At 44.9% G+C, this 142,084-nt stretch overlaps 4 protein-coding genes and 1 long non-coding RNA gene across 22 annotated transcripts; 2 read left to right on the forward strand and 3 right to left on the reverse strand.

The window, feature by feature from the left end:
* Nucleotides 1-3,528: 3,528 nt before the first annotated feature.
* LOC122476559 (C4b-binding protein alpha chain-like) lies at nt 3,529-28,658 on the reverse strand. The gene is made up of 12 exons (XM_043569398.1): nt 28,420-28,658; nt 18,754-18,920; nt 17,764-17,946; nt 16,589-16,688; nt 14,976-15,061; nt 14,606-14,800; nt 13,405-13,587; nt 12,533-12,733; nt 8,341-8,526; nt 5,121-5,294; nt 4,467-4,642; nt 3,529-3,944 (listed from the first exon to the last, which is right to left on the reverse strand). The coding sequence occupies exons 2-12, from the start codon at nt 18,893-18,895 to the stop codon at nt 3,771-3,773; spliced, it is 1,800 nt and encodes a 599-aa protein (XP_043425333.1). The 5' UTR covers nt 18,896-18,920; nt 28,420-28,658; the 3' UTR covers nt 3,529-3,770.
* A 4,846-nt stretch (nt 28,659-33,504) lies between these two features.
* On the reverse strand, nt 33,505-45,391 carry C4BPB (complement component 4 binding protein beta). 4 transcript variants are annotated; one of them, XR_006295325.1, is made up of 7 exons: nt 45,054-45,385; nt 44,361-44,531; nt 42,768-42,944; nt 35,857-35,950; nt 34,325-34,392; nt 34,063-34,231; nt 33,591-33,717 (listed from the first exon to the last, which is right to left on the reverse strand). XR_006295325.1 is itself a non-coding variant. In XM_043567963.1 (6 exons), exons 1-6 carry the CDS (start codon nt 45,109-45,111, stop codon nt 33,581-33,583), a joined length of 705 nt encoding a protein of 234 aa, XP_043423898.1. In that variant the 5' UTR covers nt 45,112-45,382; the 3' UTR covers nt 33,505-33,580. The 4 variants fall into 4 exon arrangements, 3 of the variants coding, with proteins under 3 accessions (XP_043423898.1, XP_043423897.1, XP_043423899.1); XM_043567963.1 differs by lacking the exon at nt 34,063-34,231 and having other exon boundaries at nt 33,505-33,717; nt 45,054-45,382; XM_043567962.1 differs by lacking the exon at nt 34,063-34,231 and having other exon boundaries at nt 33,505-33,717; nt 34,266-34,392; nt 45,054-45,373.
* Nucleotides 45,392-51,931: 6,540 nt separating this feature from the next.
* PFKFB2 (6-phosphofructo-2-kinase/fructose-2,6-biphosphatase 2) lies at nt 51,932-78,067 on the reverse strand. Of its 7 annotated transcripts, XM_043568612.1 has the most exons (16): nt 77,176-78,067; nt 75,437-75,547; nt 70,219-70,344; nt 69,610-69,706; nt 69,128-69,194; nt 68,916-68,990; nt 68,502-68,558; nt 67,473-67,597; nt 65,351-65,558; nt 64,799-64,945; nt 63,151-63,255; nt 62,293-62,422; nt 61,468-61,530; nt 61,130-61,194; nt 60,329-60,508; nt 51,932-53,944 (listed from the first exon to the last, which is right to left on the reverse strand). In XM_043568612.1, exons 2-16 carry the CDS (start codon nt 75,525-75,527, stop codon nt 53,879-53,881), a joined length of 1,602 nt encoding a protein of 533 aa, XP_043424547.1. In that variant the 5' UTR covers nt 75,528-75,547; nt 77,176-78,067; the 3' UTR covers nt 51,932-53,878. The 7 variants fall into 7 exon arrangements, with proteins under 7 accessions (XP_043424547.1, XP_043424543.1, XP_043424544.1 ...); XM_043568608.1 differs by lacking the exon at nt 60,329-60,508 and having other exon boundaries at nt 77,176-78,065; XM_043568609.1 differs by lacking the exons at nt 60,329-60,508; nt 77,176-78,067 and adding an exon at nt 77,016-77,148.
* A 393-nt stretch (nt 78,068-78,460) lies between these two features.
* YOD1 (YOD1 deubiquitinase) lies at nt 78,461-109,912 on the forward strand. 9 transcript variants are annotated; one of them, XM_043568600.1, is made up of 8 exons: nt 78,461-78,585; nt 79,158-79,317; nt 91,697-93,252; nt 93,866-94,123; nt 94,246-94,315; nt 103,083-103,267; nt 105,736-105,913; nt 107,146-109,912. In XM_043568600.1, the coding sequence occupies exons 6-8, from the start codon at nt 103,163-103,165 to the stop codon at nt 108,720-108,722; spliced, it is 1,860 nt and encodes a 619-aa protein (XP_043424535.1). In that variant the 5' UTR covers nt 78,461-78,585; nt 79,158-79,317; nt 91,697-93,252; nt 93,866-94,123; nt 94,246-94,315; nt 103,083-103,162; the 3' UTR covers nt 108,723-109,912. The 9 variants fall into 9 exon arrangements, 8 of the variants coding, with proteins under 8 accessions (XP_043424535.1, XP_043424533.1, XP_043424539.1 ...); XM_043568598.1 differs by having other exon boundaries at nt 91,697-94,123; XR_006295417.1 differs by lacking the exons at nt 78,461-78,585; nt 93,866-94,123; nt 94,246-94,315; ... (1 more) ...; nt 105,736-105,913; nt 107,146-109,912 and adding exons at nt 80,365-81,122; nt 83,393-83,395; nt 89,743-89,752 and having other exon boundaries at nt 78,622-79,317; nt 91,822-91,833.
* Nucleotides 109,913-125,846: 15,934 nt separating this feature from the next.
* LOC122475595 lies at nt 125,847-127,973 on the forward strand. The gene is made up of 2 exons (XR_006295252.1): nt 125,847-125,958; nt 126,318-127,973. It is a non-coding gene; the product is annotated as an uncharacterized LOC122475595 (long non-coding RNA).
* Nucleotides 127,974-142,084: the final 14,111 nt, after the last annotated feature.

A 142,084-nucleotide genomic window follows, 5' to 3' on the forward strand; every position in this document is an offset into this window, starting at 1 on the left:
ATTATTTCAGTATTTGTTTGCATATACATGCATTCAATTTAGACAATTTTGAGATGCATATATACTATTCATCTAGGACCTGAGACATTTATCCACCGAAGAACATACTGTTAAAGAATGAAGGACGAATTCATATCAGTGTGAAAATAAGACTCTGCACTGCTCACATACTCATAGAAAATGTTAAGGAAGGAAGCAAGAAGGATTGGCATTTCAAGCCTCAACTACGTCTTCTGGACAGATAATGAATGAAGCTCGAGGTAGATAATTCTTTGTATGAGAATACTCGAATAATAGGAAAATATAATAGGAAATAATAGGAAAATATAAGCATATTTTGTTATTCCATTATAATCCACCATAAAAATGGTGTGGAAGGTGACTTTTCAGATAGCAGGAACATTAGTTTTCCTTATGAAATTGGGAGAAAGTATTCATTCCGAACCCATGCCAGTGTTCAAACCAATTCATTCGTATCAGCACAACATTCTTAAACACAGCTGCCAAAATACACCAAGGATTTTTACGTAGATAATACATTTAAAACATCATCTAGTTCTCTCATATTCAGCAGTGATAATATACAGTATCAGTCACAAATGAGGTTTTCTTGTATGCCAGAGAAAACCTGTCTTACGGAAAAAAATAAAGCCAAATAATGTGATATGAATCACAGTGAAATAGAAAACTAATTCAAATACCTTATAACAAAACAAAATAAGCAAACTACTGTTTTTTTAAATTATTACTTAATTAGTGAAAACTCTTCTGAGTCGAAGTTTGGTGGCAAGGAAGAAGGATGGAGGGCATATAGTCACCCTCTCTGGTGGCGAATCAGTGAGAGGCAGTGGGTAAACCAGCAGTCGTCTGATATTCAGCCACATTTCACCCCAGAAAACTGGTCAACACCCTCTCCCCCAGTCCCTGCTGATGTTGCAAGCTGATAAACAGAAACACACCAGAAAGACACAGACATGAGCTACACGGTGATATGTTTGAGTTTTCTCTGCTTGCAATGGCATAGCTCCTGCTAAGGTGAGATGATGCGGGCAATTCAGTTGCTTTGAAATGATACATCTGCCCCGTTCTCATAAGATGATGCCATTGTTTTTCTGAGTGTTCTCAATTTCATCTTAGATATTTGGTACCAAGTGCCCAGGCTCCTTTCCTTTCTCTCACTGAAACCCTTGATGAGCAACAGACTGAACAAGTTCCTCTGCTACAAAATCTTCTGAAAAGGTCTTTTTTAAGCCTGCTCAGCTCATGCATATGACTAGCAATATTTTCCACAATCTTAGATCATATTTGAGAAGAAAAATTTGGCCATGGGGGAGGGGAAGGAAAAAAAAAAGAAAAAAAAGGTTAGAGAGGGAGGGAGGCAAAACATAAGAGACTCTTAAAAACTGAGGACAATCTGAGGGTTGATGGGGGGGTGGGAGGGAGGCGAAGGTGGGTGATGGGCATTGAGGAGGACACCTGTTGGGATGAGTGCTAGGTGTTGTATGGAAACCAATCTGACAATAAATTTCATATTTAAAAAAAAAGAGAAGAAAAATTTGGAAAAAATAGTTACGATGCACAGCTAATTAAACAATAGCAGCAGACAATGTTGCAATTCCATTCCCAGAATGTCTGCGGGACGCCTGAGGCTCCTTCCGCATCCTCACTCCCCTGAGGCTCCTTCCGCATCCTCACTCCCCAAAACCAAAAGCGAGGATGGATGTTTGTTACAGCAGATTGTTGACTTGTTGGTGAATTTTAGTTGTTTTGTGCTTAGTGTAGACGATTATTCGATTTATGAGAATTCAGATAACAAGAGAAACCTCAATGCGAGATAAGAACTCAATAGCTCACTCAAAAAAATAAAAAAAGGCAGTCAGGGAGGACAAAAGCAATGTCACAGGGGACTTGATAAAGAGAAATGAGAGTTTAGAGTGGTGAGAGAGAGGTAGACCAGAATAGATGTCAGAAGAGAGCCATAGAGAAAAGGAAACTGGAAGAGGCCATATGTGCCCTGCGCACGTCCCGACCTTGGAGGCTACTGCAGGCAGAGCCAAAGAGCCATCGGCCATCAGGGTCTCTGTGCCTGATGGTGCTCCCTGGCCACAGGAGACTGCTCAGGGGGCCCACAGGGTTGGCTGTCGAAGATGTTGGAACAAGTCTCCACCAACGGGAGAGGGGAATTGGTGGACAAACGTTCCGGGTCCTCATCCCTGGAAGGACTCTGCAGAATTGTGATCCACAGGCTCTCAGAGAACAGTCTCAGATCTGCACACCTGTCTGCAGCCTCAGTCGACACCCTGAGAAAGCTCCCTTCTTCGCTGTGTTCCCTTTCTCATCTTCTCATCCCGCTACCCACTCGCTCACCGTGCTTTCTGGGACCACCTTCCAAGGAAATTAGTCACCCACAAACCTCTGTCTAAGATGAAATCCAGAATAAACATCTCCTGGGTTCCCCGAGGCTGGGGCAGACGAATGGCTTCCAGGACCCTCAGTGGAACCTTCCATGCCAAGTGGGTTTCTCTCGCAGTTCCAGCCCATCTGGGACATGTAAAGTTCAGTGAAAGCCTGTGGGACACCAGTGCCTCTGCAGAGTACATTTGGGGAAATTGAAGCAAAGAGGCCAACGTTCCCCTAGAGAAGAGACTCGCTGAAGGAGAGATTTCAGAGGATGCAGGCGTCGGAGGAGGTGGTGAGAGAAGGAACAACAGCCTCCAGGATGCCCCAAGATATACAGGTGATTGATGGGGTTTCTCCTCACGTATGGGATAGTCGCTCAGGCCGCGTTACATTTCCATCAAGGACAACGGGGCCAAATCAGATGGTGGACTTGGGAACACACAGGTGGCCATCATGTGGGCCTCACATTTGGCAGCCTTTCAGCGTTTCTTCCCTAAAAATGGAATAAAGAGGTTCGGACACAAACACAAATCCCATTCGTGTCAGGTAGAAGTTGAGGGGCAGCATTAGAGAGGCAGAGGCCAGGTTCATGGGGTTTGGTAAAGGACGTGACTCCTTTCAAAGGGGGGAGAATGGACCAGGACTTCGGGGTGTGTCTACATTTACTCTACTGAAAAGAGAGGGAAGCAAGCCACAAGAGAGTCTTAACGATACAGAAGTAACATAGAGTTTGTGGAAGGAAGTGGGGGGGAGGATGGGCTACATGGGTGATGGAGGGCACCCCAACTATATTTAACTGAGGAGGGCACTTGTCGGGAGGAGCACGAGTGTTGTATGTGAGTGATGAATCACTGAATTCTACTCCCAAAACCAACATCGCACTGAATGTTAACTGACTGAAATTTAATTAAATAAATAAAAATAATAATAATAAAAAAAACTACTAAAGCCCTGGGTGATTTGTACACATGAACCTGTGTAGTGAGCGATCCCGGGAAATGCTTTGCTGTGAGCCCACATCAGTGTCCAAGGCCCTTACAGGGAAGTAATGAATTACTTTAAGCAATGGATTACTTCAGAGACCTCATTAAGAACTGAGTCCCGGCGACCACAAATAACAAAACTAAATTTGATGTGTAATTTTTTTTTACTTGAAAACAAAAATGGGCACTTTGTGTCCAGAAAAGCAAAAACATGAGCTATGAGGTGATCGATAATTGTACAGTCTCAAAGACTAAACGTGAACAAATTGTCCTTTCTAGACATTTATTACCATGAATGATGGGACAAAGGGGGCAGGAGAGTGGGTAAGCTGAAGCGACCAGTGTTGTATTGAAGGCAGCACGTGTTTCTCCCTCTCTTGGGAGAAATTACGGTGGTGAGTCCATAGCAAGGTCCCTTGCCTTGTCTCTCTGTATTTCCAGCAGTTCAATTTCCAAAGACAATTTATACACCTCCAGGGCCATTTTCACATCTTCTGGGTTGGGGAGACACTGCATGACCTTTCTTCCTGTGAGCACGTGTCTACAGCCTTCAGGAATCACCTAAAAGAGATGTAGGTATGGAGTGGGGTTGTCAGTATCCTCCTGACAATGACAAGACTAAGGGCTCAGGGCCAAGGTGAAGCCCAGAACTTGCAGGTGAGCAGGAAAAACAGAAAACACCTCGGGCCCCATCTTAGTCCTCTCTAGATGAATAGGGACGGGTTCTCAGACAGCTTCACAAGGGGCCTCTGTGAAGACAGAGGCTGTTTCTGAGACCATCCAGAAATGGAACACAGAATATTAGATAGTCTAGGAGAAGCCAAATTGGGTCTCAGTGTTGCGGGCATCCGACACCCTCTTCTCCCTAAGGGGCTCAGGTTTTCCTATCTTCAGTGAGAGAGGAAAACTTGTCACTCCTAAGGGACCACAGTGCTTCAAGATAAAAGAGAGTTCCTTGGAGGGACTCAGGAGTGAATCCTGACAAGTCAGATCTCACCATTGCTGGCTGGGACAGCGCTTGTGGAGAGGCACCATTTTTAGGGTTTGATAGGACTGGAACTTTCCTTGAACTGTGCCACTTACCCACTCACACTTGGGCACCTTAAGGTCCCAGGTTCTGCTCCCTGAGCAAGTGATGCTTTGCGGACCAACCAACTCATAGCCAGCGTCACACTGGATGCTGATATTTTCAGCTTGAACGTATTCAGTCTTATCCACGGACAGCTTTCCGTGGGCTATTTCTGGTTTCATACAGACAGCTACAAAGGAAACATGGTTTCAAGGAATCCATAAGTATAAGACAAAGGACACGACAACAAGCTAGGATTATAAGATTTAACTATCGTGGGTGCTGCTAATTGCTTTATCTTTTATTCGGTAGCAATAATATTCGTTAGCATTTTTGTTGTGCACTGACCACATATCAGACTCGAGCTAAGCACTTTATGTGATTCTCTCAGCTCTGTGAAGGGAGGACTGTTATTAGTCCCATTTTACTAGGAAAAATTTCAGAATATTTCTTGAAAGTGGGAATCGGGCTGAGATTTATGACTGGGAGAAAGCCTGGGGAGGTTGATGTTAATGTAGCCCCTTTGTAATGTTTGCATCCGGAACACAGTAATGATTTCAAGTCAACCACATCAAATGTTTCTGTGCTGCCCCTGGCAGGAAGAAGCTGTACTCTCGGTGCTTTTGTGACATTTCCACCCACCTGACTGGAAAGGGAGCAGGAGTTACCTTTACATTGAGGGGCTGCAGGAGACCAGCCTGAAGAACTGCAAGAGAGTCGAGCTTCACCAACTAGAGTGTATCCTCTGTCACATTTATATATCGCCTCAGTACGACTGAATATACCAAAGGCTTGATGTCGTTCATACTGTCCATGGTCAATGGTAGGAGGGAAATCACAGCCTTGATGGTGAGAGACAAAAGTGACAGAGTACGAGCTTGTAGAATGTAAAATATAGCTCACCCCAGAATCTGCGTGGTTTGTAGGAGGCTTCCGTCTGTCCTGTGATCTTCTCTGCCCATGGGATCAAGTGTCAAACCCAAGACCTGGGCTGCCCCCTTGTAAGTCTCAGGGTGAGGAACCACCATGGCCCCCTCATTAGACCATTTGACAGTCATATCCAATATCTTCAAAAGTATAATGGGAATAAACAAAACCAATGCCAGGTCCAAACTCCATATTGAGTTCTTGGTCTATGGGGTAAGACTAGTCATATCCAAGAAGTCAAATAGAAGCCATTGATTCTCCCCATTGTCTTTCCCAGGAAGGTGAGATACTATATTAAAAAATACATCATATGCCAAGGGGAAAGTGGAATGGGAAAATTGGTGCCACTCTTGAAGAACAAAAGCTACGTTCCCATCGTATTGACATTTACTTCCCCAATCTGTCTACCAGGAAAATTAGGATTCTTGGAAATTACAGTAAAGTATTGAAAACAACATTTTCGTCTCATTTCACATGGGGCATCTTTGCTAAAGTAGATTTAGTTATCCTCAGGTAATGGGGTCACTGGTTTAGCTAATGCCTTCTTTTCATCCTAATCGGAAAGAAGGGGTCAGAAACAGTTTGCATACACATGGAAGGATCAAATCACACATTTGTAGTTTTAGACCTGGGTATGATTAGTCACTTACCCCTGTCATAATAGCATCTGAAGATACTACAACTATCTGGACATCCACATTGATCCAGTATATCAATGGCATCATGTTAATTCTACTGTATGGGCAAGAAGAAGCTAATGTGTAGATAGATAGATAGATAGATAAATAGATAAGAGAGAGAGAGAGAGAGAGAGAGAGAGAGAGAGAGAGAGAGAGATACCTGTCCCAGTTCCTGGTGCAGACCCCTAAACGCTTGTAAATTGCTAAGTGCTGAGAACCGTAAGAACATCTTTTGTTCTACTGAGGCAACTTTCAGTGGCTCCTGGATGGGAACCGGTCACCAGAAAGACCAAGCCATGAATAAAGCATGGAATTTTTCAGCCCCACTCTCCTCTACAAAGAAGGGGGAAACAGCGTCAATAATTGATCATGCTACAGAGGGTAAGCCTCCATAAAATCTTAGGAGTACATGGTTTGGAAAGCTGCCAGGTGGGTGAATGCATCCACGTCCTGGGAAAGTGATGGATCGCAATTCACAGGGACTGAGGCTCCTGTGCTTGGGATCCTTCCAGACTTCACCCTATATATCCCTTAATTTGGCTGTTTGTTGTATCCTGTGTGAGATCCTTTAATAAACTGGTTAATACAAAAGTGTTTCCCTGAGTTCTGTGAGCCACTTTGGCAAATGAATGGAACTCAAGAAGGAGGTCATGGGAACCTCCAGTTTGTAGCCAAGTTGGACAGATTTTGGTGGTCACCTGGGGACCCATTACCCACATTTGAGATCTGAAGTCAGGAGGGGCGGGGAAGTTTTGTGAGACTGAGTCTTTAAGGTGTAGCATGTGATACAATCTCCAGGTCCATACTGTTGGAACTGAGTAAATTACAGGGCATCCAGATGGTGTTGTGGAGAATTCTTTGTGTCAGAAAAAAAAAAACCACACGTTTGGTCACCAGAAATGCTGTGAGTGTTCTGAGTAGTAAAAGGGACACACAAGGGAGACAGGAGGTGAAGGGAAAGACTGGGCTTTTCCATCCTTCTTAATAATGCTTCAGCATATAGAAGGTAAAGATTCAAGGGTTTGCCAGATCAATGCAATATTTAGAGGTCCAGGGTACATGGCTTGTTAGGCTATCCCTCCAAACTAAAGTCGAACTATTATAAATGGCACACCACACCAAGGAAAAAAAGATGCACAACATATAATAGAACTTTCCCGTTTCCAGAGGCAGGATCTTCCATACGTGGGAATACGATTCCAGCCCATGAGCTAGATGACATAAAACATAGCTGGGTTGGTGTGCAGCCCATGTTGGGATACGGCTCGGCAGCTAGTTCACTGTCAGTGAAATCGTCCTGTTGCTTGGACCTTAGGACCCTGCAGAGCCTCGTATGTTGAAGGTGGCTCTAGTCGGAAAACATGCAAATGTCAATGGCACGATCACAGCATAGACCCTTGAGATCCTGAAGCAAGGCCATGCACTGCTGCAGAGAATTATGTGCTGTTGGAGACATAACTCTTGGCATGTTATTTGGTCCTGATAGGAACCATGCCTGACATTGGGTCATGAAGTGAGCATGTGCCAAAATCACTCTTCATGAGCTTGGTCTCTCAGAACCAACAAGTTAGAAGGCCAGGCAGGGAGCAAACCGTTCGTTTATAAAGTGGAAGTCGTCATCTGGGATTGAGCATGAGCAGGACCCGATGGCACAACATCTGGCACAAAGAGGCTGCCCGGATCCTACCTGTGGCCATCCACCATTGCCCAAGTGCCTCTTTAGCTCGCGCTTATGGCTATGTGGGAGGTATCCATGATAACCAATTGACAGAACAGAGGAAACCCAAGGCTGGTTCATAGGTGTATATTTGGGGTATGTGTGTGCAAGCTAAATGGATGAACACAAAAGGAAAGGAGGAAGTTTGAGGAAGAAAGGAAGCAAATTTAGACAGATGGTTTCAAACAGGTTTGAGTGGGTATTGAACTGCAGATTAAGGCATATGGATCAGAAAGAAGGCAAGAAAAGACAAAAATACCAAGAGAAACAAGGCAATAATTGAAAAGTCCAGCTGATCTATTACATGGGGCCGATTTCCTGATTCAGAAAAGCAAAGTGAAGCAAAGCAAAGCAAAGAAGCAAGGTCAAGAGGATGGGAATAAACAATGGGGGGAAAGGAAAGTTGGACTAGGGGGTGGGCAGTGCTCTTTAACAAATTTATCAACTCCAAAAACCGTGCAGGGTATACAAAATCTTTTAGCGAATTTCAAACCTTCCCTTAATAATCTCCATCGCTTTGATACAAAGAAACACCTAAAATAACACAAATCCAAAAGCTCTTACTCTCATCACATGTTGGTGTCTTGGGATACCAGGTGCCATCTGCTTGACATCTGGCTTCAAACTTGTATTTCTGGTAACACGTATATAAAACTGCGTCTCCATTGAAAAAATCACAGCTATTGACAGAACTAGATCTCTGTTCATTGATTTTGCCATTCTTCAGCTTTGGTGTTGGGCAACATACCTCTAAAAAATTAAAAGTGAGACTAAAGGTTAGTAAAATCACTTCAATGGAGTTCCTATGGATAATAAGCTCATCTCCACCTTCTGAAGATGTCGCCACTGAAGAGAAATTGGAGAAACAGAGGAGGGTGCCAGAGACACTTGGATCTGCTCTCCCTGCCCCTGATTGCTAAAGGACTCCAACCCAGTCATTTCCCTCCAACTAAATAATTGCATTAGGAGCCTCCAAAATGAGAAGTGGGATGAAACCTCTATGAAAATGTAAATTTTCAGAAGTATTCAAAAGCAATGACAAATGACACCCATCGCTTTGTGTTTTCACTAGGGTCACAGCATTACTAACCCCTCTAATAACTTACGCTGCCTCAGTAACAGGAGGAAAACTGTCCTTAAAAGTTTATAGCCAGGGGCACCTGGGTGGCTCAGTCGGTTATGCGTCCGACTTTGGCTCAAGTCATGATCTCGTGGTCCGTGAGTTTGAGCCCCGCGTCGGGCTCTGTGCTGACTGCTCAGAGCCTGGAGCCTGTTTCAGATTCTGTGTCTCCCTCTCTCTCTGCCCCTTCCCTGTTCATGCTCTGTCTCTCTCTGTCTCAAAAATAAATAAACGTTAAAAAAATTTAAAAAGTTTATAGCCACCTGACAACTAATGCACAGAAAGACATTTAAATTCTTGCGTATGGCCAGGAGTTTTCTTTTTTGATGCCAAATTTAAGAGAAAGAGCTATTAAGGTCTTTAATTTTAATGCAATAAGAGCTGATATAAAGATATAATTTCTTATTCATCAGTAGAACTACTTTAAGGTAGAACTTGATATAGTTTGAGGTAAAGAAAATAACAGAGCAAATTAAAATGTCCTATTCTTCACATCAGGAGGTTGACTAGCATTACAATGGGGATACTTTTGGGCATACTCAAATACTCTCACCACTCATTTATTTATGAATTACAATAAAAATGTCCAAGATTGATATGTTTTCTAAATTATAATATTCATATTTAGGTAATACTGTAAAAAATACTTTTAAGTATTTAAGTCATGAGTGCAATTCCACACTGAATCAGATTGTCTGATAATTGGAATAAATACCATTTCATGTCTGCTTTTTATTATTTTTAATAGTTTCTTCTTTTAAGTTTACTTATTTATCTTGAGACACAGAGAAAATGAGTGAGGGAGCGGCAGAGCGAGAGACAGGGAGAGAGAACCCCAAGCAGGCTCCATGCTGACCGTGGGGGCTGGATCTCACAAACCATGAGATCATGACCCGAGCTGAAATCAAGAGCCGGATGCTTAACTGGCTGAGCCACCCAGGTGTCCCTCACTTCTGCTTTTTAAATGGTTAAAAATATCCTTTATTAAGGCATTAAATCAATATGACTCTAGTGAGTAAAATAAATATGATTTTAAAGTAGGTTTTTGAACTTCCAGCAAAAAAAGTCCACGGCCAGATGGCCTCACTATTCCCAGGTGAATTCTACCAAATATTTAAAGAAGAGTTACCGTCCATTCTTCTCAAACTATTCCAGAAATAGCAGAAGGAAAACTTCCAAATGTATTCTATGGTGACAGCATTACCTTGATACCAAAATCAGAAACAAACACCACTAAAAAAGAAAATTGCAGGCCATAATCCTAATGAACACAGATGCAAAAATCCTCAACAAAATATTAACAAACCAAACTCACCAATACATTAACAGGACCGTTCAATATAAACCAGTGAGACTGATACCAGGGATGGGAGTGTGGTTCAATATTTGCAAGTCACTGAATGTGATACATCAAATTAACAAGAGCAAAACATGTTTAAAAACATATAATCATTTCAAAAGATGTAGAAAAAGCATTTGACAAAATACAACATCCATTCGTGACAAAAAAAGTGTCCACAAAGTGGGTTTAAAGGAAACATCTCAAAATAAGGTCACATGAAAAACCCATGGTTTTTCATCACAATGATCATGGCGAAAAACTGAAATCTTTTCCTGTAAGACCAAGAACAAGACAAAGATGCCCACTCTTGCCACTTGTATTCAACACAGGACTGGAAGTACTAGCTGCAGCAATCAGACAAGAAAAAAAATAAATAAGAAGCATCCAAATGGTAAGGAAGAAATAAAACGATCACTATTTGCATAGGACCTGATACTATATATAGAAAATCCTAAAGGCTCCTCCAAAAAACTGTTAGCACTAATAAATTCAGAACAACTGCAGGACGCAAAATCAATACATAGAAATCTATTGTGTCTCAGGGCCCTGGGCGGCTCAGTCGGTTAAGTGTCCAACTCTTCATTTCATCTCAGGTCACGATCTCACAGTTGTGAGTGCAAGCCCTGCATTGGGCTCTGCGCTTTCAACGTGCAGCCTGCTTGGGATTCTTTCTCTCTCTCCCTCTCTCTCTCTGTCCCCCTCTGCTCTCAGTCTCTCTCTCTCTTTCTCTTTCAAAATAAACAAATAAAAGCTTTAAAAAAAGAAATCTATTCAGTTTCCATATACTAACAGCCAAGTAGCAGAAAGAGAAATTAAGAAATTAGTCCCATTTACGATTGTACTAAGAAGAATAAGATGCCTAGGAATACATTTAACCAAGGAAGTGAAAGACCTATACTCTGAAAACGATACGGCATTGTTGAAAGAAATTGAAGATGACACAAACAAAAGGAGAGATATGCCATGCTCGCGGATTGGAAGAATTAATATTCTTAAAATGTTCATACCACCCAAAACAATCTATGGATTTAATGCAGTGTCTGTCAAAATACCAACAGTGTTTTTCACAGGACTAGAACCAATAATCCTAAAATCTATATGGAACCATAAAGATCTCTAATAGCTAAAATAATCCTTAGGAAGAACAAAGTTGGAAGTAACACAACCCCAGCTCTTAAGACATACTACAAAGCTGTAGTAATTAAAAATGTCTGGTACTAGGACAAAAATAGACACATAGACCACTAGAATAGAATAGAGGGCGCCAAAGTGAACCCATGCTTATATAAACAACTAATCTGTGACAAAGGAGGCAAGAATATACAATGGGGAAAGCACAATATTTTCAATAAATGAGTATTGAGAAGACTAGACAGCTATGTGTGAAAGAATGAAGCTGGACCACTGTCTTACACCATACACAAAAACAAACTCAAAATGGACTAACGACCTGAATGTGAGACCCAAAACCATAAAACTCCTAAAAGAAAGCGTGGGCATTAATCTCTTGGACATTAGCATCGGCAACATTTTTATGGATCTATCGCTTCCAAGCAAGGGAAGCAAAAGCAAAAATAAATTGTTGATGCTATGCCAAAATAAAAGGCTTTTGCACAGTGAAGGAATCCCTCGACACAGCAAAAAGGCAACCTACTGAATGGAAGAAGATATTTGTAAACGATGCATTCAGTAAGGGGTTAATATCCCAAATATATAAAGAACTTCTCAAACTCAACACTGAAAAATCAAATAATCTGATTAAAAATGCCTGAATTGGCATTTTCCTAAAGAAAATATACAGATGGCCAACAGACACATGAAAAGTTGTTGTTCAACATCACTAATCATCAGGGAAATGAAATTAACCACAGTGAGATATCACCTCAACCCTGTCAGATTGATTGGTAGCAAAAGAACAAGAAATAGCAGGTGTTGGCTGGGATGTGAAGCGGGCTCCAGGCTCCGAGCCGTCAGCCCAGAGCCCGACTTGAGATCATGACCTGGGCCGAAGTTGGACGCTTAACCCACTGAGCCACCCAGGCGCCCCCCCCCCCATTTGATTTTGAACGAGGATAAGGAAAAGTTATAATTCTCAGCTCCTCCAAGACTTGCATGATCCCTCCTGACAATAATACTGCACTATTCTGTTGAATTATTATAATTCTCAATTTCTCTTGAAAGATAAAATTTCCTCCATTTAAGGTAAAAAAAAAAAAAAAGAAAAGAAAAGAAAAGAAATACTAGCCCAGGTTGGGGATTTAATATACAAAAAGGTTTAAAAAGCAGAAACTCACCCTTACACTCTATGTACGGGGTCCAAGTCAAGTTTTCCTGACATATCACAGTCGTAGGCTCATCTGAAATAGGTTTATAGCCATCACGGCACCTGTATTTCAGCATAGTTCCAATAGGATAAACTCCCTGTTTTGTTGGCATCTGGTAGTTATACATCTCCCAGGAGGTATGTGGGATGTCTGGTAAGCCAAGACAACTATCTGCTCGTCAAAGAAGAACAAGGGGGAAGCGATGCCGTTACTCGGGATGCAACCGTGATCATCGACTAGCCTGTCCTACCAAAGGATGCCATGTGTTCATTCAGTCAGGAACCATCTTGCCCTGGCTGATGGATCAGCCACACCAGAAAACGGACTAGCACCAAGTTATCGTTATTAGTATTAACGTAATTCTCAGTGACTCACATAAGTTTATAATTGCAGAGTGTCAGAACCATAGTTAGGCCATATAATCCTTTTGTGGAAGTTAGGAAAAGGCATTCCCCCCCCCTCCACACGGGACACTTTATTATTATCTTTCAAATCAGTTATCATAATGTAATGATTTTTTTCTGGAACAAAACTATTTTCTACTAACTGCAAGAGAATTGTTGAACGAAATATACTAATCTACAATGTTAATGTCTCCCTTTAGGGTTGGAGAGTCCACAACCCGTGCAACTCTATGTGGCAGCATTTTGTGGTTATAGACGACCTTGCCCAGTGGACTCTAATCATTTTTTTCCCAATAACTACGAGACAAAGACAGTCATTGATCTAAATTTAAATTTTCACTGTGGGGCAAGTGGGTCTAGGCATACAAGTATGCCCTCACCAGCATTTCTGGGTAATTTAGATGGAAACATTGAAATCCTTTCATGGCCCGTACTTACTGAGCTCACAAGTGGGAGGAGGAGGGTCCCAGTTGTTATCTTCTTCACAGTGGATTAAACTGCTTCCTTTGAGAACAAAACCTCTATTGCAGTCAAACACCATGGAGTCTTTATAAGTATAGTGGGGTCCAAATCCCAAGATGATTTTTCCATTTTGAATCTCTGGCTTAGGACAAGTGACTTCTAAAGAATCACAAGAAGAGACAAGTGGGTCATAAGAGAGAAATGGCAATGAAGATATTACTGTTGTTGTTAATCCTCTGTCAACTATAACACAAAAGCCTAATAACACTATATGTCAAGCGGACCCATAGAGAACATTTTTTAAACATTTATTTATTATTTTGGGGAGAGAGAGACAGAGAGCAAGCAGGAGAGGGGCAGAGAGAGAGGGAGACACAGAATCTGAAGCAGGCTGCAGGCTCCGAGCTGTCAGCACAGAGCCCGACGTGGGGCTCGAACTCACGGACCATGAGATCATGACCTGAGCCAAAATCAAGACTCAGACACTTAACTGACTGAGCCACCCAGGCGCCCCCAAGGCTCTTTTTAAAAGCCAGGGCATGATTTTCTTTTCTCTCTTCACCCACTGAACAGATTTTGAAAGCTCATGTTGATGTGGAAATACCACAAGATCAAAGCTGCTAAGTTTGTTGCTAAGTTTCCACCTAGACTCCAGCTGCCCTGGAGTCTCCTGGACACTCAGCAGACTGAGTGTGAATGAAAACCAACCTTTACTTTGCAAAGCCAATGAGATATTGGTGCTGTTTGTCACTGCACAGCGGTACATCATGCATAAGTACCAGTTGAGAGAATACATGCATACATCATGGCAATAATTAGTCTTGTCATCATTCCATTTCCCCCAACAAATTCACCTTCCAAGCCAAATTCACCTTCCAAATCACAATGCATCATTGTGACTTAGCTTTTTTTTTAAGTTTTTTAAATTATTTTGAGAGAGAGAGAGAGTACGCATGAGCTCGAATGGGGCAGAGAGGGAGGGAGAGAACCTCCAGCAGGCTCCATGCTCAGGGCGGAGGCTGATGAGAGGCTCCATGTAGGGTTCGATGTGGAGGAGAGGGGCTCGATCTCACGACCCCGAGATCACAACCTGAGCCACTGTCAAGGGTCAGATGCTTACCCAACTGAGCCTCCCCCCCCCCCCCCCCCCCCCCGCCGCCCCGGCACCATGACTTACTTTTACAAGTAGGAGGACTTGGGCTCCAGACGCCTGTTTTTTTATTTTTCACTGTGCAAGAAATGGAGGCTTTGCCTAAGAGCGAGAAGTTGGGGTCACAGCTGTAGGTGACAGAGGAGCCATATGTATAGAAATCTTCATCTCCACCGCTGTGCTTCCCATTACTGATGGCTGGAGGAGGATCGCACTTGGCGACTGGGATGAGTGAATGAAGAGAAAGAAATCATCAGGGAAGGTATCCTTGCAAATCTAAACTTCATGATGCAGCTTTTAATGGCGGGTAGAAGACGCAGCAAAGATACACGGGAGTGTTAGTACCGAACATGGTTGATGTAGGTTTGTGGTCAAGTCAGAAAAAGTCTTTACTTACTTATACATTGTGGGAGAGGATGACTCCAATCAACTCCTCTATCTTGGATCTCACAATGACTAGTGGCTGAGCCAACTAAAACGTATCTGAATAAGAGAGGGCCAAAGATTGTAATGAAATTCCTCTGACTCTAAATGAAGCTGGACAAAGGGATCTAAATACGTTAACTGGTTACGCAATATTAAACAGTGAAGAAACAATATTTTCTAAACAGCACTTCCCACCGAGCACTCCGTTCAGTAAAACTTATCACCGCAGTGAGATGTGTGTCTTCGTTCATTCATTCTTTTATTCTGGAATCTGTTGGCGGGCAGCGACTATCTGTCAGGCATGGGGTTTATCCTGAGCTCAAACGGGACAATGTAGGGTAAAAGGCTCATTCGAGTGTGTTCCGAAGTGTTTTGTAGATGTCGGTACCAGCCAGGTTACTGGCCCCAAACCTTCCTGTCCTTGGACAGGCAGCCTCCCTCTGATTTACAGGTGCTTACCCTCTCCAATACACCATTAGCTCTCTGTTCACGATCCCCATTTTTATAGCTCTTGACAAGTTCTAAGCTTTCTTCAGTTTGTCTTACTGCCCTCTGTATATTATGGTAACAGAAAGAAAAAGCACTGTTAGTATGTCTTAAAATTGTGCTATCATCAAGGAATAAATATACACTCTGATTGAAGATTAATGCAAATGGGACCTCCAGTTGGCTTTATTTAATAATAAATAATAATACGTAATAATCCTAGTTGGGTTTATTTAATAATGACTTAAAGAAAAACTAATCTTTTAATAAGATAAGAGACACTGAGATGTAAGCATTTCTTCATTTTGAAACTTCTTAAAAATGTACATTTTCCAAACTACCCAGGAAGCCAAGTGAAAAGTGTGGTTTCCAGCTATTCCGATAGGAACACTTTAGTGTTCCGACAGCACTTGCGTTGTGAATCTTCTCACTTTCTGTCTTGGGAGCCATAAGGGATAAATAAGGATACATGTGAGAAAACCAAACTAAAGGGAGCAACAACATTAGAGGAAAACGTGAAGCACAGATAGCAAGCAAAGGAGAATCAACACATACTCAGTGGGAGAACCTGACGAAGGAACACAACACAAAACAAAATAGCTATTTTGAAATGCATATCAAGCAAGTATTACAGAAGTAAAATAGTAATCTACATTTTAAAATAGCAGCTCGTTGGGGCGCCTGGGTGGCGCAGTCGGTTAAGCGTCCGACTTCAGCCAGGTCACGATCTCGAGGTCCGTGAGTTCGAGCCCCGCGACGGGCTCTGGGCTGACGGCTCAGAGCCTGGAGCCTGTTTCAGATTCTGTGTCTCCCTCTCTCTCCGCCCCTCCCCTGTTCGTGCTCTGTCTCTCTCTGTCCCAAAAATAAATAAACGTTGAAAAAAAAAAGAAGATAAACACCAGAAAGATACATAAGAAAGCAAAAAAGTGGATCCCTGTTTAAGGACACAAAGGAATGAGTGGAGGGTGAGAGAGTAGAAGTGACAATCCTCAGCGTATACGGTCTTATATCACTTTTACTTTTGAACTATATGAACACATTAGCTACTTTTTAAAAAATTAATTTAAAAGAATTGTTTCTAGATTGCTTCGCACTCACCCAGTTGAGCAGACGAATTCTATGCGTGATCCAAACAAGATATCTGTCTTAACTATCACTTGCCCATTTTGTAATTCTCCAGGATGTCTGCATCTTTTCTCTGACAAAAAAAAAAAAAAAAAAAAAAAAATTAAAATGATAATAAGTGATTCCAAGTATTCACAGATAAGGCATTAGAAAAGAAGATTGATTGATTAGCTCTGGCCTATGCTTCCAGAAAGACCCAGAAGCTGAAATTCAAACTTATTTCTGATCCTGAATCACTAAATGTTTACTTTGGGGGATAAATGAATACAAAACGTGATCCCATATTTTTCTGGTACATTTCACCACTAAAGAAAAGGACTCCGCTAAATCACTGTGGTAATGGAGTCTACGACCCAGGATAGACACTGGTTAGGGAGCTATGGTCCATTCTATATTTGTGGCATATACTTTGTATTTACGCCAGTTGAAAATGCATGTCATGAGTTACAAAAGTTACAATAAAAAGCGTAGACTGTATACCCTTACTATTGGAAAAACGTTACGGAATATATTCTGAACCACAAGTGAATCACAGAATCTTCTTCCAAACACAGCAAATATTTTGGGTGAAGTTTCTTTGGAAACTACATTACCACTCGCTAGCCACATAACTTTTTGTTTTAAGTTTACGTGTTTATTTTGAGATGACAGAGTGCATGCAAGCAGCGGAGGGGCAGAGAGAAAGGGAGAGAGAGAGAGAATCCCAAACAGGTTCCGTGCTGTCAGTGCAGAGCCCAATTTGGGGCTCAATTCCATAAACGGTGAGATTATAGCCTGAGCCGAAATCGAGTCGGAAGCTTAACCCACTGAGCCGCCCAGGCATCTTTGTAAAGAATGAATATGGTTTTCAAAATAGTAAAATTGAATTTGCAGTTCACTTTGGAAAGAAGTGTTTACCGAACTACGTTGTAAAGGATAAACTTATTTTTCACTGCAACTAGGTACTTTGTAATTTTTGTTTTCTTTGGTTTTTTTTATTTATGTTTTTCAAAAGGTAGCACACATGTGTACATTGGAATCAGTAACTGACAACTGGATGGTTTCTTAGTAACCAAATATTATCACTTGCAGTCAGAAAACTTAATTCCTGAGACAATTTTGCAAAGAAGGGCAAAGCGCCAATAAGAAAAATAAATGTTCATACTTACTGACACAGAACTCATCGTAGTTCCATGACCTGTATCGGCAGGTAACATCCTGACTTTTATAAGGATCCCTATTGTAGCCAGGACGGCAGGTGTATTTCAGGATAGTCCCAGAGATGAAGGAAGTCTGGTTCAACACATTTATTGGGGAAGCAAAGTATAAATTCGGTGGGGGACCACAACTACCTAGACACCAAAATGACGAAGAATGGCGGAAGTTAATGCCTTGAAACACAGCATCTCAATATTTCAGTAGTATGATTTTTAGAGGAAGAACCATTCTTTTCCCCTCTAATCAAGAAAAATTACAACTCCTATTATCCTCATTGTTCAAGGAATCCAGTGAGTGATGAGTAACATGCATTTGCTGGTAAAGGATAATGATGATGGCAATGATAAAAACGTTGTGTCAGATTGGTTGCCTCAGGAAAGGGAGACCCCGGTGGCTGGGAGACAGATAAGAACAACATTTTTAATTTGCATTTTTTTGTACATGCTGGATTTTGAGTGATATGAAGGAAAAAGCATGGGGCCCTTGAAACATAAAAGTCTTAATCCTGCTGACCTTGCAAGAATTAAATTAGAGGATTCATTTACATTTCTGGAGCCCGAGTAGAAGTCTATACTTCATTCCCCTCTCTATTCTAGATAGACCCAGAAGCAGTGAAAATTGCTCATTCAGGCTGATAAATCCTATAGAATTGTTTCAAGTCATGCTTGGGAGACAGATTGTTTTGGAAATCCCTGGAGGAGAAATGGTAGGAGGAAGTGTCTAGAAAACTGCTTCCTTTGTGGATAAAACAAAGTACCCTTAAATCCCAAATAACTCCAAATCCTCTTAACCTTCAAATTCTAAGTTTCTGATCAAATAAATGCCTTGTTGCTGAATGTGGCTTTCTGCTCAAAGTTGAATCATCTGTTAGTCTTAAGAGTGAATGAGTGGATGATCTTGAATATTTGTTGCCAGTCTGAACATACCTCTCTATTACTCACCAAGGACAGTAGCAAATAGAGCAGCGACCAAGGTCATTTGGAACAGAGTTGGATCAGAGACTTTCCACAGCCTAAGTAAGGGCCAGGCTGCCATTTTCTTTTTTCTATGACGGATCCCATTTAGAGGAGCACTGGGGTGCATGACCTGATGCTTCTCCCACAGTTTTCTGCCAAAAGAACTCAATTTGATAAACAGTCATTGAGGGACACTTGGGTGGTTCAATCTGTTGAGCAGCAAACTCCTGATTTCGGCTCAGATCATGATTCCAGCATTATGGGATGGGGCCCTGAGTTGGGCTCCATGCTGAGTGTGGAGTCTGCTTGGAATTCTCTCTCTCTCTCTCTCTCTCTCTGCCCCTCTCCCCTGGTCTCTCTCTCTCTCTCTCTCTCTCTCAAAAAACAAATAAACAAAAATAAATAGTCACTGAATTCCTACTTGTCATAATGCACCAGGATAAATGCTGTGGGGTCCACATCTTCAAGAAAATTAAGGCCTAGAGTGGAAGAGAGGACATGAATACAGTCTCACAGCACAAGAGAGTGAGTGTTAGTCTCTGTGGAAGTACTTTGCTCAGAGGAGAGGAGAGGAGGTTGCTAAGAAGGGGCAGCTTATACATGTGTCTGAATGGGATGTAAGGGTCAGGTTTAGGAATTTATAGATGCTACTCTTTAGGGAATAAAGAATCGTTGTTTTTTGTTTTGGGTTTTGTTTACCCTTTGTTTACTTTGAAGCTAAGGAGTGACTCATTACCAGGCTCTGAACAGAGCAGTATGGCACATGTGTACATGACAGACTGAAGTAAACAGAGAGAGGAAACAGGGTAGTTAAGGAAGACTATTGCAATTGGCCACGTGAGCCGCAAGATGGTCTGACCAAGGAAATGGCAGAGGAGTTGGAGAAGAGGGAACAAATGTAAAACAAAATAAAACCAAAAGGCAGGCAAATGATGAGACAGAGAAAAGGAGCCAGATCTGTGTAGTATTGAGAGTTCCTCATGACAACTGTCAACAAAGACAATAAACCATCAAGCAATTTGCAGTTTTGAAAGAATGGTTTATGGAGAGATACATATAACTATAGATATACATATAGATATACAAAGAAAAGTAAAAATTTATGTGACAAATGTACTTTCATTATTTAATCAGACTATTTAAAGACTTGTTTTAAGCAAAATCATGAGGGACACTTTTCTCTCCACCGCTCCTGTTCTCTTTGGGAAAAACAATGTATCTTAAATTTACATTAAAAATACTCCTCATTCTCTGGGACACCTGGGTGGTTCAGTGGGTTAAGTATCCGACTTCAGCTCAGGTTATGATCTCGCGGGTCATGCGTTCAAACCCTGCATCGGGCTCTGTGCTGATGGCTCAGAGCCTGGAGCCTGCTTCGGATTCTGTGTCTCCCTCTCTTTCTGCCCCTCTCCTGCTCACACTGTCTTTCTCTCCCAAAAATGAACAAACATAAAAAAAAAAAAAAAAAATAGTTCTTGTTCTCAAAGGACTGTATGAAGTTAACTCCTAAGGAAATACTGAATTTCATCTTTTATTCTGATACGTATTAGATCCAGATAATTCTACACTCCCCATGTGTCGATAATTCATAATATGAATTATGTAAATAAAGGGAGTAAATAAAGGGAGTGCCCTCAAAATTTTGCTCAGAGATATTTCTGTCCCACGTTGTAGAATAAAAAAAAACACAATTTATGATGACCTATATTTCTGTTCCACATTACTGGGGGAAAAGGCTTATAATGACCCTTCACACTATGTGGAGGGGCCTAACGTCCTCACTGAGTAATTTAACCTCATCTTTCCAAAATTCATTTCTGATGAAGCCATGCCTTCCGCTGCTGTCGGCTGTGGGCAATTCCGTCTGATGCTCAGCCTAGTCCCTGAGCTCCAAACATAGCTGCGAAGACAGTTCTGCTGAAAAAATAAATTCAATCTGATGACCAACTTATCAAATGCATTCTCTTACTAAAATATGTTTATAAAATTTGTACCGAATACATGTAAGCTGTCTAAAGAGGTAGAAAGGAGCCAGGACCAGATTTTGGGCCCTTACACACCACCTTTCTTTTTTGTTTGCACCTCTCTTTTCTCCTTCCTGATCTCTAGTCTCTCTCTTCCTCTTGGCTAACCATCTGGATGAGACAGGAGACAGATGGGGGTAAGGCTGGTTTCACATAGTGAAAAACAATCCACCAAATCATCTGTGAAATTTGCAAGTATGATAAATTTCTCCCATCCAATAAAAATTGTTACGAACTGTAAAAACGATAGAAATGAGTGTCTTCAATTTTTGATAAGTTCGTGTTTGTTGAATTTCAGTGAAACTGAAGAAAGAGATATAAGAATACCCATACGTATTTTTAAAAAATTAAATGGAAGCTTTCTAATTAAAAAATAAAATAAAAGTACCAATGCATTGGCAAAATAAAATTTGGCTATAAAAACTCAAGAGGCTAGTACTATAAAGTGAAAATTACTCATATGAATTGTTGCAGTTGTTATGTTCACAATAAAAATATACACATTGGATACACCAGGGGAAAATATTCATGAGAATATTTATAAAAACACAGCCATAAGATTAAATCCCGACCTTTAAGAATTTGAATAGAAATACCTAAGATACTGCTACAAAGAACATACTCGTCAGTTATGTTCAAAATTCATATATTTGTAATCATTGAGTGTATTCAAAATGCATGTTTAAAACAACGTTCAGAACTGATGAATGGATACAGAAGATGTGGTTTATATATAAAATGGAATACTACCTGGCAATGAGAAAGAATGAAATCATGCCATCTGTAGCAACGTGGATGTAACTGGAAGGTATTATGCTGAGTGAAGTAAGTCAGTCAGAGAAAGACAGATACCATATGTTTTCACTCATATGTGGAACTTGAGAAACTGAACAGAAGACCGTGGGGGAGGGGGAAAATAGTTACAAACAGAGAGGGAGGGAGGCAAACCATAAGAGACTCTTAAATACAGAGAACAAACTGAGTGTGGATAGGGGATGGGGGAGAGGAAAAATGGGTGATGGGCACTGAGGAGGGCACTTGTTGGGATGAGCACTGGGTGTTGTAGGTAAGCGACGAACCATGGGAATCTACCCTCACAACCAAGAGTACATCTTACACACGGTATGTGAGCCAATTTGACAACAAATTATATTAAAAAAATAAAACAATGTTCAGTAAATTGATAATCCGATAAATTCAGCAAATTGGTTTCAGCAAACTGATCCTTCAGGAATTGGCACTCACTCAATTGGCTTCTGGCAAAGACCTTTTCGGGGGTTTGGTCTGAGCCTCCATGCTTTGGCTGGCCTGAACAACCTGGATCTCTGACAGTCCCAAATACTTTCCTAGGACACTCCTGCCCATATCACCTGCTGGTCCTTCTTCCCTCTTTAATTCCTACTCATTCTGCCAGCCCCTTATCCAATGGCCCCTTCTTTCCTCCAAGCCAGTCTCCATATTCTAATTACAACTCAGTGTTTATCATTTTGATTCTGACTTGGCTTATAATTAACATCCGAAGTCTGTCCGCAACACTAGACCGCAAGGTCCTTGAAGTCACAGGTGGGTGCTTACTTGTCTCTGCCTCACCTAGTACCTAGCACTGTGCCTCACACAGTTAAAGTACTCAATAAATGTTTGTTGAATTCACATGCAGAAGCATTTCGTGACAGGGGCGCCTGGGTGGCTCAATTGGCTAAGTGTTCAACTTAGGCTCAGGTCATGATCTTGTGGTTCATGGGTTCAAGCCCCAAGTAGGGCTCTCTGATGTCAGGGTAGAGCCCACTTCGGATTTTCTCTCCCTCCCTCTCTCTCTGCCCCTCACCTGCTCACACTCTCTCTCTCTCTCAAAAATGAATAAACATTAAAAAAAAAAGCACCTAATGATAAAATGTTTTAAAGAAAGGTAATACTGCCCCACATCCATATCTACTCTTACAGTGTTTTGTCAAGGCCAGAGCTTAACTGATTTTTTAAAAAAAATTTTTAAAGTTTATTTATTTATTTTGAGAGAGAGCGACTGGGAGGCGCAGAGAGAGGAAGAAAGATTAAGAATCCCAAGCAGGCTCTGTGCTGTCAGCACAGAGCTCGACGTGGGGCTTGAACTCCTGAACCACGAGATCATGACCTGAGCTGAAACCAAGAGTCGGATGCTTAACCGACTGGGCCACCCAGGCGACCCTGAGCTCCTACTGATTTTAAGGTAAGACACACCTGTCTCTTAATGAGAACAGACCACAACGATTTTACCCCAGGCTCTTCCCCCTCCTTAACCTGAAGTCTTCATATCCTCAACCATTCAACAGAGGACCCTGAGGAGGGAAAGAATGAACAAAAACTAGTTCCCCTCCCTCCACAGGCTATGACAGGAGATAAAAGGCAGCCACACACACAGACCCTACACTAGAGTGAGGAATTCATATGTCTCAGCCTCATGCCGAGGCCACAGACACAGTGCTGGGAATACAAGAGGCCAGTATGTGGCCAGGCCCTGGGGCATGGGCTCTGGAGTCAGATCCAGGCTATGTGGATTGAATCTTGGTTCCACCAGATGGGAACTGTGTGGCCCTGGGCAGGATACGCAGCTCCTTTAAGCTTCAATTTCCTCTTTTATAAAATAGGAATGAAAACTATACACGCCCCTCGGAATTGCTGCGAAGTAGCTTGGCGTGGTGCACAGCTGGAACTCAGAAAACATTGAGAAGAAATGTTAGAGAAGGAAGTGAGGGGTTCGGGGTTGGCATGTGACCCTAACAGGACCAGAATTCCCAGAGTCAAAGCATCATCAGAATAATGATATACAATTGCAATGACGTCTGCCTGCATCACAAGGGAACTTCAATTAAACCCCAGCGCAGAGGAAAGCCCACTTGGACTTGACCCAGAAGTCATTGGTTGGGTCTTCACTGTGGTCTTTGGTGATCGTGAGACCCAACACTACACCCAGAGCAGAGACTCTGGCACCCCTGGGGGCCTGTTCTGGGGGGTTCTTGATCCCCCCCGGTCTTCATCGTCTTCCGGAGAGGAACTCACCTACTCCCGTGACGATGACCATCACCCAGGAATCACTCACAGACCTCTGAGCCCAACTGTCTTCTGTAGGTGCAAAAACTTACACGCTTCATAAACTCTGTTGTTAACAAAACTCTTATTCTGCCCTATTCTGTCCCATATGTAAATTTTGAGTCTCCAAACTGTGAAAGTTTCTACAAGTTAGTCAAAGAAATCTCGGCAAAATAAGGAGGAAATATTTTGTCTTCCCCTGTAGCCTCACAAAAGCAGGTACCTGCATCATAAAACTGACCTTGCAGAGGTTATTTCTAAGACTTTAGAGATCGTTACTCTGCCGCTTGACTGTAACTTTCAACTCTGGAAAAGTCTACAATTCCAACGGGTTACCTTCACAAATTAATTTTTGTCTGGGATCATATTTAAATTACATTGCTGCTTTTGACTGTGACAAACACCTGTGAGTTTTCTTTGCAAATCCAGAAACAAAATCAGCGCACTTGTCACATGTAATCCTGAAAGTAAACTCAAACTTTTCACTCTGTTGGATTTCTTTTTTTAAATATCAGCTTTATTGAAGTGTAAGTGACTAAATTTTAAGATTTTTAAAGAACATATCACTCTGATTTCATATTCGTGCACCTTGAGAAAAGACTGCCCCCCCCCCCGCCCCGGCCACCCATCTTTTTATTTTTTTAATTTTTCAATGTTTATTTCTGAGAGAGAGAGACAGCGTGAGCAGGGGAGGGGCAGAGAGAGAGGGAGACACAGAATCCAAAGCAGGCTCCAGGCTCTGCGCTATTAACGCAGAGCCTAAAGCGGCGCTCGAACCCACGGACCATGAGATCATGACCTGAGCCAAAGTCGGATGCTTAACCGACTGAGCCATCCAGGTGCCCCACCACCCAACACATCCACCATCTCACACACTTATCCTTTTATTGTGTGTGAGAACATTTAAGTTCTACTTTCTTGGCAAATTTCAATTATATAATACGGTGTTATCAAATATAGTCCGTGTGTTTTATTTTAGATCCTCGGAACTTCTTCATCTTATATATGAAAACTTATAACCCTTTACCAAGCTCTCCCTATTTCCTCAACCCTCCAGCCCCTGATAACTGATTGTTAGGTTTCTTACTGAAGCAAAAATCTTTTCTCTTCTCTTTTTTTTTTTCTTTTAAGCTTAAGGTCTAATTCCCAAAGTCCTAACTGCTTCCTTTGTATCTCCCAGGCACCTCGAATCCAACATATCCCAAATGAAACCCATTGTTTTCTCTCCAAACACTTGACCCCCGTGTCAAAGATCTCAGCTAAAGTAATCATCTCCACGCAGCTGCCCAGACTAGAAACCTGACTCATCCCAGCCTCCTCTCTCTTGTCCCTTCCCATATTCAGAGTCTCCAAGTCCTATCACGTTGGCCATAGCAGCACTAGAATCTGCCACTCTCTCCTACAACCCTTGTCCATAGTCCGGGTTTAGGCTGTCGTAATTCCCTTCACCCACCCTCGGCCACTGCAGAAACCTCCAAACAGGTCTAAGCCAGCTTCCAGGCTGATGCTGTTATATTCCTAAAAAGCAGTTGGCTTGAAACTCCTGCGGTCCTCTGTTTACAAGGTTTCCATACCTCTCCCAAACATCCCTCTGTTTCTGCTTACTTAAAACACTGCACTTCAACTTCATGCAGGTGCTTACCTTTCCCAAAACACATCCTGGATTTATTGAAACACCTGCAAGCATTTGCATATAATATCTCATGTGCATGGATGCACTTAACCTCCAAACTCCTCTTAATTCACTGTCCAGGTCAAACGTCACCTCCTTAATGACGAATTGTCCAACCCCACCGAGAAATATCAGCCTCCTCCAGGCTCCCCTAGTATTTTGCTGATGCCTCAGTTGTAATACCACATTGTATCGTATCTATTCACTATCTATTCACTTTTGCCTCCTAAAATAGATTGTGGGTCCCTTGGAGACAAAGATGCTTGTTCAACTTCCTGGTGCTGATCTGATATTGGACCCGACACATAATAGTTATCCAATAAATGTGACATAAATAAATCAATATAGTTTTCCCTTCCAAGTGAGAAGGATTAACTGCCTTCCTGAGGACCAAATGGAATAATATCTGTGAAGTGCTTTGCAAGTTGTGAAGACATAAATGATACAGTGAGCCCACTTTCCTCACTGGTTCTTTTTTTTTTTTTAACGTTTACTTATTTTTTTGAGACAGAGAGAGACAGAGCATGAACAGGGGAGGGTCAGAGAGAGGGAGACACAGAATCCAAAACAGGCTCCAGGCTCTGAGCGGTCAGCACAGAGCCCGACGCGGGGCTCGAACTCACGGACCGCGAGATCATGACCTGAGCCAAAGTCGGCCGTTTAACCGACTGAGCCACCCAGGCGCCCCTCCTCACTGGTTCTTAGTGAACTAAAGAGTATGGTGACTCGGTGGGCCAGGGGTGGTATCCACTGTTTGCCATCACTACTCCCTGTGGTTCCTCAGCAGAACCCGCACAGGATTCAGCAGACCACAGAGGATGGGGTTGGAGGCTAGGACTTGTGAGCCAAGGACCTGAATTTGAGCCTCAGTCAATACCACAGTCTAATTCTGTGATCTTGAAGAAGCCATGTCCACTCCTTGGGTCAGTTTCTCATCTCACAAATGATGACAGGAAACTTAGATCATCTTTCCATTCCGTACAAAGTCTAGAATTCTATTAGCTGCCCACTGAAAAGCTAAGACTTCCCTAGTAAATATCCTCGCATTTCAATGACATCATCACCTTTTGAATTCCAATAAAAGTGAAACCAACTCAAGAGCTACAGTCAACGTGACAGGTGTGTGGTGGAAAATATCATTGGTGGGGTGCCTGGGTGGCTCAGTCGGTTAAGCATCTGACTTTTTTTTTTTTTTTTACTTTTTTTTCATGTTTACTTTTGACAGAGAGAGACAGAGCACAAGCAGGAGAGGGGCAGAGAGATAGGGAGACACAGAATCTGAAGCAGGCTCCAGGCTCTGAGCTGTCAGCATGAGCCATCAGCACAGAGCCCGGTGCAGGGCTCAAACTCATAGACTGTGAGATCATGACCTGAGCCGAAGTCAGACGTTTAACCGACTAAGCCACCGAGGTGTCCCTGAGTGACTGACTTTTTATTTCAGCTCAGGTAGTGATCTCATGTTTTGTGAGATTGAGCCCTGCGCTCTGTGCTGATAACACAGAGCCTTCTTGGGATTCTCTCTCTCTCTCTCTCTCTCTCTCTCTCTCTCTCAAAATAAATAAATAAACATTTTTAAAAAAATGTTATTGTTAGGCGTACTGCAGTACAATTTGAGAGGTGCTAGGAAAATTCTCAGCCCCCAAATTTCTCCTTCCATTAGAGATTATTTTTTTCATTTTTTAGAGGGAGAGTCGGGGAGAGTGGCAGAGAGAGAGGGAGAGAAAGAGAGAGAGGGAATCTTAAGCAGGCTCCACACTGAGTACAGAGCCCCATACAGGGCTGGATTCCATGACCCTGGGATCATGACCTGAACCAAACTCAAGAGTCAGACACTCAATCAACTGAGCCACCCAAGTGCCTCAGTTAGAGATTACTTTTTAAGTATGTGTATTTATTTTGTCTACGCTTCTTCTTTTAAAACTCGGATGCCTCTGGAAAGGGTAATATTTTTCTTCGGTCTCAGCTGATATCTCCTTGTTTATACCTGCACGCTCAATCACATCACTTTAAGATTCCAGAACTAGCTTCCACACTTTCATCTCTTTCGTAGAATCTCTTTATCTACATCAGCTCCTTGCTTGTGTGCTCATATTGTATTCAAGTGTATCAAACCTTCTCTGATACTTCTGCCCACTCTGGATACTTGAATTGTCATTCTCTTTGTACTGCCATATTTAGCGAAAGAACGGGAGTCAGCTAAGAGTGGTCAAGGAGTTGGAATGAGGACAAGAATAGTACTGTGTCTTGCCCAACCAAGAAAGAAGGAAATTTCAAGAAGGAAGGGTAATCAACATTGCCAGATTCAGAAAGTGAGGAAGAGAAAGGAGGTGAGAACAGTTAAGGTGTCTAGCTTCAGAAACTAACTGGAGGCTGACCAACGTCTTCTCATCATCAGATCAAAAGATCTTTCTTTGCTGGTGGTGGTGGAGGAGACGTGGAATGGTTAATAAAATCTCCGAAGGGCACTGCACCAATTTTTAGAAGGTAGACTATAAAAACCAGGTCTTCTATGGACCCCTCTGGGTAGTCTGGTGTACCTGTCAGAGGTATCCTAGTCTTAAACTCCCCTATGTGGAGAGATAGTAAAGAATCAATGAACCAACACGCTCGACCTTTAGCTACAATAATAAGAGTGACATCTTACTTCCTTTCTGCTTTAGTTTATTAATATGCATTATTATTCCCCCATTTATAGTAAAAAAAAACCCAAAACATTGAGGCTCAGAGGGATTAAAAGTACTTGTGAAATCACATAACCTCCTAAAAACTTCTGGAAAGATTTCTGCTGCAAATACCCCCAAGTGTGTGTTTGTCTTATCTTTCTAATCTTGTCCTCCTCAAAGGGCCAAACCACCAGCCTTTTCCCCAAGGTACCCCAAATAATCCACTGACCTGCGGGTAGCTGAGGAAGAAGCAGAAGACTCTGTCGTGGTGCCTCAGGTTGTTTCTCAAGGGAGAAAAGCGTCTGGATCTCTAATAGTTTTACTTCCTCCCCAGATCAGAGTTTACCAGACTACCCTGAAGCTAGCTGGTAATTGCACCACCAAAAAGTCCCTGAATTCAGCCCTGTAGTTGACTGCTCAGGGATGGCTGAATTGTAGTGGATGGGGAGAGACTTTCTACCAGCCTCGTGAATGATTAACGGAAATAAAGCACTGGTGTTTACCTAACCCTCTTCCTCTGCACCAACCCTCATCCTTGATAACATGTTGCAATCACTTATTTGCTCCTCCGCCAACCATTTCCCCTAAGTGGAAAGATAATATGAATTTGATGCCAGAATTCTTTTTTTCTTTTCATAAACACAAGACAGACATCCACAGTGCACTCCAGCTAGCCTAGAAAACTCAGATACTGTAGGGTTGAGACTAGGTCCACGAAAATGATCCACTTCCCATGATGGTAGGTCCAGCAGGCCCTCCTGGGGCTCAGGGACTGGTGACTTTACCCTCTGCAGGTGTTTGTTCCACCCCAAGATGGTAAAATGGCGGTGGGGGGGGGCGGTTAACAAATTCACTGAATCCCTGCCATATGCCGAGTTGCCTGGAACAAATCAGCACTCAATACGTGTTAATTAACGACTACCCCCACAGCTACTACTGCGTGCTGGTCACCAGATGACTTCCAGAAGTTGGTCAATTATTGAGCGCTGCTCAGAGAAAAGCAATGAAGGGCCAGCATGCTGGTGATCATACAGATCTAGGAAGAACCCCAAACTCTGACATTATCTAATTAACGTTTTAATCCTCAGGATTAAGATTTGTGTGCTCAGGAGATTGCTATTAAAGAGCAATTTTTCCCGATAACTTCCCTTTTTCTGCCATAAACACCAAGAGTCTCATGAAGGTCTCAGAAAAGATGGAGTCGAACCACCATAGAAGCTTTGACAGAGGTAGGAGATTTGAGCTGGGCTTTGAATGAAAAGTGGAAATATTAGATGAGACTGAGAACGCTATTAGAGGTTAAGAGAACATAACCAGGTCACAGAGTGAGACAGATTTGTTGACTGACCGAAATGAGAGTAGAGGAGGATTCCAGATTGTGCCAGGTCTTGAGAGCTAAGTCGAAGGAAATACCACCTTTCAAGGGGAATCTTCAAAATACCATTTCCCAATCTCTTGCTTGGAGTGCTTTTCCTTACTCTCCACAGTGACTGCTCCAAATTTTTCTCTCCAAGTCACCAAATGGTCTTTCTCTCAGCAGGCGATATTGCCTCCTACTCTACCAAACAATCGTTCCTCGGCTTCTCCCCACCTCAGATTTTCTCTCCTATTCACTCTTGTTTCAGAAGAGATCTCTTTTGCTCTTTTTCTCATTTTCGAGGTGACTTTCATCCTGAAATATTCCCCAAATCTTGCAAAAACCTCAAATTCCATTGATCTTCTGTCATGAGGTACTTAACTCCCCAGGTCTCCTGTATTTCCTGCCTACTCTTTCTTGTTTGGCCCTCCCGTTGTGGCCTTCCAACCTGACTTCTTCCCACACTTGTGGACACAGCTCTTTCAGGCATGTCCTTATCTCCAAATTCAAATTTTTTTTTAACTCATGTCACGATTTCTTGGCAGCCCCTAATCCTGCTGCTAATCTCCTTTCTGAAACACTTCTCCTTTGGCTTCCATCGCCCTAAACTTTCTTGATTCCTCTCTCTTACTAAATGCTTCGTTCTTCTTACCTCCTTTTTTCTTTCTCATCCCCAAATATAGGTATGTCCCAGGTTCTCCTTTTCAAAAATCTTTCTCTCCATATATTTCATTATTGTACCTGCTGTCGTGGCTTTAACTCTTCCCTGTAAGAGAACTACCCCCACAACTACCTCTTTTTATTTTTTATTTTTTATTTATTTATTTTTTGAGACAGAGAGATACAGAGCATGAGCAGGGGAGGGGCAGAGAGAGAGAGAGACACAGAATCCAAAGCAGGCTCCAGGCTCCAACCTGTCAGCACAGAGCCGGATGCAGGGCTCGAACTCACAAACGGCGAGATCATGACCTGAGCCGAAGTCAGACGCTTAACCGACTGAGCCACCCAGGCGCCCCCACAACCACCTCTTTATACCTGATTACTCTCCTAAATGCAGACTGACAGTTTTTGTTGCCTAGTGGACATCTTGCAAACACATTACACTAGCACATCCAAAGGGAACTACTCATTTCCTGTCCAGAAGCCTCACCTTCTGACCCCACGATCAATCCAGGCTTCCAGGAATGGAATTTCAAACTCAGCTTTAAACCCTTCCTCTCCCTCATCCTCCAATGTTTGATGAGTCAAGAAGTTTGATGCGTTGTTTTTGATTTTCCAGTGCTCCCATGTCTAGTTTTCTCTTTCTATTTCTGCCACCACCCAGTTCAGGTCACCATTGTCTTCTCCAGCAGCCCTTTATGTGGTTTCTCTGCCTCTGTTCTTTTCCTACTTTGACCTGTATATACTACATACTGTCATGAAAGAAATCTGTGTTCGGTCCCTATCACTTCCTTTCTTGAAGGCCTTCTATCTCGGAAACTAATTTGACAATAAATTTCATATAATAAAGAAAAAACTCATCAAGTTGAACACTTAAATAAATGCACTTTATTATTAAAAAAAAAAAAAAAAAGAAAGCCTTCTATCTCTTCTCACCGCCTATCAAATAGATGTCAAATTCTCTAACATGCTCTTTAAAAGCCTCCATAAACGGGCTTTAATGTATCTTTCCAGCCTTCTTTCTCATCCCTCCCCATGCTTTATCCAGGCCAATCCAGGCCATGTGCTGTCCCCCAGACATGACCCATCCTTCCTGCCTCTGCACAACATTTTATTTATTTTTATTTTTTTTATTTTTTTTAAATTTTCTTTTTTTTTTTGAACGTTTATTTATTTTTGGGACAGAGAGAGACAGAGCATGAACGGGGGAGGGGCAGAGAGAGAGGGGGACACAGAATCTGAAACAGGCTCTAGGCTCTGAGCCATCAGCCCAGAGCCTGACGCGGGGCTCGAACTCACGGACCGCGAGATCGTGACCTGGCTGAAGTCGGACGCTTAACCGACTGCGCCACCCAGGCGCCCCTCTGCACAACATTTTAAAAAAATCATTATTAGAAACTTTCTTTCTTTGTTTTTCTTTCTTTTTTTCTTTTTTTCTTTCTTTCTTCTTTCTTCTTTCTTTCTTTCTTCTTTCTTTCTTTCTTTCTTTCTTTTTCTTTCTTTCTTTCTCTTTCTTTCTTTCTTTCTTTCTTTCAGGGAGAGAGAGAGTACACGCAAATGGGGGAGGGGGCAGAGGGGGGGGAAATCAATTTAAAACATGAAAGAACTTTCAAAGAATCAACACCTGCAAGTTCATCATCCTAGGACAACTGTTTTCATTTGTGCCTTGCTATCGCCTGGCCCTTCTCTACAAGAATAAAGGTTTTACATAAATGCGATCATAAGTACTTAATATTATGTATTCTACTTTTACTTAGGATTATATTTTTAAGATTTTCTGATCATAACACCATCGAAGGTTGCGTTACATTTGGTATGCCATAACTTACTAAAACATTTTCCTAAGATTTGACATTTCAGGTGTTCATAAGGTCTCACTAGTATAGACAGTATAAGCAATAACAGAATGAGCGGCTTCAAATTAAAAAATCATTTTGCCCGAGTTAGACTAATCTGAGGAGTGGGTTTACTTGGTTCAGAAGCTTAAGACTCTTTACGACTCTCTTGCTATATTTCCCAAACCTTCTTTCAACTTGCCACGTCCCCTTCCTTAATTTTCATCTCTCAATCCTCCTCAGTTTTTTTAAAAAAATTATTTATTTTGAGAAAGAGAGTGTGTGTATGAGTTGGGGAGAGGGGGAGGGAGAGAGTCTTAATCTCGATCTCACAACCCTGGGGTCACGACCTGAGCTGAGATCAAGAGTTGGATGCTTAACCAACGGAGCCACCCAGGCCCCCCAATCCTACTCACTTTTAAAGGCCCAACTAACCGTGACTTTTCTTAACAATTTTCCTGCCTCCACTTCCTCCCAGACAGGAGGCCTCCTCCTGGACGCTGAGCTCCCATGGCACATTCTTCTGTGAAAAGTGTTTATTACATTCTAACCACCCTGAATGGATGATATGCGTCTACCATCTTGTGTCTATTAATAGACTGCGGGCTACTTGAGAGTTTCTTATTCCGAGGTCTTATTCTCCTTCATAACTACACCGAGGGATGTTCCGTTAGTTCAAGCTCTCTTAGGCGTTTTCTTTGTATTTTATCCGGGTTTCCTATGTGTTTTGGTAGAGAACAAAGTGAGAGATGGGAGAAGTTTGTCATATCATGGCAGTATGACATCTTGGTAAGAAAACCTTAGGATTCTTGCTTATTCTGCCCTCAAAAAAAAAAAAAGAAAAAGAAAAAAAGGAGAAGAAAATACGTTCACTTATTTTTCACCATCTCAAATTTCCGATGCCGGGCTGGGTTTCATCTAAATGTGGTAAGCAATATTACTGCAGAAGATTTAGAAACGTGGTTCCGTAAACAGGATATAGGGGAGACTCAGAAGACACAGTTTAGGTCCTAACTCTACTTTTGTCTCAATAGGTCGTTTTAAGGATATAATTGTTCGGAGTCTGTTTTCTCAAATTGAGAGGTTAATTTTTGCCTCATAAGTGTTGGTTAATTTGAGGTTATTTTGTGCCTCACCATTTGCGTCTCATTAAACTATGAGGCATCCCCCTAGCTGGGATCTGAGCTTCCCATTCTCCTTACGGACTGGAAATTAAATCCTTCACTCCCCCATTGATGTGCTGCTAAATTCTGGTCTTAAACAGACAACCACCACGTAAGAGCAGCACACACACGCTCACACTTTCACATACTCTCTCTCTGCCTCTGTCTCTGTCTCTGTCTCTCTCTCTCTCTCTGTCTCTCTCTCTCTCACACACACACAAGGTGCTTTATGCAACTACAGTTGGTTACTGTACAGTGAAGCTGTGTTTCAGTCTAATGAGAGAAAAATCTGAAACCGGTTTTAGAACCAAGAAGAAGGTTTATTCATAGGGTGCTTTTCTATGACCCAGCCTGCTCAGCTATAATGTCAGGGCATCATTTTTTGGCTGCAGCTTGGCTTTCTGAATTTCCAGAAAATATTTTAGTTCCTCCATCGTTAAGGAATTTTCCTTGAGTCTTTTCATAAAGTTCCGCATGGCTTTGCAAAGGTCTTTCGTCTCCTGAAAGGCAAGCTGAAAAAGAAAAATTTTTTTTTTAAGTAAGTTACAGCTTAAGAACTGAGATTCTCTGAAGCCATATACTCCGAAGCTAATGCGTAGCGTTTAGGTCCCTGATCTGGGTATTCAACGTGATGAATCACTTAAATTTTTCTAGCTTATGTATACTTATTGTTATCCCAGTAATAAAAAAAAAAAAAAAAAGAGGGATCTATAAAAGGGATCTCAATGAAAATTGATCTGTTCAGGGTTTTTTAAAATCTAGAAGAATTTCAGAGACTTTTTACAGCAATACATACAAGTCTAAGACATGAGTATATAAAACTCGCTCTATAAAGTCCATGAGACAATAACTCTTACCAACACGTCCTCATGAGGTGTTTGTGATGATGGTGGTGAATGAGAACTTCTCATGTAAAAATACGAATTAATAGCTTATGATCCCTCTTCTATAATCGGGCCAAGGCCACCTCTTCAAAAACATCCCACAGTGAACAGATATTTACTGAGCATGTGCCAGGAGATACAACTGTGAACAAGACAGACAAAAGCCTACTACTTACAAGCACCCGCTCAAACTTAGTCTGTGGAATTGGTTTGGGAGCTTCTTGGATCAACTCACAGACTGGAAGTGCACTGCTCCACTCCCCATCAACGCACCGTTGGTCCCGCGTGCCCACCAAGTGGTACCTGAACAGACATTAGCATGGCAACAACACTTAACCTTTCCACCTCTGATCTGGGCTAAGGGAGCCAACTAAGGTTGGTTTTGTATAGTTGTTTTCCGCATTTCATATGGTGATAGGATCCACCTCCCGGAGCCTTAATGAATGCTTAAGTTATTTCAGTATTACAAAGCAGCCATCAACTATAGTCACTCTCCTTTTGGGGGTGGAGAGGACCCAAGTGATAATTCAATCTGTAAAACATGGACCAGTGAGATCTGAATACGTGTGTTCACACACAGTTGTCGGGTGGAGAGGGTGAGGGACGAAGTGCTTCATCATTCAATAACTTAAAAAAACATCTGCCATCTACTCCCTAAAAAGGAGTGGAAAGCTAGAGAAAATCCTCAAATAAATCTTAGGAAGGAGATACAGCTTTTAATCAGAAAAAAAACATGCCCACTGAGTGTTTATAATGAGACTGAAATGCTAGTGAAGCAACATGACCCCGAGTTAAGAAGGTTGAAGCCAAGGAAAGAGTAGGTCATCTGTAAGCTAGAGGATGAGGTAGTCTAAATTAAGGTTAGAATTTAATTAGGATGTATTAAAGCTCTATAAATCATTCTCTTTCCTTTTCTTTTTTTAAAAGGATATATATTTTTTAATTCAAAGAACTGCAAATAGGAAACCAGATTGGGGGGTGGGGGTGGCAAGCTGGGACAATAAACCATTCTCTTTCTTTTGTGCTGAGAGTCTTTAGAAAAAAACATACATTTTAAATATCTTCTCTTGTCTTTTTTTTTTTTTTTTATTTGAGACAGAGTGTGTGCACAAGTAGGGGAGGGGCCGAGAGAGGGGGCAAATGAGAATCCCAAGCAGGCTCCATGCTTAGCCCAGAGACCAACATGGGGCTCGAGGCCATGACCCTGGGATCATGACCTGAGCTGAAATCAAGCGTCAGACGCTCAACCCACCGAGCCACCCAGATGCCCCCGTCTCAACTAAGAGAAAAAAAATGTAATACTTTAGGATAAATACACTAAATACTTTAGGATAAAGACATGAGTCTATCTTTTAGAGATTGGGGACAGCTGGCAGTGGCCAAAGCAGCTCTCGTCAGAATGAGCTCAGACTCCTGAAGCAGTAGGAAGTCAGGGCACAAGGTGACACAGGCTGGGTCACTCCCCACAACAAAGCTACCAGTCAATGGGCAAGATCTCACTTTGTGGGGTTTTTTTAAATAATTTTTTTTAATTTTTATTTACTTATTTTGAGGGGGGGGTGAGGGAGAGAGAGAGAGAGAGAGAGAACGTGCGCAAGCAGGGGAAGGGAAGAAAGAAAGGGAGAGAGAGACTCAGAGCACAGAGTCCACCCTGGGGCTTAACCTCACAAACTGTGAGATCATGACCTGAGCTGAAATCAGATGCTTCACTGACTGAGCCACCCAGGCGCCCCACGATCTCACATTTGAAAGGCTGCATACACTTACCTGTCTTCACAGTAATAAGTAATGGTCGAACCTAAGTTGAAATCTCTTCCCTCAAAATAGCCATGAGCCGGATTCCCAGGGGGGCCACAGTCTCCTGAGAAACAGGAGAACAGGAATGACGGTCATGAGTTACGCTCAGTTAACAGCACCCCCTAAGTTTAGCTGTCTATGCGGGATCTTAGGACACCTTCTCCATTCACTTCCTTCTGGTCAGAATCATGTTTATCCTGGGAGAGACTGCCTTCTCCTGCTCATCCGCTGAGTGATTAGGAATGGGGGAGTGCTTTCTGATTGGCATGAGTTTTGAGGAAAGGAAGTTTAAATTGTAGAGATCGTCAGGGTACAAGAAAAGAAAAATTAAACCAGAGGTAGAGGTGGGAGTAGCAACTCCCTAAGAGTGGAGATAAATGGTGGGCGTTCAAATGGAGGCTGACGTTTTCTGTGGGACAGAAGTGTGCAACACGAGAGCTTCAGAAACGCAGGATACAACTGGGAGGAAAGATGAGTCTATAAAATTGTGGAAAGAGAGTTGGACAAAGTACGAGATGTTGTGAATTTTGGGTTCTGCCTCTTCCACGACCCATGATTTTATCCTTCTCGGTTTCCCTCCTAACCTATGAGATGAGCAGGTTAAACAGAATTATTTCTTAAGTCCCTTTGAGCTCTGAGATTATATACATCTAAACGTGATGATCAAGGTTAAAGGGTGAATGAAGAATAATTACATAGGTATATATTTATGGAAACATAAATGCCTTCAAACCAAATAGTTGAGTAAAAACAGCAAAGCATAAAAGAGCATGTGTTAGTATAGTACATAGTATATGACACTATGTATTATAATAATACATACAAATTGAAATGTAATTATAATAATAGCATAAAATGCTATTTTTGTAAAATACACTCATGCATCAATGTGTATGAACAGAAAAAAAGCCTGAAAATTATATATCAAAGTACTCTATTACTTCTGGGTAGTAGGTTTGTAGGTAATTAAATGTTTTATTTTCTGTATTTTTCTACACCACAAATGTTTTCTTTGAGAAGTTAATAAATAATTTTTAGAAGATCAAAAACTGAGTTCAAAAGCTGTATAGAGGAAAGGAAAGAGGATTTCCATGAGTTGATTAAGGAACCCCAGTACAGACAGGGCTCTCCTGGTAACTTTTAAGAGTACAGTTTTCAACTGAAAGAGATAATATGGATCTTGGGCCTAAGCAGAAAAGAATCTGCTTTACTCGGGGACCTGAGGAGCTTTCTTTAGAATTGGGCAATGAACTAACACAAAAAGACAGAGATCCTGCATTTCAGAGCTAGAATGGGAAATACTGAATTAAAAAAGATTAAAAGAAATAAATTCTTGGCACAAAAACAGACACATAGACCAATGGAATAGAATAGAAACCCCAGAACTAGACCCACAAACGTATGGCCAACTCATCTTTGACAAAGCAGGAAAGAACATCCAATGGAAAAAAGACAGCCTCTTTAACAAATGGTGCTGGGAGAACTGGACAGCAACATGCAGAAGGTTGAAACTAGACCACTTTCTCACACCATTCACAAAAATAAACTCAAAATGGATAAAGGACCTAAATGTGAGACAGGAAACCATCAAAACCTTAGAGGAGAAAGCAGGAAAAGACCTCTCTGACCTCAGCCGTAGCAATCTCTTACTCGACACATCCCCAAAGGCAAGGGAGTTAAAAGCAAAAGTGAATTACTGGGACCTTATGAAGATAAAAAGTTTCTGCACAGCAAAGGAAACAACCAACAAAACTAAAAGGCAACCAACGGAATGGGAAAAGATATTCGCAAATGACATATCGGACAAAGGGCTAGTATCCAAAATCTATAAAGAGCTCACCAAACTCCACACCCGAAAAACAAATAACCCAGTGAAGAAATGGGCAGAAAACATGGATAGACACTTCTCTAAAGAAGACATCCGGATGGCCAACAGGCACATGAAAAGATGTTCAGCGTCGCTCCTTATCAGGGAAATACAAATCAAAACCACACTCAGGTATCACCTCACGCCAGTCAGAGTGGCCAAAATGAACAAATCAGGAGACTATAGATGCTGGAGAGGATGTGGAGAAACGGGAACCCTCTTGCACTGTTGGTGGGAATGCAAATTGGTGCAGCCGCTCTGGAAAGCAGTGTGGAGGTTCCTCAGAAAATTAAAAATAGACCTACCCTATGACCCAGCAATAGCACTGCTAGGAATTTATCCAAGGGATACAGGAGCACTGATGCATAGGGCCACTTGTACCCCAATGTTCATAGCAGCACTCTCAACAATAGCCAAATTATGGAAAGAGCCTAAATGTCCATCAACTGATGAATGGATAAAGAAATTGTGGTTTATATACACAATGGAATATTACGTGGCAATGAGAAAAAATGAAATATGGCCTTTTGTAGCAACGTGGATGGAACTGGAGAGTGTGATGCTAAGTGAAATAAGCCATACAGAGAAAGACAGATACCATATGGTCTCACTCTTATGTGGATCCTGAGAAACTTAACAGGAACCCATGGGGGAGGGGAAGGAAAAAAAAAAAAAAAAGAGGTTAGAATGGGAGAGAGCCAAAGCATAAGAGACTGTTAAAAACTGAGAACAAACTGAGGGTTGATGGGGGGTGGGAGGGAGGAGAGGGTGGGTGATGGGTATTGAGGAGGGCACCTTTTGGGATGAGCACTGGGTGTTGTATGGAAACCAATTTGTCAATAAATTTCAGAAAAAAAAAAAAAAAAAAAAAGAAAGAAATTCTTTAAACCTTTGTCAGGCTAATAATAATGATGTTATATGCTTGTAATTTAACTGCCTACAGTATATATGTATGTTTCAAGTAACCCCTAACTCCTTGAAAGAGGCTACATATAGTTTGTGCTTTTAAACTGCTTATTGGGACACCTGAGTGGCTCAGTCGGTTGAGCATCTCTTGATTTCAGCCCCGGTCATAATCCCAGGGTCATGGGATCGAGCCCTGCATCAGTCTCTGTACTGAGCATGGAGCCTTCTTAGGATTCTCTTTCTCTCTCCCTCTGCCCCTCTCCTCCACTCACACTCTCTATCCTTCTCTATAATAAAATAATTTAAAAAATTAAAAATAACAAAAAGCTGCCTATTATTTTAATAGCTACTGCCAAAATATATCTACAGAATGATATCTCTTTTCCTCACTGACATCAGTGACTAGCCCCTCATATCATGAACGATGTTAGGTGAAATCACTTTTTTTTAATTTGCTAATTTGATCAGTAAAACATGTGTATCTAATTTTACTATTCATTTCTGTAATTATTAGTTATATTCATTATCTTTCCATAAATCTGAGGAATATAAATGCTGTTTGGGGGCTAATCTTGGAATTGTCTAGCCTTAAAATTTGCCATAAACATAGGGGAAGGGAAGCAAAAATGAGATAAAAACATGAGAGAGACAAACCATGAGATTCTTAAATACAGAGAACAAACTGAGGGTTGCTGGAGGGATGTTAGGTAGAGGGATGGGTAAATGGGTGATGAGCATTAAGGAGGGCACTTGTTGGTGTGAGCAATGGGTGTTAAATGTAAGTGATGAATTACTAAATTGTATTCCTGAAATCATTATTACACTATGTGTTAACTAACTTGGATTTAAATTTAAAAAAAAAAATAGGGGCGCCTGGGTGGCTCAGTCAGTTAAGCGTCCGACTTCGGCTCAAGTCACGATCTCACGGTTCGTGAGTTTGAGCCCCGCATCGGGCTCCGCGCTGACAGCTCAGAGCCTGGAGCCTGCTTCGGATTCTGTGTCTCCCTCTCTCTCCACCCCTCCCCTGTTCATGCTCTGTCTCTCTCTGTCTCAAAAATAAATAAAAACATTTAAAAAAAGTAAAATAAAATTAAATTAAAATAATAAAAATAAAAATAAATAAAAAATGGGCCCCAAACCTTAACAGACACCTCATCAAAGAACATATACACATGGAAAATCAGCATATGACAAGATGCTTGACATCATTTGTCATCTGGAAATGCAAATTGAAACAAGGAGATACCATTATACAACCATTAGAATGGCCAGTCTGGAACACTGACAACACCAAATGCTGACAAGGATGTGGAGCCACAAGGCCTCTCCTACGTTGCTGGTGGGAATGCAAAATGATACAGCCACTTTGCAAGACAGTTTGATGGTTTCTTAGAAAAAAACTAAATCTACTCTTCCCATAAGAGCCAACAATCGCCCTCTTCGGTATTTATCCAAAGGAGTTGAAAACTTACATCCACACAAAAACCTGCACCCGATATCTATAGCAGCTTTCCTCATAAATGTCAAAACTTGGAAGCAAGCAAGATGTCCTTCAGGAGGTGTTCGGATCGATAAACTTATGGTACATCCGGAAACGGGATATTATTCAACGATAAAAGAGAATTAGCTGTCAAGCTATGAAAAGACATGGAGGAACCTTAAATGTATATTTCTAGGTAGAAAAAAAGGCAGTCTGAAGAGGCTACATACCATATGATTCCAAATATATGACATTCTGGAGAAGGAAAAACTATGGAAACAATAAAAAGATCAATGGCTGAGATGGGCGGGGGAAGTAGAGAGACCAATAAATAGAGCACAGAGGATTTTTAGAGCAGTGGAAAAACTCTGTATGATATTATAATGATAGATATACATCATTACACACATGTCCGAACCCACTGAACGTAAAACACCAAGAGTGAATCCTTAGGTAACTATGGATTTGGGGGGAATATGATGTATTAACATTGGTTCATCCTTGGTAACAACAACAACAAAAAAATAGTACTAATCTGGTGAATGATGTTGACAGTGTAGGAGGCTGTGCATATGCAGGGATAGGGAGTGTATGGGAAATCTCTATACCGTCCCCTCGGTTTTATTATGAATCTAAAACTGCTCTAAAAAACTAAGTCTGAAAAAAATTAAGTCTTTAAATCAATAAATCTGTAGTGTTAGATATGTACCCTCCCAAAGGAGATTTCAAACTCAATTTTTTGTTTTATACCTCTAAATTTGAAACTCTTGGGGCGCCTGGGTGGCTCAGTCGGTTAAGCGGCCGACTTCAGCTCAGGTCGTGGTCTCGCGGTCCGTAAGTTCGAGCCCCGCGTCGGGCTCTGTGCTGACAGCTCAGAGCCTGGAGTCTGTTTCGGATTCTGTGTCTCCCTCTCTCTGACCCTCCCCCGTTCATGCTCTGTCTCTCTCTGTCTCAAAAATAAGTAAACGTTAAAAAAAAAAAAAGGAAAAAAAAAGAAACTCTGGGTAGAATTCCATTGCAATACCAGTCTGTCCATGCAGGACCACGGTATATCTTTTATTTAAGTCTTATTCCATGTCCTTCAGTAAATTTTCATATAGGTCTCATGAATGGAATTATTTTTCCATTTCAATAGTCACATCATAATGATTAGAAAGTAATACTATTGATTTTTCAATATTTATTTTGTGTCCAAGAATGAAGTTTTTTAGTAGAATTTCTTGGATCTTTTAAGTATGTTTTACAAATAAGTATATCCTGTGACTTACCAATCATTCTAGGAATCTATCCTACAGAAATAATAGCACAGACATAAAGATATATGTATATGTATACATACATAACATTCGTTTCAGCATTGTTTGTAATAGCAAAAATACAGAAATAGAACAAACGTTCATCAATACTAGAGATATGGAATAACTGATGGTGTGTCCACATTATTTTTTAAAAGCAGGAGATAGAAAAAACAAATAAATAAAAGCAGGAGATACAGCCACATATACTGATTGAAAAAGATTCCCAGGGGCACCTGGGTGGCGCAGTCGGTTAAGCGTCCGACTTCAGCCAGGTCACGATCTCGCGGCCCGTGGGTTCGAGCCCCGCGTCAGGCTCTGGGCTGATGGCTCAGAGCCTGGAGCCTGTTTCCGATTCTGTGTCTCCCTCTCTCTCTGCCCCTCCCCCGTTCATGCTCTGTCTCTCTCTGTCCCACAAATAAATAAACGTTGAAAAAAAAATTTTAAAAAAAAAAAAAAAAAAAGAAAAAGATTCCCATATATAATGTTACATAAAAAAAAATTTAAACAATACATAGCACAAAGTCCCATTTTTGTAAGTGTGTACGTGTGTAGATATGTGTGTGTGCATTTGTTTATTTTAAATGTCTGCATAAACATAGGAAAAGACATGAAGCAAACACATTCCAACTAATTTCCTCTGAGAAGTGTGAATTACCATGTTAGAAGGAGGTACTTCTAATATACGTTAGAAGGAGGAGGTACTTTTTTAAAAAAAAATTTTTTTTTGAGAGATAGAGACAGTGTGTGAGCAGGGGGAGTGGCAGAGAGAGAGGGAGACCCCGAGTCCAAAACAGGCTCCAGGCTCTGAGCTGTCAGCACAGAGCCCAAAGCGGGGCTCAAACTCATGAACCGCGAGATCAACACCTGAGCCAAAGTCAGACACTTAACCCACTAAGCCACCCAGGCGCCCCTCAACTCTTATTTTATATAATTTTGCAATGGATGAGATATGGTCCTCTTCCCCTGTTTTCATGTATTTTTCAAATAAGAACTGTAAGGCGTTATCATGAAACAAACAAACGAACAAAAAAGTCAGATGCCCCAAACTATCCTGTGTTGGACTTAGTAAGAAAGGAATCCTACTTGAGAGGGGAAATAAAGTATTCATTGTTTGGATGCTGTTTGTTTCACTGGAATGTATCATTTGAGGTGAGTTTTGGCTCTATGAGCTCCATTTGTTTTCTGGCTTCCTCCGAGATCCCAGACCCTTCCCAGATACAAAAAAAAAAAAAAAAAAAAGAGGAAAACATCATTGCAGGGATGTGACAAATGCCTAGGGTGTCCCTCTGGTCAGTGTCTTTGGGTTGGTGCTTGTTTCTCTGACACTTACTGCTTTTGCAGATGGGTAAGGGAGGCATCCAGGTGTGGTCGTTCATGCACTGACTCCAGTTGCTGCCCTGGAGGATATAGTTCTCATTGCACTTAAAAGTGACTTTGTCATTCACATTCACAGGACCTGAGAAACTGGGTTCGCCATTCACCAGCACAGGGTCAGGACAGTGGCCCACTGAAGAAGAAAACAGGAAGTGATCGGAAAGAGCAGGAGAAAGTCCGCCACTGCGGAGGCTAGACCTCCTCAGACTTCAATGAGAGAATAGAAATCAGAACTAAAACTGTACTTTATAACAGGGACTCCTACATGGGACCAAATCGTATCAGTGCAGGACGCGAAGGGACTAGGTTGGCCTAAGTGTGGTAGGAAAGGTCTTGGTCATGCACAAGAGTGACAGTTGGCACTTGAACTTACGAAAAGTAACTAAGCACATAACTGGAAATGATCAATGGCATGTTCATCATCCTGGTAAGCGGTGCTGAAAATACTTCACCCTATGCTGGAGGCAAGTTTTTCCCTCCCTTTCCTCCATGAATAGACACATCACTCATCAGTTTGTACTTTGTTTCATTTTGCTTCCCCCCCCACCCCCCAACCCCTCCGTGAAAAAAAACAGGAGAGAAGATGAACTTGCTGGTATAAATAAAGGATAAACATTTGGTGTGCTTTACTCTAGGTATCAAGGAGAACAAACCCAACTATTCCTAAAAATACTAATAATAACGAGGATATTGACCAGTTATTCTCTGTCTCTACAGACACCGCAAGTGAGTTTTGTGAATTTGAGCAAATCACTCGGATCTCAGTTCTCACATCTGTAAATTGAGAATATAAATGTTTCCCAGTTCAAAAGTCATATGATGGATGAAATAAAATATGACATATTTACTTCAAAATAATAATCATGCAAAACAGAATCGTTGAGAAAAAAGATTAGTTACATGTTGACAATTGTTGAAGCTCAGTGATGAGTGCATATGCCCTGATTTTGCTTTTTTGTCTTTTGTATATATTTACAATTTTTATGTTATAGAAATTCTATAAATAGATTTCTATAACATAAAAATTTTAAAGGAGTATGATATTAAATTAAACCCCCCCCCCAAAAGGCAGTTTTAATATATGGTAGAAATTCTTCCCTCCCTGCAGGGGTGATTGAGTCTATTATTTCTATTAATCAACTAATTAAATCAACACTGAGCAAGAGCTGACCATGTACCTTGTAAGAGAAGTTCCACCCCGGGGGTGCTTTAAAAATTAATTCCCAGAAGTTGAGAATTTTTGTCTTACAAAGTTTTTTTTTAACGTCTGTTTATTTTTGGGACAGAGAGAGACAGAGCATGAACGGGGGAGGGGCAGAGAGAGAGGGAGACACAGAATCGGAAACAGGCTCCAGCTCTGAGCCATCAGCCCAGAGCCCGACGTGGGGCTCGAACTCACGGACCGCGAGATCGTGACCTGGCTGAAGTCGGACGCTCAACCGACTGCGCCACCCAGGCGCCCCTGTCTTACAAAGTTTTAACGCGGAGGTAGGGTGTGTAAGAGAGGAGCGAGATGACAAGATACACAAGAAACAAAATTTCAACTCACATTGGCATGTGGGAGTGGGATTATTCCACTCCCCAGAGGCATTGCAAATAAAGGTTTTCTCTCCTACCAGGTGGTAGCCCTTGATACAAAAGTAAGTCCCCAGAATTTGTCCCTCGACCTTCTTTGCAACAAATATGCTATATCCCACTGGGGGGAGTTCTGGACAGTTCTCTGTTGGAAGGAAAAAGAAAACAGATTCACTTGGCGTTATCACGTGCTGTGACGAGGCCCCGTTAGACAGCCATCCGAGTGTCCTTTTCCTGGATTATTGATTCTCCTTCCTTGTACAATTCCATGTCCATGTATATCCCCATCCCCCCCTTCCCAAGAATTCCCAAAGTTTTGTTTTCAAAAGGATAACGGGCATTACATTCAATTCAACCATGAAGATACAATTCCCTTTCCAAATAGCATTTCTGGAGTTTATAACAGACAAGACCTCTCAAGATTTTGAAATTGCTACTTTTTGGTACCAAATTGGTACAGTTAACCACCCACTTCATAGAGCAGAATTATCATTAAATATTTACTAAGCCCCTACTGAGTACAGGGCATTAGGCCAAGTCATTTGACATTTTTCAATAAAGGAAATACATTTCATTGACTTAAATTTCATTAAAACCATAGACAGCATGCTTCGTACCCCGCAGGCTGATATCAAGTACCCTAGAAACTAATCTTAAGCATACGCACCGTATGAGGCAGAAATCGGCCACACAACCACAAGATAGCACACAACCCGCAAAAACATCTTGCGATCAGTTGCTTGACCCAGGCTGGAATTAACCCAACACAGACAACACGTGGTTTGGATCAAAGTAGGAGATACCAACCACCTCCCTCCTGGAGATGTTGTATTGATTTCTCTTCCCTAGGAAGAATGAAAAAAAAAAAAAAAATTCTACCAAAGGAAATAAGAACAGCTGTGAGGAAGTTAGTACAGGGAGCGATTTTGCAAAAACACAAAGGGGCGGCTGATGAGCCGCCCGTTTTAAAATTCAGTTTTAGAAACTGCCTGGTTGTGTCATGCAAACCCAGTTGACCAGGCCCTTTGAACTGCAGACGGGCCAGATGGTGTTACCCTGACTCTCAGTTCTGTCAATATTTGCTCGTGTTTACCATCCAGCTTCTGTGACTCTCTCCAGCGTTGCGGGCGGGGGTGGGGGGGGAACAATCTCTGGTGCTTTGCCAAGTGAGACCCAACCCTGAGTGCCACCTCTCTCAAATACCAGGTGCCCCAACAGCACTGAAGGCTGAAGACGAGAAAGCTCAAGGAGTGAAACTAACCTTACCTTCCTCTGACCTTCCGGATCTATGGCTCCCAGCAAGGAGCCGATCCCAGTTACTTCCAAACCTGAGAAAAACTCCAGTCCTGCGGGGACGCTTTGTCCTCATTTGCCAGGCCTGTGCCAGGGTTTCCATCCTGTGGGTCTTTGGGAGGCAGGATTTAGCCTGAGTCCAGAGTCAACCAAATGATTTTCCAAGGGAAATAAGGGAAAAGCTTTGGTCTCGGGAATTAAAACATGTAGAATTGCTTTTGGCCTCTCCTACCTTTTATTCATTTATTCATACATTTATTCGTATTTATTTAATTATAGCTGGTTGTCCGTGCTCCAATGATAAAATTGGGGGTAAAATTCCTCCAAATGTTTAGGTTTTAATGAAATAATATAAAGAATCATAATAAATATAAAGCATAAGGACACAGTAACGTCTTTTGGGGGGGTTTGGGGAGATGTTTTTTATTTATTTTGAGAGAGAGCGTGAGAGTAGGAGGGCCAGAGAGAGAGGGAGAGAGAATCCCAAGCAGGCTCTGTGCTCTCAGCACAGAGCCTGATGTGGGGCTTGATCCCACCAACTATGAGATCAGGACCCGAGACAAAATCAAGAGTTGGACGCTTAACCGACTGAGCCACCCAGGGGCCCCTGGACAGAGTAAGGTCATAAATGTTCTCTTCTCCATCCGTTGTCATTACTTTATGATGATTTGTTCATGTGTTCTCCCACACGAGACTGTTAACAACTCTAGGACAAAGATTGTGCCTAGTGTATTGCTATGTCCTTTCTTGGCACTCCATAATGCAAAGCAGAACTGTCTGCTAAGTAAATCTGAGCAATGCAGTACAAATAAAAAGAACATAGTCATACAGAAACTGTACCACAGCCCCTCAAATCCATACTGATAATGTATCATTTACTGTATATTACCTTTATGATTTCTCCATATCTTATTTTCACTCAAATAATATGTGAATTCCTATAGGGCAAGTACTCTCTATCTTTTGTCTTTTTTTTTAATTTTTTTTTTTTTTACTTTTATTTATTTTTGAGACAGAGAGAGACAGAGCATGAATGGGGGAGGGTCAGAGAGAGAGGGAGACACAGAATCTGAAACAGGCTCCAGGCTCTGAGCTGTCAGCACAGAGCCTGATGCGGGGCTCGAACTCACAGACTGCGAGATCGTGACCTGAGCCGAAGTCAGATGCCCAACCGACTGAGCCACCCAGGCGCCCCTCTTTTTTTTGTTTTTTTAAAGTAGACTCCACAGCCAGCATGGAGCCCAACGTGGGGCTTGAATTCACAACCCTGAGATCAAGACTTAAGCTGAGATCGAATCTGACACTTAACTGACTGAGCCACCCGGGGCACCCCTCGTGCAAATACATTTTACAGTATAATTCTCAGGGGTGCCCCGGGTGGCTCAGTCAGTTAAGCATCCGACTCCTGATTTTGGCTCGGGCCGTGATCTCATGGTTCCTGAGACAGAGCCCTACACTGAGTTCTGCAATGACAGCCAGAAGCCTGCTTGGGGTTCTCTCTCTCCCTCTCTCTCTCTGCCCCTCCCCCCTTGCACGCTTGCTCACTTTCTCACCCTCTCAAAGTAAATACACTTTAAAAAAGTGAAGTATAATTCTTGAAAGAGTAAATAACATGATATTCATATTAAGTATAACATGAGTATGTGTCAAAGATTTTGCTCATGAATTAATGAGAGAACCATTAAGAGGCTACAGCTAATTCAAAGAAGAATTTGAGGAACAGAGATTTATGTGTTCAGTCAAAGGCCTTCTGAAGTGACTCTTCTAATCGATGTAAAACTGACTAATATCATACATGGCAACACCCTGTAATATTTGGAATCAGCTCCCGGAAATTAATTGAATCTGTCTTCTGGACAAAATTCATTTGCTTTGTTATCAGAATCCTTTGCATTGTTTTCAGAAAAAGAATCATTTGCATTCCAAATTAACCTCTAATCTTATAGAGGTGTAAAAAGACTGATTGACAATCAAAATTTCGCACTCCTGTGAAATTGATAATCCCTGAGAGGGTCTACAAAACAATATTCAGTCACCTACTGAAAAACTTCTCCAGTGATTTCTTTTTGTCTCTTTTGTTAAGCTTTGAGTAATTTTTCTTAACACACTACATATTCTACTTCTTGAGGAATACAAGTTCCCCAGTACCTACTGTATATATTGTTTGTACAATAAATGATTTAAAAAAACCAGAAAATTGGGGCACCTGGGTGGCTCAGTCAGTTAAGCATCTGACTTCGGCTCAGGTCATGATCTCACAGTTCGTGGGTTCGAGCGCCACGTTGGGCTCTGTGCTGACAGCTCAGAGCCTGGAGCCTGTTTCGGATTCTGTGTCTCCCTCTCTTTCTGCCCCTCCCCTGTTCGTGCTCTGTCTCTGTCTCAAAAATAAACATTAAAAAAAATTTAAAAAAAACAAAATTTTGTTTCCTCCTAAAATTAGGAATTTGTTTATTCCTAAATGAGAAATTCCTAAATACCTAAGAAAATAGAGCATTATTACAGGAAATAATTACAAGTAATTCTTCATCTCAATGGTTTATTTCAGATCCATATTAGGGCTTCAGAAAGGCACTATATTATTTAGAATATTGTTTTACTAATATTTCTCTATGCAATGTAAAAATATTTACACTAAGTGAGATATATAGAGATTACAAACAACCTCACAAAGTTTAGGTCCAATTTTCCTGTCAAATAAATTAGAAGAGAACTTTGTTTTCAAAGCTTTCGAATTTTAGGATTACATATAAGGGAATACAGGACTGCATGTTTTATTATGAGCGTCTGAGCTTAGAAAAATTAATGAGAATCCAGAAACCCTTCTAGACCTTTGGACGTTAAGGACAGTTTGATCGAATCCAGATTGTTTTCTGGAGAACGGGGCTAACAGGTCAAGTGCAGAAGTTGTACTGACTGGCTAGCTTGCCCCACAAAAGAATGGGCTGACAGTGATTAGTAGAAGACATAAGGAGGTGAGCGGGGATGTCAGCCAGGGAGTCGTGGGAAGTTAAACTGTTGTGTGCGCGTGAGGTTTCAAGAAAATTGGGAAACGACATTTCGAGAAGTTCTCTGGTATGTTATGAGTGGATTCCCTTTGGTCTTTGTCATGATAATTCAGAAAAGATATAAATGCTTCTCCACCTTTTTTTTTTTAAATATATATCAAGTTGATGTCTCTTGAATATCTCGCCAAGAAAAACCTGGGCCAGAGAAGTAACCTTTACGCAGAGTACGTGAGAATAAAACGAATGTAAATTTCTTTAAAGGTCTAATTGTTCATGAAACATTGTAGAGTAAGCATTGGCGGGAAGTCAAATGAGAGACTTCGTGTGGCCTCTGTGCTCCTTCCTGTTGGTGACCGTGTAGGCAGGATTCCGGTAGCTCCCCAATAGCTATGTGGTACTGTTGGGGTAGAATCATTTTGAGGATAATATGTTAACTTCACAGAAGGACAGAGGGGCAGAAAGTCCTGGATGACTGGGGAAGCTCCATTCCAGTCCTAGACTGTTTCTTATCTCCACACCGCTTCTCTCCACACTTCACTGTGGATGAGAGTAACCTTCTGTCGCAGGTAAGGTGCTGTTCTCTGGGGTTTGCTGGCACCTTCTAATCTGAAACACTGACGAATCCAAGAAAATAAGGGTCTACCAGTGTTTGAGTAAAATGACCCAGGAATTTAAATTCAGAGAAGAATGTTTAATAGACCTTATTAGGGGCGACGGGGTGGCTTCGTCGGTTAAGCGACCGAGTTCGGCTCAGGTCATGATCTCGCGGTTCCTGAGTTCAAACCCCGCGTCGGGCTCTGTGCTGATGGCTCAGAGCCTGGAGCCTGCTTCAGAGTCTGTGTCTCCCTCCCCAACTCATGCTCTGTCTCTGTCTCTCTCTCGAAAATAAACAAACATTAAAATTAAAAAAAAAAAAAATAGACCTTACTAAGTTATGCCCAGAGACTGTTTCCCTTTCCAGCCATAAATTCTAAAAAGGCAATGGACAAAAGAGGAGAGAACCTGGCAAATGAAAAATGAATGTAAACAAGAACGTAAGAGGTTCACTAATGAAGAAAATGCAAATGGACGAAGAAGCTGTTGTTCTCTGCAGGCTGTGTGGTTGAAGGCACGACATGCTTTGAGGCGAGGCTCTATGAGATCTGCAACACTGCTTCCCAAGGGTTCCTGTGCTTGTGAAATTATTTAATTGCAAGGAGAAACTGGTCTCTTGAAGGTGACCTAGTTGTCGCGGGCAAGGTGCCGCGTAATACCAACAGGGTAGGTAGGTGCCCTTGGGAACGGGAACGGAGCTCTGAAGTGAGTTGCCCTGCCTGTGGTGATGAGCAGTGGGGCATCGGCCTCACGGAAACAAAAGGAGACAGACTATGCACCTTGAGGTTAAGAAAAAGAAAACATCACACACCCGGGGGAGGCTTAGTGAAACTATGTTGTTAGAATACAAATTCCTAAATATTCTACAATGTCTGGTTTAAAAATCTAAGCGTTTCAGAATCCCATATATTCTTCTCCTCTGCTTAAAAAAGTTAATATCAGATAGATGTCTCCTGATTTTTTTTTTCCTTAATGTCAAAGAAAAGAAAGGGAGATGGGTTGTGTCATTATCATCTGGCTCCTGCTTTGCTGCCGAGGTCAAGACCTCCCCTAAACTATCTGTGAAACGTACATGCATCTACCTTTTGGGGGTGGGGGTCAGGGGGCCCTTAGCTTTCGTCAAATTCTCTAATGAGTTCAAGACCATGAAAGTGGGTTTGTGGCAGGATTCTCGCACCGAGAGTCGTGGCACTGAGGCTTTTCTTTCCAGGAAGCCGTTTTATTTGTGCCGGCACTGCTCACTTGGGTTCCTATCGGAACAACTGAGTCCCGAATGCCACGTGGCATAGTTTTTAATATACTTTTTACTTTTTTGTCTCCCATATATGGTAACACACAAACATGTAGTCTGAGGGGCGCCTGGGTGGCTCGGTCGGTTAAGCGTCCGACTTCGGCTCAGGTCATGATCTTGCGGTCCGTGAGTTCGAGCCCCGCGTCGGGCTCTGTGCTGACAGCTCAGAGCCTGGAGCCTGCTTTGGATTCTCTCTCTCTGCCCCTCCCCCACTTGCACTCTGTCTCTCCCTTTCAAAAATAAATAAACATTAAAAAAATTAAAAAAAAAAAAAAGTTTGTTATAGGGGCACCTGGGTGGCTCACTTAGTTAAGCATCTGACTCCGGTTCAGGTCACGATCTCATGGTTTGTGGGTTCGAGCCCCACGTCAGATCCTCTGTCCCCCTTTCTCTCTGTCCCTTCCCCCGCTCATGCTCTCTCTCAAAAATAAACATTAAACAAAGTTTTTAATAAAAAATAAAAATAGTATACGTCTGTTGGTCCTCATTTTTATATATCATACCATTTACCTTGTTCTGAGGTGTGGGCTTTGACAAAAACTCCATCAGTGTTGAGGTAAGTCACTTAGTATGTTCATTCACCTACTTGTGAAATAGGGAAAATGATTGCAGACATGCTTAGCCTTCTACAGATGATGGCTGGACCGCTGAATAAGATAACCCCTGCAAGAGTGCCTGGAGACCTTTCCAAGAAAAGGGGACAAGGACTTGGTTTTACTCACTGCATGGCAACCAATAGGTGATCATTAAATATTCTCTAAATAAGTTAAAAAAGCTGCAGAATGCCGATAATACATGGCAATAATGATCCCCCTGATATCATTTAAAAATGGTTCATGTAACTTGATAAAAGCAGGAGTCACCAGTCAAAACACCAGTTGGAACTATATATATATATATATATATATATATATATATATAGTCCAGTAATTTGAAAACCTTTTTTTTTTTTAATTTTTTTTTTCAACGTTTTTTTTTTTTTTATATTTATTTTGGGACAGAGAGAGACAGAGCATGAACGGGGGAGGGGCAGAGAGAGAGGGAGACACAGAATCGGAAACAGGCTCCAGGCTCCGAGCCATCAGCCCAGAGCCTGACGCGGGGCTCGAACTCACAGAGTGCGAGATCGTGACCTGGCTGAAGTCGGACGCTTAACCGACTGCGCCACCCAGGCGCCCCTTGAAAACCTTCTTAAAGAAGCTAGTTGCAAAAACATTTTGCACATTACCAACATTTTGTGTTATGTATATAATGCACCAAATGTTATCCTATTTTGTGTGTGATGTCCAAATTAATTATATCTTTAAATTAAAAATAACTTTTATTATGTTTCTTATTACAAAGCAATGCATATTACTCACATATTTTAGCATGATTTTATTTTATCCAGAGAAATGCATCTCTTGGTTGATACTTACAATAAAAATCAATGAGAAAAAAAAGTATTCAAAAGCAATCCACTGTGTCTTAGCACAGTTATCATCCTTTTATAGAAGACAGATACCTATGCCCTGGAAATTTAGTTTAAGGTAATACTATGGACATCAGACTTAAAATCTCAAACTACCTAAATTTCTACTAGAAAAGTGACACCAGCAATTATCTTACATTCTGATTAAACACATGCAAACACTAATATGGGGACTTCGAAATATCTTACATGGATGAATAAATAACTAAGTAAGAACATTATCGGATCATCAACAGACACTGTGTTTAGATGCGGTAAGAAACCCGCATCACAGGAACTGAAGCGTTCCAGTACAGCAAGCTATGAGCAGCTAGATGAAAATCACCTGCCACAGAGCAGAGTCAGGAGCCTTTCTGAAGGCAGCTTTGTGCGTATAAAAGCAGCTCCTAGTTGCTGGATGCTGAACTGCCTGCAGCCCAGCTCATCACATCTTAGGTAACAGAGCCCTGTATCATCCACAGTATAAAAGAACCATTTGGGAACAGTTGCATTTCATTACTTCTCTTGCTACTTACCCTCTTGTCCAGCAAGTGGGTATTTGCATGAAAGAGAAAAATTATTTACAAAGCTAAAAACTTACTGTTCTTAAAAAAAAAAAAAAAGGGGGTGGGGGGTTGCATGTAAGATATTTATCCCTTGGAGCTTCCATAGCCTCCTTTGGAGTGGTGACAGATTAAAATCACACTGACAAAGTTATTTGTACATTTGACAACCACTGATCTAGAGAATGATTACCTGGCTTATCTTTAAGGGAAACCAAATGATGGATACATCAAGGACGCGATTCCCCCTTGTTCCCCGCCCCCCTGCCGCGTTTTACCTAAGAGACCAGATCAGTAGACCCCGATAGTGACAATTAGCTAAGAGGCAGGCATCAGAAGACTGCTCTTGAAGTCACAGCGACAGCTTAGAGACCACATCATGGTGACAGACCCCACAGAAAGTCACGTCCCCCTACACTTGTTTTGAAGCCAGAACTCCCTGGTAGAGTTGATTCCCAAGGAACCTTCTTTACTTCTTCAGGTAATGTAAATGGTTCCCTACTTTTCTTTCTCGTCTTCATTCCCACCCACTGGAGAACGGTATTATCCCTCTGCAGCTATGAGAGGACCCAGCATCAGCTAAAAAATACAGGTAGAAAATGAAAAGGGAAGTTAGAAGATGGGTATGCATTCTGGGGAGCCTTGCAGTCAGATCCTGCCCTTACGGGGCCTGGAACAAGAAAACCTTCTCTAAACGAAAAGGCAGCTGACGCTGCTTCTCCATCACCACAGTAGAGACGTTTCAGGGACTGAATTTCTCAGATACCCTCTCTATTCACCTGGTGAATGTGTCTCTTGTTTCCAACGTGACAAAGGGACTGCTCGCATAGGTATGTCGTACTCTAGCCCGTTCGCCGGGAACGGATGGAGAGACCAGCTCTTAGAGCACAGAAAAGGCTTGCGCAGCACAGCCCGCTCACTTGGAAACAATTAAATCCAAAGAGGTACGTGTGCATTTCAGGAAAGAACAGCCAGCCAGGGATACAATTGCAGGTAGGAAGTTAAATGCCCAAACGGAACGAGATTGACCAACTGAGGTCACACCCAGCAAAGAGATAATAAAAACTAATGGACTCAGGCTGTTAGATGTTTTGAGGCACAGGGAAGTGAAGTTCTTCAGTGTAGCAGAAATTCCATTAGGCATGAGGGGAAGAAATGTGATGTTTTTCCAGGCCTCATTTTGGGGGACCCCAACGTCCGATCCCCGCTCAACTTCCTGATCAAGCCCCTGTGGAGCTGACATCCCACGCTTTATAGTTGATCCTGGAGAAGTCTGGCCTCTCAGCCTTCTCGTCATCAGGAATGCGACGTGAGGGACATCGTGGAAGACAAGTGCCTGTGCACAGCCAGCATGGACTCCGCCTAGGAGCCGGAGAAGAAAGAGAAAGCCGTTACACCACCACAAAGGGACCGGTAAAAGTAACGCAGAATCCCTGCCCCCCCCCCCCCCCCCCGCTTCCACTGCTCCCCCACAGGCCAGATCCCCACATCCGCACACACGCATGGACACTCTGGTGTGCTCACACACACCCGGGTAAACCTTGGGATTCAGCCAAACTCCACCGGTACAGTCATGGGCTTCTTCCCGAGAAACCAACCTTGTACCCACGCTGGACCAGGCAGTTCTTCCAGACCTCTAGACCATAAGCTATATGCCCAAGATACGAGCCACATAAGCCCTGTGGTAAAAGGAGAGCACGTAGGCCCCTACCAGCCAAAAGGCCATGCCGAGAAAATGGCACCACGTTCAGGGCAACTTGGCTTGTGAAGAGGGTCTCTACGGTTGTTATCCCAGTTCGTCCCGCAACCGGTCGTAGCACAAATCAACTTCTTCCCATAAACTGGGATTTAATGGTTTTTTTTTTTTTTTTTCTGGAGAAATTCTTGCCCCGAGAGCAGTGTTGCTCAAGTGATAAATGTGCATCTGAATCACTTGCTAATCCCATGAGGATGAAGCTTCTGATTCAGGAGGCCTGTGACGGGGCCGGAGAGTCTGCATGTCTAACGAGCTCCTGCTCCTTGCGAGGGTACCAAGGAATGAGGCAGGAGACAGTGACACAATCCCACCTATCTTTCCTGTCTCAGAAGATAAATGCCATTTTATCCCTTCGACTGTAAGCGCTTTAGAAACAGGCAGGTCATATTCCAGAAGGAACAGCCCACTAAATTCTAAGAGATCTCCACATTGTTTCTTTACGACGAAGAGGTACACATTGCTAATGGGAGTCACAGTACGGTGTGGGCAAAGGTTAATTTTTTCTTAGTTCTTGTAGAGGCGCCAAAAAGTACACACAACTCCTACTCAAGTTCACGTGCCTTCCATAACGTCCTACCCATGTTTCCCAGAAGGTGGTGGAAGAGAGCCATGACTCCATCAAGGACTCCAGTCACACTGCCAGCTGGCTTTGGCTTGTCTGAGGCTCGATCACGGAGCAGCATGAGATCGTTTTGGAGGTGGGGGGAGTGGGTGGAGAACACAATCCGAAATACAAAACAAAAAACCCAGAAGCCTTCTGATAGGTTCAAGTTACACGCCAATTTTATTGACCCATTCTACACACACGCGCACACACAAAAAACATTTCAAATATAGTTATACACACCTTCTGTGGATCTGAGTGGCATATTTTGATATCAATGTTACCAGATTAAATCAGAATGCTGGTAAGGACTCACATTCCTTTTTCACCAGAGCTGTGCCTAGGAAATCCGCAGGATAACTAGTACGTGAGTTCCCAAGTCAGTCCATTCCCTTCACCCATTTCCAACCCCCTCCAAGGGGCACAGCTGGTGATCAGTCCTTTGCTTTTGCCACAGTAAAACCGCCACCAGATCAGAATGAGTTGATTTTGTTATTCCAACACGATTTAAAAAAATGTGCACAAGCAATTCAGATACAAAAACACCAAGTTGGTAAATAATGGTCCTAGATCCCCAGTGAAAGGCTTGCTGGAAAGAATACTTCGGCCAACTCTTAAAATCAATTTTTAAGTGCAAAATTTCCCTTGCATTTTTATGTACTAGATTATGAGTGAGAGCCAAATGCATGGCCAACTACACACACAGCGGCATGAGCCGCTGCTACATCCCGTAACACGGAAGCTGAGGACACAGAAGGTTCAGAAACAGGCAGTGAAAGGGAAGTCCTGCCTAGAAGTGGGAGAATGGATGGAATGAATTCGGGCAGAGGTAACAATTTCAGGCTTTGAGTAGGCATTTCCTTCGCTGAGTTTACAAAATACTATACACAAGTGATGTTTTCATCATCTGCTGCAAAACGGTGGGGATTTGGCTGCTACTCTAAAAGAAAGGTCTATTAAAAATCATAGCGTACAGAATGTCCCCCTTAAAAAAAAAAAAGTGAGGGCTTCCTTCCTTTCTTTGTAGGGCTCATGCAACAGACACAGAACGACAATAATATGCATATACTATTAACTGCCACAATTAGAAAACAGACTGTCAGCATACAGACCCCAATAGAGTCCGTCAGTCATCAGCATACAGATCCTACTGGAGTCTGTCAATCGGTCAGCATATGGATCTTACCAGAGTCTGTCAGTCAGCACCGGGACCCTACCATACATAGTCTCTCAGTCAGTCAGTCAACATACAGACTCTACCAGGGTCTGCCAGTCAGTGAGTATACTTATACTACTACTGGATACAGTCTTCTGGACACTATGCATCTAAATTAAATTCCCGGACATACTTCTGGTGGCTGATGTCACCTCTGCGGGAAGTCAGAGATCAACCCTGATCCAGTTGCCAATGCTGCAATCTGACTCGATCGTTAGATATTTTTCAAAATGAAAATATTTAAAACGTGACCAAGTGAAAATGCATACTAGAAAACCCGAGTGAATTTATCACATTTCTTGCAAACGAACACAATGTGGCCTCTGAACTCAGCAAAGACAACGGAATGTGCGTACGACTGTGTAACCCGGATATAGTTCTCTCAGTTCTTGGACACTCTTCCCCATCCTTTGGCTACTCCAAGCACCAATGAGTTTCTCCAGAACTTAGATCTCCTACTCACAGAAAGATTGTAAGACGGATTTATTTCCAAGGTTATGTCATGTTTCTTCAAAATGCCAGGGCCTCTGCAGATCAACTGTGGGTTGCAAAGAGGAACCTCCCAGGAAACACTATTTTCATTCAGTCTAGGAATAGGAGTAAATTGTATTCCTAACTCTAACTTCGCGGAAGGACAGCAAACAAACCTGAGACAATAAGAGAGTCTAGCACCATGCACGTTTTTAAAACATTTTCTTATTCCGCTTTGCAACTGAATGTAAAACAATCCCCTTGTCAAAACAAAACCAGAGATAATACAGATAATAAGAGCTAAATTCTAATTTGAGGATTAAGAGACCAGAGAAGCTAGTTCTCTAAATCTGCTTTACATTCCTCGTTCAAGTCTGTCACAAAAATCATCGTTCAGCTTCCAAGTGAGAAAATAAAATATACAACGATTTTCCTTTCCTCATTTACTAGACTAAATAACTTAACAGATTAAATGCTAAAACCTTCGCCTATTTCTCCCACAACGAAATGGAAAGTCTCAGCAAAGGGTACTCCGGAATCCATCCTTTCTTTGTAGAATCTGTGATCTAGGCACAATTACAGTCATGTGTATATACTACCAATACACGTTTTAGTAAGAAAGGAAGAGGAAGACAGAAAAGAAAGGAAGCAGAACTTCTCTGAAATGTGGAGTAAGAGCTCTACGCCTTCTGTATTCTCCTGGCTTCTTCCTGCTCTAACTTCTCTGGAGGGATCTTGCTCTAGAAACTGAAGGACTCTGAAACCCATGCTACTGTCAAATCCTAATTTCTTGGGTCCCACCTGAGCGTAGTAAGCCCACCTCAGGCTCCTCTTCTGGGGGAAGCACACCAGGGCAGGGGGAGAGTGGAGAAACGATGGGCGGGCTGAGGGCCAGAACGAACTCCCCAGTGACCTGTGTGTCCCGTGGCGGGGTTTACAACAGGGTAACACAATGCTAGCTTGTTAGAGAATTCTCCTCTCACTAAAAGTACGTACAGCCCAAATCCAAAGTCTTTGGCTCAAGATGCTCCTGCTCGTCATTCATGAGCTCTGAATTGCTCTCACTGCACAGCAGGGAAAAAAGAAGAAAAAAAATAATAATAATAATCATTTAGGCTAAAATGCTGCCAGCCAAGTGAGATGAGGCCACCTTCTCAAAGTGCCACACATACCACCTAGGCCTCATTCTCACCTGGCGGGGTGGGGGTTCTCTCCTCCCAGCCCCTTTAGTCTCCTGGCCAGAGGACAAGAGGAACGTCAGGAGAAGTAATCTGAACTCCACTGCAATGTCTACATTTACAGACTCGATGTGTCGCTCTTTCGCAAATGTTCATTTAGCATAAATTGCACACCCTGTCTCTAATATAACCTTCTCCAGGGCAAGGACCTTTTCTTCTACTTCTGTGTACCCCACCCCTCCACCACCCTCACCACCAAGCCCCACAAAGACACTGTGTACATAGAATGTAACAGCGAAACAGGAATAGCAGGTTAGACGCAATTAGGAGCAGAATCTAGGCAAGCAGCCTTTGGAAAGGCCGTGATGGGTGTAAGAATAAAGGACTCATGGTCACAAGTGGGCTGCCTATGATGATAACCCTTATCATTCGACAAGTTTTATCTCTGTGCCTTTACCCAGAGTGCCTAAAATTCCCAGCTATTACCCAAGTGCATTTATTCACACAGGGATCTGTTCAACACAAAGGGTTAAAGATGGGACTAGAACCTCGGGTGACCCTCTAGAACACAGCAGACTGCCTTCACAGGCGTCACTTCATTTAATATTGTGATCTGCTCACACATCTAACTCCAAAGAATCACCCCTTCCGAGCCGAGAGGAATTCCGAATTCTTAGGTTGACGTGCTGTCCAAGGAACTATTCCAGTATTTCTCCCCCACAGCTTCATAAAAAGGAGTTCTAACGTGGAGTAGGAATCAGAATTCGGGAAGTCGTTTCAACACGTGCATGTCCAGACCCCAATCCCAAAGACTCTGAGTTAGTATTAAGCCTGAAGTGGACCCAGGCACGTCTAGGTTTCAAAAGTTCTAAAGAGGATTCTAATGACTGCTCCTAGGTGAGAACCATGACAAAAGGTCATCTATCACCCAACGAAAACACCCTTGGCAAACAGGTAACTGGCTCTTGCTGGTTACCTCTAAAAGGCAAATCGGTAACTTCAAGGTGTGGACCCATTCCATCGCTTTTAAAACAAAATCTCATGAGAGATCTGGGCTTCCCTCTCAGAAAACTGCACATACGTTCCTGTTTTAGATACAGAATCGGAGCGGGGGAGGAGTATGCCGCCACAGGTCGCCAAGAAGCTAAGAAGAACTCCTTGCTCTAAACATTTCCTGTTTAGCCCTACTGAGAAAATAAGGTGACGCAAGTGAACAGGCAATTCCGGACAATGAAAGGCTAGACCCCTCAGGGTCCCGAAGACTTCTGGATGGCAAGATGAGACAAAAGAATATGCCAGTGAGGGAGATTAACTTCATGACCAGGCTTCTCCATATTTAGAACAAAGAAAACAACAACTGCTCTTGCGTAATTTTTTTTTAACGTAAAGAGGGGAGTGTGTTGAAAATTACGGGAAAATCAGAAAAAGCTCTAGTGGACTCTTCTCTGCTGTTTGAGCAATTCCATCAGAGGTGACTCTTTAACTCTGTCCTTCTCGACAGCCCCAGAGGTCACTGGCCTTGGCAGGAAAGCTGCTGTGGTTGGCAAATGGGGAGCCACTGGGGAGAAAAAGACACGACCGCCCTACAGGAGCCCAGTAAGAGCTAGAGACCGTCCTCTCCCGAACCTCACTCCACAACTGCCAAGGGCCCTGTGCCTGGCTCCCGAAGTGAAAACTACCAACCCAGCTATTTCCCACGTGCTCAGAGCCAACTCCCCCAGGGCACCGCACACTTCAGACTGGTTCTCGTGAACCGAGGTGCGAGCTCTCACTCTGTATCCACCTGTAGGCTCCAGAGCATCTGTGGATGTTCTGAGGCCTGGGCTGACCCTTTCACGACCTGGCTTGAGAGGAAAGGAGGGGGGGGTGGAAAAAACCACACTCCCCAGTCCCGATCCATTGAAGCCCCCTGTAGAGAGAGCATCAACAGAGCCTTGACTTCTCTCTCGCCCACCACCCCTTCCCACCTCGACAGACAAGATGACAATGCCATGCATCACACCGGACAATCCAAAGGGAAGATGAGGGAGGGGAACAAAGCAGGGAAGTAAGGACTGTGAGTAGAGCACACCTTGAAGAGACAAAAGTGAAGGCAAAATGGGCTTCTGTGTCCCCCCTCTGCCCTGCCCCCCACTTTAGCAACACAAGAACATTAGTGAGTTTAGACACCGAGGACAAAAACCAAGTCTATGGGGCATACTTAACCTCAGAGCCAGCTATGCTAAGCACCCAGGGGAGTGTACCCCTTTTCCTCCTCCTCCAGACCACCCCAACCGAGGACATGTCCTGAAACGGCCGCAGGTCAACTTGCCCCTGGGCGGGGAGATGTTTCACACTGGAGAACAGCTAAGATTGGTCTGGAAACACACGAGCTCATGTTCTCTGTTGAGATCCACGGTGTGTTGTTGGGGGTGGGGGCTAGAAGTTAAATGACTCCTTGGTGATTAGTGACAAGGGCAGGAGGCCAAGCCGGGGCAGGGGTGGGGTGGGGGATATAGGGTTACACCACCGGAATGCTGACTTGGGTCTTCGGCTGGTCGGCCCCTTCTTGCGTGTCCAGGGCACGGAGAGGGCTGAGGGGCTTGAGGGGCCGGCTCCCAACACTGTAATTTCTTGGACGCCTTATTGTATTCGAACTGGACAGAGGCGTAAAGCTGTTCCTTCTCATCCTTACAGGGGTTTGGTTCTTGGGGAAGTTGTTCTGATTAGAAATGGAGGGACACCATACAAATGAAAGGCAAGCCAAAAGCTCACTCATCAAGGTTAAACAATGCTCGTAACCACAAGTTTCCTCCACTCCTGCTCCTCTGCAGACAGAGCCTCTCATAAGACATGGGCCATGGCCTTGTCCCCAGCCCCTGGAAACTAAAGGGTTGTAGCTAAAGGTCCTTGAGCATCACAGTCCATAGTGAAAGAGGGCCCACAAAAGGAAGGGGCTTAAGATCACACAGATTATCAGGACAGACCAAGGAACGAATCTATTCCTCTTAACCCCACTGTATAGGGTCTCCTGGATCCTATATTCTAAAGGGAGCATTCCCTGGGGGAAAAAATTTGTATTTCACTTCAGCTAAACACTTTCCGTATTTAACAGGACTTCCAGGAGCCACCTTTCAAGTGAAGACTCAGGAAAGAGGTACTAATTTTTAAAAATAATAATTCCAACATCTCTTCCTTTTGGAAGTAAGGAGACTACACAGGACACGAGTTCTGGACGCGTTTTCCTTTTGTACATAAACAAAAGCCCAGGCTCGTGATGTCAGAGGTGCAAAGACTCAAGGTGGCAGGGAAGCTGCACGTTCATCTACGAGAAAATACTTACAGTTGGCTTGTCACGATGAGTGTTCACAGCCTCCACGTTGAGTTTAATTGTTTCCACTTTGCATCCTGAGAAAACGGAGGAAAGAGAACAGGCTTTCAGGGGAAAAAAAGCTCAAAGAAAAATTCTTTGTTTCAGTATGGGAAGCATACCATAAAAGTACGTATATATGCTCACATACAAACATACAAACATACTTTTAAAAATGGAAGGCATTGATGGGATTCCCCTGGTATACAGGGGTCATGAAGTTGAACTTCTGGACAAACTTCAGACAAAAGTCAAATATCCTGACTGTTTTCGGTCCCCACCTCCTGCCCAGCTCCTTAGCTCATAGTTACCGTAGGCCACAGGAGTAAGCTTGAAGATGGTATGGAGAGGACACCTCAGGTACGGTAGCTCATCTGAAAGCAGAAAGACCAGGTGCCAGAAGTCGCTGTATTATGGAGTAAGGTCAAGTTGGTGGGCGAATCTCAGCCCATGAGTTTTCTTTACCCTACCTAGAGTTGCATAATCCCCCTCCTGAATCCCAGACAATTATCAGGACAGGCACCAAAGAAGCTGCCCAAGCTACTATTGAGAGGCTAAGAAAGGAAATCAGTCCATTTTGGATCCTTCCACGCAGGGAAAACAGGAGTAAGAGCAGGAGCCAGAGCCCCATGGATGAGAACATGGGGGCCCAGCTGGGTATGCCAGAGGCCGGCCTGCAAGCTTCCCAGCAGCTCAGGTAGATCACGAAGGAAAGGGTCAGAAAAGCCAGCAATTTCCTTACGGCTCTACCCAGACAGAAACTGTCCTACGCCCAATCCAAAGAATGAAGATGGTTGTAAGACACCACGCTCCTCGTAACCAAATAACAAGCTGGGAATGTCTGACCACTGAACATCCTGATTCTGCCAGGAGTGTCAGCTTGACGCTGGCCCTTTAGCCAAGGAGGATCAAGGAACTCCAGCAGTGGCCACTCTCTGCCGAGGCCTTTTGTACCAGCAGAGTAAATTCAGCCAGTAGTTGGCCCAGTGGCTGCTGGGAGCCCCACGCCGCTGCCTCAAGAATGCACTCCAGTTTGAGTGGAAGAGGGGAGGTCCGGTTGCCCAGGATCCTGGTGCCACCTCAAGTCTAGCCCCCTCCCCATGACTGTGTCCCCTGGCCCTTCCCTCAAATGGCACCTGCACCCTTATCCAAGAAGTAGGCCAGGAGGCAGCGCATGACAGCCTGGTGGGAGATGACGAGGACGTTGCCCTGACGCTCCAGCTCCATGATGACAGGCTCCAGCCGCTGCACCAGGTCCTGGTACGACTGCGGAGGAAGTGGGGCACACCGGTAAGAGGCCAGGCACAGGCCAGCAGCCAGGTTGGCGGCCGGGTCCGGAGTCAAGAGGCCACTTCTCCTTCCCCAGCTGGCTTTCCTCCTGGAGGTTCAGCGACTTCATGTCGCCTGCTAACTCCCCCAGCCCTGGGATCTCTTGAGAATACTCAAGAGCAACATTCGGACCGAGAAAACTGCGGTCCAAAGGAGGAAATCTGAATTCAGCCTGTGTTTTTTCCCCTTCCCACAGAGGAACAGGCAGCACGTGAGGCAACGAGAGTCTCCTAGGGGCTCCCCGGGCCTCTGCCGTTGCGTCACAACTCCAGACTACGAAGCACTCAAGCCAGGGAATGGCCTCAAACACGCCAGACATAGGGGGATCATTCATGTCCCATATATTTACTTGGGGCCTAGGCCTGCTTGGGTGGGGTGGGACAGAGGGAGTGGTACGAAAGAAAGATGTAAAAGAGATGATGTTGATTCTGCAATTAGTCAACACAGAAGACATCCTGTCACCTTTTCCCCTGGAGATCTCAATGAGCCATTTGACTGTCTAAGCTGAATTCAACACAGCGTGACCCAAAGGCAGAAGGGAAAAACGACACGATGCCGTGACCACCCTTTCTAGACCCTCCACATCACATTCACTCCTTCCCCCAATTTAAAGCTAAACCCCCAACCGAGAGCTGGGCAGTTGCCCCACGTGACGGGAGTCTCACCTCCCCGCCAGGGTATCGATACAGGTATTTCTCTTGGTCCCGAAGCGCAAACTCCTCTGGGTACTGCTTCTCAATCTCTGCGTAGGTCATCTCCTCGCACACACCCTGCAGGGAGCCACGCCGGCTGGAGGAGGCAGACCGGCCCGCGCACCCCCCCACACAAGGGGGACAACACCGAAGAACCCCAACTCTCACTACGTGCCAGGCACTGTGGTGCTTGCCCGCGCTGCCACTGACTGGCCCAGGCGTGTGACGCTGGCAGGGGGAGGGCCGCCGCAGACAGGACGTGGCTGCTTAAGCTGTCGCTTGCTTCGGCTACTTCGGAGGAGTAAGAAGTCAAGAAAAGTCAGCAGGATAGAGGGAACAGGAAACAGGGAAAGAGGGGACACGGAAGGGACCAGAGAATTCTTACAGAAGGCATAAAAAGGTACAGAGAAAGAAATGAAAAAGAAAGGTCTACTTCTCGATGAAAAAGAATGAAATCTTGCCATCTGCAACAACATGGTTGGAACTAGAATATATTATGCTGAGTGAAATAAGATATATGATGTCACTCATATGTGGAATTTAAGAAACACAACAGTTGAACATAGGGGAAGGGAAGGAAAAATAAGGTAAAAACAGAGAGGAAGGCAAACCATAAGAGACTCTTAAATACAGAGAACAAACTGATGGTTGCTGGAGGGGAGGTGGGTGGGGGGATGGGCTAAATGGGTGATGGGCATTAAGGAGGGCACTTGTTGTGATGAGCATTGGGTGTTATATGTAAGTGATAAATCACTAAATTCTATTCCTGAAATCATTTTTATATAATATGTTAACTAACTTGGATGTACATTCAAAAATATATAATAATAGGGGCGCCTGGGTGGCGCAGTCAGTTAAGCGTCCGACTTCAGCCAGGTCACAATCTCGCGGTCCGTGAGTTCGAGCCCTGCGTCGGGCTCTGGGCTGATGATGGCTCAGAGCCTGGAGCCTGTTTCGGATTCTGTGTCTCCCTCTCTCTCTGCCCCTCCCCCGTTCATGCTCTGTCTCTCTCTGTCCCAAAAATAAATAAACGTTGAAAAAAAAATTAAAAAAAAAAAAAACAAAAATATATAATAATAATGAAAGGGAGGGAGGGAGAAAGGAAGGAAGGAAGGAAGGAAGGAAGGAAGGAAGGAAGGTGGGAAGAGGAAGGGAGGGGAAGGGAAGGGAGGGAAGGGAAGGGATGGGAAGGGAAGGGAAGGGAAGGGAAGGGAAGAAGGAGAGGCCTACTTCTGTGCTCAAGGACAGAAAAAGCCAAGAACGATTTGGAAAGGACTTTTCCAAAAGAGCTGACCAAATGATCTAACCAGAAATTAAAGTGTTGTTAGCCATTTCTTTTTCCCAGGAGAAAAATGGGCAAAAGAACAAAATGGAGCTTCCCTCTCCCCACGTACCAGAGCGGCTAGGTCGCAAACTGGTTTGGGCCCATCACTGGCACAGGGGCTCAAGCATGAGGCAGGCAGTCCTGACTGGGGGTGCAATTGTTCTCACCTCCTCCCCACGTACTACTACCCGGTAGTTCTAGTTTTCTAGACAAAACTGCCCATCTCCTGACTTCTGAGCTCCCTGCCTGAATAAGAGACTCTTACTGGCTTTGTAGCCATCAGAATTTCTTACTCACAGCATCAATCTCATTCAGAATCTTCCACTGCTCATATGTTACACCCAGGGACTCAGCAGTCTGGATAGTCCTCTTCAGCTGGCTTGTCCACACTTTGAGGTCTGCTATCTCCTGTTCCCCCAGAAACTTCCTTAGAGCCTGGGCAAACTGGGGTTTGAGATAAAATTTTAAAAGGAGACACACACGCACATACACACGATTGCTAGCCTGGCCTGTAAAAGACAACATGTAGGATCATGGCCAAAATTCAAAACATGCTACACAGTTAGGATAAACCCACAGGGAAATGAACTTCAACTGGAGCATCCTGTACTGTGCTAGGGACACAAGTCGTGCCCAAGAGATATCTGACGGTCCCATGAACAGCAGAAGTGGTTCTAAGTTATCCACATTACAACACAGAATCAGTGGATGAGAAAATGTCTTCAACATTTGCTTGACTAAGCCCCAATGGGATTTAGGAAGAAGTAATGGGATAAGAGGCGTGACCTCTGCCATGTCCTTCCTCCAACCCTAAGCCTGGGAACTTCAGCCTGCTGCCGAACCACTCACCTGCTTTCCCCGTGCCGAGAGGCCAGAGTCGCCCCCAATCTTCCCCAAGAGGTTGAATTCACTCTCTCCGTGCCGGCAAAGGTAAATGGTGCGAGGCTGCACGTGGATGTTCATGAGGTAGTAGACTATTTTGCTCTGGATGTAGTCCTGGACTCTGTTCACTAAAAATCGCTGGCCCACATTTATCACCTTGATGAAAGAAAGATCCCTGGGACAGAGCAGGAGAAAAGAGAATCCCCAGGAGTGAAAATCTGAGGATAACAGTGGGAAGGGAAGGATTCCCACAGCCACTTTCGGGCTCAAGACAGCTCTTCCTCCTCTCCTATCAGAGCCAACTCACATTTAAGGAAACAAGCGGTAAGAGATGGGTTACACCTCAGATCCAGTCTACCACTTCTTCAGGGCCTATACTGTGCCATGCAGTGTAGACAGGTATGATACAAAGAATCCAGACTTTCCTTCAGGGGCTAGACTAGGTGATGTGACAATCTTGCTACCCTGAAGTTTGGTGAAAAGCACATTCCCCATCTGAGGGAGCGAGAACGGCTTCGCTGGCAGGGAGGGCAGGAGGCAGCAGAATCTTAGAAATCTCTCTACATTCCTGCATCGACCGAACCAAGCCTCTCTCAGAGGCACTTCCACAGCTGGTGCCCCATCAGAGAATTTGTCTCACTGTAAAAATGATCCATGCTCATTCCAAAAAATTTTCCAAAAAAATGTGTAACGATGCAAATAAACATCACCCAAACCCTACCCACCAACACACACACACACACACACACACACACACACACACACACACACTCTTTTAGAATGTTATTCTACATAGGACCTCTATGAAGAATATACTATTACACCCTATTTAGAACAGTGGTTTTCAACCTTTAAATTAAGGAACACATCCAAATACTAACGTTCTGGGCAATCTGCTTGAAGGAACTTTGAGACTCCAAACATTAAGCAGACCATTAACACAACCGAATGATGGGCTATGCACACTTATGTCGCCACTTGCTTGGCTGCAGGGCTGTGTTCTTGAACACGGCTGTTAACTGCCCCGACTACATACTTTGCCAAAGGCCACATTCTCCCAGGTTTCTGTGTACACATCTTTCTCCAAAACGGACCTGACATTTTACTATAGCTCTCGTACCTCGTGCATATCAAGTTATCCCATACTGCACACTACATTGCTAACAGACACTGGCACAGTAATAATGGCTGGCCCCGACCAGACATTTCTGGTGAGCCAGGCATGGCAAGGACTTTACGTGCTATATATCCACACACAGACACGTGTGTCTGTGTGTGTATACATATACATATACATACAGGTATATATACACATATGCATATTCATACCCCTACACACATGTTTTATATATAACATATATTTGAGTTTATTATAAATTTTTGTTTGTATCTATTTGTATTATGTGCATTTATATGTAAAACAACAGTATATATACATTACCCATATTTGTACATGTCTGCATGTCATATTTTATACGAACATATATTTCTACATAATGTTAGGGCGATACATGTAACATATATATATACTTACACATTACACAATATACATACACGCAATAAACTTTAAAAATTTTTCAAAAACCGATGACACATCTCTCTGAGGGGTTTCCTACAACACCCTAGATGAGAACCATGGATCCAGAGCAGTGGTCCTCAACCTGGGGTGGCTGTGTTCCCCAGGGACATCTGCAGTGTCTGAGAACACTTTAGGTTGAGGCAGATTGGGAGTATTACTGATGTCTAGTGAGGGGAGGCCAGGGATGCTGCTAAACATCCCACCGTGCACGAGACAGCCCCCTACTGCTCTGATTAAAAATTAGCCAGCTCAGAACGTCAACAACGCTGAGACTGAGAAACCCTGTTTTAGAGAAGAGAGAAGAAGAATGGTGGTAAAAGACACCTCACTATTCAAGTGTAAGACGTGACCTACATCGAAGCCACAATTCCACACCTTGTTTCTCTGGAAGGATGTAAACATTACAGGTCTGGATTGTCAGACAGAAGGTTTGAGGACAGGGGGAGAAAGGCTCTTTTCTCAAATGAGACCCCAGCCTCAGGCCCTTCAAACCATGGCCTTAAAGCTTACTTGTCATAGCTGTCTGGGTCAAGGGGCCGATAGGTGACTTTGTAGCACTCGATCCTCTTTAGGAAGTCCTCCATCACATTCTCCCTGTTCCTTTCAGGGTAGTCAGGGCTCGACACCTTTACCTCCTGGAATCACAGGAAGAATAGGGCCTGGTCAGAGGTCTGCCCTTAACAGCCCTCCCATAGACAGCCAGCGCTAAATAAAGAGAAGGAAGTCCACAGAAGGGCCCTTTCACTAGAGTGTTGGCAATCCCCACTCGTTGAGCGCCCCCTCCCTGTCCTGTGACCCTGGCAACCAAGAAAGGAAAGACAACTGGGGAATCATGTGCCTGCCCTTGGCTGAAGGACTGAGGCAGTCACGCAGCTGAAAATGCTCCTGGGCCCCAATCCCTCTATGCGCCCTGCCAGGAAAACAGAATGGGCTTCAATTTCTCTACACAACCACTCAGAATAGGGTGTTTGATCTGATGCAGACCTGACTTGGACCAGATGCTTCTTCTGAGATGGTCCCAAGTTCCCACATTGCTAGGAGGGCACTTCCATGACACCATGTCTACACAGCACAGCACAACCCATCAAACGAGCACTGGTTTACACTATGACAGCACAGAGCATGAGGCATTCAGTGCATGCAGCGCTGACCTGAATGGTAGACAGTTAGTGGGCAGGTGAACTTCCTATACGGCGGCCCTGACACACAGCGAAGGGGCGGATCCACTCTAAGGATATACCGAGGTCTCGGCACCCAGCTGATACCCAGAACGTGGGGCCAAAACTCCTACCGTCTAAGTCTTGGCTTCCATTCAACAACTAGCTCTTACTTTATTCCTCAAAGCCTCAGCTTCGCCTCCCAAGGGAAGGGTGTGGAAGTATAAAGTGGTGCTCCAGCAGATTAAAACGATCAGCCTGTATTGTTAAACGTGTCTATTTCTTTCATCACCCGGTTGACTCTCCCCGCTCAGCCACCAACACACACATAACACATGGCAGAGAGGACAGAGAGGTGGCGGTATGCAGGGGAGTCACCCACCAGGATGTTGGCAGCAATGACATCAGGATCGTCACAGACAGATTCCACAAAGAATACCTGGCCAGGGAGAGAAGGCAGTGATAAATGAGTCCAAAATGGCCAGGCTGTTAATTAACAGCATGTGCTCACACCTGCCCCACCCCAGTCACCACATCCTCCAGGATTTTCTTTCATGAGAGCGGCCTCCAAGGCCTCTTCGTTTAAAAATAGCTCTTACCACATCCCCGGGGCCTCAGACATACCGGCTACGGGGCTGAGAAAGGACCTGAAAGAAAACACTCAAGGACTGGGGGTATTCCCCAAGAAAAGAAGAGGGAGAGCCAAGCCGGTCCTCAGACACCAGAGTCAAAGAGATCCACGTGTCCCTCCTGGCTCCCCACCTCCACTCATCCCAGCATGAAGCCAGGTTCCTACCTTGAAGGAATTCTCCTTGGCAAAGTTCAGAATCATGTCCCGCCTCTCCCTAGTGGTATTGGTGGCATCGAACACCTGAGAAGAGAGGGCACAAAGTAGATGAGGGGGAAGAGAGACTGGGAATCCCACCGAGGCAGACCCAATGTGAGGCCGTGCAGTCACGCTGCTGGAAGGGTGGAGACCAGGATGGGGAAGGGGCAGGGAAGGCTCACCGCGATCTGCCCGCTCTCCTCCGTAAGATATGCCTTCACATCTTGCAGTGCCACCAGAGCGCACTGTCTGCCGTGAGAACAGAGGACATCAGCGAGAGCAGCACCAGACCAAGTTCAGAGACGTGAACGACTCGGTTGCTAAAGGACTCACATCCCCTCCCGCTCGGCTTTCCCAATGGTCAAACATTTTCCCTAACTAGACTTTTCAACCTCCCCCCTGAAGTTTTTACACCCCCCCACACCTTTCTCCTTCCTCTGCCCCATGCGTACCAAGCGTCCCTCTGCAGGTTTACCCTACAAACACACATGCATCTCCCTGAGCCTGTTCTACCTCCCAAACCCAGTATGACCCATCCACCAAACAACTTCCAGTTAAAAAGCCCCACAGGATGTTTACTGAAATGAAAACCGAGCCCTGTCACATCTAGTCTTGTGATGGCAGAGAAAGAGCTGGCTGGGAGGTCAGGCCTAAGAGGACTCACTTGCGGATCTTCATGGCCTCCTCGTTGTCATGCCGGAAGAAGTCATATGACTTATAGGACTTGACTGCTTCACGCCGATATACCCCAAGATTAAACACTGCAGATGACACCAACAGCCTTCAGCAGTGAAACAACACAATGGTCCCACCAAAGGGGACTTCTTGGTCTACTGTCAGAATGGCCAAGGAAATGAAAAAAGCACCATGGTATGTTGGGAACAATACCAGATTGAGAGACAAGTTAGATTCAAGTTCAGACTTACTAGACCTTGAACAAGTCTTAAACTGCCTGAGTTTCAATTTCCTCAGTCACTTTGGCTATTTCACAGGGGTACTGCTAGGATGAGGCAGGATGATATACACAGAAGGGCTCTGAAAATGCAAAGCCCTACATTACCAAAGGCATTCCCTTAAAACTAGGCCCAACCACCCAGGCCAAAAGGAAACAAGTCTGTAAACAGGGAATAAATCCAGTAAATCAGGAAGCAACCACTATTTCTGCCAGGAGCACCCTATAACCTTGATGCCAAGGAGAATAAATCGCCCAGAGGCCCGGGAGGCCCAAGAGCTAATCATTTCCCTTACCAAGGAATACATGATCTGCACCTACCTTTGGTGGGCACTCCAATCCAGTTGAGGTAGCGTGTGAGTTTCTTGGACACGTAGGTTTTGCCCCGGGCTGGCAGGCCAATCATAACAATGAGCGTTGGGGAGTTGGTCATGTAAGAGGCCCATGCTAGAGGGGGGAAAAAGAGAGCAGAACTGAATGGCTAGGGGCTGAGTAAGGTTCACGCACTGGGCTAGGTACTTCATAGCCATAACCTGATTTAATCTTTATAAGCCTCAGTAAACCCAAGGGAAAACTGGGAAGGCAAACTGAGGAGATAGCAGTCCAACCTCCTAAAAGAGAATTAAAAGGTCATGTAGATTTCCAAGAAGTACCCAAACCAAGATATGTCTTCCCCACATATGCAACATCTCCACAGAGGTACCTAAGGTGGGAAGAGAGGGCAAAATGGCAAGGATTAGGAAGATAAGAACCATGGCACCTTCCTTGACACAACCATGTCGGGTAACCCAAGGTTGATCCGGCTGTGGAGACACGCCTTGTGTCTGGAGAGTCTCCAGTGCAGAGCTGGGCTGGCTCCTAGAACAGACCCAACAGAGCTGGAGCTTCCTGAGCAGCTTGCTCACGGGGCCTGGCTACACCCGCACCCCGGCCACCTGGCCCGTCCTGCCACAGAGGAGCGGCAGGAGATGGGCCTCCACTGCTGCCAGCCACTCTCCTGGGCCAGGACCCAAACTGAGGTCATGTAGGACTTGGGCTCTACAGGCTCTTGTGAGGGGAGGCCCTGCCCAGGGCTGGGAAAGGGAAAGAACTGCCTCCCCTCTCCACTTCCCAGCACTGCTTTCCAGAAGGTGCCCTGCAGGTCGCTGCTGCTTCTCTGTTCTGAGACAAGGTGACCGTATAAGGCTAAGAAACAATTCAGTTAAACTGGGTTACGTGCACGGGAAAGTCATTTTCAACAGATCTCAGGGGAGAAGTGGGCAGAAGGGCCTGGGTAGAGGAAGACCACAGAAGGAAGAGCGTTTCCTTACGGTGTTTGGCAAGAAGTACCCAGAAATCAAAGAGTGGCCCAAGTGGTCAGGGAGGAGTAGATGCCGAGATGAGGGGTCAGGGGACTTGGCCTTTAGTCCTTTACCCATGTGCACAGGGAAAATGCCTGGGCCTGAGCAGGGGCTCCTCCAAGGTAGGTAATGAGCAACACAAATGATTTTCATCTCTGTACAAATAGGGAGCACAAAGCCAGGCAAAAACACCACCCTGCAGACTTAGCTGATGTGAATCCCCGATCTCTGATCCCCTAACAGGTCTGCCCGGAAGCAGCTGCCTCGGGTTTCAGTAGTAAAATTCTCCTGAGTCTTCACTTTCTCCAGCTCAGCGTGATGCTCTTCTCAATCCCCCGTGATTTGCCTCATTACCTGCACTTCTGGGCCTGCTTTGTCCACAACTTCCAGCCCATTAGGCGCTTCCCCCTAAGGTCCTCTCACCCTCCCTAAAGCTGAACATGAACTGATACTTGGGAGCTGCTCTGAAGCTAAACAGGGGGCCAGCTGCTGAATGCTTACCTAACCGGTCAGAGAATGCTAAGAGCAAAAGAAAACAGGGGTCTCTAAAGACTCCCCTAGGCACCATACCTCCCACCGCTGGGCTTCTCATTTTCCAGGACTTCTTAGTTTCTGAAACGAAGCCACACTTCCTATCTCAGATTGCCACATTGACAAAATTAGGAACCTTCTGTCCAGCTGGTTACAAAACCAAACCACTACCACCTTAATTTGAAGAGTAGATAGTTCAAGCTGATTAATTTCAGGGACAATGAAACATACCCCTTGACATATAATGGAAAGCTGTTTCAATGCTGAAAATTCTCTCCTACCTTCTTTACATAAGGTTTAATTTTCCTTCTTAATCTTTTTTTTAATTGTTTTTTAATGTTTACTTATTTATTTTGAAAGAGAGAGAGAGAGCAGGGGAAGGGCAGAGAGAGAGGGAGACAGAATCCCAAGCAGGCTCCGTGCCATCAGCATGGAGCCCAATGCAGGACTCAAACCCATGAACTGTGATATCATGATCTGAGCCGTAATCAAGAGTTAGATGCTTAGCTGACTGAGTCACCCACGTGCCCCTCCCTTTCTCAATCTTAAATTTATTCTCCCTCATGAACATAATTAGAGGAATGGAGGGGTTGATAACCTCCCTCCTATAAACAGAAACATTGAGACCCAGGGAAGTGAACAGCTCAGCCCACAGTTCTACAGAAGGTCAAGTCAGGGCTCTGACCGGACTCCTGGTTTCATGACAGCCCCATCAGTTCCAGCCACTAGCTCTTGTCAGCACCTGGCGACGGCAATCATATGATAAGTATGACTACACTCTCTAATCTAATCCCAAGAGGTGGTCTAGAAGGTCAATGGAGAGAGCATTGGTGGTTCGAAGGTAGAAGGTCAGTGGTTCCCAGCCTTTCCATGAACAAGGTCTTCTTCCACGGTATGTTCTAAATACACCCAATATTTTTGGAATATACAGCCTATTAAAATGTATTTCATTAGTAGTATCTTTTTTCTTGTATGAAAAGTCATAAAACTGCCAATTACCTCTTGCTATTTGACTGATAGGCATGAAACAGCCAAGTTCTGCAGCTATAGTTGATAATGCCCAATTTCCACTCATGTGCTTTGAAGTATTAAAAATAGCTAACAACGTAGAAGTTTTTAGGAGAATAAACCAGTAATGCTGACAAACATTTCAGATGTGCCTATCTTTCCTCCTATGATTTCTGTGCAAACAGGCAAAGGTGTACACGCGAGCATGCTCCCTGCAGCATTGTCTATGATGATGGAAAACTGGAAACAGCACAAATGTGCATCAGGGGAAGGCTGGCATATCCAGATAATGCAGTTAAGTATTACTACGCAGAAAGAGGTAAATTTGCATTTATGAACACACGCAAAAAAACGCTCCATGATACATGGAGGTACACATGGGAATTGGTCTGTTCCAGACCCACTCAAAATATCAAAGAACGAAAGAAACAAAGAAATGCATGTACGCCCACACTCACCCCTATCCCCAACAGGCCTAATTCCTGAGGTGCCTTTAAGATGCCCTGAAGCCAGTCATCTGAGCACCTTAAAGGCACCTCGGCCAGCAACCGCCCTGTCGCCCCCATCCCTGGAGCCGCTGAAGTTCCAGTAATGCTCCTTTGGAGGCTGTGGCTCCCTAAAGTCATTCTCTGGTCCCCCAGCTCAGGCACTTCCCGGAGTGAAGCCAGCCAACGCAGGTGTAACTGGCAGCAAGGGGATAACGGCTGACCTATTAATAAAGCAACTGCTGGGTGTGAGCACTAAGCAGCCAGGGGAGCCCTGCTCCAAGACACAGGCAAGCAACAGAAAAAAAGGAAATCGGCTAACACGTATTTTCATGTGTGTTTCTCCTTTGACTGTGGCTGCAGCTGTCCCCCGGTCCAACCCACGAGGGGAGAAGAAAAAGGGGGTAAATGAAAGATGGCGGTGTCAGGACAGCCCAGACGCTTCCAGTGGGGGAGAAGAAGATGGAGCTTGGAAAGGAGAAATCAGAGCCCAGAGCAGGAATCAGAGACTAGAGGATAGGAAAGAGACCTGGGAATACTGCCTCCTTAACTATCGAGAGCCCTCAAGGCAGAAAAACTGCAGAAGAGCGGGAAAGGCAGGTAGCAGGTTTCTGTGGAGAATAAAGCGGAGCTAGAAGGCTGATGCTGGGCACTGTGCAGCCCGCGTCCCCACCAGCTCAAGTGTCCTAGTAACATGTGTGCACCTCTCTTTAAGATGTGCATCCTATACCCCCAAATCCGGGTTACAGTACAGCAAGAGGAGAAAGCATTCTTTACTGAGAATCTAATCCTTCACAGGGCTCTTTCAAATAGCTCCCAGCACAGCATTTTCAATTTATATGCAATGAAAATAGAGTCACCAGTGAAAACTAACACACGTCAGCTACAGAAAAACTCTTGTAAGTACTTTCTTATATTGACTCATTTAACGCTCACATCGTTCTAGGGGGAGATATTATTTGTATTCCCATTTTGTAAATAAGCAAACTAAGGCCCGGAGAGGATAAGCAACATGTTCAAGGGCACACAGCTAAGAAGTAGTAAAACGGGATTCAAACCCAAGCAGTCTGACTCCAAGGGATGCACTCAAACATCATGCTATACTAGTTATCTCCTATTTGTCCTCAGTACCCGGCTTCCTGCTCTGGCAGAGAACGGAGACCCTAATCATAGAGGTGTGCCAACCCCAGTGTCACATCCAAACAGGCTGCCTCTGTTGCAGCGCAAACCCCAGCAAGCTTCGTCAGTGCTAGATGAAAAGAGATCATCGTCCTTAATCATGAGACTGACAAGGACATGACATCAAGGCCGAGACCTGAGGGAAAGCTTTGACCATGAGAGATGGATTCCAGGTCTCGCGCTGGTTGGCTGTCGTTCCCACCTGCTGATACGCAGAACCACTGAAGTGAGAACTGACTGACAGGGTTCCAAAGGAAAGGGGCATCTGGAGCAGGGGCGAGGGTTAGCATTCCTTGAGGACCTTTTGGACCATACAGTCTACAATGATGGTCAGGAATGCAGGTGCATGGGGAGAAGAAATGATGCTTCATTTCTCTACAAACCCACCTGATGTCTCTGTCTAAACAACCGGCAGGGAAACACTCCGGTGATACCTGTCCCCAGAGGAGTGAACTTGCGGGAAAAGTAGTTTGCAAAGTGCAAAGGCTAACCCTGTGGGAAGCAGGGTGCCCACGTCAGAGTGAGAAGTCAGATGCCAGGGTTGACTCCCCTAAGGCCAGTCAAAATGAACGACTGCTGGCTCTCACCCGCCACGTCCACAGTGAGCAGCATCCTCACAAAACTTGGCCCCCCAAATAAAGGGAAACTGTTCACAGTATCAGCCCTAAGTAATCCCTGCACCTGCCATTCTGCCTTGCATACCGTGTAACTTTCAACATCAATCAAGTGTGCAGATCCCTCCACCCCCACCCCACGAGGCAGTTAAAGAAAGCAGTAAGAAAATGTAGAGAAATACCAGCGGTCTAGCCCCAGTGACAGACATTTCACTGGGTCTCCTTGTTTCGGACAAGAAATTCCCCTTGTAGATTTGGTTTTAAGTTCCCATGTCAAAGAATTATCGCTTACTCCCACCAAGCATTAAAGTCAAGGATTACAATTCTATTCCCAAGATAAAATCCTGGGAGGGAGCAGCCCCTCCTCCTTCCCCGAACTCACAACATTTCTTCTCTGACATTCGGAGACTGGAGGTTTTGGTTTCACAGCTGTTGTTGTTCTGTTCTGAGGAAGATGCAAAATTCCCAGACATGGCAGCTCTTCAGGAGATGTCTGGAAGGGACAAAAGGAATGGAAGGAAGGAAGGAAGGAAGGAGACATCCCTCAAAACACTCAGGGAAGAGGACAGGTGCAGTATAAGTGAAAGAACACGGGGCCAAGAGTCAATCCCAGAACTTGTTGTTCCCAGTTAACAAGTTGGGAGGACCTTTGGAGAAGGTCCTCCCTAGCCCTGTTTCCTCATCTGTTAACTCAGTTGCACTAGAACCTTCCATGTTAAATGCTACTTAGGGGTTTACATTCACATAAATTCAATCCTTCTAATAATCCTTCAGTAAGGCATATTTTGCTACCATTGTTACTTTCCCCCATTTTACAGGTTGAAAAACTGAGTTTAATCAGTCAGTGGCTCATCCAAGTTCCTTCCTGACCTCAGATTCTAGTTTAAGAATCTGGGGAGTAGGGGTGCCTCAGTGGCTCAGTTGGTTAAGCGACTGACTTGGGCTCAGGTCAGGATCACACAGTTGATGAGTTCAAGCCCTGCCTCTGGCTCTGTGCTGACAGCTCAGAGCCTGGAGCCTGCTTCGGATTCTGTGTCTCCCCCTCTCTCTGCCCCTCCCCCAATTGTGCTCTGTCTCTCTCTGCCTCTCAAAAATAAAATAAATGTAAAAAAAAAAAAAAAGATGCTGATGGTGGGGCGCCTGGGTGACTCAGTTGGTTGGGCGTCCAACTTCGGCTGGGGTCATGATCTCACTCACACTCTGTGAGTTCGAGCCCCGCGTCGGGCTCTGTTCTGACAGCTCAGAGCCTGGAGCCTGTTTCAGATTCTGGGTCTCCCTCTCTCTCTCTGCCCGTCGCCCCCCCCCTTCAAAAATAAATAAACATGGGGGAAAAAAAGAATCTGGGGGGAGTAGTGGCAGAAGTTGGGGGTGAGGTGGGTTGCAAATAGATGCAGTTCATTATCATAAAGTCACTGCAGCCCAACGGCAAGATGGACTGAAAAAAACGGGAGAAACGGGGAAATCTCAAACATGTTCCCTTAAGGAAAACTGTAACTGGACCCAGGGACAACCCTAGTACGTCACCATTTCTCCTCTGGTGTTCCCATTCGCAAGCCCTTGCTCCACACCCTCTTCCCATCCCTCCCTCGGAACGCAGTCTATATAAGGAACACGGGGGCGCAAAGAGGTGATAAATGACTTCCCCAAGGTCACCTGCTGATTAAGACTCGAACTGGGGTGGAATAGCCTCGTGCTCACGCCCCACACCCAGACAAGGGGCTCGTGAGGACCGAAAGTCCTGTTGCTTCAAGAACCTTGTCACTGCCCTTCCACCAACCACACAAATGCTCCAGCCCCAACACCAGCCGCGGCTCCCAGTCCCCGAAAGTCCGCACTCTCAGCAGTGCCAGCACTTCCCCGAAACGGTAAGGCATCACCGTCCCGCACCTCATTCGGCTGCACGTAGCCCCCCTCCTCCCTCCCGCCCAGGCCCTCCCGGGCACAGTACAGCTGTCGCTCACCCGGTGATCCCTCCTAAGCTCCCTCCCGGCAATGGCCCCGGCACTTTCCCCGTTACGCTGCGGACGGGAGCCGGGAGACTGTGGCCCGGGTCCCGGCACCTCCGTAGCCGGCAAATCACGTGCCCGGGTCTGGCCCCTCCACCCAGGCGTCGGTCCTCACCTGGAGAGGATCGACCAATCCTGCGCCCGCAGGCTCCAGGGGGCGGGTTCAGATCCGAATCGCTGACGCCGGCTCTGGAAGGTGGATGAAAACTGTAAAGCCAAAAAGATCGCTGGCTCCCAAGTTTCCTCGCACTGCGGAGGTTGGTTGCATCGTTGCTAGGCAACTAATAGGGCTGGGGGCGGGGCTAATAAAAAAGCATAAGTTTTTTTCATATTCTCGCGAGAGGAAACGAAGGGGACGTCTTCGGAGGATGTGACTTTTTGGTGATGGGGAAATGTTGCGGAGATTAACGCTTTCCTCCCTGAATCCCAGAGGGACCTCGCTTAGATCCGTAAATTGGAACGTAAACTCTAGAAGGTGCTTTGCTAAAGTAAGCTACCAACGTCCTTGAGCTGATTACACCGTAGGGGGTTTGTATATCCTTCCCATAGGCCAGACACTGTAACCTAAGAAAATCAACTACTCTTCTACTGTCATTGCTGAACCAGGAGCTTCCCTGGACCTTCCACATACTCCAGTGGTCTCGCTTCTGCCTCCTATGCTATACCACCTGGTCTGGTTGTCTTGAAGACCCAAAGAGGAAAATTGCTCCAGGAAAAATATTGGGTTACAAAAGTGAAGAGGCAAAGCTTCCATATAACTTATTCAGAGGTATTTAGAGTAGAGGTGAGTTTGTACATTTCAAGGGAACTTTTCACAGTTGCTCCCAGGCCTTTCTGATGCTTGATTCTGTTGATAAACTCACTCTACGCAGGCTAGGGCGTGCTGCTCCAGGACGGAAAAAGAACAAGGAATAGAGATTTCTTGGAAAGGAGATAAATTCAGAGATGTCTTTATTCCTGGGGATAAAATTCATCCTTCAAAATAGCTCAACTAGCGCCTCCTTTTTGAGGCTTTTTACAACAACCAGTATAACTGCCTTATCTGTACCAATACAACTCTGTATGCATTCAGCAAGTGTTTGTTGAACGCTTGTTTGGTGAGGCACAGTCCTTGGTTCTAGGGATACAGGGTTGCCAAAGGTCACACAATCTAGCATTACCACGTGGCTGTGAAATTCGGTGGGTATGTGCCCTTTACACCCCACCCTCTCTCCTGATTACAGTGAGTACTTGCAATGCTGAAGGCAGGAATGGAGTCGTCTTCATATCTCTATACCCAGAGCCTGAACTGGAATCCGAATGACAAACATTCCTTCCTCTTCCTTAAACTGCTACCACCCACGTGTAGCAATTGCCCTAGGCCCAGATGATGACCTCATACTGCGCTTTCTGATATGGCAGATGGACATTTTCAAGTTACAGCGTCGAGGTGGCCAGGCCAGTTGTCTGGCTCCCTTAACCTAAATGAGTCAATGTTTGCTGCAGCCACGAGCCTAGTCACGAGTGTCTGATTGTTTTTTGACAGGTATTTTGACTCACTGACCATTCTTGGTATTCATTTGCGTTCTGAACTATGACTCTATTTCTCCCGCTGTAGTTTGGAAGCCCCAATTTACTAATTTCCGACCTCACTAACTGCAAGGTTACATTCCAATGTACCCGATTCAGGAACTCCTTCCTCCGCCCTCTTTCCTTGAGCATATATGCTGCCAACGCAGAAGGCACCTCACTCGTTCGGCAGGTAGCAAAGCCTCTTGCACTGGAGGAACAGGGATAAATCTTCATCCTTTGGCTCCTGCAGGGTTGGCGGCAGAGAATTAGTTGTCACTTTAAGAGAGTTCGCGCGTCTTAAAGTGCTAAAGCTTACGCTACACCAAAGTATCGCGAGAACTGTAGCCACTGCGATTTCTCGCGATGTTTGGCCCTGCAAAGGGTGGCCATTTTGGAGTCCACCCGGCGGCTGGTTCCCCCGGCGGCGTTTGCCAACCCGCTGCCGGGACCAAAGCTGGCCCCACGGGTGTCTGGCCTGTGGGCAGCCGGACCGACACGATGTGGCGGCTCCGCTGCAAGGCCAAGGACGGCACCCATGTTTTGCAGGGGTTGTCCAGCCGGACCCGAGTGCGGGAACTCCAGGGCCAAATTGCCGCCATCACCGGCATCGCCCCCGGCTGTCAGCGAATCCTCGTAGGATACCCGCCCGAATGCCTGGATCTCAGCAACGAGGATACCATTCTTGGGGATTTGCCCATCCAGTCAGGTAGGGAATCGAGGTTGGGGCCAGGGAAAGTCCTGGGAGGACGGAGAGGGGTGTGGGGGGAAACAGAACTGATCCAGGCAAGGTAGCTGTGGGTCTGTTGGGGGTTTTGAGGACAGGGCTAAATAAATTAAGGAACGGAGAACTCTGACGGAGGCCGGGGCAAGTATCTAGCAACTCTTCGCCCACATACCTGATTGAAAGAGGGAGGGAGGGCCCAACCCGTGTGAGAAGCCCAAAGCCTCGGGGTCCCCCCTTCCTCAATGTGCTTTGTGGTCTGCCTCGAAAACGTCTCATTCATTTTGTTTTTTCTGAGTCCACAAACACCCCAAAAAAAATAAGGCCTATTTTCTCTATCCTGATGGCTTTTTCTCCTCTATCTCTTAAAAAAAAAAAAAAAAGAGCAGGTCTGAAGGATGCAGAATACTTTTTTTTCGCTTTCCTGGTTGGTTTTTGCAGTCACCTTCACATAGAGTTCGTTGTACTCATTTTAGAGTATGCTTTTACACATCCACCGAAGGCCCTTTCAAATTCTAAACAACAGCAGTTGTTTCTGTCCGCTATTAAAACTTGAACAGCAATATTGATCATTAAAAGCTTTCAGCTGTTGTGTCAAGGATCCTGTAAACACTAAACTGGGTAGATAAAATGTTAAGCTTCAGAGGACAAGAACCCCCCTAGTGGCCTAGTCTTGGGTAAACACCTTTTGGAAGATGAGTGCTTTTAAAATGCAGAGAGGGAGCATAAGGAAATTTTGTTGTGGAAGTGTATCTTTTCATGTAAGTATAAAGGTGTATAACCAGGGCTCCTTAATTGGAATGCCCCCTCAAATGTTTTTCCCTTTGGTCTGTTTTCCTCTTTATGAAGACTGAGGAACAAGAGGTGTTACCGATCACTTGTTTGCAAAGCTGTATTCTCCCCAGTGACCCAGTTTATCCTTTTTTTTTTTTTTTTTAAACTCTTCCTGTTCGTAATTTGCAAACTTGGCTAGTGAACAACGGATTTCATCTATAATGTCTCTGCAGTTCTGGCTTTGTTTATTTTTAACAGGCGACATGCTGATCGTTGAAGAAGACCAAACCAGGCCCAAAACTTCACCTGCATTTACAAAACATGGTGCTCCTAGTTATGTCAGGGAAACTTTGCCCGTGCTTAGCAGAACTGTGGTCCCAGCAGACAACTCTTGCCTCTTTACCAGTGTATACTATGTTGTAGAAGGAGGAGTCTTGAATCCAGCTTGCGCCCCTGAGATGAGACGCCTCATAGCACAAATTGTAGCAAGTGATCCAGACTTCTATAGTGAGGCAATACTGGGAAAAACAAATCAAGAGTACTGTGACTGGATCAAAAGGGATGACACTTGGGGAGGAGCTATTGAGATATCAATTTTGTCTAAATTTTACCAGTGCGAAATCTGTGTGGTGGATACACAGACAGTAAGAATTGATCGTTTTGGAGAAGATGCAGGATATACCAAAAGGGTCCTGCTTATTTACGATGGCATCCACTATGACCCGCTTCAGCGTGTCTTCCCTGACCCAGACACCCCGCCTCTGACCATTTTCTCCTCTAACGATGATATTGTTCTTGTACAAGCACTGGAATTAGCAGACGAAGCTAGAAGAAAGAGACAGTTCACTGACGTAAACCGCTTCACCCTGAGATGCATGGTGTGTCAGAAGGGATTAGTCGGACAAGCAGAAGCAAGGGACCACGCCAAGGAGACAGGCCATACCAACTTTGGAGAAGTGTGATCTATGCATGATGAGGACTGCCGCCTACTACCTCACAGATCCAGAAGGCTCTGGGTTTTCCAATAAGCTATTCGTAACCCTAAAGAAAAAGGAACACAATGTTCGAACCATCTTTTTTAACTTAAAACCACTAAGACCCTGAAATTCCTTGTCAAGATTAAAAATGAGTGTGCAAGTTTACAGATGTGTGTCTCCAGTGGTGATACATGCCGTTTTTCTGCTGGGGTGACAGACCAGGTGGTCCTTGCCACTTACACTCACCGGAAGATTGAGTCCTAGTATTATAAGCTAGCACCCAGCAGCTTTAACTTGTAGAAGAAAGCAACTGCGTATGTTGGGTAACGCGGAAGGCCTCACGCGAGGCCACTGGACATCGACCACAGTGTCTCCATAATTGAGTCCTTTTAAAAACTCTGGAGTAATAATTTTCTAAATTGTGCATCGATTCCTCAAATGAAGATACACAGAGTTGTCAAAACTGATTTTATATTGCAATTTGGTAGACTTTATAAATGTGTACTTAACCAGTTATAAGTACATTACAAGCAATTTTTACAGGGATGAGTCTGTTCCTTGAGAATGTTACCTAAGGAACTGATAGTACCCAATTTAGGATTTCTAGTGTATAAAAGGAGAATGTATGAGGGAACAGGTGCCTGAGCAGCTTACTAAAGCTTTAAAAGACCGTTGGCCTCGTGTTTTAATGCAACTCATTTATTGATGTTTGTCACATTGGATAAGAATTTTTAATTAAGCAGGGTATATTTATTTGTAATTGAAGTTTCTTGTATTTTGAGTGCTTGATTTTTTTTTTTTTTTAATGATTTATCTGGAGGGATTCACTCTCCTCAGCTTTTTCTCCAACTCCTAAACAGTCTTCATCTAAAGGGATAATGCTATGCTTTGATTTGATTTTTGTGAGATCTTTTCTTACCTACACAGTACTTACTTTCATGCGAGCCTTATCTGACCACTAATGCTCTTTTGAATAATTTCACATTTCTGCAAATTAGCACTTTGCTTATCTACTATCTTTTACTTTGACTTTTGAAGAGTTTTAAAGTAGCGGGGATAGTAATGTTGAATGAATTTGTTTCACTTCCAAAATATGACCGTTTTTAAATCCTTGCCTTATTCAGCTTTTCTCGGAATTCTGCTTCCTAATATTAGATGTGTACTCTTTTGCTTGGTGGGCTGACCTGCGAGGCACACCCTCTAAAATTAGCTTCACCATGAGATCTTCCAGATAAAAGTTTCCTACCTCTTTTCTTAATTCTTCTGAAGATCAGGGATGCTAAATTATAATTTGTTATGTATTATCTCACAAAATGTGAAGAGGTTTAATGTTGTGACGCTTTGTTATCTTGGTCTCATTTTTGATGAAGTATCTCACTTAGAATACCAATGGAATATTTTAAAGCACTTCTGTCTCTTTCAGCTTCTCTTCTTGGCAAATGTTTTAAAATTGAGATTTACTTTTAGCACCTCACTTGGTGGAGGTGGCCATATAAAATTAGGAACATGGAAACAATTCAGTGGACAAGTTCCTTTAAGGAAGAATTCACAAAGTATGCTTGAAATCATTAGGTGACCTTTCTTGAGTACCTTTTTTGTGAATAACTACTTTAGGCATTGTAAATTATGGTCAGTATAACTTAAATTAAGTGTTGAATTTTCTATTTTACTGAGCCTTAAAATAGCACTTGTGAGCTTGAGATACTTAATGTTTGGCAATCATACTACGTACAAATGAATATGTTTGAAGATCTCTTTGCACCTGGCTGTCATCTTGGTCTAAAGATTTTTGTATCTCTCCTTTCCCCAGAAAATAAGTTTAAAACTAGAAGTTACGAGTATACCCACTGGGTAGCATCCATCAAATTGAGCTTTACACATCACCATTCATAAAGCTTGCCTTCTTAGGTACTTCAGAAGCCAAATTTGACATTTGCTTACTGGGATTTTAGACAGGTTTATTCATGCAATAAATATTTATTGAGTAATTTATAATATCCCAGGCATGTATTGATATGTGTCCCAGCATAAAATTCTGTCACTTTAAGATGGAGTGTATCTTATCTATGTTGGATTAACTTAACAAATAGAAAGAGATAGAACCTGATAGTTCATAAAATTAAACCCCTTCATGTTTATTTTTTTTTATTTTTTTTTCAACGTTTTTTATTTATTTTTGGGACAGAGAGAGACAGAGCATGAACGGGGGAGGGGCAGAGAGAGAGGGAGACACAGAATTGGAAACAGCCTCCAGGCTCTGAGCCAGCAGCCCAGAGCCCGACGCGGGGCTCGAACTCATGGACCGCGAGATCGTGACCTGGCTGAAGTCGGACGCTTAACCGACTGCGCCACCCAGGCGCCCCAAACCCCTTCATTTTTAAGTGTTTTTGTTTGCGTATTTAAGCTCATGCTTTTATACAAAGCAAGTGTCAAGTATTTATTCCGGGGATCTTACTCTATTTTACCTGTTACATAGATTGTCCATTCACCACTGGACACTGATCACTCTGTCAAATTGCTCTCAATAATGAGTTCTAAATTAACCAGTTGCTGAAGTTCAGTTCTAGGACTTGAATGTTCTGATCATGGAAAATCCAAGATGATGCATTATTTGCGGACAGTTTGTTTTAGTTATGGTGGAGTAAAAACCCAAACTTGTGCTCATTCTAAACTCAAGCTTGTAAACCTCACAGAATTTAAAGTTGTTTTTTTTGTTTTTTGTTGTTGTTGTTGTTGTTTGTTTGTTTTTTTTAACTGCACTTATTGAACTCTTAAAATCAGTTTGGGGTGTTGTTGTTTTTTTACTGTTTTATTTATTTTTGAGAGAGGGAGACAGGATCTGAAGCGGGCTCCTCACTGACATTCGTGTGTCCGATGTGGGGCTTGAACTCTTGAACCGCGAGATCATGACCTGAGCCAAAGTTGGACGCTCAACCAACTGAGCCACCCAGGTGCCCCTTGAAATTAGTTTATAAATGTGTATAAATTCTAATCTTCAGAATTTTGAAAACCTATGGGTTTTAGTACTTGCAACAGGATCAAAAGAAACTTTCTCTTCAATTTGCACGTGAGCAGAATGAAACCCTTCTTCCTATCTATTCAGTTTTTGACTGCCATTCAAGAATATCTTTTTAATTAAAATGAGGATAGTTTACCTTCGTGGCTGAATGAATGAGGACTGTGCTTTCCTGTTCCCCACCCCTTTCTCTTATTCTTCTTTCCCTTATTCTTCTTTGGATTTAGAGATTCGGTGTGGGAGCATGAAGATGCACTTCTGGATAGAGTGATTTCAGAAATTAAAATGAATACCCCTAGGGATTTGGGGATGGGATAGCCATAGAAAGACATCAGGGTGGCACGTCTTGTGTTAATCATTCCTAGTTTATTTCTTATTTCCCAGGAATGAAAAATGGGCACAGTCAAGTGGTACCCTTGAAAGTTTGGCTGCTGGTCAGCGTGACCCTTTTGACAAAACTAATTTAATCATGCCAGTTGATTACTCCACGCTCAAGTCCCAGCAAAGTCATAATCAGGAATGCGTTAATGTATTGTCTCTCTATAAATGCCCCTAAGTGCCCACGCCTAATTTACTTATCCAGCATATTCTTTCTATCCTACGTAGGCATTAATTAAAACATGTATGTTGCAGGTTGCCATAACTAAACGTAGTTTTTTGTCTTTTTTTTCTTTTTAATTAGAATGGGGAGTATGTAAAATGAGAGTAATTTTTGTTCTTTATGGATCAGGTGGCCTTCCTAAACTTTCATATGTGAAGATTTATGTTCTTTCATGTGTTGAGACACACTTGTTATTATTTGCAGCACTTTAAAAGATAGGAAGTAAAAGTTTACATGTTAGCCCTCTCCAGGGTTCTTGTTAAAGACATTAAAATATAATTCTTGAGCTGCTAACGGTCAGCTCTTAATCAGCATTGCCATCAGTGTATGCTGTATCCATCCAGTGGTACAGCATTCTGGTGTTTTGATAACAGTGCAACTTGATGTCCGTCACTTGGGAGCATGCTGTGTGGCCTAGCATTCAGAAAGTTACCTGTTTCTATAATGTGATTGTTCTTTATCATTCATTGTACGGTGCAGTATTCAAATTTATCCTTGTAGCACAAAGAGGACTATACCAACTTAGAAAAGATTAGAATCTTAAAACTCTTCATTTGTTGCTAAGCAAACTTATTTTATGGGAGCTGATTTTTTAGCCTTAAATGTATCATTTTTAAGTCTAAAGTGAAACACTTCATTTGAATAAGCTGGTTCATTAACCAGAGATGTTTCCAGATTAAGAGTTACAATATTTCAACACACGTAATTCTTTTAGAAAGATTATAAAAGTTGCCTGATTGTGGGAATGGGTTTTATTATTTTTTTTTCTTTTCCAAAAATTAACTGGCATTTTGTTTACAGTGCTTTGAATATTTGACTTTGAAGAAACTACATTGATATTGAATTGTGGGGTGCTGATTTAGGTAGGTCTTGGTCCATATGAATTTAAAAGAGATTGCTATTTTAGATTAAAAAGAAAGGGGGATAAAGTACCACGTATCACAGAAGAGATCCCCAAGTGAATCCTTTCCTTAGTTGTGAATTACGCTTTTTGAAAAAATTTTCAAGCAATGCCTTTGTGTCATCCCAACCCTCCTCACCCATTTCTTGGCATAGAATGTAGCAGGGCCATAACTGAGAAGTTTGTCATTAATGTATAAAACCATGAATATGAGCATTTTGCTATGATGCCTTTTTATACTTGTTTTTTAAAAATATCCTACATGTAGTAGTTTAGGTATGTGAAGATACGATTTGGTTAAGTAGTAGGTAACAGGTTAACCTAAGAAAGGTTTAGAATTTCTACTAAGATTACATGAGACTGACTTTATACATGGTATAGGATCTGTAGTTCGTTGTCGCCCATAAGTTACTGGAAAGGACCAGGGCACCTAATTCTTGGCAGTTTTCCAGTTCACCTTGGTGCCATTCATGACTCAAGCTGTTTACAAGCTGTTTAGCAAAGAGTAATTTTTTCCCCATTACAGAAGTATTGAATTCAGCTGAAAATGCGGAATCGACATGTATAGCTTGTCAAAAGGGATAGAGAATGATAATAGTCCTGTATTTCCTGTATTAATGGAGTAGAGGTGGAGATTCCTGAAGCAAGAAGGAAACCACAAGATTGTCAAATTTAGAGCTTAGAACATGACTTGAAAAAAGTAGCAGGAAAGGGCAAACAGAAGAGTTTGTTTCTTGGCATATTTTTGTTCATTAAGATGGACAGTGTTTTCTTAAAAATGTTCTTTTGTCTGTTTGCCAGCATTTTTTTTTTTTTTTTAAGTTAATGCACTGCTGCTACCTGGGAGATGTCTGATTTCATTTTGTACAACTCTTATGTGATTTTGCCATTGTCATTAAGATGAATTGATTTTATTTATGAGGTCCATGATTTTAAGTATCTAAATGCTGTATGAAGTGACTTGTTTTGAAGGAATAAATGAACTGAAAATATTGTTGTCTGAGCATATTTTGGGGTGAATACAGCGGGCCGGTGGACAGCCATGACACCCAAGTTGCATGTTTATTACCAAAAGCTGATAATAGTCCACTGCTTTGAGGAGGGTGCCAACATCTGCTGAATCTCACTCTGTGGGTGGAATCTTAATGACTTTGACCGGAGAAACTAAAATGTTTCTTCTTAACACCAGAGGGCATTTGAAATTTTCCTTCCTTGATTTCCCAAATTTTCTGGTATGCAATCAGCTCCTGAAAGTTGTTAATTCAGTGTCTGTTGCTGAGCAATTGTGGGAAGGCTAAATGTTCCCTTTCCACTTGTCATAGACTGAGATCTACACTGCAGCATCCCTGTGGGAGAATTTAATTGTTGACAATGTCAACATTTAAGCTTATTTCAAACAACACAGGAGTTAATAGAATTGAGCTGAGCTCTAGGACCAGAGTTGAGACTTGAACCACTTCTCCGTTCCTTCTCATTGAAGCTTAAAAACTATGGAAATGGAACCATAATATAATCTAATCAATTTGTGAGCGATCAGGATACATCCAAAGAATAAGTCAGGACAAACCTCATTAAAAGGTTTGTAAAGAGTCTCATAAACTGTGATGGCAGCTTGTGGAATAATTAACTGCACCCATAAAGCAATACTGCTTAAAGTGTGTTTCTCTTATTATCTGGTAACTTGTTAGAAATGCAAATTGTCAAAAAGATCAGAAATAGGGGCGCCTGGGTGGCGCAGTCGGTTAAGCGTCCGACTTCAGCCAGGTCGCGATCTCACGGTCCGTGAGTTTGAGCCCCGCGTCGGGCTCTGGGCTGATGGCTCAGAGCCTGGAGCCTGTTTCCGATTCTGTGTCTCCCTCTCTCTCTGCCCCTCGCCCGTTCATGCTCTGTTTCTCTCTGTCCCAAAAATAAACAAACGTTGAAAAAAAAAAAAAAAAGATCAGAAATAAATGAGGCCAACAATCTGTTCTGATTCTGATGCATGATACGGTTTGAGAACCAGAAGTATAACCACAGTTAATTAACTTCCAGAAGACCTCTGATGGCTGATGTCGGTCCTTTGTCCTTGGTTTCATGCAATCCCTTTTCATCCACTACTTAAAGACAGTTACTAAATTTACAGGTAATATAAATCCAGAAGGGACTGATAGTACAACGAATGACCATTCAAAACTCTTCAACAGACTGAAAAAACCCTAAGATTGGATACATAAATGTGAAGCCCTGCCCCTAAGTTCTAAATCTATTATGTGAGTCCAGCATGGGTAAAAACTGGTTTTGTAGTTGATCTGATGAAGAAATAGCAATAATATTTTAACTCTAATCTATCCCAGCAGGGCAATGTGACTGGGCTGCAGAAACAGTTGCATTTTAATAGTTAAAAGGTCTAGAAAAAAAGGAAACACTAGTGTTCGTGTAAAATGCTTTAGTCACATTGCACTGGGGGTTTGGGTGAGGGGTTTACATGGAAAACCTAAGGAACGACTGAAGTTTGACAAAAGGAACTGGAGATCCTTACCTGGACGAGAGATCGCAGGGCGATGTGACAGCTTCAAATTCGGGGAAGTATTATGTGAAAGATGTAGATTTATTCCTGAGGCTCTAGACAAAAGAACTCAGACCAATAAGGAGTGAATATTGCAAAGCAAAATTTACCATAAAAACCTAACACAAATAGAAAGGGATGCTTTACCATGAAAGCTCAAGTACTGTGATCTAGCCTCCTGCCTTGTGAGAAATAGAGCTACAAGTCATTAGGTCCCTGACATCTTGGAAATTTTGTTTCAAGTACTAGTTACATGAAACGGATACTTACAAAAAGAACTTCTTCCCTAGAGGAAAATCAATTTTTTGTTGTTGTTTCCTCATTACCCCTCCCATTAGTGTTTAGAAAGGAGTGTGGCTTGTACTCTTATTTAGTAATAACAGCAGAGCCTGCAAAGCAGAACTGACATATTTGGCAGTGGTATATGCCATGCTTCTTATATCTCTAAGCCTAAAACGAGAGGTTCAAGAATAGAAAAGCAAGCACCTCAAATATTTTTTCTATTTAAAAAATTTGTTCGAACTTGGATTGCCTTTGTCTCTATTGTGTTTGTAGATTTTGAAGATATTTATCTGATGGGATCAAGTGCCAAGGCATCATAACATAGTTCCTTAGGCTCATTAAACTTAGGATTTCCCTATGTGTGAGTTAAAAGAAAATAATAATACTAAGTCAAGAATTCATGAGGAACAAGTTCTGAATGAATAGTCCTTTCTCTGCTTTAGTGACTGCCTCTCTCAACTGCTTCTCTGCCTTTGTGTCCTAAGATTTCCTTCTGTCCACCAACAGGGGTTTTCTGATCTTACTTGAGGGCATTTATTCAATTGAAGGGCTTCATTAGTGAATCTTAAGATATCAGAGCAGGTGTCACAATGACTTGGCCATGTTCTAAAATCCTGCAATTGAATAACTGCAGTAGGTTGAAAGCTAGGAGTTTGAAGTTTGAAGCTTCCTCAGCCGAAAGTCAATGCTGAAGTTAAATACAAAATACGGACAAAATTTTTCCTGATAACCCCTTAATTGGCTCATAGAATCACCACAACAGTAAATCCAACACAGCTAGTGTTGAAAGAGTTTATGCTCACTCCTGCGGTGCAGCTCGGAGTTCCCCACCCACAGCACGCAAGGGCGGTATACTAAGTACACTAAGTCCCCCCATCCATTGGTGGATCCTGGACTCCCAACTGCTGATTCTTCGCTTGTGTGAAGCTGTCAGAAGCAGCCCTTAGTATCTCAGCCACCCATTCTGGGATAGAGAGATGTCTCCAGAGGAAAAGTCCCAAATGTTGGCTGTACTACACCTGACCTCTTTCCTCATCTTGACCCAGGCCTGGCGATTCTTTCTTCAAAGTCTTCATTGTATGTTTAGCTCCCCACTGCTTCAGCAAGGAGGGGTTGTTTGAATTACCTAGCCCGACGTTACCGGATATAGAAGTCCCCAGCAACATCTTTCACATGATAATCAAGAAACAGCTACTATAAAATTTATATCTAAAAAAAAGCGGGGGTCGGGTGGGAATAATCTTGGAAATATAAGGTAAGAAGCAAATGATTTAATAATATATTTTTTTTCCGTCATCAATGGTGGGAGGATAGTAAAAACTTTGTCCGCGTTTATTTTTAAAATTCCAGATGGAAAATACTTTTTCAAGTAACCATGAATATTTCTAGCACAGTTCATTTCAGCTCTGTTGGGTATTCATATTGAATTAAGTAGAAAATGTGTCCCTTATGGAATGAGAATAATTTTTTAGAGTCTATTATGTGGGATATTTCAGAAAATTATTCATCCTAATTGTGGATGGAACATCACACCTATTAGAATTCCAAACTTCTTTCTACTGTGACTTTCACACTGGTAATTGATAAGTCTTTCTCTTTGGAATTTTACGGTCTTGAATTACTTCTTTTAGAGCTTGAATATTATGGAGTAAAACTAATGAAGTTTTTAAGCCAAAAATACTAAGGTACAGACTGAATTATGTTAACCTTCTGCCAAAATGACCTTCCCATTGGATCCACCCTTTAGCATCCGGCCTTATTTTTCTTACTCTTAATCTATAACAATGAAGACTGAGAAAATGATCTTGGATTTGACTAGAAGCAGCCAAAGTCATAATTTATCTGCGATTAATTGTTCAGTTTAATTTAACAAGCTTTTATTGAGCTTCTATTTCTTACAAAGTATGCTGTCAAATACCTTAGGATTTAACAAGGATAGTCATTCATTCAATAAGTATTTTTGAATGCTAAGTTTCAGGAACTACCCTAGGTGCTGGGTTTATTTGGGTGGGGGTGGGGGGGGGTCCACAAACAGCGCTATAAAGAAAGAGAAATACAGGTGCTATGAAGGGGATAACAGGGCAGGGAAATTCTAACTCAAAGTGGTGAATCTGGGAAAGTCTTTCGGTGAAAGTGACTATTTGAAACCTGAAGCATGAATAGGAGTTAGTCATTTGCAGAGTAAGAAGAGCATTCCAAGCGGGGGTATAGCATTTGCAAACCCTATGTTGCAGGAGGAAAGGAAACCTCTTCCAGGCCAGTCTGGCCACAGCGTGATAAACAGGAAAAAAAAAGGGGGGGGGGGGGGGACTTGAGATGAAGACTTTAGAAGCAAGCAAGGATCCAGATTTGCATCATCTATGAGCTATATTAAGCACTTACCTGAATACCTACTTGCCACATATTATTTGCTTGTTTATTTTATATGAATGTCCCCAAGTAGTTTGTCCAAGGGCAGAGACCAATTCTCCCTATTACCATTGTAGTCTCAGCACCTAGCAAAGTATTGGACACACAGTAGACATTCAATATATATTTGAATGAATGAACATATGAACGAATGAAATCAATGTATAACTTTAATAGGACATGAAAGTCTATTAAGGAAAACACCAGATTTATGTTTCTCCAAATTATTTTAACTGCTCTTTGGAGAATGGGTTGAAAGGGGCAAGAATGGAAGTGGAGGACCAGTTAGAAACAGGCTACTGCAGTGACCTATTTAAGTGATGATGGTAATAATTATAATAGTATTTGTTGAGCACTTACAACATTGTGAGCCTTTTTCGTATGTTAGCTTACATAATCCTCACAGCAATTCTGAGATGCATAGTTATTATTAAGATTTATTGAAAGGCATAAAGTCTGAAGGACAAAGAGATGGTGGGATAAACAATAGCAACAAAATTTTGGAAGCTAGCCAGCAATTGGATGCGTGGTAACTGACCTAGCAGATTTGAAAGAGCTGACCCTAAGCTAGCAACCCTATTTTTACCATGGAGTCCCCCGGCCCTCAAAAATTCAAGAATTGGTGGCATTAGTAACCCTGGAGACAGGGGTGGGAAAAAAATCAGGAAGGTGGGTGAAGAGTCTGGTTAAGAAACAGTTAAGACCTCTCAGATCTTCTCTCCCACTCAGAGCAACTAAGAACTTGCTACATCCCCTCTCAGGAGAGGGTGAAAAAGGGTTTCTCTGTACTAAAACTAAGGGGATGAAGTGTTGTTTTTACATACTAAATGCTGAGAGCAACAACCTTCCTCTGCCATAGGCTCCAAGAATGCTAGCTGCCAGAACTGCGCCCTTCAAGAAGGATTTTGGAAAACTCTTCTCTGAAGGATCTGCTCTGAGGATTTCAATCAGGCCATCAAAAAAGAGTAAAGATACAGGTGTCAGAGATTTTCCAATCAAATGGCCCTATGAGATTGCTCTGTAGCGAAGTCCATGGTCAACCAGCCCCAGCCACAGCTTCAAATGTATCTTTTTGTTGACAAATTGTTGAATTTGAGTGGATAGCCAAGAATCATCGGACATGTGAAAATATTCTTTAATAAGAAACAGAAAAGCCAAAACAAATAGGAAAAAAAAAAGTAACTTGGAGAAAACATTCTATAGAGGCAGAAAACACTAACACTATATATGTTCTTAAAGTAATAAGATTCTGCATCAATGAAACTGGAAGAAATGTAATAAAAATTCAGAGAGCAAACAATAATTATTGGAAGTTAAAAATACAATAGCAAAAAGAAAATGCAATAGGAAGTTGTAAATAAATTTTAAAAATCTCTCAGTAGCAAAACAAAACAGAAGTTGAGGTCCAGGAGGGTATCCAATAGCATCCAAATTATATAAGTTCCAAAAAGAAACAACAGAGAGAGAGAGAGAGAGAGAGAGAGAGAGAGAGAGAGAGAGAGAAAGTGGATGATAGGAATTCATCAAAGAAATAATTCAAAAAAAATATCCCAGAAGTGAATGTCATGAGTTTCCAGATTGGATTTACTGAGTACCCAGAGTATAGATTCACTCCAACACACATCATTATGAAAATTCAGAATACTGGAAACAAAGAGAAAGCCTTAGATTTAGAATCATAGATACTTTGGGCTTTGCAACAGCAGCACCAAAATCTATCAAATACTAATCAAGAATTCTATACCCTGACAAACAATCAAATGAGAGGCTAGAATAGCAATACTTCAGACATGTAAGATCTTATGCACTCTTTCTTGGGAAACGACTAGAGAATGTGTTTTATCAAACTGAGAGAGCTAACTCAGGAAAGAGGAAGATGTGAGATTCAAGTAACCCAACAAGAGAAGAGGTGAAAGGACTTTTCCCAGTAGGATGATGAAGACACATATGAAAATGACAGCCATGCATCAGACTAGATAACAACATATCCAGATGGAAGCAAATCAGAATGTTCTGGAAAATGTTTCTCCAGGATGAAACTACTACTACCTCTGAATGTATTGAGAGGAGATTTACACAGTGGGCAAGAGTAGACGGACAAAAAAGATACACAGAAATGGAAAAGTAAACAGCATATCTCAGAGCCCACCTGTCAATAGCATTTTATTTACATGCAGAAGCAGAGAATCAAATCAGACATTTTGACTCCAGAGACACCTACGTGTCATATATTTGAATGCTGATGGGCAATATTTTAGTAGAAAGGTCAAAAAGATGATGTAAGAGAGAGGACTGCAAAGGTAGAGAGTCTATGAGATGAGATCCAGAGCATATGCGGACGGTGGGGTTTTATTGGAAAAACATTTTCTTTGTCGTCCCAAGAGAGAAGAAGAAAATGAGTACAAACGAAAGCAGGTTTGTAAATGTGATGGGAACGGGAAGGCACAGTGTAACAGGATGTCAAAAGATAAGATTTAGAAAAAAATAATAAGCAAAATCGTGGCAATAGATGGGTTATCCATCAATACGGTCTCAAAAAAAAAAAAGGAAGTTTAAAATTTAGGACATTTTTCTTAAGTAACGCACTTCAGTTGCCAAAAAGTTCATCATCAGTTTGGCATTAATATATAACTACTATAAGTAAGACAATAGAAGAGTTATACACAGAAATATTCGATGTTCTTCATGAATTCAAATTTTACAGGGTGAGAAAGAGGACAGTTACACCCTAGCGGGTTCAATTCAGAGATGTACGCTCTGCATCAGATTACAGTGAAGCAGCACCTAACATCCCATTCCAAAAGAAGATGGTACTTGAGTTGAATCTTGAAGGAAAAATAAGACTAAGCCAGGAGGACATCATGGGAATGGGTCCAAGCAGAGGGTACAACATGTGCAAAAGTCTCAGAAGCATGAATGCATGGCAGTTTCAGAAATATTAGATTGACTGTAATAAACAATACAGATGACTATGTGACAGGAAGAAGCACGTAGGGCCTGCTCACGAAGGTCTTTCTATGTCACATAGGGTCTTTGAATTTAATCCTGAGCACTATGAACTTGCAGCCAAGAATTGAGACGATCAATCACCCACATAATCTATAAACCCACCTATAAAATGGAATATGTGAAACAAGACATTGCTGTCGTCTCTTCACATCTTCAGTGGTCCACAACCCTATAACTTGTGCAGTCCGGAAGCTGAATAGAGAGGAAGAAGAGCGGCAATGATCTCACAGGAGACAAGGGAGGATTGCTATGAAGCACGGAGCCTGGGTGAGAATAGGTATGGTGATGCAATTAGCTGGCATGGGGAAAAGGGAGAGAGAACATGTTGGTGGGGGCACGGAGAGCAAGATGAGCTCAATTTTGAACAGGTTAAGATTTGACACTCTCTGATCCTAATAGGTGACTTCAGCCCTCAAACTTTCATTAGCACTGGAAGGAAAAGGACGGCCGAATCCTCCTAATTTCCATGGTAGGTGGGCCAAAGAGACACTGATCTCAAAAAAGAAAAACAAATCTACCCCTAAATATTACTTAATGATTAATTTCAGAATTTCTTCGTCCAAACCCACTTAATTACACCCTTTAGTTCCCCTCTAATCATTTTAGGCTTAACACTAATACCACTTTGGTGAGAACTGGGTGATCTATTTGATGTCTTAATATGACCTATCAATTCCAATTTGGTCTTATAGCCAAATTATAATCACCCGCATCTGAACCTTTCCCCAGCCGTTTTCTCTTTAAAGCAAACTCTTGCTACTACTTGAGGAATAAAAGCTTCCCTCTCCCTGATATGTTGGGAAAGCACTCGGAGACCCAGTATACAGTATCATGCTCAATATCATGAATATAGTGGGTACCCTGTGTCTCTTAAGGATGGTGGTAATACATGTTCAAAGTAACTTCATTATTCCTTTGGAGAGGAAAAGGAAGACACTGACAGGATGTGACTATAATGTGAATGAATAAGTATCATGAATGGTTAGAATGGACATCCACAGCTATTGTGCAGAGAGTTCAACTTTATAAGGGGCCCAAAGAGGAAAGATTAATCAATGACTATGGTAACTTTTGGTTTTGAATTAGTGTGTGTGTGTGTGTGTGTGTGTGTGTGTGTGTAGGAAAAATGCACTTGTCTAGGGGAAATTAGATCTTTCAGTAGGAAGTTGTACTGAGAAAGGAAACCATAAACTAGCCTGTATCAGTCAAGGAGATGAGCATACCACAACAGCATACAGGATGGATGAGTCAGGTGAACTGGGCTGTAATTAGATTTCACGGTCAGGTCATCAAATAGGAATTCAATTGCTTTTCAACAAGAAACAACTACACACTTTCCTCCTCAAATGATGACCTACATCAACTACATAGCCTTAGTCTTTCAAGTGTTTCTGATTTTGAAGGACTCTCTTTCCCCTAGTCCAGGCCTCCTTTCCAACTCTCTTGGAACCTTTAGAGACTTGATATTTTTCCAAGCAAAACCCAAGAAAGCAAACCAAAAAAATTCCAGGGTAAGACACTTAAAGATAGAGAGAATGAGGAATACCAAATTCAGGACAGCGGTTCATTTCAGCAGGGGCATATGTGTGGTTTGAGGAGGTAGGAGGAAAGGGAGGGGCAAAGTGTGTAAGTAACTTCAACTATAACATCCTATTTCTTGAACCGGCTGTTGGTACAATGGTGTTTGTCATGCCAAGGTATTGGAAATATTTCATAATTTTCAAGAAGACATGTCTAAAAGGAAAGAGAGAGGAACAGAACGATCGTTTTATCTATGTTCCTACTTCTACCTGTGGAAAGATGAGTCCTTCCTAATTACACTAATTTTAATTTTTTTTAATGTTTTATTTATTTTTGACAGAGAGAGAGAGAGAGAGAGAGAGAGAGAGAGAGACGGAGCATGAGCGGGGGAGGGTCAGAGAGAGGGAGACACAGAATCCGAAGCAGGCTCCAGGCTCTGAGCCGTCAGCCCAGAGCCCGACGCCGGGGCTCGAACTCACAGACCGCGAGATCATGACCTGAGCCAAAGTCGGACCCTCAACCGACTGAGCCACCCAGGCGCCCCAAATACTAATTTTATTATAAACTGAAAAACTGTTCACAAGCAAGATGGTGCCTACTATCATCTTTGAAGTTAATGCTCATAAGTCAAATTCATTTTTCTAGCAAATGTTCAAATCACACACGTATGAAGCTGGGTCAACTTCAGTGATTCCATCCATGGGTGTGACTCTCGTTGCACTGAACCCCTGATGTGCAGCTGCCTTTCCTGTTTGGTTACTCCTGTGACATCATACATGTTTACGTGACACACCACAAAGAGAGGTCATCACCCTTAAATGCTCAGTCAGCTCGTTCAGTTGTGATAGTGTATTGGTTATCCCAGGCTTCCTCGGTCCTCCTTCCTCCTCGACTAGTCCTGCCCCATTTCTCCTCTCTCTTGGCCCCTGTACTTCTTATTTCCTTCCCAACCATGATTACAGGAAGAGAAAAGATGAAAGCCATGCGTCATCTTTTTAATAAAAGGTGTGAATGGCTATAAGACAGAAATGAGATGGGAAAGCTTTAATCTAATTGTTAGAATTAGACCTGCAAATTATCTGTGTATTTCACGTTTCCCACTTGGGAATTTGTCCAAAACGGAGGCTGACTAGCATTATACTGAGGCATGGCAAGCTTGGCGTCGTAATGCCTGAATTGAAATCCCCGCTCTGCTGCCTCCTGGCTACATGATCTTGTGTATTTAACCTCCCTGTAAGTTATTTAACCTCTCTGTAAAATTTGGATACTAATAGCGCCTACTTTTTCGAAGTTGAAATAAAGGTTGCATGGAATAATGCACGAACACACGTAGCACAGCATAATCCCTAGTACACAGCAATTGCTCAATAAATGTTGGTGATCATTAGGTGCATTGATTTTAATTTTTCTCCCTGCCCTTTTGGCATCAAGGATGGCCTATATCCAGGAAAAACCAGCTTCCAGGCAAAAAAAAAAAAAAAAAAAAAAAAAAAAAAAGTCCTTTCTGGTAAAAGTGGCCTCCATACCTGGGGGGGAAGTTTTTTCCTGAAAGACTTGATTTCTTCCACCTACTCCCATCTCCCTATTCTCCTCAGGTTGTTTTAACAGCAGATGCAAGGAATCTGCCTATGGAAGGAGACAGGTTGCTAAGCTGGCTGGTAGCCTGTTTTGTTTTCATTTCTTAATATTCATTGCCACCTTTCAGGCACAGCCAAAAGAGATCAGAGACCCAAATGACAGCATGCATGTTCCCTCCTTCGAGGCCATCCAGTCAATTTTTCCTCAGGAAAGGGACCCCCTTGGGAGAGAAAATGGCTTCACGCCCCCCAGAAATAAATGAGGTCAAGAAGCTCATTGCCAAACAGTGGGGCAAGGGTGTCTCAGCTCCAGCACCCCTGGGCTCAGTCACCTTTTCCAGCAGTCCTGAGGACAGGGACTAGTAGTAAGAGCTGCTAGGAAAAGGCTTGAGAGCAAAAGTGCTTGCGAACAACTAGAAAAGCTACTAACAAAACTGGCCACAGTGGATCTTAACTTGGAGAATTCAGGGGAATACTTGCCCCGCCAGTGAAGGAAGGCAGCTCTAGATAGAAAACCAAGTTTCAAACAGACATAGAAAAGCATACCGCCTGTCTTTCTTTACAGTCAAACTTTAAAATAGTATCTTTTGCCTACTCCCTCCCGGCCAACTCTCCTCTTCCAGTCTCAGCCCAAAGGAGTCTTCTCCTTCCAGCCCTCCTATTTCTTTTTCTTTTTCTTCCTCCCCCTTTTTTTTTTTTTAAAGGTCTCTTTATTGGCTCTAACCGGGGAAGGGGAGGGCAAGAGATGATTGGCTACAGAGCGGAGGGAAGGGGGGGGGAGCGTCCCGCCCATTCCCCTCCCACACCCTCCCTCCCGAAACAGCTGGAATGAGAAGTAGGGAGGGAAAGCTGCTGGGATTGGCTGTGAGTCAGTGGCAGGGTGGGGTGGGGTAGCACTGATGAAGCATTTACCTGTCCAGGTAAGTCTGGAGGAGGTCAAAAGAAGAAAACAGTGGAAGGCAGGGGAGGCAGTCTCTGTCTCCGTCTCTGCCCTTTGAAATAAAAGGGTCTTCCTTTCTTCTCTTCAGCCCCTCCTCCAGTGAAGGTGAGTTAATCACTAACCAACTATTGCTTATTCTGCAGCAAGAAGGGGTGCTTCGTGGGAAGTCAGGGCCACAGGATGTGCGGAACCCTGTAGAGAGGGAAGCCAGGGGGCTTCCCTCTCTGTTCCTTAACTCTCTGAGCCCACTCTGCAATCACAGTAGGCTGGTAGCTTCTGCAGATGGGACTGTTTTTGCGAGAGACCAGGGCTCGGATGCATTTTTTGTTTGTTTGTTTCCATCTGCCTGTTTAGGTTGGATAAGCATATTTTGCAGACGACAAGGAAATAAAATGGGTTTGTTTTGCAGATTTCCATCTCTGACCAACTGAAATTGAGCTGTGATTTTGGAAAGGAATAGTTGGGAGCACAGGGAGTCAAAATGGGGGATCACCCAGGGAAGAAGAGTGCCATGGTTTCTCCGTTGCCTTTATAACAGGAAATTTGCCCATGGTTCTATCCAACTCAGTGTCTATAATTCAATAAAGGGTGCTGTGTGTGTGTGTGTGTGTGTGTGTGTGTGTGCAATAATGGTAGCATGGTAATGGACCTCTCTGTGGACATGTGTAAAGGTGTGAGCTGCGTTCGGCTGTGTGTAAGGGGATGTGAGGCTGGGAAAACTCCACCTCGGACTACCAGTTCACCTTTGGACAACCCATGAATAACCTGGTTGCAAAACGGAGTCTCTTTGGATTCGACTCAATTTTCGACTTTGCCTGCTATTAAACACAGAGACTGACAAACACAAAGCTCCTCACCCGCTGTGCCGGGGCCTCACCCACATTAATAATATTTCACAGTAGTACCTCGAGTCGGGCAGGAGTTCTCCAGGGAGCTCAGGCCAGAGTAGTGTGGCTGAGTCCACAAAGAAGAGCCAGACCCCTACGGTGGTCCTCCTTCAGGTGACAGTCTGTGTGGCAGGCTCACCTGTAGAAGTCAGTTCAGAGTAGCTTTATCCACCTCGGGGAAGGGAGGGGGCTAACGTCCTGGTCCCTAACTTTGCCTCTTTTCCTCTTGCTGCAGGAAAGAGCAAAGTGGGGAGACCCCAGCACCAGGCTCCCAGGGCCTGGCACATACAAGCCCTGAGCAAATATAGTGGGTTTCCAGTCCTGGCAACCGGCGCTTGGTTTCAGCTTAGCCCACACTGCAGGACCAGCCCCCCAAACTCATTGACCGAGGGCTGCCGCAGATGGTGAACTTGTCGGTGACAAGATAGCCTGTAAGTGTCAGACAGAGCTCTTCTGTGCAGAAGATATTTCGACCCACCTTTTCCTGAAACCCATCTGTGAAATAGGAGATTCTAGCGTTGACTAAACACACTCGGAAACTTGCCCATGTGCTCACGGAGAAGGACGTACACACAGGGCAGCTTTTAGTCCTTCCTGGTGTTTTTCTTAGGATGTTCCTCAGCCCGAGGCATATGTCTGGATAGTCGGCAAAAAGGAGAGATACTTGTTCTGAAAGAAATAGGTAATCTTGGGGCGCCGGGGTGGCTCCGTCAGTTAAGCGTCCGACTTCGGCTCAGGTCATGATCTCACAGTCTGTGAGTTCGAGCCCCACGTCGGGCTCTGAGCCTGCTTCCGATTCTGTGTCTCCCTCTTTCTCTGCCCCCCCTCACTCACGCTCTCTCTCCCTCTCTCAAAAATAAATAAACGTTAAAAAGAAAATTAAAAAAAAAAAAAGAAATAAGAAATCTCTTTGACCAGTGGGGAGAGAGGTTGAGCTCTTGGAGGATACGGAGCTGGGCTCACGGGAGGAGGGTGACAAGGGGGCCTTGGGTCTGTTTAGAAGGTACAGAGAAGCCAAACAGGAATGGGGCTGGAGCCCGGCCCCTGCCCCATGCCAGAACTCCAAATGCTATTTATTTACTCTCCTCCAAGACTTGGCCGGTTTCAGTGGAGCAGTTAATATTTAACACGCTTTTGCCTGAGTGGCCCTGACTATAGGCTGTGCATATGTCCTTCACCCATTTCCTCCTCCTCTCAGATCCCCCAAAGAGGTCAGGGGTCAAAAGATACCAAACTCTCACCCTGAGCGTTTTGCTTGTTTCTCAGGCTTCTTATCAGGTCGAAATACCTCAAGTTTCGATGGCTGCCCCGAAAGAGCCCCCAAGTTTCAAGGTTGTAAAGTTGGTGGATAGAAATGCAGCATCCAGGTCAGGCCAGAGCGCTGAGAGAGAGAGTGGAAGGGGGAGAAGAAGAGAAGATTCTTACAGTCCATGTTCTTTGGATCAGAAAACTAGGTGCGGGGCCGGGATGCAAGCACTCATCCGACTTTGCTTTCAGGCTCAGATTCACCTCTGCGGTGATGATGCAGTGCCCGACGCCACGATCTCCAGGGGCATTTGGTGGCATTTGTTTACTCTGGAAACATCTGTTGTTGGGGCAAAAAGCTTGCCTGGAAGCACAAAGCTGAACCAGATAATTTAGAGGGTTTCAGGTGTGAAGTAAAAGGAGAAAGGTGATCTTAGGGCTTTTAGTGTTTAGTCAGGGGAAGCCAATGGCCCTTCTTCAGGTACAACGTGGCCCTCTTGCCATCTCTGAGATGCCTTCTGGAGGGACCGGGATCCACAGGCTGCCCTGTTTATGCAGTTATAGGTCATTCGCTACTTCCCTTAGGAGGCACCAGTAGAAAGAGCCCCAGATTTGTCATCTGTCAAAGAAGAAAATACCGCATCTTGCCTAAGTTATCGGGCTATTTGGAAGATCTAATAGGCATATCTGAAAGTGTAAGCTAGACCGTGTTTTTGTTTTGTTTTGTTTTTGAAGCAGTGCCATTCATACTGTTTCTCTCCCTCCCAGCTACTGTAGGCTATCCTTAGTTCCAAAATGAAAGTGTGATGGGTTGCCCTGGGAGGAAGGAGAGGCTAGCAATCCATCATAAAGTCTGAAGAGTACATGGAAGAACAGGGTGGTAATTGTCTTTGAAAGGCAGAGGCATCATCTGGTCACCCGTTCACAACATTATATTAACTACAGTGATTAATACAGTACTAATATTTATTGCTCCAATGTTGATAAAACTGGAACCCAAACCTAGACCCTTGGATTTACACCTACTGCTTGGAAGCAATGCCTTTGTCTTATAAAGTGTTGCTTGCCCCATCCCTGTTAGGTGCTCATGAATGTTAGTTTAGCTGAAGGCATTGCCCAAATTCCACTGAGTCGTATATTCTCAGGGAAATAAACTACTTAAGAAAGAGCCTGTAATAATAGAGCAAAAACAACAACAAAAAAAGTGGTCTTCCAACAGCTTAACTCAACAGATGCTAGAACAGATGGCAAGTTTATTCATCCAGCATTTTTCGAGTGCCTTCTGTGTGCCTAAGCTTATGAGAAATGGATCTCTTTTGCTATAATGGCCTCAGCCCTACAGAATGTTAGGGATGAGTTAGTATCCTCTGAATCTAAGCCGTCATGAATGGAATGGATAGCTGAGGAGACTGAACTTCATCCACGTGACTCCTCATGTTTCTGTCTTTGGGGTTCTGGGTGTTGGGAAAGAAATGTCACGAAGAAGACTGAAGAGCTATCTTACCCAATGCTGATTTATCACTGGGCTCCTTTGGTGTGTCTGTCCCCTGCGGTCCTGTCCCTATCTCCTGAGAGGCTCTGGACCCTTATGAACTCCATGTGTCTGGCTCATTGGGATTTTTTTCCTCTTCTTTCCCTGTTGTCCTGCCCCTCCCTACCTGTCCCATTTGCAGACCTTCCCCCCAAATCGGCCTTGTGCTGGTCAGCTCTACAGCATTGGCGGCTGACTCACCCAGCACAGCCCAAACCTGACTTGGCAGTGGAAGAAATTATGGGTAGAGGCCAAAGAGACGACCTCCCTGGAATCCAAACCCCGGGTCCCAAGATCTCCAATTGAACACATTTTTTTCTATGACATTTTACTTAGTAAAGGGGGAGAGGGGTGGGGAGTAGGAAAGGTGATAGAAAATATAAAATGGTCACAGGAAAAATATAGATTCTAATCCTAGCTCTCTCCAAACTCCCTATCTGGCCTTGGAACTGGCTTTTAAACTTAATTTTTCCAGAATTTTATTTCAACATAGGAGAGCCCCATCTGGCCTTTCCAGACTTTGCGGTTTTCAGAAGGAAAATGGTACCGCCTTCCTTTGCTCTTACTATTGGCAGAGTGAATTTGAAACTCTTTTTCCCTACGAGTTGGAGTTGGGAGGAAGCTACGCAGGGCATTTCTCTCGTTTATTTGACAAAGATTAGGGAACCTTGCTTAAAATAAGTGCAGCCTCAGAGTGGGTGGTACACAAGAGGGAAACTGGGTTTGTATCAACCTGTGTGAGTTACGTAGGAGGCTCCCAGACCACGGAGATGATGGTGGCCCTGGTGGCGGGGGCTGTTGGTGATATTGGCTATGACAGCAGCTAACAGTTACTGCACAGTGTTTTACGTGAAGTATCTCAGTATATGTCCGTGACAACCCTATGCGGTTGGTGTCGTTGAGGGCCCTGTTCCTTCTCCCCCACGTAACCCAAACCCTTCTTTTCTAAACTCTTGTTCCCTTACGTCAGTTTACTTTGATCCTCGAAGGACCTTGTCTTTTTCTTATGACAAGAACAGTAGCAGTTAGTCCTTTATTCGTCGAGCATTTACTTCCAAGTAAGCTGTGCAAACTGTTCTCATGTAATCCTTGCATTAAGCCTACCTAATGAGAAAAACCGAGTCAAAGAGTAATTTGCCTCAAGTCACATAACTGTAAATGCAAGCGGGATTTGAATCCAGATCTGACTTCCTCCAGAACCCACGTTATGAATCCCTTCCTATTTATTGCTTGTGGTCCTGGAAATGTAGCCTAAGGTCCCCGACGCAGAGAAAAAAAGCAGCTAAGACAAGTGTGGAGTTCCCTCTCTGGCTAGACTGCTTCTGCACCTGCTGAGCCCGTCCTCCTGCATGTGGGTGAGCCCGCTTCTGCGTCCTTCCACGCAGGCGGGGAGGTGTGGGGAACCGCCGTGCACGGCCCCTTCCAGCTCTCTGCTTGCTTGGTGTCCCTGCCGCCGCGCCCCGGGGGCCTGGGCAGAGCCTGGCCCGGAGAGCCTCCGCTCGGCTCACACGTGGCTTTGATTCTTGTCTTTTCAGGCCGGCTTGGGACATTCTTCACTTCCCTTCACTTCCCCTCTGGGAGCCCCTCTCACCGCCCCTGCACCTTGCTTCAGGCGATGCCCAGGAGCGAGCTGTGGCCAGCGGGGCCTGGCTCGGAACCCGTGACCCGCATCGGCAGCTGCGACAGCATCATGAGCACCGTGTCCACCCGCTCTGGATCTGTACGTACTCTCCGCCCTGCAGCCCGCCCCCCCTGCTTCTGTCTGCACGCCCGCCCCGCCCCGCCCTGCCCACCGCCCGCCTGGCTGCTCCTTCGCTTTCATCTTCCTTGTCAGAGAGTGAATCACACCGGTTGGTATTTCTGCCTTTGAGTCACCCAGGTTCTCGAGAGAAAGGGTGGGACAGTCCCAAAGCGCAAGGAGATGAGACTTGCTCCCAGCTTTCATTCACGGGGGGGGGGGGGGGGGGGGGGGGGGGGGTTGCTAAGTTGAGGTGAGAGCGAGGGCCAGTGATCTGAGGTCCTGGTGGAAAGCAGAGGGTAGATCACCATAGCACTCACATTCCTGAAGCCTCCCTGCAGCCAGCAGGGTGCCTTCAATCTTTTACCAAGATCACAGAGGACAGAGTAATTAGGAGCCTGGGTTCTGGAGCCAAGCCGGTCTGAGTTCTCGATCTATAAGCTCTATGGCCTTGGGCAAATTATTGAATTTCTGTAACCTTCAGTCTCCTCCGTTTTAAGGTGGGATATAAGGTAAACACCGAATCCTCCGGGGGGGGGGGGGGGGGGGAGGGGAGTGAACGAGATGCGTGTGAAACACAAAACACTCAGCACACGCCTCTAAGTAGAAAAGAAATAGCCTTATCCAGGAGCATCGATTCAGAATCGCCCAAAGTCATCGTGTTTAACTGTTTGTGAGTGGCAGGTAACAAACTGTAATTTTTCTGGGGATGAATTTAAGTCAAGGTTGTTGTAAGGCTGGTGCGAAAGAGTAAATCTGCCCTACGTCCAAATGGAAACATTCCTTTGCTGTTGGTGTTCGTTGCATACCTAATAACCCTTGAGAATTTATACTTTATTGCTCTATATCCTACAGAGGTACTTGAAAATTTAAGGATTCTGAGGATCTCTACCAAATGTCAAGGACTTTTAATACAGCCAGTGAGTTTTGATATGCGAAAATGGAGTAGAGAAAGCAGCACACACATACACACACACACACACACACACACGTACACACACAATCCAAAGTGTGGGCAGTCCGTATATAATTTCTTGGTGACCTGAGATGGTGGGACCACAGAGACATCTTTCTGTTTCTGTTAGGCTGAGGCCAATACGAGCAGTTACATACTACTGGACACAGAGTGTGGCACGGATTAAAGATCTGCAAGGTGAATCCTCCACAAAGGAGAAATTCAGAGTTGGTTTATCTTTGGCAAAGCTATTTTGGGAAGAAGAGGGCCGTAAAGAAGATTTTGTTCAGGGAACCTCTGGAATCGGCTTCAGGGCTTCCACGGGCTACATTTGTAGCTTCCTTTGACAGGTCGGCCTGCCAGATGGCCCTTTAAGGAGTCAGGGGAACTGGTGGGGTTATTCCAACAACCATCTCCTAGGGTATCTTTAGGGCTGTCTCAAATCTTTCCTGGCCATCTGAGTGGGTCTGGAGAATATATAACTCTGAAGTATCTTAAATATTAGGAAGAGGGATGAGATAGATGCCAGGAGGGAACTCAGGCCAAATTTCTTACATTTCCATTTGCCCTTTTGGTTTTCCCTTCAACCTTCAACTTTAGAGAGCAACTATCCTATGGATCTTCCTGGCCTTGCTGACCGTGGGCAGCAACCATTTAAAAGGGCCGTAACACTTTTCCCCAAATACCCCTATGTGCTTTTTCATCATGACGGTTATTTACTTTCATATCTACTTGATATTTCACACTAAGTTCCTTTCCCCTCCTCCCATACCCGTCCGGTTTCTCCACCCTACCCGCCTCTAGTTAATATTTGCTTAAGAAATGCACACTTATTTGAATGTTAGCCAGAGCCAAATGCCATCAAGAAAGTAAATACACAAAGGAAAAAAAAAATCCTGTATGGAATGCATTTCAAAGTCAAGTGTAAATTATTTGGTAAATTTATCTGTGGCTACTCATACCACTGTTGCCATTGGCCTGATAGCCAGTGGCTGGCTGCGTTTCTTGTTTGTCCTTATACTGTCCTTGACATACCAGATCAAGTGTGCAAAAGTACTCTGACAAGTTAATACCATTGAAGTTTAAGGTCAAGTCATTATGTTACCCATGTAATTCGGAGCTAAATCGGAGACACGTAGAGGGATATGCTTATGCCGGTCACACACAGGAACTGGAATCAGAACCCGGGACTGCTTCTGATCTGTTCCCCTAAGCATCCCACCCAGGACTGGGTGGAAAAGGCAGCTGCCATCTGCCTGCCCAGCACTGGGCGCTGGTGGGCCCACAGCCGCCAGTCTCCTCCCCGTCCGGTGCCCTCGGTTTCTCAGGAGACAGACAACTCCCGCAAACTTGCGGAGTCGCCTCCTGGAAAGGTTTCCAGCCCTTCAGCATTCCTTCCGGACACAGGGTGGTTCTCGGCCCCACCAGTTTCTGCGGAGCTCCCTCTCACAGGTCCCTCTCTCCCTCTCTCTCTGTCCTCCACGCCTCATTCCAGAGTGACGGCAGCTACGACTTCCTGTCCGCAGAAGAGAAGGAGTGTCTGCTCTTCCTGGAGGAGACCATCGGCTCACTGGACACTGAGGCTGACAGCGGACTGTCCACTGACGAGTCTGAACAGGACACAGCTCCCCGCGGCCTCCGAGCCCTGCCCGTCACCCAGCCTGCTCCTCAGGGTAAGAGAGACCATCTGGGGTGGCACCGCTAACAAACCCAGAAAGCCAGGACATTCTTGTGGCTGCTTTGCACCCTGTTTGCCCTCTCCTCTGAAGGTCATTGGCAGAAGGAGCGATAGCACTCCTCTCCACGCCCCTGGCTAGAAATAAGCCATGTCCCGCAGAGGAGAGACTGCGGACAAGCCGGTGTCCTCTGTCTTTCTCTGAAGTCTCAGAGGCCTGGGAGGGAAAAGGGTTTGACTAGCTCTCATTCTCTCGCAGAAATGCTGAAGAGACATGACCGCAGAGGTTCATGGGAGGGGTTCAGGGAAGGGTGGATGGTTGCTCTGGGGACACGAAGTGAGTCTGGAGAGCTAATCTGGATGCTCCAGGAGGATGAGGCTGCAAGAGATAAGGGGGAAGGGCCCCCTGAACTTCAGTGGGTGGCACCTCGAGGCTCTTGTGAGAGGGGGTGGAAAGCCACTGGTGTTGAGGCTCAGTAGAAGGGGGACAGGATGGCACATGAGTGTGGCCATGAGGGTGGGGCCATGTGTCCCAGAGTGAGGGGGGCACTTTACTCCTGAAGACAGCCCCACTGCTATCAGGATTGCAATCATTGATTTATTCGTTTAGCAAATATTTACTGACAGTGTGTTAGAACCTCCATGGAGATAGAGGCGTAACTGGGGACAAAGGCTTCACTGCTCCCTGAGACTGATTCCCTGGTCCGTGGGCCTAATGCACCTGCTGGAAGGAAAGAGCCCATGTCGCTCACTCGTGTGGGGACGGCTGTGGCCATTCCAGAGCCATTCACGTGTTTATAGAAAGTGAAGGTGGAGGAAGGCAGAAGTCTGGTCGAATCAAGAGCAAATCCGCTGTTCATGCTATTCTCTGCTGCTGGACTCAGTTGCTTGGGAGCCCCGAGATAGCTAGAGGGAATCTCTCCCCCACCCTGGTGCTTCTGTAGAAGCTTAGAAGGAGCCCGAGTCAAGAACCTGGAGTTACGTGAGGCTGCTCTTTCCCCAACCATCGTGAAAAAGTAATCCTAGGTTGAAGGGAACCTGCTCAGATCGATCTGTCAGTGTGAATGATAGCCATGCAACAGGGCGGCTCCTTGAAGAGCAACGAATCAACCCAAAACAAAACCCACTGCTAAGTGGAGACCAGAGTTCGGGAGGTATTAGCTTTGCCCCGGGCAGCAGGGTTCTCACCTCTGTCCACTCTTCTTTGCCCGTTCTCCTGGGCCCTCACAGGATATCCAGGGGAGAAGATCGTCCCACAAGGACCGGAGCCAAGGACAGGGACTCAGTCCAGCTCACCCCATCTGCCTGAACCCGAAGGCCTGGGCCTCAGGTCTGGCTCCCATAGCCTCCCCAGAAATATCCACATCGGCAGGAAGCGGAACCCCGGGGAAAGCACCACTCAGACGAATAGCCACATCCCGGGGGAACCTGAGGGGCTTGTCCCAGAGCCCAAGAGAGAGCAGGCCGGCCAAAACGGTGAGCCCAGCCAGGCTCCGGCCGGCCCCCCGACGCCTGCCCTTGGGTTGGACACAGTACCCATCCCCCCACCAGAGGCCTTTCAGGACAGCCAGCCAGAGCAGCGTGGGGAAGGCGGCCTGGGCGTCCCCAGGCCAGGGCTACAGAGCCATACGCCCCGGCTCCATTCGTCACTCAGCCCCCAGGAGAGGAAGGAGACTCCTTCAGCGGCCATGTCCCAAAAAGCCAGTGACAAGGGTTCAACAGGGGGACCGGGGCAGCCTCAGCCTCCTCCCACCGCGTCATCGCAGAGCGCGAGAGCCAGAGATGCTCCCATCCCGTCAGGGGGGGACCCCAGTGCCCGGCCAGCGCCCTTCACAGCTCCCAAGCCCCGGAAGCTGCCACCCAATATTGTTCTCAAGAGCAGCCGAAGCAGTTTGCACAGTGAGCCCCACCACTGGTTGTCTCGCCACTCCGAGGCCACCGCAGGAGACTCCGGCCTGGCCTCCTCCTCGCTGCAGGAGCAGAAGAAAGCGCGCCGGGAGGCCCTGGAGAAGCTAGGGCTCCCCCAGGACCAGGATGAACCTGTCCCCCACTTAAGTAAACGCACCAGCTCCACCCGATTCAAGGAGACCCCCGCCCAGGCCTCCTTCCAGGCTCCGGCCCCGGCCCCGGCTCAGCCGACGCGGCCTGCTCAGGGCACAGCCGCTGCGCCTGCCGGAGGGAAGGCTCCGGCTCCCGCTCCCACTCGGGGACCTTCTCCAGCGAAGCCTCCGGCTCCGACTCCAGCTCAGGGTTCTTCTCCGGACAAGGGGTTGATTCCTGCCCAGGAGCCCACTGCAGGCAAGGTTCCAGCTGCCAAATCCATGCCGATTCCTATCCCCAAAGCCCCCGGGGCAGGTGGTCCTCTGGCTCAGGCAAAGGTGGACTCGGGGCTCACTCTCCCCGAGAGCAACGTCCCTGGCCTGAGACAGATGAGCTTCAAGTCCAACACTCTGGAGCGTTCAGGTGTGGGGCTGAGCAGCTACCTCTCGGCCGAGAAAGACCCCAGTCCCCAAACCAGCACCTCTCTGGGTAAGGGCTCCTTCTTGGACAAGATGTCTCCCAGCGTCTTGCGTAACTCAAGGCCCCGGCCTGCCTCCCTGGGCACGGGGAAGGACTTCGCTGGGATCCAGGTGGGCAAATTGGCTGACCTGGAGCAGGAGCAGAGCACCAAGCGCCTGTCCTTCCAAGGACAGAGCCGTGACAAGCTGCCTCGACCCCCCTGTGTCAGTGTCAAGATCTCCCCAAAAGGAGTCCCGGATGAGCACCGAAGGGAGGCCCTGAGGAAGCTGGGACTGTTGAAGGAGTAGTCACTGGCCACCAGCATGGCCCCGCCATCCCCGTCTCACCCTCTGCCATACAGGAGGCTCAGGTCCTCTCCCACCCAACACCCCGGGGCTCGGACAAAGTGGGCTTCTCTCCAGCGCGCACCTCTCTCTGAGGCGAAAGGGTGGAAGAGACTGGATTCCAGTGGACGCACGTGTTTATATTCAGAGCGGTTGTGTCACTGAGTGCCTGCCCAAATCATCCTGAAGATGATTTCCACAAGACGGTGTGTATGTGTGTGTGTGTGTGTCCATGTACTATAGGCTGTATATATCATTGAAGCTATTTATATGACACAAGGAGTCATTGCTCAGAGTTCTGCTTGTGTTGGAGATTTTCTTCCACTGGGTAGGATTCAGCCCAGCCAGAACTAAGGGGAGAAGGGGGGGTGGGGCCTGAGTCTGAGGAATGAAAGGTCAGCTGAGACAATGGATGTGCTGGGGACACTAGGCAAATGCAGTGTCATGTGAAATGTGGGTCTCCCAGAATCCCTGCATGGAAGGGGACTGGCTCGTCCCTTGGTTCTGGACTTCTGGACACCCCGGTCCCAAGGTTAGGGCGCGTCCCTGTAGCTAAATCTGTCCATTGACTGAGAACAGAAGTGCTCTGGTTGGCCTGCGAAGGCAAGATGGGTGACCGCACAGCACACGGCCACTGGGAAGGACCCCTGTCCACGGGCTTGATGCATTTATAATAATAAACCGTGCGGTGGCCCCTGCCGGGGACATTCCTATTCTTCTGCTCCCACTCTCAGCCTACATGTGACTGACCCCAGGGCCGGGCCAACAGTGAGATGGGAGTCTTAGCCCAGAGACTTTATAAATACCAAAGAACTGTTTGAGGCCTTACCTATGCTACTGCGCATAGATTTTTTTCAGTTTCTATGGGAAGGCAACACCATACATTCTCTGCTAGTTACTCACAGAGTATCAGAGCTGGGAGGAATCTTAGAGACAAGACTCTTGTGAGCCACGCTGTTGGGGAAGGGAAGGGAGTCATCTGCAGTCACTCTGCCATTCAGCGACAGAGCCGGGACCCTGGCTCCTCATTCCATGCTGCACGCTGCCTCCCTGAAGCAGTGCTTCTGTATGTCTACACAGCACCCTGTGGATCAGGAGTCACCATCAAAGGCTCAACCCCAAAGCCTAGAGAGATTAAATGTTGTTCAAGACCATATTGAGTGTTGTTTTTTCTACTGTGTCTTCAGAAAGTAGCAATATAGTAACTCATTTATTAATCCAAATTCCCTGACCGCTTTGTACAGCTTGAGAAAATGCCAAAAGGAGGTACTATGAGTAGGCGTCGTAGGCTTGTGGATACAGGCTTGGAAATTAGACACAGCTAGACATGACCCCTGCTTCCCCTAAGGAAATAAATATTATTCGTGGCTGTGGTTGGAGTCTAGGATCCCCAGATGTGAGGAGCAGATAAAGGGAACTGTTGTTGGAAAGGTGCCCTTGAGGTCTGCTGAGAATTTCTGGACTGTGTCCTTAGGGACCCAGCACTGTCAAAGCATGGTATTTCTAAAAATGATGAAAAGATTAAGGTGAGGACAACAAATGGCTCCACCCTGTCATGGTATGTGGGACGTGGGTGTGACAGTTTCTGTATATACTCTCATGCACACACCCAAAACCTTGGTGCCTTCCTGGCCCTGGTAAAGACCTGGTCTGTTGGAGCTGATAGGGACTCCCACAACTGGCCAAGCCATACATTATTACAGACTCTTCTGAAGAGAGAGGGCCCTTCCTGGAGGACTGGTTTGACATGCTATGTTTGGTTGAGCTGCCTCATACGTGTATTTCAAGACAACCTGGGAATGACCACTTAATTTTTTTCAATTTTCCTAATGAATAGAGACACTTGGTGCTATCTATAAAGTAAGACTTGGTAGGAAACTGAGGCCTTCGTATCAACACAAGGATGATCAACACAGGTGGGTCAGGAGTACCTCCTCTTACATCCTCACCCCTGGTAGAGGCGATGTCTCTCGAACAAAACATGGTTACACACAGCTTGCCTTCCCTCCCTGAACCCTTATCTAGTGACATGCCCATTTTCCCCGCAACTCCCTCCTGGCTTCCCTGTATCCTCGCCCTTCCAAGGGCACGTCTTGCTCTTAGGACGGTCTTTGGGATCCAAGTATTAGGATAAAAAACCCAAACCCATCTGTCCTCATTTTGAAGAGGGGCAAAGGAACCCATCTGGGGACATCTGCCATCCTGAAGTTGGCCCTAGAGCCACCTGAGGAATTTTATCTACCCTCTGACGTCCATATAGGATTGGTCTTCATCGAGCTTGAGCTGGAGGTAAGAGTGGGGTCACTGCTGTTGTTATCCCTCTGTCCCTTTTTGAAAGATGTCGGATGGGCGTTTGTAAAGGCCACTCGTTTGATTTTAAAAACCCATGTGACAGTTCTCCTTCCGCTTGGCCCCGTAACTCTGCCGTACCCTGCCGCGATCTTACTGCTACTAGGAATGAGCTATCTGCCAAATACAGGAGCTGGCTTCGCCTCCGCCTGGCACAGTGGGACAGGTGCCTTAAGTGTGTCGACAGCTGCTCCTCTGAATCACCACTCACGTGCGTCCCTGGGCGCCCTGTACTCCGACCCGATGTGGAAGGGCTGTGTGCTACCCGGGATGGGCCCAGTCGCCTCGTAGGTGCTTCCCTCCATAGTGGGAAGTATGGTCTGGAAGAGGCCACCCCGCACCCTGACGTTGCACAGGTGTGCAAAAGTGGGTATTAATTCCACGGAAGAAAGAGCAGATGAACGAGTGGAGAACAGGCCCTACTCGATGTTATGAGTTAAAGCTGGAGGTGGGATTTAAGAGTCTGCAATATGTGTGTGTGAGGTACAGCACTCCATTCCTTGATCCATGATCATATGTGTAGGGGGAGGAGGATCATCCTGTCAGAGCATGAAGCTCATAGACTAGAGGAGGTGGCGACCAGGGGACGGGCAGGAGAAATCATGTCTATCTCAGAACCTGAGGAGGAATGGGGCCACAATGCGCCCATGCTCTTTTCTTCATGTGAGTGACTATAGAGCGTATACAGGTCAGGCTCAATTGGACAGCCATCGCTTACCAATCAGGGAACCCTGGGCTGTTCCTATCTGTAAAGTGGGGATAATAATACCATCCTTTTAACATTGCTGAGATGAACAAGTGATATGAAATATGTAAAACTCAGTGCTTAACACAGTGTAGCTACTCGACAAATGATAGTATGGTCTTCGGCATCTTATTTCTTCCTTCTCAAAGGGAGCAAATGGAGGCAGGGATGGAAGCCAAGAGCTCACCCAACTCAGCTCCGAGAGGAAATGGGAGCAATCTTGCTGCAAGTAAAAGTCCAAAGTACCGACTAGGCTTTGGCACACCCTCCAGGTGATTCAACTTCACCCACGCCAGGTTTCCTGGAATTGGAAAAGAAAGGGATCGGCATGAATATGGTGTTTGTGTCTCAGGGAAGCCAGCTTCTCTATCTCCAAACCCAGCTTCCAATTTGTCACCAATGTCTTGTCGCCCATGGTCATATAGTTGACTTCTTTTTGCTCCCTCCAACTTCCTTTTGCTGTGTGGTTCAGTGACCTATATGCTGTTCTATAGCTATTCATTTTTAAAATGGAGAAAAAGAATAAACCTATATAACAGAGGGGAATGATGGCTCAAATCTATTTGAGGTGGCTCAAATAGAGACTAGAAAATGTTTCAAGCATTTTCTAAATAAGGTAGGCATCTTTCAGAAATGAATCAGGCGTAAGTTGGCAGGAAACAAGAAGGTATATTGGATGACTCCTCAAATCCCTTCTAATATAAGGGCCCAGTGAATTGCAGGAGTCGTTGCCATCATCAGCCTCATCACCACCACCATCATCATCATTGTCATCAGTGACCCTTGGCAGACAAGGGAGGTAAAAACAGGTGATGTTCTAGTTCCATTCCCTCTTGCTCATTGCCTATCTGGATCATTGTCCTTATTCAGCACTTGCCACGTATCCAGGGTTCAAAATAATTCAAAGCAGAATGGTATCCTGGCAAAGCCAGATGAGCTATAGTGAGTCACTGCATCTCACTCATAAAATGGGGAACTTGGACGGAACTATCTCTTAGATCCATGCCAGCTCTGAAACATATGTTAAAATGAGTCCAAGCAACTTAATTAGGAAGATAAACACCATGCCAAAAATAATCACAATATGGTCTAAGATAAAATATACCTCATAGAACCTAAGACCTGGAAGGAACGTTTTAGATTATCTAATCCAACCTCCCACTCAAAAAGGAATTATGTCTGTAAGTTGATATATAGTCAGAAAGACGGATGGATGGATGGGTGGATGGATGGATAGATGGATGGACAGATGGGTGATGGACAGATGGATGGATGAATGCGTGGATGGAAGAATAGGTGGATGGGTAGATGGGAGGAGGGAGGGGAGAGAAACATATCGTGGACAAGAGTGCAAGCTTAGGAGTCAGGCTGCCAGGCACCCTGCACCTGTTTCCTTTTCGGTTTATTTTTGATTCCTTTAACTTCCTTTGTTGTGTGGTTCAGGGAACCAGGGAACGCTGGTTCAGGGAACGCTATCCTACAGTTACTTAGTTTGAACATGAAGTGTAAAAAAAAAAAATTATATAATAAGAATGAACCTTGTAGAAGCAGTAATAATCCTTACCTTTTACAATAATTTTGAGAAATGATGCTCATTGAAAATAGAATCAAGGGGCGCCTGGGTGGCGCAGTCGGTTAAGCATCCGACTTCAGCCAGGTCACAATCTCGCGGTCCGTGAGTTCGAGCCCCGCGTCAGGCTCTGGGCTGATGGCTCGGAGCCTGGAGCCTGTTTCCGATTCTGTGTCTCCCTCTCTCTGCCCCTCCCCCGTTCATGCTCTGTCTCTCTCTGTCCCAAAAATAAATAAACGTTGAAAAAAAATTAAAAAAAAAAAAAGAAAATAGAATCAAATGAGATAATACATATGAAACACACTTACCACATTGCTCAAAAAATGGAATCAATTAACATTATTATCATATACATATGTAATTCAGACACCAGTGGGTGCCCTTGAGGATTGGACTGATATCAGCCTACACTTAAATTCCTCAGCCCGGAACAGTCAAAAGCCCTCCTCCAGTTTCCAGAACCTCCTGCAGACAACCTGCTCATGTACCATCCTGTGTGCTCTCCATCTGGGGGTGTGGCTCCGGGGCCTCCCTGCGCTGCCCGCCCTCCTGCGCCATGCACTGTGGCCTCGTTTCACCCTCACTGTCCCCACTCCCAGCAAATTAATCAGACCCAAGCCCGACCAGCCTCAAAGCCCAGGCTTTTAATCGATTCTCATAGGAAACCAAGTTACTTGAAGCATTTTGTTGTTCTCTGACTTTTTAACCAAAGATTGGGGTAGGGGATATCAAGGGACCTAACACAAGGCACACGTCCGTTCTCACCTCCCATGCCACCCTTTCGATCCTCTTGTTCCCTCCTGGTGTGGGTGCTGTACGTAGGTCAACCAGGAAGCTCTCCCCGCCACACCCACGCTCAGAGCCCCTCATGATCTGAGCATCTGCCCCAAGACACTGTTCAAAAATTTTCTTATCCATGAATAGGGTTGTCTCCTTGAAATGAGCTCTGGAATGTTCTCTACCTCCTTACCTTCAGGCCTGAAAACGGAGAGGAAGAAAACACAAGACGACTTTTGGCATCTACACCTCCAACTGACCTGACCCCTGCTACACTCTCCCTAAGGAATCCCAGGGGCCTCCTTTCCATCGCTCCCTGATGTGCCCATCTGCTTGAGAGGGTTGGTTCCCTCCCCCCCGCCTGCCGTGACTCCCCCAACCCCCATGCCTCAGGCAGGGGCTCTGTAATAGCCAGGGTCCACGTAGGTCTTGTGATGGTGGGGATATGGTTTAGTTGAAGTTGCTTCAAATACAGGATCATTAGCATTTTAGGGTGACTTGAAATCAGGCACAATTGCAGCCTGAATCTTCTGCGTCCCACCTCCACCTAGAGGGGCAGGCACTGCCCTGTGCCTCTGGCCTCACCCGCTGGGAAGGCACAGTCCTCCTGTGGGCTGCTGCCCTGAGCGACCAGCCTCCTGCAAGAAGAGAGTTGAGTGACTCCCAAGGTTTTCTTTTTGGGGTTGTTCTTCTGCACGGGACCGGCACATCTTCCTGTAATATTTTGGTTTGCGATAAGAAATACACACTTGGTCTTCGTTTCTGTGCCCGTTTCTGGCACTGGGCTCTTAACACCCTTGGGGTTTCCTGTGAAGAGGGAGAGAGGGATATCATCTGTTATATTAATGAGTGGCTTTTGGAAAGCCCCTAGATCCGCTAAGGTGAGGGCTGGTTCCCAGAGGAACCGGTCCAGAGATTAGAGGCTGGAACTATCAATCCTACCTGCACCCCATCCCCCACCTCTGGGGAGGGGAACCGGGCTGGAGAAGAAGTTCAATTGCCACTGGCCCATGATTTAATCAATCAGACCTATGTTAACGAAACCGCCTTAAAAGGCCGAAGGACACGGTTTGGAAAACATCCATGTTGGTGAACCAGAGCGCATCCACGGCAGGATAAAAACTTCTTTGTTTGGGACCTTGCCCTGCGTATCTCTCCACCTGGTCATTGATTCGTATCCTTCAACATCTTTTGTAACAAACTGGTAATCTAGGGGGTAAACGGGCTTCCTGAGTTCTATGAGCCGCTCTAGCCAATTAATCGGACCCAATGAGGGGTCGCGGAAGCCTCTGACCTACAGCCAGCGGGTCAGAAGCACAGATCACAAGCTGGACTCCACACTGGTGTCCGAAGCGGGGAGCGGTCTTGTGCGACGGGGCCCCCAGCCTGTGGATCTGCTGATGTCTCTGGGTGAGCGGTGCCAGAGTGGAGTTGAACTGTAGGACACCTAGCTGGGGTTGTGGCCTTGTTTGGTGGCGTAAGGAACCACCCCCCCCCCCCCCCCCCCCCCCCTTGCCAGAACTGGGTTCAGATCATTCTCCCTGCGCCGCCGCACTCTTACTTCCTGACCTACGTGTCCGGAAAGCCAGGGCAGAATTCATGCGGCTTGAGACATTTCCCTTCACAGCTCCCCTCTGTGTTTTATGCCTCAACTGCCAACTCTGTTTCCGCTTCAGACTCAACATGTCCAGACCCGGGCCCAGGAGGGGGGACCCTCTGCCCAAATCTGATCCTTTTACAGTGTTGTAGGTCTCAGCCAGTGACACTAGCATCCTGTCCGATCAGTGAAGCCGGAAACCAATGCATCGTCTCTGACCGGGCCCCTCTCCCTGGCCCTGAGTAATCAGTTACCGAATCACCACGTCACCTCCAAACATTCAAACCTGTCCTCCTCCTTTCCCTCCAACACCACCGCTGCCCCAGTGCCCCATCTGCTCTCTTTTGGTGGCAGGTCTCTAACTGTTCCCTTTACATCCACTCCAGCCCCCCTCCCGCACCCGTTCCAGCAGCAGCCAAAATTATCTTTTCATCTGTAGGACGCTGCTTCTCGTGTAAAAAAGAAAAGGACCTAAGAAAATGCACGCGTACCTGCCTTTGTACAGCAACGGGGAACCCCAAGCTAATGGGACTGATTAGCTACAGAGGGTAGGTGGGAAGGCTGTAGAAAGGGGAGACGGGGAGAGGGCGGGAAGGATGGCAAGAACTGTCCTTGGCTGAGTATACTTCCGATTTTAGAACTGTGGTCATGTTTCACATATCCAGGAAATAAATATGTAAATAATAAAGAAATAAGCGGGATGTGTGTGTTTGGAGGCGGGTGGAAGGATCCCAGGTGAAATACACACAGTAGCAAACTTAATTACGTTAAAAGTGAAGGTCATACCACACGAAAGGGAGTGGGGAAGAAAAGAACGAGTCTAACTTTGAAAAAAAAAACCTACTTTCACTACGTGATTGCTGCATGAACGGGAGGTCCCTGCTGACACGTCCAGCTTGAGGATAACGGCAGGTGTGCTTATTTATGTATTTATTTATGTATTTGTTTATTTCTTCATTTATTTCTATTTTAGAGAGCGCCACAGGGGGAGGGGGCAGAGGGAGAGAGAGAGAATCTCAAGCAGGTCCTACGCCCAGCACCGAGCCTGACTTGGGGCTCAATCCTCAAACCCACGACCCTGGGGTCATGACCTGAGCCGAAATCAGGTCAGACGCTCCGGCAACTGAGCCACCGAGGCGCCCTGAGAAATGGTTTCTTAAGGGGACTCAGGGACAGAAGCGTGTCTTGAGTGGCTATAAGACCCAAGACACGTACGTCTGCAACCTCAGCTCCGTAAGATGTACTCCTATAACTCTAGAGACTGGGGAATACGTGCCAGTAACCCACCAGGTAGGAAATATCGTGTCTTTGGAGGAATTAAAGGATATTATGCCCCAAGGGTGTACTTATGGGTGTGATTAGACAAAAAGGAAAGAATGTGGATGTGGGGGCTGTACTCAAAGCTTCAGGTCACAAAGCAGTCGTCGTGGCACGTTCGTCCAAGATGGTGTTAGTCCGGTTCACACAATGATGTCAAAGGCTAAAGACAGATTCTAGCTGATGGCGATGTATTTCCCATTTATGGGCTAGCATTCTGCGTTTATGTTATTACAGGATCGAGCAAACAAGTAACTTTATTATGGAGGAAAGCACTAGGTTTCTTGCCGTTGGAGAAGAGAGTTACAAATGAGAAAATGAGAAAGACCAGAAAAAGCCCTGTGATTTTAGATTACAATTGGAGTTATCAATATGAACTCATGACTTTTAATATATATATACAGACAGGTAAGTATAGATAAAGATACAGATGTGTGTGTATAATATATACATATATTTCCTAGTTCTATTCATCAAAAGGGCCTAAGAGTAATAACACCCCAGTTGCAACGAACATATCTAGCACCCACATCAGGCTTCTTAATATAATTTTACAAAATAGGGTCCAGTAGTCCTTCAAAAAGTTCAGGCTGAGAACAGAGAAAGAACAAGATGGGCCCCAGACATCTCGTGATGCCCAAAGCAAGGAAGTCTTGGGGCGCCTGGGTGGCACAGTCAGTTTGGTGTCTGACTTCAGCTCAAGTCACGATCTCATGGTTCGTGAGTTCAAGCCCCATGTCGGGCTCTGGGCGCAGAGCCTGGAGCCTGCGTCAGATTCTGTGTCTCCCTCTCTCTCTCTCTGCCCCTCCCCTGCTCACGCTCTGTCTGTCTGTGTCTCTCAAAAATAAATAAACATTAATACATTTTTTAAAAATAATAACACATTTTAAAAACACAAGGAAGTCTCAAAGAATGGTGGAAGCATGTCAAAAGGACAGAACAGCCAACATAAAGGGTCTCTCTCTAGCCAAATATGCTACGCTGAGCAACACAATAAATAACAGTCATGGACTGTAACCCACAGAATAAAATAAATATATATAATCCCATAGTGATGTAAAGAAATAACTGAGTAAATAATTAAATGGGGGTTAAGAAATGACTCTGGTACAGTAGCATCCCAATAAATAAATGCTGAAGGAATGATGGAAACAAACATCACAACTTGGCAACCACCACAGTAATAATTGTTACAGGTGAAAATCATTAATATATGCTAAAATTAGTGGAAGAAAGCATGATGGGAAGTAGGATTTTTGCATAGTCTCAAGGTATCCACCTGTAAGATACACACTGGTCGAAACAGGAAGAGCAGTGACTTTGCGATGAAAACACGTGGCAGATACAAGTTTAACAAAGTTAACCGAGTTACACATGGCAGATACAAGTTTAACAAAGTTAACCGAGTTAACATCACGGGTTATGATGCGTAGTTGATAGCCAGTGCCTCCTATTATACTGCACTAAAAAGGACACAATGTCACAGTGTTCTTGCCAGCAACGCACAATCTGAACTTAAACATGAGAAAACATCAAATACCAATTGAGAGACATTCCGCAGAAATAATCGGCCAGGATTCTTGAAAGGCACCAGGATATTTAAAGACAAAGGCACGATCACACATTGAAGAGAAAAGAGACATGACAAATAAATGCCGTGAAAATTCTGGGTTGGATCTTGCATTGGAAAAGGACATCTTGATTTGGTTTAAAAAAAATATTTTTTTAAGGTTTATTCATTAAAAAAAAATGTTTTAATTTTTATTTTTGAGAGACAGGGACAGAGCATGAGTGGCAGAGGGGGAGAGAGAGAGGGAGACACAGAATCCAAAGCAGGCTCCGAGCTCAGGAGCTGTCAGCCCAGAGCCCGACACGGGGCTCGAACCCATGAACTGTGAGATCATGACCTGAACCGAACTCGGATGCTTAACCGACTGAGCCACCCAAGTGCCCCAATGTTTATTCATTTTTGAGAGAGAGAGACAGACAGAGCATGAGCAGAGGAGGGGCAGAGAGAGAGAGGGAGACACAGAACTCATAGTGGGCTCCAGGCTCTGAGCTGTCAGCACAGAGCCCAAAGTGGGGCTCAAACTCACAAACTGCAAGATCGTGACCTGAGCTCGAGTCGGTCACTTAACCGACTGAGCCACACAGGAGTCCCTCGATTTGCTTTTAATAAGAGGACTTCTGTAAGATGCTAACATTTGGGGAAGCTGGGTGACGAGTATGTGGGAACTCTTTGAACTCTTTTTGGAATTTTTTTTTTTTAAGTTTATTTTGAGAGAGAGAGCATGCACGAGTGAGGGAGAGCAGAGAGAAAGAGAGACAGAATCCCAAGCAGGCTCCACACCATCATTGTGGAGCCCGACTTGGGGTCTGAGCCCACAAACCCTGAGATCATGACCTGAGCTGAGATCAAGAGTCGAAGGCTTAACTGAATGCGCCACCCAGGTGCCCCTGGAACTTTTTTAAAGTTTAAAATTAGTAAGTTTAAAGAAAGACGTCTTTTTATGTTTATTTTTGAGAAAGACAGAGAAAGAGTGTGAGTGGGGGAGGTGCAGAGAGAGAGAGAGAGAGAGAGAGGGAGACAGAGGATCTGAAGCGAGCTCTGTGCTGATAGCAGAGAGTCCGATACGGGGCTCGAACTCACAAACCGCGAGATCATGACCTCAACTGAAGTTGGACACTTAACCAACTGAACTACCCAGGGGCCCCTGAGGTGCACCTTTTCACTGTCTCTGGATATGCCCTGTTCATATTGCAACTTGCATGGTGGTCGGTAACCAGATACTCCAGTGGTCCTTTGGGTAGTCAGGCTTGACAAGCAAAGGTGTGGACATCGTCTCCACCCGGGGCCTGGGACTATACAGAGGAACCTCCTAACCAGAGATGGAGAACCTCATCCTAAATCCCCAGGAACATACTCATGTCCCTGAAAGGCAGCAGAGCACAGGGTAAAAGGGTAGACTCTGGAGTCAGACCTTGGGGCTCATCTTGAGAGTTATAACGATAGGCAACATTTACTGAAGTTAAATATGTACAGGACACAGAGGTAGGCACTTTACCCACACTATCCTGTTTAATCCTTCCCCCTAGTAGAGGGGAAACCGAGGCAGAAACAGATTAAGAGAGCTGCCCTAAGTCACTCAAGTCACGTCCGGTCTTGAACTCTGGCTGTTGTGCACACTTCCTAAAAGTGTCCTTCCTCCAATATCCTCTCAAGGAGGTGAACATGGTCCAACTTCAGGAGACATTCCAGTCGGAAAGATCTCTTAAGAGTCCACTCCTGTGGCCTCTCTGCTCTGCCTGCCTGTCACATCAGGATAGGATGATGCACATTTAACAGCATCTGGAGGCATCGTCTCTACTGTTGAACTTAACCGGTGAGTGACTACGTGGCAGGAATTTGGGCCCAGGAAGATTGGGCACAGGGGCAAGGAAGAGCCTTCTGGGTGGGCACCTGAGCTGCATGGGAGGCAGACAGCCCGCCCCCTTCTCTGGGGTTCATCTCAAAAAAGTGACTGTCAGCTATTGGAGGCTGGGGCTGGTTTTGGCTTCCTGCTCACCCATCACCCATGCTAGTGATCTGTCTCCTGAGCCCCCCGTGAGCTGTCTCCCCCTCTTCATGCCCCTTCTCAGGCTCCTGGCAGCATAGGTTACCGTGATCAAGGCTTCCTCATTCCTTAGGTGCTCAAACCTTTGATTTCTTCTCCTTCAGTCTTGGAAGAGAGGAAGCAGGGAAAGTCCTCAGGATATGGAGCAGCGAGACCCGATTGTGCCATCGCGTGATGGCCATGTGCCCTTGAGCAAGTCATGTCACATCTCTGCTACGTTCTGGATGCACAGGGTTATTTTGAGACATACATGAGATGCATATTTGGGGAAGCACAAGGACTGTGCCGATGTCAGTTTCTCTTACTTCCTCCACACTGAGATGGAGACCCAGAGCGGTTCTGCACGGGTCGTCCTGCACAAGGAAAGGAGACAGAGCTCTGTGGCTTTGCTGCCCGGCAGCATTCGGACTAGAGCTCTCCCCCAGGCACTGGGCATCCCGGGGGGACCCCACCAAGGCTGATGAACTCCTCCTCTCCCCTCCACTTCAACTAACATTTATTGAGCCCCTGTTATGAGTCAGACATTCTCACCTCCAACATCTAACTTATTGTCATGACAGCCCCACACATTTATATACAACCTCCCATTAAGGAAACTGAGGCTCAGACAGGTGACTTACCTTGCCCAGGTTCATAAGTTGGTAATTAGTTGAATTCGCATCTGCCTGTCAGCAAGGCTAGTGCTGTTTCTGCCACTACAAAGCTACCATAAACGAATAACTTCATTTGAACACCAGACAGCCCTGTGATCTTGGCAAAGGTAGAATTATTACTCTCGCTTTACGTAGGAAGAAAATGAGTTTGCGAGAGCTCGTGAGGTTAGAAGGCATAGACCTGGGGATAGAATCAAGGTCTCTGGTTTCAGTTCGTCCATTCATTCATTCATTCATTGTACAATTTCCTGAGTTCCAACCCTCTACCCAATACTGGGAAGACAAATCCAGTTTAGAAAGGAGCTCACGTTCTAGCTGGAGGGAAAGGCAATCAAATGTGATTGTAATCTCTCTGCTTTTCCTGTGGGAATGTTCTTTGAAATAGTCCTGGGTTCTCCTTTCTCACCCCACGCTCACACCTCCACCCCTTCAAAGACGCGTCTGTGTCCACCATGCCCCCATGATTGCACTTGCGAACGTCAGCAGTGGTGTCCGTGTTGGCAGATCTAATGGTCCCCCTTGATTTCATCTTATTCTGTCTCTGAGGAATCCTTCTCACGGACAACTCCTTTCTCCTCTTGTTTTCCAGGTGCTACCTGCTTCTCCTATGTCTTCGCCACCTCATCCTCTTGGGTCGCAGGGCTTTATGCAGGAATATGTCTGCATGTTCTTTAAACACATGGAGTTTGACCCAGCTCTGGACTTTGCCTTGGCTGTTCCTTCTGCTAGAATTCTTTTCGCCTCATCTTTACATGGCTGGTTCCTTATCTTTCAAGTCTCTGATTAAATTTTAGATCTTCAGGGAAGGCTTTGCTGATACTCCATCTAAAGATGACCCTCAACCTTTTCCTTTAGAGTTTCACCCTTTAGTTCTCTGCATTGGACTCACCACTATCTCCTATTTTGTTTACTTATTTTATTTGCCGTCTCTTTCCCTCAACCAAAAGTAAGCTCTGTGAAAACAAGGGCTTTGCCCATCTTGTAGAAGAATGCTTGGCCCATAGTGAGCATTTGACAAATGTTTGTTTAATAAACATATGGAAGGGGGGCGCCTGGGTGGCTCAGTCGGTTAAGCGTCCTACTTGGGCTCAGGTCATGATCTCGCGGTCCATGAGTTCGAGTCCCGCGTTGGGCTCTGTGCTGACAGCTCAGAGCCTGGAGCCTGCTTCAGATACTGTGTCTTCCTCTCTCTCTGACCCTCCCCTGATCATGCTCTGTCTCTCTCTGTATCAAAAATAAATAAACGTTTAAAAAAAAACCAATAACATATGGAAGGTGTTCTCTGAAAGATAGGAGAGAGAGACAGAGACAGAGAGAGAAAGAGAGACTTTGAAAGCTAATTAAAAGAGTTTTTAGAAGGATACATGGTCAACAGTATCAAATGCCCCAGATACGTCAAATATGACAATAAATAAAACGTTTCCATTGGATGCGGAAATTGGGACGTCCCCAATCTCAGCAAAAGCAATTCCTGTGGAGATTTGCATGTGGAAAGCTAACCCAGGAGCACTGTGTGCAGTACGTGGACGTGAGACAGTGAATGCAATTTAAGCTTAGCTGTAAGGTGAAAGGAAGCTAGAGAAATTGATAGGCCATCAGGGTCAAGGAGGATTGTTCTGCTTCGGTTTTGGTTTTGCTTTGGGATGGAAAACATTTGAGCATGATCATACACTGAGGAGTCTACGAAGGAAAAAAAAAAACATATAGGAAAGGTGATCATTATAAAGCAAGGTTCTTGAAAGAAAGAAGGGATGGAATGTAGTGAACAAGAATGAATTCTTAGGAAAAAGGGTCAGCACCTTCTCTTCCAGGTCAGGGGGGAAGAAGCAAAGCATGGAGAGATGTAAAAAGAAAAAAAAGGGGGGGGCAGGGGTGGGACGCCTGGGTGGCTCAGTCAGTTAAGCGTCCGACTTCGTCTGAGGTCGTGATCTCACAGTCCGTGGGTTCGAGCCCCGTGTTGGACGCTTCGTGTCGACAGCCCAGAGCCTGGAGCCTGCTTCAGATTCTGTATTTCCCTCTCCCTCTGCTCCTCCCCTGCTCACTCTGTCTCTCTCTCAAAAATAAAGATTGAAAAAAAAAAAAAAACAAAACACCCAACTTTATGGGTAGAGGTTGAGAAATGGAAGGGGTTCCCTCTTAATGGGTAATATTTTCCCTCTGAATGTCAACCGCTGATGGCAAGAGAAGTAGGCGAAGGGGCAGGCCCTTGCTGAGACAAAAGGTCTAAAATAGCCATCAGCCATCATAGGTAGGGATGATAAGTAAACTGCATTCGGAACAATGACAGAAAAGAACGCGTGTTGATACTGAAGTCGGGTGAGGTCAGACCCATGTGCTCTTGAGGAAAGCGTAAGTGTGCAGAGAAAGGGAGGTGGCATTGGGTCAGTCCAGGTTGGGGAGCACGTGGGGCTGTCCTCACCCCTGGTGCTGTGCCCGAGGCCCCCTCTCTCACCAGCATACAGCTACTACGTGAACACACCCAAGCAGAAAACATTTGTTCTGCAAAAGCCACTGCCCCCCTTTTCCAGTCGAATAAACGAACTCGTGCTCACACCCTTGCTCATTCCCAGAACCCGAGTGCACCGCTCTGGCATCCTGACTTCTTGAAGCTGCTCTTGGTACCTGAAGGGAACTGGAACATACACCCTCCAAGCACTGAGGAGTGGGACTATATGCTTAAGAGGGCAGAAAAGGCACATTCTGGAAATGGTCTGGGTCAGCGGAACGCTAACACTGCCTTCCAGGGTCCTCTCGGCCCCTGGACAGAAGCGGGGAGGGATGGAAGGCAGGCTGGCAGAAAGGAGGCATGCCCTGTGACACACTGAGGCTGTGTCAGAGCTTTGCATCTAGTAGAAAATGCTGGGCGTGGGGGAAGGAGCTGACTGGCATGTTGGTGCTCCGGGGCCTCCACGTGGGCCCAGGCTGGGGTCCTTCTCAGGTGGCATCAGTGTTAAAGGAGCCTGGGCCCCCACACAGCTGAACACGGGCTGGGAGGAAATTCTTCCTTCTGAAGTTATCACTTCTCACTTAATGACTTTTGGGGGTGTGTCTCTGGGTGGAGAGGAGGTGATTAACCCTTTCCTGAGACTCGTAATTGCCTTCGAGGCTTGGGGAGGAATCTAACTCAACTCATTTTGTGTCATTTACTATAGTCAATGCCGTAACTGCAGTCAGCAGTGGGTGGTTGATCTACATGAAATAACCTGCAGCTTATGTCCAATCCTGAGAGGAAGGGAGGGAGACAGAGAGAGAGAGAGAGAGAGAGAGAGAGAGAGAGAGACTTTCCACATAGACCTTTCAAACACTGTCCACGGGAGAGCTGAGGCTAGAATCAGTATTTAAAATTTTTTTTTCTTAATGTTTTTATTTATTTTTGAGACAGACAGAGCATGAGCAGGGAAGGGGCAGAGAGAGAGGGAGACGCAGAATCGGAAGCAGGCTCCAGGCTCTGAGCCATCAGCACAGAGCCCCAGTGCGGGGCTCGAACTCACAGACTGTGAGATCATGACCTGAGCCGAAGTCGGACGCTCAACGGACTGAGCCACCCAGGCGCCCCGTAGAATCAGTATTTAACAAACATGTACAGAACATGACTGCTTGTATTCAGGCTTCGAGTTGCAAAGAAGGGAGTTTCCAGTCTAATGGGGGAGACCTAGACGATGCCCTCAGAAAGCATTCCAACGCGAGGGCCAAGCAGGCCGACAGAAAGCACCACAGAAAGAGGGCAAATGGGCATGACTCAGGGGAGGTACGTAACCGCCGAGGGGATGTGGAAGTGTTGACAGATCAGAGGATGTTGATCCCCTTCTTTAAAGGATAAAGTGCTTCATCTGAGAAGCCAGCAGAGGAGAATTCTTTAACAGGCTTGAGTTTAGAAGGCAGGAAGGAAAAGGTGGAAGAAAGCCTCATCTTGAAGAAAGGTAACCCCGCGTCCAGTCGTCCCGCTGAATCCCCCCGTCATCCCTGCGCGGGAAGCCCTGAGCAAAGCCACCACATAGGCCTGCCCCAGGGTCTGCCCCCTCCCAGAGCAGGGCTGCTCTCTTTCTCTGGCACCACTGCATTCAAGGCCACGGGCAGACCCGAGGCTCTGGGCCGCCTCCCACCTCTGGAAAAGTCCAGGCAGAAAGGTAACAATGAGTCAATGTTTAGCTCAGGGAGACAAAAGGCCCTTTGATAAGACCCTGGCCTCGGCAGACGCCTCCGCTCTGCGAATGAGCTTGGATTGCATTCAGGAAGAGGGGGAGCAGGAAGCTGCGGTTAGTGAGCCCCCCCCACCCCCTTTGTCCTTTCAGACGCCATGGCTGTGGTATAGACCCTGCAGTTTGGACCCTGGCCTGGCAATCACGCTTCTAGTCGCCTCGTCTGATAAGGCCCTCCTCACACCCAGGAATTCTGGGCTTGTTCCGACGGAGATGGGAGCGGGGCCAGGTAGCCACGTGGAGTGAGCTGGGACTTGCCTCCACTGCGGGGGTGGGGGTGGGGGGAAGGGCCACAGCTCGATGAGATGATGCCGGAGTCCTGTGTCCCTGAGCCTGCATTTCTAGAGAGCCACCTCCTCTGTGATGTGCCAGTTCCCTGGTGAGTCTGTTGTCTCAGCTACTCACCTTTCCAAGGCAAAGCGGGGAAGAAAACACTAAGCTGTCGGGTGAGGCTCTGCAGGGAAACAGAGTGCGGGCCGTTAGGAGCCATCCAGGGGGGCTGGTTAGGAGGGAAGCTGGGACTGGGCTCACAGATTAGCAGCCTTTGTGTGGGTCATTTGGATTTTATGGAGACCGTGGAGACAAGGAGCTAGGGGCAGGTGGGACCGTGACAGGTAATAAGAAATGTATCTTGGGCCCTCACACAGAGCTCCTAATACCTTTGGAATTTCCGAAATGGTGAGAATCATAAAAGTTTCTCTTGTTGTGTTAATGAGGCAACTTTTGGAATATCCCTAGGTCACCTAAGGATGGGAGTTGTTTACCTGAAGACCCCACCTTACCCGCCCCCCACCCACCCGTGAGGAGTGGGGGCTGGAGGATGAGTCCAGTCACCCTTGGCCAGTGAATTAATAAACTGTGACTATGCAGTGAAGCCTCCGTTAAAAACAAAACCAAAAAAGGATGGGGTTTAGAGAGCTAATGGGTTGTGAACATGGGGGGGGGGGGGGGATTGTGGGAACCTCTGAGTTAAAGCTGATTGGTCAGAGGCACAGGGGACAACCTGGCCTAGTGATTAGCATGTGAAGTCGGGGAGTCTTGGAGACTGAACCCTTAACCTGTGGGATCTGACTCTGTCTCCGGGGAGGCCTGGTCAGAATTGAGTTGAATTGAAAACAGCCAGCCAGCCAGTGTCCAAAAATTTCTTGGTAGTGTGGAGACCGCCTCCCCCTGCCGCCATATTGGAATTAGATTCATAAAGACGGGGTTTAAAGCTGCTGGGTGGGGACCGGGACATGAGATAGCCACCATGGAAAGCTCAGTCTGCTAAAAGTGAAGTCCTATATGAACAAATAAATGCATCCCCCTCTCTGCCCTTTAGCATCAGTGCCAGCCCCCTTAGCTCCACCCTGCCCTGTGCCCCCTCCCCTTAACACACACAGAGGAATCTGGGCTTAATGAGACCTGGGCTCTGGGGAAGGGTGAAGAAAGTAGACAAACCGGTTCAACAGGGAGGAAGGATTCTTGCCATTCTCTTCCCAGGCTGAGGACCGAAAGGAGTAGGGGAGCAAGTGAGGTGAGCTTGTGGAGGGAGAAGGAAGGGCCTCAGAAGGCTGGGTGCTCTCCCATAACGGACAGAAATGGGTGCCGCTTTGTGTCCTTCATTATTCCAGCAGGATTTCAAGAAGGCAGGCTGACTGGCCCCATCTTGCAGGTCCGTGCATGAGGGGAGGGCACGTGAATTGCCTGAGGAGGACGGAGTTTGATGGGGAGGAGAGAAGAAGCAAGGCAGTCAACAGATTGAGCTGGGCACCATGCATAGCCATGCCGACCCAGATGCAAGGTGGGAGAGCCTGGTGCTGCGCACACGAGGGATGGCCCCTCTGAAGGCTGAGGGGGTCCGAGGTTCTTGGATGTCCTTCAGCATTCTCTCGTCCAGGCCCCAACCCTCTGGGCTGCTCCCCGCCGTTGAACAAAGCATCTTCCTAACACTCAGAGGTACAAGAAGACCCAGGAGACCGAAGACGCCAGGCCACCGCATGTCAGCAGTCCAGTCTCCTCACTTGACTCCTGCACTGGTCTGATAGAATGGCCACCACACCCCCATGCCAGGCTTCTGACGCCCCCCTGGCCTCCAGGGGTCCCAGGCCAGATGGAGACCATCCGCATATCCCCCGTGGTCTAGCTGCGCCACGGCTGGAATTATTTCCCAGGAATTTGATAGGAAAGTGTAAGAAAGGCAGAACTCTTCAATAAGAGAATACAAGAGCCATCAGAGCTCAACTCCCTCATTTGAGTCCAGCCACAGACTGGTGTGGCCGGCAGGAGTTCTAGTTCTGCGGCTTTATCGCAGAACATGAGGGGACTGGGTTCTGTTCTCTGTTCCCCCGACTCCCGGCATGCCCGGCCGGGATGATGAGTGTTGGATGAGTAAATGAACGGATTGCCAGCAGACAGGAGTGCAGGGTGGATTTACTCAAAGGCCACTTGCCCAAACATCTGGGGACCCCCATCCTCTCCCATCCTGTCCCCAACCCCCTGCCTTCAGGGAGCAGAGAATATTCCCAAACAAACTGATCATACAAACTGGGCTAACGTGATGCGAAAGAGTCAAGGACATCTAGGATGCTTCCCTACACTAGGTCCCATTTTCAGTAAAGCCAAAAACTCTTTGAGCTCCGGGTAATGTCCCTTGCTATCTTCCTTTGGGCCTGTCTTTCTGTGGATCCTGCTGTTCTCCCGTCTCTCCGATCCCTCCTCGGCGCTTCAGCCTTTCTGCCTCTTTTTCTTTGTTTCTCTGGATTGTATCCCTGGGTCCGAAACCGGGATCCTCCCAGGTTGGCCTCTCTGACCCTGATCTTCAGAGCCCCTCCTCCCCCCCCCCCCCCGCCCCGCCCCGGCACCTTCAAAGTGTTCAGTGCTAAGCAGCTGTGCACAGACAAAAGACAGCAAGCGTGCTTGTAGAGACATGTATCCACAAAGACACTGGGAGCACTGTTTCCTTAGGCTACTGGGATGGGTCTGCTGCATCCAGATATTTTACGGTAGTTTTGTTTTGTAAGAATTATGTGAGCTTGAGCAACATACTGGCATTTTATTTTTCTTTGGAGGTTCTGGCACAAATGAAGGAAAATACCTATGCCCCCTGCGATGTATTTGCTGTGAAAGATACATTTGCAAGGCACCGTGTAGGTCAATAGGTAGGCTCCCTCATCCACGCGCATAAAATGCAACGTGTTTTAAAGGTAACCAGCAGTGAAAACCAGTAAGCACTTTGCTTCCCTTTTCTTCATCCTGTGACTGACGCTGGTGAGCTATACCTGTAATTTATAACCCAAACGTGCCACAGATGGTGAATTTATTGGAGTAGGGAGACGGGCTGCGGAAAATGCAAAAGAAGCATTTTACCATGTCTCAGTATTTGGGTGGAGGTAACTCACTGTTTACCAACAGCGCAATGGCTTAGTCTGACGACCTCATTTGATTAAACAGCAAAAGGAAAAAGTGAAAGACGGGTGCCGAGAGGATTGGAAGGACACTTGGCCAGCGCAGTGATTTAAATAGGGTGGGTGCTTACATGAGCAATGGATTGATCGGAAGCGATAGGTCAGAGGGAGAAATGGTTCATGACAAACCAGTTCAGGGCACCAGCCCCGAGAGGGTCCACGGGGCCCTGGGACATCCTGCCCATCTCCTCCGGATCTCTGACAACCACCCCTTCCACCAGCCCAGCGTTTCTCGGGGGACAAAACATGCCCACAGTCATAAGATCGTTCGGATGTCAAAACACAGAAGAGGAAGTTGAGATTTGTAATTATGTTTTACAGACGAAGAAGCTTGTCTGTTGGATGAAGGGATTGAGTCCCCGACCCAAAGTCTCAAAGTGGGGCTTCCGGGACTAGAACCCAGTTACCCCGACTCCCCGGCCAGGTGGACTCTTGGGCTCTAACTGCATCTCCTGAGACTTTACTTTGGATTCAACTTGCTGTGTGGTCCCACCCTAGACACTTCTCCCGGGACGGGCCCTGTGCTGCCCCTGACCTCATTGCTGGCTCTCAGGGCATGTTTTAGAGCCGGGTCCCAGAGACAGGCAGCCTCGTCTGAGCTCAGGAAAGTCTCTTTATACCCAAAGCCATCAGCCTGCGACCTCCCTGCTTGAACAGTCTCCTAACTGGGCTGTCAGGTGACACCCACTTCCCTGTGATACAGAGGAAAACTTGCTTGCCTGGGAGGCGAACACCCAAGCGTCGGTTCTGGTTCCTCTCTTGCTACGCAGCCCTAGGCAGGTCACTTTACCCTCTTTATCTGCAAAACAGGGAGAAACGTACACACCTTTCGGGGCTGTTGACAGGATTACATGAGGTCTCTTTTAAATTTTTTTTTTTAACCTTTATTTATTTTTGAGACAGAGAGAGACAAAGCATGAACGGGGGAGGGTCAGAGAAAGGGAGACACAGAATCTGAAACAGGCTCCAGGCTCTGAGCGGTCAGCACAGAGCCCGACGCGGGGCTCAAACTCACGGACCGCGAAATCATGACCTGAGCCAAAGTCGGCCGCTTAACTGACTGCGCCACCCAGGCGCCCCAGATGAGGTCTCTTTTATAAAAGGCCTTGGGGCACCTGGGTGGCACAGTCGGTTAAGCGTCCGACTTCAGCCAGGTCACGATCTCGCACTCTGTGAGTTCGAGCCCCGCGTCAGGCTCTGGGCTGATGGCTCAGAGCCTGGAGCCTGCTTCCGATTCTGTGCCTCCCTCTCTCTCTGCCCCTCCCCCGTTCATGCTGTGTCTCTCTCTGTCTCAAAAATAAATAAAACGTTAAAAAAAAAAAAATTAAAAGGCCTGCCAGGCGCTCAGCAAAGGCTACCTCTCTTCCTTCTTCCACCTGTCCATCCCTCCTCCCTGCCTTTTCTTCTTTCTGCTTTGTTGAAGTTCATTTTCTTATGTTGATTTATTTCTTTTGAGAGAGAGAGAGAGAGAGAGAGAGAGAGAGAGAATCCCAAGCAGGCTCTACACTGTTAGCACAGAGCCCAACGCGGGGTTCAGCCTGAGCCGGTGACGTCAAGAAATGGACACTTAACGTACTGGGCCACTCAGGCACTCCTGCTGAAGTTCATTTGCATACCACTCCCAGATGCTCCTTCTGGAACTCCACTAGCCCCAGGCTGCCCTCTGCATCCCAAATCTCAAATGACTTCCCGTCGCCAGTGCGGCCACTTCTCTGTCTGCCACGCAGGACCCTCGGCTACAGACACCGCCTCTCCTCTTCATGCTTCCTCTCTTACCCCTCAGGAGCGTACACAGTCTGCTTGTGGGGTTCCCGCCCGTGCCGACTTGCTCCTGTCTTCACTTCTTCTGCTGCCTCGCCTCCTGGAATGCCCTTTCCCGCCTCTCCATCGCTGCAGGCATCCGTCACTCCCCTGGGGATCTCTCCCTTCTCTGATTTCCGATTTCATTTACTGTTGGTATCAGTTTCTTTGGTACCAAATCACAGAGGCACGTATGGCTTCCGGTTGTTTCCTGTGTCTGTATCTTTTTCTTATCAACTTTACAATCTGTTCCTCCAGGGCAGACCAAGGTCTCAGTACCTCTCTGAGATTCCCACTGGCCGGCAGAGCCCAGTGGGAACAGGCGATGCACTCTGGGCTCACGCCTCCAGGCCTGGGTCCAAATCCTAGGTCCAGTACTCACAAGTCTTTGCTGAATCTGACTATTAGGTTCTCAATAAACTGAATGTAATTGACTCGCCCCCAGACAGTGCTGAAGATACAGTAGTGAGTAGGACGGGTTCCCTGTCCTCCTGGAGCATTCAATTCAGTCCAGCAAAGGCTGAGATAGACATTAAATGAATAGCGACAATTGTCATAAGGAGTATTTTTGGAGCATGTAAGGGGACCGTAAGGGGTACAGTATTCGGGTAGAGTTCTCTGAAGAAGACAACGAGCTCACATCCGAGGGATCTGAGGTATATAAGTGGGAAGAGAAAGGGGAAAGGGCTGAGGGGTGGAGACAGTGGGCCTTCCAGGCAGCATAAATCGCAGGTGCAAAGATTCTGAGGCAGGAGAGCACACAGCCCTCTCCGGGAACTTGAGCCTAGCTTGGTTAGCAGTGAGGAGAGAGGGGCGCGGTGAGGCTGAAGGTAGGCTCTGCTGAAGAGCAGAGCCTGGCTGGCCATGCTGAGGAATTTGGACTTGATGCACGATGGGAGACCAGGGGGGCGGCCTGGTTAGATTTGTGTTTTGAAAGCTCACTCCGGGTGCTATAGGCAGAATGGATAAAAAGCTAAAAGTCGATTCGGGGGGGGTAGAACTGAGTGAAAGAGACATCGATGCCTGGAACGCTCCCAATAAAGATTCCGCAGTGTCTGTGGGTCTAAAACCTGACTGCAAGGGCCAGTGCTCAAAAGAGCAGAAGGGGCCTCCAGTCCCAGGCACTGTCTCCTTCCTGAAGCACATTTTTCCCCAAACCATCGCCTCTTGCCTTGTCCACCCTCTTCCTGGACAGCCTAGTTAGTTTAGGGCGGGGAGGAGAAGAAGAAGAATCGCCCCCCACCTCCCCCCATTCCTGAAGTGTGGGCTAAGCCACAGACTGGTTTGAACCTGTCAGTGCAGAGCTGGCTGCAAGGCAAAGACCTACCTGGCCTGGCTCGGGGCCCTTCTCTGCATTCTTGTGCCCACACTCACCCTGGGGAGGCCAGAGCAGAGGCAGGGCCCTCCTCCACCCCTTCCTCTCCTGACAGCTGGCAGCTGCCCAGACTCCGCTTGTATAATCTGAGCCCAGGGCACGGCCCCACTCTCATGTGGGCTGGGCGGCTTCCGGAGGTTGCATTAATAGATAGGTTCTGGCTTGGAGATGTGGAAATAGGAACCCGTTTCTGGAGTCTGCCCCCTGAGAACTGACGGTCTAGACTCCGGGCATCTCCACGGCTCACACACCCCAGGCTCGGGCGATTCTCCCAACACTCACTGCTCAGTGTCCTGCTGGTCTGTCAGGAGAAATTGGATGGACCGTTGACTGGGGGCGGGGGATTGTGGTTTTAGACCCCTGCTGTGTCGCCGACATAGGCAAGTAGCCACAGCTTCTCTGGGCTTCCGTTTCTTCAGCTGTAAGATGAGGGATGGACCGCCCATACTGTGTACACGTAACCGGGAGAAAATCCAGTGTGAAGGTACCCGGAAAAATGCAATACAATACCAATTACAAATATAATAGCAGTGTAAAAAGCATCAATAACATCAGTAACAACAACAATAAAGATGACCTTATGTCCACGGGGACTCATCTATAGCCGTCAAGGCCCTGAGGACCCTTTCTTTTAAATGTTTATTTTGAGAAAGAGAGAGGGAGAGAGAGAGAGAGAAGGAGGGAGGGAGGGAGAGAGCACCATGGGTGGGGGAGGGGCCGAGGGAGAGGGAGAGAGAGAATCCCAAGCAGGCTCAGGGCAGTCTGCAGGGCTCAGACTCACAAACCCCGAGATTAGGACCTAAGCCGAGATCAAGAGTCTGACACTTAACTGACTGAGCCACCCAGGCGCCCCTTAGCCCCGAGGGCCCTTTTACTCCAAAAGGAATCTGGTGGGTTGTTTTTTTTTTTTCCAGAGCTCCAAAAGTAGTGATATTTCCTACCCCACTTGCCCTCCTGGCCCTAACCCCAACACAGTCAAGGCTGGGACAGGGGCTCAGCCCCTCTCACAGTTATGCTGCCCGGGATTGGGGAACTCTCCACCATGGACTGGGCATGAGGGCTAGGTATCCTCTCTCTCAGCTAAGACGCTTATGAGGAAGCTCCACCTGACTCAAGTAGGTCCTTCCTAGGGAAGGGGTAGAGTGGAGATAGTTATCAGCTCAGAAATGGCAGTTGCAAGTAAGTGCCCCAGGCAGGATTGAACCTGACTCCTAAAACTGAGACCTTCCTGGAAGGAGTCAGTGCCCAGAGACCAGGCAAGAGGAAAGAGTAAGCCAACCCGAGCACAGAATACAAAGTAGCTAGATGTGGGGCGCCTGGGTGGCTCAGTCGGGTAAGTGGCCGACTTCGCCTCAGGTCACAATCTGGCGGTCCGTGAGTTCGAGCCCCGCGTCGGGCTCTGTGCTGACAGCTCAGAGCCTGGAGCCTGTTTCAGATTCTGTGTCTCCCTCTCTCTCTGCCCCTCCCCTGTTCATGCTCTGTCTCTCAAATAAATAAACATTAAAAAAAAATAAAAAAAAAAAACAAACAAAGTAGCTAGATGTGCCTTCCAAGTCCTGACCTCTCTTCCTTTCAAGGGCACCCCTCTTTCCCAAGGTTTTCATAAGGTTTTCCACATCTGACCCCGTCGGGGGCTCTGACGCCACAGAAAGCTCATGCATTTAAAGCCAAAGGAATGAATCTCTAAGAACACACATACCTATATACTGAAACCTAATTAGCCAAGAGAAAGTCACATTTATTGACTCAGTGCGGTGAGGGAGGGTATTCCAGAGGAAGTGGAGAATGAGGTTCAATAAGAGGAAAGAGAGGACGTGTCTTTTGTGAGGTTTGGGTTCCTGCCGGAGAATTTTGAGGACAGTCTCAGGGAAGTGAGGTTCTGTTCTGAACTGATTGCTGTTGCCAGTGCAGGATTAAGATATGTGGAAATTACCTAGGGATTGAGTGCTGTCTCGAGACAAGGGCCATTTACCAGTTGGGTATCCCGACAAAGCGAGTTTGGGAGCATCACCAGGAAGACAAAAGTGGTCACTCAAACAGGGGGGGCTGTATTCTTTATGACATTTCCAATCTGCTGCATAACTTTGGGGAAACAGTGTTTCTTGCTAATCTTGCAGCTAGTTTTTATCTGTGTCTGTCCTGCCAACCTGATGAAGGACAAGGTTGCTTTTATTTTTCATTCTGAGTGGATTTTCACTCTTTCAGTTTAGGACACAGATTTTGGTCTTTCATCTACCACCATTGATTATAGGACCTTCAGGTTGAATGACTGTTTATCTATCATCTATCAATCATCTATCTATATCATCTATCATCTATCTATCATCTATCAATCTATCATCTATCTATCATCTATCTATCTATCTATCTATCTATCATGTATCTAATGTCACATGACGATTAGGAACAGTGCTCCTCGAGTCAGATCACCTGTATTTATATCCTGCTTCCCCTCCTTGTTTATCCCGGAGATCTCTGGCAGTGATTTACTGTCCCCATCTCTCTGTTTTCTCACCTGTAAAGTAGGAAAAAAGTAAGAGTCGCTTGCCTCATAGGGTGGTTGTGTAGATTAAGAAAAGGATACATGTGAAGCTTTCAGACTAGTGCCTGGCCTTTGGTTAGGGTTCGATACACATTAGTCCTTTTTCTTCTCATTACTTTTATTTTAAAAGTAACCTAATTTCTGGTTAAAGGTGACAGATTTACTGGACATGTTTCCTCCTCTCGCTTCAAAGATCCCTCTGTATAATAACAGTAAGGAATTAAGATATATGAACCCCGAGCAGGGAAAAGCGGTCATCAGCAGATGGGAGACGCCACACGCGGAGGCGGTAAGAGAGGAAGCGGGGAACAGGTGCGGGCGTGGCGGGCGAATAACGTGGAGGAGGGATTGCCACACCTGCAGAACCCGGTGGACATGACGAGCCCGGCCAATGCCAAGTGGAACGAGGCCGGGAGCGAGACTGGGGGGGGTGGGGGCTGGACAGCGGGGATTTGCCGGAATCCTGCACACAGAGCAGTTGACTGCTACGAAAGCCCTTTGTTCCAAATACACACGAGTCGTGCACCAACCTCCCCCGGACCACAAAACAACCAACAGCCACAAACAAACAAAACCCCCAAGGAGAAAAACACTGCGGGGCTTTTTCTCTTGAGACACTGAATGGTTCCGGAGAAGAGATCCTCCCCAAATGGCATGGAGACGTCAGGGTCACGGCTGGCTCCCAGTCCGCCTGCATGAAGCAAAGCACCTTCGTGTACCCGGAACTCCCAATGCGGTGGTTTAAAATACGAATAGACAGCCAAAGATAACCAGATATCTTAGAAGAGCCTTTAATGAGAAAGAGGGTCGGGGGGGGGGGGGGTGGTAGAGAGAGAGGGAGAGACAGAGACAGAGAGACAGAAACTGAAAACAAATGGATAGTTTAAAGAAGGTAATTTTTAAAGTATTCACATTAATATCCTCGGAGATACTACATCCCTATAAAGGACAGACCACAAACCAAACATCCAGTGCAAGGATAGGAAGAAGGGATTTAATTTTTAGAAATCAGGAGATACGCACATAAATGAGTATGTATATATCTAGATAGGTAGGTAGGTAGGTAGATAGATACAAACTTAATGTATGGATATATACATAAGAGAGAGGTTGAGGAGCCCCTGGGTGGCTCAGTTGGTCAAACGTTGGGCTCTCTCGATTTCTGCTCAGGTCATGATCTCAGGGCTTTGGGGTCCATCCGTGCATCAGGCTCCCTGCTGAGAGTGTAGGCTCCTTAAGATGCTCTCTCTCTCTCTCTCTCTCTCTCTCTCCTTCTGCCTCTCTACTCCACTGGCATTCTCTGGCATTCTCTCTCAAAAGAGAGACAAAGACAGAGACAGAGAGAGATAGTTGAACCTCACTTTAAAGGATAATCTGTATACCATTAAGATAACACCACAGACACCCATATACCCCGACCTAGCTTCAGAAAGAGACGATTACCGGTTCCTTTGACATCTTTGTGGCCCTCCCTCCCTGATCATATCTCCCCCTCCCTCCAGCCCAAATTTAGTGGCGATCATTCCTCTGCTTTTCTTTATAGTTATTCACATCTGTATCTATTCCTAAGCAATGCATTGTTTAGTTTTTCCTTATTTTTGATCTTTATGTAAATGAAACCACACTTCCTGTGTGTTTCTGGGTTTTTTTTTTCCCACTCAACACTACATCTGCCTTTCAAAACAGTTTTATTAAAATGTAATTCACGTAACATAAAATTCACCCTTTTAAAGCGTATGACTCAATGGCATTTAGTATATTTAGTATATTCATAAAGCTGTGCAACCGTCATCAGTATTTCACTCCAGACCATTTTCATCATCCCCAAAAGCTACCCAGCCGTGACGCCTGTGAATGTAGTTCGTCCACGCTGTGTTCGTACCGCACTTTGTCCATGCTGTTGTTGAGGGTCACTTGGCTATTTCCAGTTTTTTGCTGTTATACTCACCACTTCTATGAACGCGCTCCTTCAGTCAGCGGGTGTGCAAGAGCTTCTTGAGTTCATGCCCAGCGGTGGAATTGCTGGGTCATGAGGTATGTGCATTTTAAATTTTATTAGATAATTCCGAATTGTTTTCCAGTCTCATTCTACCCCCTCCCCCAGTCTCATTTTCATAAGCCCTTCATCCGCGGTCTTTAAGAGTTTCTGTCTCTCTGCATCACCTCCAACTATTGACATCAGATTTTTAAAACCTTGGCGAATCTGATGAGTATGCAATGTTCTTTCACTGTGGTTTTTTAATTGGCATTTTCCCGATTACTCATCTTACCGAACATCTTTTTGCGTGTTTCTGGGCCATTTTAGGTCTCTTCTCCAGGGGAAAGGGAGATGTCTTTTGTTCGTCCTCGTCTTGATTTCTTTTTCTTTTTCTTATGATTTGTGGGTGTTTTTCCTATATTCCGGGTACAGATTCCTTTGCCGCTTAGGTGTGTTGCAATTATGTTCTCTGAGCTTGTGGCTTTTCTTTTCTTTCTCTTTAGTACCATAAACAGTATCAAAGTATTCAACTCTATGCAGTAGATTAATGTATTCAAGTGAGTCCACTTTTCCTTTGGTTTGTGATTTGTGTCTTGTTACAAAATAAAACCCTTCTGGGGCGCCTGGGTGGCGCAGTCGGTTAAGCGTCCGACTTCAGCCAGGTCACGATCTCGGGGTCCGTGAGTTCGAGCCCCACGTCAGGCTCTGGGCTGATGGCTCAGAGCCTGGAGCCTGTTTCCGGTTCTGTGTCTCCCTCTCTCTCTGCCCCTCCCCCTTTCATGCTCTGTCTCTCTCTGTCCCAAAAATAAATAAACGTTGAAAAAAAAAATTAAAAAAAAAAAAAACACCCTTCTTTTTCTTGAAGCCGTGAAGTTTTCTCCTCTATATCTTCTAAATGTTTCATTTTTGGGTCTTTTATAGTCACGTTCTTAATCCGCCTTAATTTATTTGTATGTACAGTCTAACAAGGGCTTTGATTTGTTTCTCCTCATATAAGCAAATAGTCAGCAATACCACCCCTCTCATATATCAAGTTTTTATCTATGTGTGGGACTGTTTCTGGCTTCTCTTATTCTGTTCCAGTGATCTGTTTGTCTGTCTTTTCTAATATGACACTTGTGATTACTCTAGTCTTATAATCGATCACGATGCCAGAAACAACATGCTGTCCCACCCTCATCAGCAACCTTGGGCTTCTTCAGGAGGGTTTTGAGTATAAAACCATGTTGTAATTTTTATTGGAATTTCTTTAATTCTATGTACAGATCAAGATGGAGAACATGGAGATACCTGGGTGGCTCAGTTGGTTAAGCCTCTGACTCTTGGTTTCAGCTCCGGTCATGATGTGGCAGCTCGTGGGTTCGAGCCCCGTGTCGGGCTCTGTGCTGACAACAAGGAGACTGCTTGGGATCCTCTCTCTCTGCCCTCTCCCTCTGCTCAAGGGCTCTCTCTCTCCAAAACAAATAAGTAAACATTAAAAAAATTTAAGATGGAGAAAATGTACATATTTACAAAATTGACCTTCCTTTCCCAACAAATATATCTTTTTATTTCTTTAGGCGTCTCTAAGATCTTGCAAAAAAGCCATATTATTTTCTATATGAAGGACTTGCACGTCTCTAGAGTCATTCTTAGATATTTTTTTTCATTTTGCCGCTTTTGTAATTGGAAATTTGAGATGACGTTTTTCTGTTTATTACTGATATTCAAAAAATTAATTTTCATATATTGATTTTAAACTTGCCAACTTTGCTAAACTGTCAATAATCCTAATAATAAATCTGTAGATTATTTGGAGTTTCCCATGTGAGTATTCATATCATTGGCAAATAATGAGACTTTTTTTCATCCCTTTTCCATTCTTATACTTTCTCTCTTCTTTTTCTTGCCTTTTGAGCTGGCTATAATCTTCCCTGCAATCTTAATTTTGCTCCTGAATTTAAAAGCAATACTTTTTTTTTTAATTCACTTATTTATTGAGAGAGAGAGTGCCCACAAGCAGGGGAGAGGCAGAGAGAGAATCCCAAGCAGAGCCTGACTAGGGGCTTGATCTCAGGAACGAACCAACCGTGAGATCAGGACCTGAGCCAAAATCAAGAGTCAAACAACCAACTGAGCCACCCAGGAGCCCCTAAAAGCAATACTTTTTAATATTTCACCAACAGCTTACCATGTTAATACTGCAGTTTTGTGGTTTTTAAAATAGGTTTCTTTGATCAGGTAAAGAAAATTACTATTTCTAGTTTACTAAGAGGTTGGTGCTAATTTTTTTTTTTTTAATGGATAAATGCTGAATGTCATCTAAAATTTTTTCTAAACTTATTGGGATAAATATATCTTTAAATCTCTAATGGGATAAATTATATTGAGATATTTTCCAATATAATTCGGACTATACTCATATTATTTGGAAGAAAAACCTAGCCGGGTTATGTTTGGAAAATTTTTTTTTTTTTAATTTTTTTTTTTCAACGTTTATTTATTTTTGGGACAGAGAGAGACAGAGCATGAACGGGGGAGGGGCAGAGAGAGAGGGAGACACAGAATCGGAAACAGGCTCCAGGCTCTGAGCCATCAGCCCAGAGCCCGACGCGGGGCTCGAACTCACGGACCGCGAGATCGTGACCTGGCTGAAGTCGGACGCTTAACCGACTGCGCCACCCAGGCGCCCCTGGAAAATTTAATTTAGGTTTTTTAAAGAATTGGTATTCAAAAAAACAAACAAACAAACAAAAAAAAATTGGTATTCATGAATATGACTGATCTGTAATTTTTCTTTTTCATATTTTCTTTGTATAGCTTGGAGATCCAGCTTTCATTAATCTCCTGAAATAAATTTGGGAGTATTTTCTCTCCCATTAACTTGAAGAGTTTGAGTAAATATCTCTTGAATATGTCATAGAACTCACCTTGATAATTGTTGGGGCCCAGTGTTGGGGTTTTTTGTTTTGTTTTTGTTTTTTTGTATTCAGTTTCTTTAACAGTTAAAAATCTGTTAGAGGCAGCTGTTGTTACCAGTTACCTTTTTCATGTAGAGGCAATTGTTACCAGTCACGTTTTTCTAGGAGTTTGTCCGTTTCAACTAAGCACATAAGGTTACTGGCGTCAGGTTATTTATAACATGACTCCATTGTCTTTAATGTTGTTACTCACTCTTTTTCATTCCTGATGTTGTTTGTGTCTTTGCTTCCCTTACCTGAATCTTCTTTCCAGGGCTGTGTTATCACTTTGATCTTGTTGCCCTTCTGTGTTTTATGTTTCAGGGTTGCTCTTGTCTTCCGTTTTCCCTCTTCACCTTTATTTGGTTTTCCTCTCTGGTTCTTTTTCTAACATCTCTCGTTGCACACTTAATCCAATTCAATTATTTAGTGTTCAGCCATTCTCCTCTTCTAATATACTTGGTTTACACATTTCCCTCACGGGTTTTCGTTTTGAAATTTAGAGCTTTTTATCATTTAGACTGAAATATTTTTTCCAATTCACAGTATTATTTCTATTTTTAACCCTTCAAATACTTAGAGATCGGTTTTAAAATTTCCAAATACGTGGCTGTAAGAATATGGTATGTTTTTGGTACCGAATTTTCACGTAATTGTTTTGTGATTGGCTGATAAGATCTGTTTCATACTAACTCTTTGAAATTTGGTGAAAATTGATTTGTAATTTGCCATGGTGGTCAATTCTTGAATTTTTTTTTAAAAGCCTATATTTTAAAAGAGCGTGTTTTCTTTCATTATTAAGTATTGTATTTACTCTATGTCCATTAGATCAACCTGTTGTCTTACTCATAGTGATACTTTTAGAAATGCAAAGGCGAGAAATTTACCTATCAAACCTCCTTTGTTAGTAAATGATTCACAACATCCTTCAGCAAATATGGGAGTCAGCTAAGACCAGGAAAACGGCGGGGGGTGGGGTGGGGACGCCCAGGAAACGGTGGCTGTCACTCAGGAAAGCAGTGGCACCTGGGATGCCAGCTATGTAGCAGGCCTCTAGCAGATTTCCAGGAGGAGGTGTTCTGCAAACCGAAGCTTCTATAAGCAGAGGCTTGTACCCCCTGACCCCATTCCAGGCAAGGAATTGGGAGACTGTAAATATTTTGGATGGCAATTTTTCAATGCACATCAAAATCTTTAAAAGATTCCTTTGATGAAATCACTGGATGGTGTACAAAGATGAATGAATAAGGATATTCCCTGAATCATTATTTATATTTAAAAAGTGATTATAATCAATGAACTTAGAGTCTCTGTATACGATGTCATGCTCTGGAACCATCTGAAGTGATATTATAGAAGTTGAAATGACATCAGTAAGTAAGTCCGGGTATCTTACTTAGTTAAATTTTGTGGGAAAATACACTTGAGAGATAAACATTCGGATGTTAAAATTGGTATCTTTAGACGGTAGGGTTATGGGTGAATTTTAATTTTCTTCTTTGGCTTTCTGTATTTTTAATATAATACTATGAGCGGTATTATAGCTTTTATAACAAAATCCATTTTTAGTATAGTGAATAGTTCCTGTTTCCCCAGCACAACTGGTTTCGGCGTAAGTTGAGGCTGTTGGGAGTGGTCTTGGTGGGGGGGGGGGGGGCTCTCTTACTGCAAAAAGGGAGCAGGCACATGGAAAATTGACCAGCAAGGACAGGGCGAGAGACATTCCACATGAGGTCTAGTAAGGGTGGGGAGAGCTGCCGGCCCAGACAAGTTTCTACAGAGGTGTTCTGCTAGTACTCAGCATGCTGCCCCTCAGGGGGCCCCAGTCAGCAAACGCTGGCTCTGTGCCATGAAGGCAGAGGAAGAGGATATTCTATCCGAGCCTTCAAGGGCTGGTTATGGAGAGAAAAAAAAGATAGTGAAACAACTACAAAGGGATGCAGTAATAAATCCAAAATGATAGAGCATTATTTTGATATACTGGCTGAATTATGTAAGTGAGAGTGGTGCAGGGTAAATAATCAGAGTTCTGAGAATCTGTTGAGAAAAAGCAGGTAAAACGCGTGGAACATAGTTTATTGGGTTCTAGCCCAATAAATTGCAAAAAGTGCGTCCTGACTACTATGCATATTAAGTTCTCATTAAGTGTTTGTGGAAGGAAAGAAGGTAGAAAGGAAGGAAAGCTGGGGCGCCTGGGTGGCTCAGTCGGTGGAGCATTAGACTCTTGATTTTGGCTCAGGTCATGGTCTCACCATTCATGAGATCGAGCCCCACGCTGGGGTCTGTGCTGACAGTGCAGAGCCTGCTTGGGATTCTCTGTCTCCCTCTCTTTCTGCCCCTCTCCCGTGCATGGGTGTGTGTGTGTGTGCGCGCGCGCACGCGTGCTCTCTCTTTCTCTCTAAATAAATAAACATTAAAGAAAAAA

Source organism: Prionailurus bengalensis, chromosome E4 (genome assembly GCF_016509475.1).
Source record: "Prionailurus bengalensis isolate Pbe53 chromosome E4, Fcat_Pben_1.1_paternal_pri, whole genome shotgun sequence".
Taxonomy (NCBI): domain Eukaryota; kingdom Metazoa; phylum Chordata; class Mammalia; order Carnivora; family Felidae; genus Prionailurus; species Prionailurus bengalensis.

Bases quoted from the DNA above. Each gene is read 5' to 3' on its own strand.
- LOC122476559 (XM_043569398.1), bottom strand. From the start codon at position 18,895: ATGCACCCCAGTGCTCCTCTAAATGGGATCCGTCATAGAAAAAAGAAA. The intron at 15,062-16,588 runs GTGAGTGCGAAG...TCTCTTATTCAG, and splicing joins GAATTCGTCTGCTCAACTGG to ATACGTTTTAGTTGGCTCAG. The intron at 12,734-13,404 runs GTAAGTACGGGC...TTTGACGAGCAG, and splicing joins TCCTCCCACTTGTGAGCTCA to ATAGTTGTCTTGGCTTACCA.
- C4BPB (XM_043567962.1), bottom strand. From the start codon at position 45,111: ATGTTTTTGCGGGTTGTGTGCTATCTTGTGGTTGTGTGGCCGATTTCT. The intron at 42,945-44,360 runs GTGAGTTGAAAT...TTTCTTCTTCAG, and splicing joins TCCCACTCCCACATGCCAAT to TGGGCCACTGTCCTGACCCT. The intron at 33,718-34,265 runs GTAAGTAGTAGG...TTTCTTTTTCAG, and splicing joins CTAAGTTTGAGCGGGTGCTT to CTTGCCTTTCAGGAGACGAA.
- PFKFB2 (XM_043568612.1), bottom strand. From the start codon at position 75,527: ATGTCTGGGAATTTTGCATCTTCCTCAGAACAGAACAACAACAGCTGT. The intron at 65,559-67,472 runs GTAAGCTTTAAG...GCTCTGTCCCAG, and splicing joins GACCCAGACAGCTATGACAA to GGATCTTTCTTTCATCAAGG. The intron at 63,256-64,798 runs GTGAGTAAGAAA...GGCTCCCTGCAG, and splicing joins TTCTGAATGAGATTGATGCT to GGTGTGTGCGAGGAGATGAC.
- YOD1 (XM_043568597.1), top strand. From the start codon at position 78,975: ATGTTTGGCCCTGCAAAGGGTGGCCATTTTGGAGTCCACCCGGCGGCT. The intron at 79,318-103,082 runs GTAGGGAATCGA...TTGTCTTTTCAG, and splicing joins GGATTTGCCCATCCAGTCAG to GCCGGCTTGGGACATTCTTC. The intron at 103,268-105,735 runs GTACGTACTCTC...GCCTCATTCCAG, and splicing joins TGTCCACCCGCTCTGGATCT to AGTGACGGCAGCTACGACTT.